Source organism: Ornithorhynchus anatinus, chromosome X1 (assembly GCF_004115215.2).
Source record: "Ornithorhynchus anatinus isolate Pmale09 chromosome X1, mOrnAna1.pri.v4, whole genome shotgun sequence".
Lineage (NCBI taxonomy): Eukaryota > Metazoa > Chordata > Mammalia > Monotremata > Ornithorhynchidae > Ornithorhynchus > Ornithorhynchus anatinus.
The window spans coordinates 117,349,066-117,489,985 of NC_041749.1; the positions used below are offsets into that span (position 1 = coordinate 117,349,066).

General features: G+C 48.9%; 5 protein-coding genes across 12 annotated transcripts in view; 3 read left to right on the plus strand and 2 right to left on the minus strand.

Annotated features, from left to right (window-relative positions):
* The first annotated feature begins 4,425 nt into the window (after positions 1-4,425).
* On the plus strand, positions 4,426-11,450 carry PRAM1 (PML-RARA regulated adaptor molecule 1). 2 transcript variants are annotated; one of them, XM_029050029.2, is made up of 10 exons: positions 4,426-4,625; positions 6,352-7,027; positions 7,412-7,517; positions 8,053-8,171; positions 8,461-8,527; positions 8,904-9,003; positions 9,237-9,399; positions 9,951-9,984; positions 10,570-10,604; positions 10,878-11,450. In XM_029050029.2, exons 1-10 carry the CDS (start codon positions 4,623-4,625, stop codon positions 11,015-11,017), a joined length of 1,443 nt encoding a protein of 480 aa, XP_028905862.1. In that variant the 5' UTR covers positions 4,426-4,622; the 3' UTR covers positions 11,018-11,450. The 2 variants fall into 2 exon arrangements, with proteins under 2 accessions (XP_028905862.1, XP_028905864.1); XM_029050031.2 differs by having other exon boundaries at positions 7,439-7,517; positions 10,878-11,074.
* Positions 11,451-15,119: 3,669 nt separating this feature from the next.
* On the plus strand, positions 15,120-24,963 carry LOC114806503 (excitatory amino acid transporter 5-like). Its single transcript, XM_039910294.1, has 11 exons — positions 15,120-15,515; positions 15,897-15,976; positions 16,788-17,000; positions 20,753-20,795; positions 21,060-21,297; positions 21,481-21,580; positions 22,085-22,318; positions 22,617-22,811; positions 23,281-23,415; positions 24,275-24,374; positions 24,471-24,963. The coding sequence occupies exons 1-11, from the start codon at positions 15,120-15,122 to the stop codon at positions 24,585-24,587; spliced, it is 1,851 nt and encodes a 616-aa protein (XP_039766228.1). The 3' UTR covers positions 24,588-24,963.
* A 15,038-nt stretch (positions 24,964-40,001) lies between these two features.
* ELAVL1 (ELAV like RNA binding protein 1) lies at positions 40,002-91,299 on the minus strand. Of its 5 annotated transcripts, XM_029049996.1 has the most exons (8): positions 91,242-91,299; positions 90,310-90,415; positions 73,809-73,992; positions 61,148-61,251; positions 56,226-56,379; positions 45,332-45,557; positions 42,873-43,007; positions 40,002-40,697 (listed from the first exon to the last, which is right to left on the minus strand). In XM_029049996.1, the coding sequence occupies exons 3-8, from the start codon at positions 73,978-73,980 to the stop codon at positions 40,373-40,375; spliced, it is 1,116 nt and encodes a 371-aa protein (XP_028905829.1). In that variant the 5' UTR covers positions 73,981-73,992; positions 90,310-90,415; positions 91,242-91,299; the 3' UTR covers positions 40,002-40,372. The 5 variants fall into 5 exon arrangements, with proteins under 5 accessions (XP_028905829.1, XP_028905830.1, XP_028905828.1 ...); XM_029049997.1 differs by lacking the exon at positions 90,310-90,415 and having other exon boundaries at positions 91,242-91,294; XM_029049995.1 differs by lacking the exons at positions 90,310-90,415; positions 91,242-91,299 and adding an exon at positions 76,119-76,230.
* Positions 91,300-94,671: 3,372 nt separating this feature from the next.
* Positions 94,672-117,643, minus strand: LOC114806360 (tetraspanin-3-like). 2 transcript variants are annotated; one of them, XM_029050000.2, is made up of 7 exons: positions 117,502-117,643; positions 107,239-107,430; positions 102,021-102,095; positions 99,814-99,912; positions 99,472-99,624; positions 96,629-96,712; positions 94,672-95,587 (listed from the first exon to the last, which is right to left on the minus strand). In XM_029050000.2, the coding sequence occupies exons 1-7, from the start codon at positions 117,565-117,567 to the stop codon at positions 95,501-95,503; spliced, it is 756 nt and encodes a 251-aa protein (XP_028905833.1). In that variant the 5' UTR covers positions 117,568-117,643; the 3' UTR covers positions 94,672-95,500. The 2 variants fall into 2 exon arrangements, with proteins under 2 accessions (XP_028905833.1, XP_028905835.1); XM_029050002.2 differs by lacking the exon at positions 94,672-95,587 and adding an exon at positions 96,051-96,212.
* Positions 117,644-133,265: 15,622 nt separating this feature from the next.
* Positions 133,266-140,920, plus strand: part of CCL25 (C-C motif chemokine ligand 25) — a 10,868-nt gene continuing 3,213 nt past the window's right edge. Inside the window, exons 1-4 of one of the 2 annotated variants that reach the window (XM_029051921.2) lie at positions 133,266-133,345; positions 135,561-135,678; positions 139,351-139,463; positions 140,557-140,643. In XM_029051921.2, coding sequence (XP_028907754.1) covers positions 133,285-133,345; positions 135,561-135,678; positions 139,351-139,463; positions 140,557-140,643 — 379 coding nt within the window. In that variant the 5' untranslated portion in view covers positions 133,266-133,284. The remainder of the gene's footprint in view (positions 133,346-135,560; positions 135,679-139,350; positions 139,464-140,556; positions 140,644-140,920) is intronic. The other variant, XM_029051922.2, reaches the window with a different exon arrangement.

The window sequence follows — 140,920 nt, forward strand, 5'->3', positions numbered from 1 at the left end:
TCTCTGTTCCTTGGTGTCTGTGGCTAGAGCACCAGTCTGGGAGTCAGAAAGACCAGGGTTCTAGTCCTGGCTCTGCCACTTGACTGCTGTGTGATCTTGGGCAAGTGCTCAGTGGAAAAGAGCATGGGCTTTGGAGTCAGGGCTCAGGAGTTCGAATCCCAGATCTGCCACTTGTCAGCTGTGTGACTGTGGGCAAGTCACTTAACTTCTCTGTGCCTCAGTTCCCTCATCTGTAAAATGGGGATTAAGACTGTGAGCCCCACGTGGGACAACCTGATTCCCGTGTCTACCCCAGCGCTTAGAACAGTGCTCTGCACATAGTAAGCGCTTAACAAATACCAACATTATTATTATTATTACTCTTGTGCCTTGGTGACCTCTTCTGTAAAATGGGGTTGAAGACTTTGAGCCCCATGTGGAACATGGACTTTGTTCTACCTGATTTACCTTATATCTACCTCAGTGCTTTGAACAGTGCCTGGCACATAGTAAGCGTTTAACAAATACCATTAAAAAAAAGGAGTCTCATAACCTTGCCGTCAATTAAACCTTTCAACTGAGTGAAGGAAGATCAAATAGAGGTGCCAGGGATGGCTGTAATCTAATCTGACATAGTTTAGGCAGTCTGCACCCCATTGTTTACCTGTCAGAAGCAACCCCCTTTCTCTGAAAGCTCTTGGCTGCCTCCTCCCAGAAAGGTGCAAATGAGACAGACCCCCAAAGGACAGATGGGGGTGCCCCACCTCCCAGAGGTGACATGGATAGTCTGAGGGTGGGAGGCAGACTGGGAGTTTCTGAAATTGACTGAGGAAGAGCAGCCAGAGAGATTCTTAGGAGAGGTCAGTGTTAGTGAAGCCAAGGTTAGAGATTGTTTCCAGGAGAAGGGGTGGTCCACAGTGTCGAAGGAGGCAGAAAGGTCGAGGAGAATTAGGGTGGAGTAGAGGCCATTAGATTGGGCAAGAAGGAGGTCACTGGTGACTTTAGGGCTGCTTCCATGGAGTGAAAGGGGAGGAAACCAGATTGCCAGGGGATTGAGAGAGTTGGAGATAAAGGACATGAATGAAGATAGAGTCACTCTGCAGGTTTTAAAGGCATTTTAACAAAGGACATTAGAAGTGTGGGTATATGAAATAATCTCACATTTGCATCTCTCCTTGAGTGAGGTTCTTATTTCTCTGGATAGGTGATTAAAGCCAGTGAAGAGTGGATGCATGGAAGAGGGCATACCTCTGTTTTCAAAACACAGTAGAAACTCTGTAGTAATTTCCCATCACTTTGGGGTTTAGGTGCCCTTTTTTGGCTGGTAGAATAACCCATGTCTATCTTCCTCTGCTTTGAAAAACTGGGCAGGTCCCCAAAGGCACAGGGGTGCCCCGGACGTTATAGTGTACAGAGTGTGTACAACCCCTCAGAGGTGACATGGATCCCCAATGAAGTCCTTGTGCTCCAGATTCTGATAAGCATGTGAATATGTGCTTCTCCGGCCCTGTAGGCTCTGTGGAGTAAGATATTGCGTGAGTTCAGGTAGAATCTTTTCTTGAAGATTAAGGCTCCAAGCATCCTGAAATGGCCCAGGCCAGGCAGGCCCCCCAGTGACACAGGGCTATATTCAAAAGTGGTGGCATGAAGAGGCTGAATTGTCCCCAGAGGACAGAAGGGTCCCTAAGGGAGGTATTTGGGCTCTGAATTTGGATGAGGATTTGAGTATGTGTTGCTCCAACCCCATAGGTTATGTGGAATATGAAAATCCTTGAGTACAGCTGGAATTCTCCTCTTCCTTTTACTTTCCTTTCTTAGAAACAGCTTCTTTTTTTCTGGAAGATTTAGGCGTCAGCCTTCCAAAGAGAGACCCCATCATCTAAACCCTTTGTTTAGTCAGTCCTCTAAGTTTGAGCCCTCTAGTCATTGCAGGCCAGAGGACTGACTGCAAGTTTTAGTTTTCTAATAATTTGGAAACCTTGACAGTGTACCACCCCTCTCTTCAGCCAACTGCCATTAAGTCTGCCCTGTTGGCAGTTCTTATTGACTTTTACTTGCCTCAACTCTGACTGGATCCCCTCTCCTCCTAAGGTCACAGGCAGCTGATCTTAAAATAGCTGTGAGCATAACTTACCTTCTTGACTTTAGCTTCCCTTTGAAATGGACAGTGGTCTATACATTTTATATTTTAAATTATTTGTATTAATGTCCGCCTCTCCCTCTAAGCTTGCTATGGGCAGGGAACGTGTTGACCAACTTTGTTGTATTGGACTCTACCAAGAACTTATGAGAAGTGGTGTGGTTTAGTGGATAGAGCGTGGGCCTGGGAGTCAGAAGGACCTGGGTTCTAATCCCTGATCCGCCACTAATCTGCTATGTGCCCTTGGGCAACTTAAATTCTCTGTGCCTGTTACCTCATCTGTGAAATGGGGATTAAGACTGTGAGCCCCATGTGGGGCAACCTGATTAGCTTGTATCTAACACAGTGCTTCATACAGTGCCTGTGCCAGTGCCTGGCAGATAGTAAGTACTTAAATACTATTTGAAAAAACTCAAAAAATGCTTAGCCCAGTGCTCTGCACATAGGAAGTGCTCAGTACCACTGATTGATTGGTTCTGGGCAGTGAGCTGGTAGTGGCCTGTACTAATCAGTGGCACAAAGCCCATCTTTGTGGGGAGAGTCCGTCCTCTGGAGTGTCCCCCTCCTGCTCTCTGAACTGTAGCCTTGCACCAAAGACCATGCATAGTGTCATTCTGGCTCAGACCAGCAATTCATCCAGCCCAGGGGTTTGTTTTCTCACCGAGCCTATATAATACTAGCAGGAGCTTTTTGATGGTTGCCCTCCTGGACGTCCCACCGTAGCGTGTTGTTAGCTCACTCAGCCTTCTCCTTTCTGCTCTATTTCCCCCTAGGCTGTAACCCCATTTTGGATGGGGGTTCAAGGTCTGTACTCCCTCTATGTAATCTTTCTCCTTCAACCAGCCTCTGCCTTTCCCAGCCCTAGAGGAAGGCTTGTGCTCTTGTCTCCACAGCCTCTGGGGCCTGTTTTTCTGTTTCCTCCACATTTTTAACCTTGTATGACTCCTTGTATACTGACCCAGCCCACCACCTGAACCCACTAGGCCAAATTTGCTTTGGTTTGGGAGTGAACAGCAACCCACACCTAGTGGATACCCCACAATGTCTTGGGATCCCCTCTCCTGTGCCCTGCCTCATACCCAGCTCTGCCAGTGTTTGTGGATTGCCTCCTCCTCCTGTCCCTGGAGTAGTGATCTCTCGCCTGCTCCAGCTGACCATCTGGGACCCCCCAGACCTCCAGCTTCTTAGAGACTGTGGGTCTGCCCTGTTGCCCAATTAATTGCTGGCAGCTCCTTCTCCAGACCAGCTGAGGGAGGATGAAGCAGTAGCATGAGGTTGGGCAGCTCCTGGAACACCAGAGTGTCTAGGTTCACTGTCCTGAAGGGAGCGAGGCTGTCCAGGCTCCTGGCAGCCTCTTCCCCAGAGCACTGGCAGGAGGTCTTGTCTTTCCAACTTGTAGAATGTTGGGAAGCCCGTGGCTGTGGCCACGTTCTCCAGCTCTGCAGGACACCATGTGTCACAAGTCCCATTCCCAGCGCGGCCAGGGGTGGGCAGGGACTGAGACACCTGTGGCTTGGAGCTCACTTAAGACTGGGACTCGGATCTGCTGCCACCATCTGGACCAGGCTCCTCCAGCACCGCAGGACATCAGGTCGCCATGCGCTGGAAGCCCCATTCCCGGCATTGCCCAGGGTGGGCAGGAACCGTGTCATCCTCGGCTCGGGGTGTGCCATCCCAGCACCCCCATCTCCACAGGACACTGAGTGCCAGTAAACTATCTTGACAAGACTGGAGAGGCCGCAGTGATTTGTAACTAGGACTGTGCGTCTGGAACTGTGTGGAGTCTGAGACCTCACCCTTCCAAGACCTATTCTTTTTCTTGTCTTGAAATTGTCTGTTACCTTGTCGATGGACTTTGTGGCTTGTTGTTTGCGTTCCACTGTAACCATTGTCTTTCTTGGTCTAGGTTGTGAGCCCTATGTGGGACAGAGATTGTGCCTGATCTATCATGTTTGGGTCTGCCTCAGCCCTCAGCAGAATGCTTGGTGCAGAGTAAATCCTTAATAAATGTCCTAACCAATTAAGTTCTTGCATGTTTCATATTGTGCCCTGTGCTTCCGAAGTACCCAGCCTGGGCCATTCCTCAAGATCGTCCTGGGAACCAAGTCCTGGCCTGCCCACTCAGTTCTCGAGGACACGATTTCTCCACTCTACCTGGCTCCAGGCAGGGGAGCTCCTCCTCTTCCCCTTCTTCCTCCTCCTGCTCCTCCTCCTGCTCCTCCTCCTTTTCCTCCTGATCCTCCTCCTCTTCCTCCTCCTCCCCTGCCCTTCTCCTTCCTCCTCCTCCTGTTGTCTTACCATCTGTGCTGTAACTGGAAGCCACAGCCACTTCCTGGAGTCAGCCCAGAAGTGTAAGCGTCAGCCCAGAGCTGCTATCCTGGAGTCCTGAAAGCAGCAGTGGCCCTGCTGGGTGGTGGAGCCTGGGAAGGAAACCACACACCCTGGAGAGAACCTTTCTGGCTGAGGAAGCCCCAGAGGAGGGAGCGGCCCCCACTTCAGGGACATGGTGAGTAACCTCCAGCCCCAATCCTCCAGACCCCAGGGACGAGTCCCTGAATCACTCTAGCATTTGCACCCTCCCTCCAGAGATCTGGTAGCACCCTAAGGCTGGGCAGAGGTATAGTAGCAGTGGACTCATTTGCATTCAAATGCCAAGGGGAAGAGTGTGTCCAGAGCAGGGACCCCCAGGAGTTAGGAAAGGCCCAGGGGGACACAGACCCTTTATGCCCCAGTCCCTATAGGGCTTCTCAGCCTAAAACCACTGGTCTTGGGGTGGAGCTGTGACACCAGACTCCGTATAAACTATGGGACAGAAAGGGATACCCTTTCAGTGCCCAGGGGACCTGAGATGAGGTGGGGAAGGGGTGTGGGTCATTCTGCATTACTGTCAATGCTGATTGGTTAGAAGACCCAGACGGAACCCACAAACTAGACAGGCAGGACAGACCGAAAGAAACGCAAGTTGGGAGAGACCCATGCCTATGAGGGACCCTGGGGGAGATTTGCCCAAATGAAGGAGGATGGGGAGTCTTGGGGGCTGGGCTCTGGCTGCCCCTGGGAACTGCTGGGCTTCTCAACGCCCCCCGGCAGCTAGGCGGTGGGTAGCTACGTCCTGCCCCGAGCTGCCTTCACTCCAAAGGGACAAGTTCCCCTTCCACCCCTTTCCAACTGTCCCCACCCAAGTCAGGGGATAATCATAATAATAATTGTGTTATTTGTTAAGTGCTTACTATGGGCCAGGCACTGTACTAAGCACTGGGGTAGATAAAAGATAATCTGGTTGGATAAAGTCCCTGCCCCACACAGGACTCACGGTCTTAATCCCCATTTTACAGATGAGGTACCTGAGGCCCAGAGAAGTTAAGTGATTTGCCCAAGGTCACCCAGCAATCAGTGGCAGAGCCAGGATTAGAATCCAGGCCCTTCTGACTCTCAGGCCGATGCTCCATCCACTAGGCCACGCTGCAGCTGCGCAGGGAGATGGGAGCTCAGGGACTGGTCCCAAGTTGGAAAGGGGACAGCTGAATGGCTTCCCTGGAGCAGGTGCTGCTGGTAGGAATCTTCTGTGCCCCTTTGGGCCCCTGTGGAGAGGGCAGGGCAGGCCTCGATCTGATTTGGGGGCTGTTGAGGGTTTCCTCTGAAGACTCTCCCACCCCCCAATTCCGGTGGGGCCAGGAGGGAGCTAACTGATTTTGCAGAACCAACTGGGCCAGACAGAATTTTCCCTGACCTCAGAGGTCTCAAGCCCCCAGGACATGGAGTATGTTGAGAGGGCATGGGGAGGTGGAGGGAGAGGAAGGAATCTCCTATGGGGCCTCATCACTCCCACAGGGCCCCCAGTCTCCTTCCCCTTTCTCCAAAGCCCTCTACCTTAGTATGCCTTAGAAATGGGAGGAGCAATAAGAAAAGCTGCGATTCCTGTTCCGTCTCAGTCCCTCCTGGGCCCTCCTAACTATTTCCCAACCAGCCTTCCTCGGGTGGTACCGAGGGTGTGGTAACCTCTGCAGTCGTCCCCTGCATCTCAGCCTCCCCAGTCCTGGGCCATCAGCGTTGACATGTCTGGTTCAAGGAACATCTTACCCGCTGCTGCTGGCCCCCTCAGACCGCAAGCATCTGCATTTGTGTCTTCCTAACTCTGTGCGTGCATGTCTGTGTATGTATTTGTGTGCACACCCCCGCCCATTTCTGTACCCCTGGGTCCCTGACCCTGTGTCCATGGCTGTGTCTCACAGGAGAGCCGGGAGGACTTCCAGAATTTAAAAGCGAGGTTCCAGTCCCCAGGGTCCGAGTTCAGTGAGCTACCCAAGAAACCCCCCTTGCCCCCGGGCAGCCATCTCCCCACCTTGGGCTTCAAGCTTCAACCCATGCCAAGAGCTGGCCTGGAGAAGGGGCCTGCCTCTGGGGGTCCTGGGGCTCAGCGGGAAGCCCCGCTGCCAAGAAAAGAGGCCCCCAGAGACCCCAACCCACTGGCCCCGGCTTCCCGGAGAGCACCAGTCATTACCCAGAAACCCCAGGTCACCAGAGGGACTGTGGTCTCGGGAACCGCCTTCCTGACAGCCCAGGTGGCATCTGAGGCTTTGAAGGGAGCAGGGGGCGTCCCAAGGGAATCTGCAGGCCCCCCACCCCCTGGGCCACCGGTGTGGTCAAAGCCGCAGCAGCCTGTGGGGAAATTCCACCGGGGTCTCGGAACTAAGGCCCTCACCTCCGGTGCTGCACCCCAAGCCTCTCCACCATCAGGATCCCCAAGGACCCGGCTAGAGCCACGGGGACCGGATCCCCCCCGCCGGAGACCCCTGCCCAGCGAGAGGAGCCTGGGGCCCAGGCCAGCCAAACCTCCACCCCCTCCTGGGCCAGTGGACCTACAACGCTTTCGGAGGGCAAGGGACACACGTGCTCAGGAGGCGAAAGGTGGGTGTTCTGGCCCTCATGGAGTGGGTGGCGGGGGGAAGGGCCCTGTGCACTTCCTCAAGGATATGGGCTCCCATTGCCAACTCCATCCCAGCTCTGGGCAAGTGCTTAGGATTGGGGCCAAGCCAGGGCCAAAGGGAACAGAGGACCCTGTTCTCGGATTCTCCCAGGAAAAGTGGTGAAGTGGTTGACTGTAAAATCGCCTATTGTCATATATGTCATTGGCATGTTTCTAATTGGCATCTGATCACCCAGAATCCCCAGGACCCCTAACCCTAATTAGGTCCTCATTCCGAGGTCCAGCCTAGGAAAAACTCCTGGTTGGGCCCCACCCATCCTCTCTTCTCACTCCAGCTCTCCTCTCCTCTGCTCTTCTCCCTTCAGCTCTCCTTTCGTTTCCTCCCTCCCCAGCTCGCCGAGCCTTGGGGCCCCACCACTTCCCACGGGTCCAGATCCCTGCTGGGACCCCACCCACAAAGCTGCTCACAGGGTAAGTGTCTGATGGGGAGTGGAAAGGGAAGGGGCTCAGAACCAGGACTGTGGGGAACGGGGGGCGGTGGTGTGCATGGGAGGATGGGAGGCGTTCGTTAGCATCCAGAGCTGACAGGGACCAGAGGGCCTGTCTCTTGTGTCCTGTTGCCGTGCCCTCTCCACTGGATACTATTACTACTACTATGGCTGAACCCCTGGGGTCAATCTGACCCTGACCCCTGCTTTCCCCACCACCATCTGAGTCAGTGAATGCCAGGGAGTGTGGAGTGCAGAGAGGAGCACATAGAGGGCCAGGGAAGGGAGATGGGGAGGAGGAGAGGAGACTGACTAGGGATGATTGGGGTTTGAGTCTGTGATGTGACTGCTAGAGTCCTACTGCCCTGAGAGGGAAGGGGAGACAGCCAGGAACCCAAACATCAGGGACCAGAATCAGCCAGAAAAGTCTGCTCTCCCCACTCTACCCTCTTCCCTCTCCCTGCATCCCAGCATTTGGTCTGCTCCTACCTCAGTCTCCCCTGAAACCCCATCTCCAGTCCCAGATCTCCAGATGACATCTACGATGAAGTGGAACCTGCAGAACTTGACAGGAAGAGTGCAGAGCTCCCCCAGGCCCATCCCAGTCCCACGCTGAAGAGGAGTAGAGCCAGGGAGGGTGAGTATGGGAGCAGGGACCCTGAGCACCAGGGAAGGGGGTGTGTGGAAGAAGGGGCGAGGCGAGAGCATTCTCTTAGAAGGTGGATCGGGGAAACCCCCAGAAGGCCAGCCAGGCGAGAGGCTATAACAGTGTTGGATGGTGGGACCCAGAAGTATCCATCCAGTTAGTGCTGGTCAATTTCCCACCTATTCCATCTCCTCCATCGCCACTTCAGTCCTGTCTCATGGGAGGGGATGACCGAGCAGGCAGGGTTCCCTCCCCCAACCCAGGCATTTTGTTTCTGTAGATGAGCTACATGGTGCCGAGAAGACCCCTAAGGGTTTACCTCTACCTCCATCCCTGCTGAAACAACGGTAACACCTCTGTGTGTGAGAGTGAGCGAGAGATCAAGCAGGGAGAGTGGGGAAAGGGGAGAGCAATGAGGGGAGTGGGAAGGGGAAGGGTCCAAGTAGGGCATCAAGGTAGGATCGGAACTACTGTGAGCCCGTCATTGGGCAGGGATTGTCTCTGTTGCCGAATTGTACATTCCAAGCGCTTAGTACAGTGCTCTGCATATAGTAAGCGCTCAATAAATACTATTGAATGAATGACTAGGGAAGCCTCTGCAACTAGGGTTCTGGCCCTGCAAACTGAAGACCTAGATTTTGAGGTGTCACAGCAGAGCCTGCCCCCAACTGTCTATTTGAGGGGTGCATCTGGAGATTAAAGGAACCTCTTTTACCTTGGCAGGGCGGCCCATCTCCCTCAGGGCCAGGTGCCAAACGAGAAGAACCCGAAGCAGTGTAAGAAAGAGGAGAAGGCTGAGAAGGAGTTTCGCAAGAAATTCAAGGTCAGGGAATGAGAGCCTGGCAAGGTAGAGCCTGGGCACACTGTGGAGAGGGGGAGTGGAGGTGGTGACCAGGGGACCTGAGAATGGAGAGGATGGGGAGAGAGGGTGGTGGGACCCGGGGCAAGGGAGAGGATAGAGGCCTAGAGTTTGGATGGTGGGGAGTGTTGAGGGACCAGAAATTGGGCGGCAGGGAGGGTGGGGATGTATGTGCTGACGTGTCTCTCTGGCTTCAGTTTGAGGGGGACATAGTGACTCTGACCCGGATGATGATCGACCCCAGTGCCAGTTCCCGGAGAGGAGGGGGCAAGAACCTGCCACTGAGGCGTGGGGAGATCCTGGATGTGATCCAGTTTACCAGTCGCGAGCAGATCCTGTGCCGAGATTCCCAAGGGAAATGTACGTGAGGGATGGGCCTCTCCAGGCCCCAGCAGCCGGAGGGTGGGCTGAGCTGGGGCCCCGGGCTAGGAAAGGGGAGGCCACAGCGTGGCGGCAGCATGGCCTAGTGGAAGAAGTGTACGATTGGGAGATTGGGAGTCCAGCAGGAGACCTGGGTTCTAGTCCTGGAGTGGCACTTCACTTCTTTGTGCTTCAGTTTCCCCATCTGTGAAATGGGGATAAAATACCTGTTCTTCCTCCCTCTTTGCCCGTAAACCCTGTATGGGACAAGAACTGCGCCCAATCTGATTTTCTTGATTGTATCTACACCAGGGCTTAGTAGTAGTAATAGTATGGATTAAATGTTTATTAAGTCCTTACTGTGAGCAGAGCACTGTCCTAATCACTGGGGAAGAATATACAGTTGGGACTTAGACACGGTCCCTGTCACTCAGGGAACTCACAGTCTAGAATGGTAGGTTCATATTAAGGGATTCATCAATATCACCATCATCATCATCATCATCATCATAATGATAATAATATTCTCACCCCTCTGCTCTCTGTTGCAGATGGCTACATCCCCAGAGCGGTGCTGCTCCCTCTGTGAGTACCAATCCATCATTTGTATTTACTGAGCACTTACTGTCTGTAGAGGACTACACTAAGCCCTTGAAGGAGAGTACATTACAGTAGAGTTGGTAGAAACATTCCCTTCCCTCGAGGAGCTGACAATCTAGTGAGGGAGAAAAGACCTTAAAATTACGGGTGGGGGAGCAGCAGAGTTTAAAGGTATGTATGCAAATGCTGCAGGGGTGGGGGCCAGATGATTATCAAAGAGCTTTGGGGAGCGCAACTCCTAGCGGATAGGTGACACAGACGGGAAGGAGACTAGGGTGGGGCTGTGAGAGGTTGGTCAGGGAAGGCTTCTGAAGGAGATGTGTTTTTCATAGGGTTTTGCAGATGGGGAGAGTGGCGGTCTTTCGGACATGAAGGGGGAGGCAGTACCAGGCCGGAGGGAGGGCACGAGCGAGAGGTTGACGGCGAGAGAGACTAGATTGAGGTACAGCGAACAGGTGACCGAAGCCTTGTGGGACTAGGCTCCTTTTCCCCGATCAGGCCTGTCCAGAACTAGCCAGGTGAGCTGGGAGGTAATGCCCTCTGACCATGTCTCCCCATCCTCTTCCTCAGGGAAACAGAAGTTTATGACGACGTTGGCCTCTGGGGTAGGTGGTGAGCTTGGTCCTCCGTGGCCTAAGCATTGCTGTCTTTCCTGGCAGCTCTGCCCTAGGCCCAGGGTTGATGGTTTGGAAGCCCCAGGAATGGGAGGTTCTGCTGTTCCAGGACGGCTCTACCACGCAGCCAGGAGCAGCACTGACTGTCCCGGGTTCTCCTGGCATCTGCATTTGGGAGAGTTGGTGTGGAGGATTGGGGAGGGGCTGGTTCAGGCCCGGGAATCTGTTGATTTCTCTTAACAGGGACCTGGCCTTCTTTTGCAGAGGTTCCGGACACTAAGCTCTCTCCACAGGGGTATGAGGCTCCGAGGCCCAAAGGGCTGCTGGGTAAACGCCCAGAAACAGGGGATCGGACCCCAGTGCTGGTTGGACTAAACATTTCCCACCCCTTCAGACACCATTAAATCCTCAGGAAGAAGCAGAGCCGGCTGCTGACTCCAACTGTGTGGGCCCCCTGGGTTCCCTGGGCCTTGACTGTGGTCTGGCTCTTCTGAATCATCCCTTTCCCTACTCACATTAGCCAGACTGAGATCTCCCCTCCTCCCAACATCAGCTCTCCTGGCCCCAGAAATTCTGCCCCTTTGAGCAGGACACCGGGAGCAACATCTCAGGCCATCATGTGCCCAGCGGAGGTCCAGGGAGGAGGGGCACTCGGTGCAGGGAAAGAGGGGCTGTCCAAGAGGTGGCCATCACGGTCAGTTTCTTCAACTTGGCTGTGGAGGACTGTGTGGTCATCCATGTGGACATGCCCATTCTTTAGCATAGAAGTCCATACTTCCTGGCATAGTCCCTACTTACCTCATGCATGTTGATGACATAAAACCTTACTTTTTTAAAGTTTTTGTGCTCAATTTATTCATTTTCTGCACCTTTCCACACCTCCATTTCCCATTTCTCAGCTCCCACCCTGCTCCCTGCTCCCTGATCCCAGGCCCAAGGGAGGTAAGAGGGGTGAGTGAAAGGGGAGGAGGATGGGGGAGACTGTCCCTGTGCGTGCCCCTGCCCCAGTGTCTCCCATTGGTCTAGTGTTTCCTTTGGTGCCCTTGGGCCAAACCAGACCCCCTCTTCCCCCAGCCAAGGTCCAGACAGCACCACCCCTGGGGCTAGCCCAGAGCTTTCTGGATCACCCTGGGATTGAGGGTGGCCAGGAGGAAAAAGGGTTGAGTTATATTAGACTGGCACCTTTGTCTCACTGGCAGACCACCCTGCAGGGTGCTTGCCAGATGTGAAAGAAAAAAATGGACTCATTCCAGAATGGGGAACGAGGCCAAAGCATTTAGAGCTCCCATTTCTGTCTTCAAATCAAAGTCAATCAGTAGTATCTATTGAGGGCTTACTGCATGCAGAGTACTGGGTTAAGCACTTAGAAGTGTACACTGTGGCCTAGTGGAAAGAGCACGGGCCTGGGAGACAGAGGACCTGGGTTCTAATCCCGAATCTGCCACTTGTCTGCTGTCAGCAAGTCACTTAACTTCTCTGGGCCTCACTTCCCTCATCTGCAGAATGGAGATTCAATACCTGTTCTCCCTCCTACTTAGACTATGAGCCCCATGAGGGACCTGATGATCTTGTATTTACCCCAGTGCTTAAAACAGTACTTGGCCACATAGTAAGCCCTTAAAAAATACCACTATTATTGTTATTATTATTATACTACCACAGAGTTGGTAGACATGATCCCTGCCCCCAGGAGCTTAGAGTCTAGAGGGAGGAAATGGGGCCCCTGTATGCTGTGCCGCCATGCCGCTTAGGGGGTTCCAGGTCAGGGGAGGAAATCACTGCTTTTTAAATTCAAATCTTGTAATTCAAAGCAGATTCAGTATCTGCTTTATCAGATTTAACTGGGAAGTAGCCCACCCCCTGCCTTTCCTATACCCGCTGTTGCTGTTCCCACAGTTTTCCTGGGCCTTCCTGAAGGAGGGGTTTCCAGGAAGAATGGGTCTCTGCCTCCCTTCCTTCGCCGCCATCACCATCACCACTTCCTTTTCCCCAATACCCTCTGGGCCCCTTGGCTTTGTGGTCACAGGATTAGAGAGGTGTGAGGTTTGCAGTGGCAGGAGAGCTTTGTGTTGGAACTGTGGAGGGGAGGTGCCGGAGGACCTGAGGAGTGGAGGTATAGGAGGCGGGAGGGGCAAACTTGAGGTGTGGAAAGACAGTGGTGGAAGAGGGAGAGTTCAGGGGAGGAGGGGATTCTCAGGAGCAATGCTGACTCGCGGGAGCAGATGGTGCTGTAGGCGGCCCACTGCCTGCCTGGCACAGCTGCAGTTCAGGCCCTGCACCACAACCTTGGGCCAGAGCTTGGTGCCACAGCAGGGCCAAATCCACTCCGTGGTACACATGCCAGTGAGGGGCAGCCAGTGCCCGCACTGCTGGGGAGTCCCCGATCTAGGTTGCTCAGCTTGGCATTGACAAAAAAGTGTCTGAAATCAGTCACACCAGACAATTGTTTTATTGATGCCCTGTTGCAGACTGTTCTGTCTTCCTTCCACTCCTAATGCTTGGGTTCCTAGCTGGCCTCCCCCTCCTTCTGTGGGCAGTAGGACTTTGGCAGTCACATCACGGACTCCACCCCGAGTCAGCCTCCTCTCCTCCTTCCCCCCGTCCCCTCCCTGACCCTGCGTGTGCTCCTCACTGTGCTCCACACTCTGGCACTCAGCACCTCCAGGTTACCCAAGGGAAACCATTGACTCAAACACTGTGGGGCATGGGTTGGCAGGATAGCAGGGGTTAAGGCCAGGTCGATCCCAGGAGCTTGGCCCTAGAAATGAGAATATTTATTAAGCACTCACTGGGTTTAATGTATTGTACTAAGTTCTTGGGAAGTACCAGACAAAGAAGCAGCGTGGACTAGTGGATAGATCCTGGGCCTGGGATTCAGAGGACCTGGGTTTTAATCCCAGCTTTGCCACTTAACTGCGGTGTGCCCTTGGGCAAGTCATTTCACTTTTCTGTGCCTCAGTTTCCTTATCTGTAAAATGGGGATTCAATGCCTGTTTCATCCTCCTACTTAGACTGTGAGCCCCGTGTGAGACCTGATTGTATTTATCCACAGAATTTAGAACAGTAATTGGCACATAGCGCTTAACAAATACCACAAGTATTATTAGCCCAGTGTGGGACAGGGACTGTACCTCAGGACTTAGAACACTGCTTGCCACATAGTAAATGCTTAACAGATAACCCAATTATTAAGTGACCCGTTCCCTTCCCTCAAGGGGCTCAGAGTCAAGTGCGGGAGACAGACATAGAAATATTTACAGATAGTCAAAATAAGCGATGGAATGTCCAATTGAACAAACATTTAAAAGAGTGCTGATGATGGGTCGAAATTAAAATCATAAGTTCTGGGTGAATTGGTGAAGAGCCTTGAAGCCAACTAACTGTGAGGTGATTTTGTTTGTGGAGGGAAACCCGTGGAGAACTGTGAGGAGAGGAGAGATGTGGAGTGATGCTTTGGGAAGGTGATCCTTGAAACAGCATGCGTGTAGTTTAGATTGGAGGCGGGGAGAGGCCAGAGGCAGAGACCAGTGAGGATACTAATGCGATAGTCTAGCAGTGAGATGACCAGAGCCTGAGTCAGGGTGGGATCTGTTTGGGTGGAGAGGAAGGAGCGGATCCCGAGGATGCTGTGCAAGCAGAACCGGCAGGATCTGACAAAGTGAGAGTTGAAAGACAGTGAAGAGTCATGAGTTGTGGACTTCCGGAACAGAGAAAATGGTGGTGGTATCAATTGAGAAGGGAAAGCTGGGCCGGGGGCGGGGGTGGGGAGGCGGCATGTGCTTAGGGGGAATGATGAGTTCCATTTTAGACATTTCTGAGTTTGAGGTGCCAGCACGATATCCAAGTGGAGGTGTTGTGTCTGACTCCCCCTCTAGACTGTAAGCTCATTGCGGGTAGGGAATGTGTCTGTATGTTGTATTGTACACTTCCAAGCCCTTAGTACAGTGCTCTGCACACAGTAAATGCTCAGTAAATAGGATTGAATGAACGAATGAGATGCAAATTTGCAGGTCAGATGAGAGATCAGGGCTGAAGAGAGAGATTTGAGAGTTGTCCGCAGAGAGGTGGTAGCTGAAGATATGTGAGCAGAGGACCCTCAGTGGAGGGGGAGCGAGAAAGAGAGAGAGGCACGAAGAGGGCCCACGAACAGAGCCTTGGGTCCAGTACACTCATGGTAAGCATAGGAGGGGGCAGCGAACGAAAATGAGTGGTCAGAGAGGAAGGAGAACCAGGTGAGTACCGTGTCGGCAAAATCGAGGACTGATAGTGTTTCCTGGGGAGGAGGCCCTGGCTCCTTTAGCCCATGGCCTCCTCTGAATGGGGGCAATTGAGGGCTGGGGCCCCTGATGTTAGTGAGGAAGGGAGTTCCAGTGAGGAGGAGCCTGTCTGGACTGCCGTGAGGGCAGGTAGGGAAGAGGCCAGAGGAGCTCGTTAGGCCGGCTCACGTGGAGAGCGGGCCACAGCCCCGTGCGGTGGCCATGCTGTCAGGGCCCATTAAGGTGAAGGATGGACAGCCTTGGCATTATCCTTCCGGAGCCCGCAGCAGGGGGGCTGGGGGAGGGCGGCGGCCAAGCTTGGGAGCTGGTGCCGGGGGCAGCCGCCGGCAGAACGTGCTGCTGTTGCCACTGCTCCTGCTGCTGCCGCCTAGGCCCTGACTCCGCGCCACCCCCGCCCCACTACCGCCCCGGACCCCAAGAGTGCCGGAGGGTTATCGGCTGCCAGGGTTGGGGCCTCACCATGGGGAGGGGGGTCCCGAACTGGCCGACCGGCCGCTGGGGCTCCATCAGGGTGGGCGTCGCGGCCTTCTGGGGGCAGCACGGGCTTCTGACCCTGTCCCTGCTCTCGGTCATCGTTGGCTGCCTGCTGGGCGGCCTCCTGCGGACCCTGCAGCTCTCCGACCTGGTGAGAGCTGCCGGAATGGGGCTGGGAGGTGGGGGTGGGGTGGGAATGGGGGTGAGGGCGAGGGAGGAGGAAGGGGCGGGGCTTAGATGGACGGGTTTCCCAGCCCCCGTTTTGTTCCAGCGGCTCAGAGAGAAGAAAATTGGGGGAGGCTGGGAGTAGGGATACCCGGAGAGGAGGCAAGCAGGGCTCCCCCAAGCCTGGGCCAAGGGAGAAGGGGCATCCCTCTAACCTGAGCCAGGCAGGGCCCAGCCTTTGGAAGTCTCCCCTTCCCCCTCCCCCCCCCCCCCCCCCCCCCCCCCGCTCTCCCTCTCTTCTCTCCTTTCCTCCAGTTCCCTCCCTCTCGCTTAGGCCAAGCCAGCTCTTTCGTGTCCCTCCACGCAGGAACAGCAATATTTTTCCTTCCCCGGGGAGCTGCTTATGCGGATGCTGAAGATGCTTATCCTGCCCCTGATCACATCCAGGTCCGACACTGCTTGGGCTGCGCCCCTAAGCCTCTGGCCCGCAGCCCCGCAGCCCCTCCATCACTTCCTCCGCCAGGGGAGGAGCTCTCGGCCGGGGGGCTCTTCCTCCTCGCCAACAGAGCGAACGTGGACCCTTGCAGGTGCTCAGGGCTGGATCTTATTCCCTCTTCTTGTTCTGCGAGGCCCTATCTCGGTCTCTGCCCCCATCCGAGCCTCAGTTTCCCCATCTGAAGATGGTGATAATGATAATGGAGGCTCCTACTGTAAAGGACAGGCAAGGCTTAGTCCAGACACAGACTTAAGGATGGAGAACCTGTGTGAAAGAATTGATTATAGTATCTATGGTTTGCAGAGTGCCATGCACACTCTCTAGTCCCTTCCGGTCATGTTCCCGTCGGGGCAGGGAGAGCGAGTAGGTAAACAGGACACAGACTTGACGCTGGACCAGGGCACTGCGACCCACCAGACATTGGCCTCAGTAGCCAATGGGATCTTTCCCGGCTATCAGCAGGCTATCTTTCAGGATTCCTGCTGGGCCTGTCTACCTTGCAGAATGCCCCCAGGTGGTTCTTTGGTCAGAAACCTTCACCACTAATGACAAAGCCCCAGCAGGCATGCCCCTACTTCTATTTCACCCTGGCAGATCACTCCATGGACAGCGTGTGTAGTGGCGAGGTTTGGCAGGGGTGGTGGGAGGGCTGAGGCTGAGGGGTTGGGCCCAGGAATAGGGTTGCGGGAACATGGCACTGGGAGGCCAGGGATATGGCCCAGGGGGTGGCATTTTGCTTCTCCCTTTCTCCTCTTCCCACAGCCTCATGTCGGGCCTGGCTACCATGGACCCGCAGGTATGTGGGCGAATGGGCCTTCTCACCATCACCTACTACCTGTGGACGACATTCATGGCCGTGACAGTGGGCATCGTGCTCGTCCTCAGCATCCACCCTGGGGCCGCGGCCCAGAAGGAAGTATTTGTCACGGGCAAGATGGTCCTGAGCTCCGCTGATGCCCTGCTGGATCTGATCAGGTGCCCTTTCACCTTATACTAACCCCTGCTTTCCCCCAGCTCTAGCATCTTGGCCCCAGGGTAGCCTGGCCAGTTAAGACCAGCTCATCCTCTTAAGCACAGGCAGTGCAGAGGTAAGGAGGGAGGGAGACAGGGAGAGGAGTGAGTGTGTGTGTGTGTTTGTGTATGGCATGGAGCCATCTGCTGGTGGGGGAGGGTTGTGTTTATTTTGCTTAGGTGAGATATTGGGGGTCAAGATAAGTAAGTCCTGGCTCCTTCTCCACCGAAGGTCAGTTTCAGACATTCAGCTGCTCCGATATGGGGCCAAGACAGCAGCCCCCCCCCCCATATTCTACATAATACCATCATGTCATGCTGCACACACAGCACAGTGTGGTAACCTAATTGCCTGATGTTGCGCAGGCGATGTATGAAGGAGAAGCAGCGTGGCTCAGTGGAAGGAGCCCGGGCTTGGGAGTCAGAGGCCATGGGTTTGAATCCCAGCTCCGCCACTTGTCAGCTGTATGACTTTGGGCAAGTCACTTCACTTCTCTGGGCCTCAGTTACCTCATCTGTAAAATGGGGATGAAGACTGTGAGCCCCATGAGGGACAACCTGATCACCTTGTATCCCCCCAGTGCTTAGAACATTATTCTTAATAATGCCAACATTATTATTAAGGAGCATTTCTCCAGTACTCTGTGTTGTACCATCCCCACAGGCACCCCTGGGCACCTGGGCTCTGGGACCTCAAATTAGTCCCCACTAACAGATCACTTCCAACTCAGTGGCATCTTCGACAAAGGTGGGGGCACGTTCAGTTTGAGAGCAGGTGTGCGATGGACATCTCTGAGAGAAGCTTTGAAGTAGCCGTTTGATCTGGGCAACAGTCTCTCCATCTTGGAGCCGAAGAGGGGTGTGGCCATCCGTGGGCCAAGCTGTGAAGTGGCCAGGTTTGAGAAGGTTGGCAGTGTCATCACCTTTGAGGAGGCCGTGTTCAAGTGGAGCCGTGCAACAGCCATCTTGGAGAAGAGCAGGGACTTAGATATTTTTGAGCAAAGCCATGAAGGGGCAGTCTTTGAGAAGGGCTATCTCTGAGAATGTCATCTATGAGGAGCTGTGATGAAGCTGTTTTTGAGATGGTTAGTGGTGCTGCCCCACTATTTTTTTAGAAGGGGAGGGGTGTGGCCATCTTTGAGAAGAGCAGGAGTTTTGCAATTGAAGGCAGGGATTGTGTCTACCAACTATTGCCCTCCCCCAAGTGCTTAGTACAGTGCTCGTCACACAGGAAGTGCTCAATAAATATTGATTGACTGATTGATCTTTGAGAGAGAAGGTGACCATCTTCGAGAGGGGCACCAGTCCAGCCGTTATTGCGAAGGGCAGTGGTGGTGCCATAATAATAATAATGGTATTTGTTAAGTGCTTACTATGTGCCAAGCACTGTTCTAAGATCTGGGGTAGATACAGGGTTACCAGGTTGTCCCATGTAGGGCTCACAGTCTTCATCCCCATTTTACAGATGAGGGAACTGAGGCCCAGAGAAGTGAAGTGGCTTGTCCAAAGTCACACAGCAGACAAGTGGCGGAGCCGGGATTGGAACCCACGACCTCTGACTCCCAAGCCCGGGCTCTTTCCACTGAACCATGCTGTGCCATTTTTGGGAAGGGCAGGGCTGTGTCAATCTTTGACAGAATCTATAAGTTGACATTCATTCATTCAATCGTATTTACTGAGCGCTTGCTGTGTGTGGAGTGCCGTACTGACCACTTGGAGAGTACAATATAGCCATAAAGAGAGACAATCCCTGCCTACAACAGGCTCATAGTTTGAGGGGCGGAGAATGACATCAAAACAAGTAAACAGGCATCAATATAAATAAATAGAATTATAGATATATACATATATAGATAAGTGCTGTGGGGTGGGGCGGGGGAGAGCAAAGGGAGCGAGTCGAGGTGACATGGAAGGGACTGGGAGCTGAGGAAAAGGGGGCTTAGTCTGGGAAGGCCTCTTGGAGGAGGTGTGCCTTCAGCAGGGCTTTGAAGGGGGGAAGAGTGATTGATGGATTTGAGGAGAGAAGGTGTTCCAGGCCAATGGTAGGACGTGGACCAGGGGTCAGCGGCAAGACAGGTGAGATGGAGGCACAGAAAGAAAATAAGCACCAGAGGAGCAGAGTGTGTGGACTGGGATGTAGAAGGAGAGAAGGGAAGTGAGGTAGGAAGGGGCAAAGTGATGAAGAGCTTTAAAGCCAATAGTGAGGAGTTTTTGTTTGATAAGGAGGTTGATAGGCAACCACTGGAGATTTTGGAGAGGGGGTAGACATGCCCTGAACGTTTCTATAGAAAGATGATCCAGGCAGCGGAGTGAAGTATGGACTGAAGTGGGGAGAAGCAGGATGTTGGGAGGTCAGAAAGAAGGCTGATGCAGTAATCCAGTCGGGATAGGATGTCATTGTACTAACGTGGTACATTTATGAGAAAAGAGTTTAAGTGGCCATTTTTGAGAGAAGATTTTTGGTGGACTTCTTGGATAAGGGCAGCGGTGCCACCATCTTTAGGAAGATGAGGGCCATGGCTCTCTTTGAGAGAAGCCATCAGGTTGTCATTTTCCTTCTCTGGAGGGGCCAAGTGAACGAATCGTGGGTGAGTACAGGATATATGATGTCTGGCCAGCCAGGAAGCTGAAAGCGAGGGTAGCTACCCACTTGCTGGCCCTGCAGGCGGAGGGTCAGCAAGCTGGATCTTGGCCTCTCTAAGACCAGTGACCTGGCTGGTATCTCTTTACCTATCTACCTACCTACTCAGGGAGTGCCTCCAAATTCTTTTATTGGGAAAAAGTGAACTGTTACTTTCCCAGCTAGCTCTTGTTTGCTTTTTCCCCAAATCAGGAATTCGGAGACTCTCTCTGAAACTGCAACTGCTGGAGACTATTGTGCAGGAGCTGCGGGTGGGCAGGAAGATGCCTGCCTGAGCGTCTGGGTGGGTGTGGCCCCAAGTGGTACCTTTGGGTATCCTGGACCCTCAGGTTGTTTGGGGGCAGGCTCTATTGCCTCTTTCCCCAGAGATACCATCCCTTTTTCTTCCCTCCACCCTTGCCTTCTTGGTGCCCCACCCACACAGCCTCCAGCCCAAGCTTGGGCCACCTGTCTGCCGATCCACGCTGGGACTGCTCCCAGCCGCGGGCCAAAGCCACATGTGGGCGAGGAAGAGTGATTGGTGAGGGAAAGCATGTTCGAGGGAAAGCATGTTCCATCCAGCTGTGCTTGAGGGCAGCTTTGATGTGGGTACGGGCATGAGTGATGGCGATGGCAGCTTTCACAGCTGGGGCCCACCCTGTGGAGTGTTTGGGCCCCTTGTGTTTCAGCCCTGAGAGTCCCTGCAAGACCATCTTTGAGAAGGGCTGGACATCCCCTGTCTTTGGGAGGTTCACAGTGGCTGTCTCTGCCCCACAGGGTCCTGAGGCAAAAGCTTGCTTTGCTCACTGTCTGAAGCCGACTCCGCCTGTCCCCAGCAGACAGCAAAGACTGAGGAGAAGCCGTGGGTCAGAATCAGGGGAGAGTGAGAGTGGCCTGAGCTTCAAGCAGCTTCCTAAGCCCAATGGGGAGAGGAGCCAAGGAGTGCCAGATCCCAGGGCAAACACCACCTTGGAGTGAAATGCCCAGGCCGGGCTGGGCTTCGGTTCCTCTTTTGAGCCCACGGCCAGTCTGGGGAATCGGGGCGGGAGTAGGGCTAGGGGACTCAAGGTTCTGCCATTTTCTTGCTCTCTCCCAGAAACATGTTTCCCGCCAACCTGATCGAGGCTGCATTTCAGCAGGTGAGCCTCCACCCCGGTCTCCCCCGTCAGCCCTTCAGCATCCCTTTTCCTGGCCTTACAACAAGAGCAGTCAAGGTGGCCAAGGTTGCGTTTTGGGCGACAGGGTCCCCCAGGCTCAACTGGTGCTGAGTTCAGGCTGGGGCCGGGTCATTGTCATCGGGGGTGGGCCGGGTTGAGGAGGCTTGCAGGGGAAGGCGGGGGAAAGCACAGGGCAGGACTAAAGACCGAGGTGGTAAAAGCAGGCCTGACCTTTCCCTTCCTCAGTATCGGACAGAGGTCGTACCTGTGGCCAAGGGGCCGGGGCTCCCGCCCCTGCCCCCTGGGAAGCCGCTCAGTTTTCTGTACCTGGCACCGGGCCCCGACACGGATGCGGGACGGGCCCCCCCACGGCGAGTGGTGCGGCTGGAGCTGACACCATCCCCGGAGATGTCCTACTGCACCCGGCCGGGCACCAATAGCGAGATGAATGTGCTGGGCATCGTCATTTTCTCTGCCACCCTGGGTACAGTGCCTGCCCCCATCCCACACCCCTCCAGAGTGACCTGCAGATGTGATTCCCCATTTTCCTCTCCCACCCCGGGGTGGATGGAAGGGGAAAGGCGGGGAGGCTTTGTCTCTGGGATACTGGGCCGGGCTGAGATCTCCACCTTAGGGTGACCACTCCTTGCCCTTCCCCCAACTGCAGGACTCCTGCTGGGGCGGATGGGGGAGCGCGGGGCCCCGCTGGTCAACGTGTGCCAGAGCCTCAATGAGGCCGTCATGCGGATTGTCTCCGTGGCTGTGTGGTGAGGCCCCTCGCAATCAATCAATCAGTGGTGTTCATTGAGCACTGGCTGACTGTGTGCAGAGCACCGTACTAAGCGCTTTGGGAGAGTATGTGGCAACAGAGTTGGTAAATGCTATCCCTGCCCACAATGAACTTACAACCTAGAAGGGGAGATGGACATTAAAATAAATTCTCGGTATGAACATAAGCATTTTGAGGCTGAGGGTGGGGTTTCCTGGGGGTGCAGTGAAAGGGGGAGGCCTGAGATTCCTTGGGGAGGGAGGAGGAGGAGCCAAGAGTCCCTCCTTTCCCAGCTCCCCCTGGGAGCGGAGCAGAGCAAAGGATGGGGGAAGTCTTCCCACTGTGGCCGGAACCTCCGCTGTCCCCAGTTGCTCTGGCCCAGCCTGGCAATATTTTGCCTGGTCCCGCCTGGCCTGGCAGTGACTTCTGGCAGCAGGCAGAGTGGGAGGCTAGCATGGGGTTGACCCCCTCCAGGGTGGCAGCCGGCTGCGTGGCCCTACAGGTACTTCCCCTTTGGCATCGTGTTCCTCATTGCCGGCAAGATCCTGGAGATGGAGGACCCGTCCACGGTCGGCAGGAAGCTGGGGCTCTACATGATCACCGTGGTGACAGGACTCAGCATCCATGGGCTGCTTCTCCTGCCCAGCCTCTTCTTGCTCATCACCCGCCACAACCCGTTCCCTTTCATCCGGGGCATTCTGCAAGCCCTGCTTATCGCCCTGGCCACCTCATCCAGGTAGCTGGAGGGGGCGGTTGGCAGGGAGCCACGCTGATATGATACATGCCAGAGCTGTTGAGTTGGTGCTCATTTGTACAAGAGGTCAGAAAATCCCTTTTGATAAAAGGCCTCCTGGCCTGTGTGCCTGGGCCTGGCCTGCCCTTGTCCCTGCCCTTGCCCCCCTGGGGCTCCTGGCCTTGATCTTACCCCCTCCAGTTCTGTTCTGCATCAGAAAATCTGTCGCTGGTGGGGCGGTGTGCTGGTGGGGCTCTTTGCTCCCTCAGCCTTCAGGCTCTGCCCAGCAGTTCCCTTGCAGCTCGGCCACGTTGCCCATCACCCTGAAATGCCTCCTGGAAAACAATGGCATCGACCGCCGGGTGGCACGCTTCGTCCTGCCTGTCGGGGCCACGATCAACATGGACGGGACGGCACTGTACGAGGCTGTGGCGGCCATCTTCATCGCGCAGGTCAACGAGCTGGACCTGGACCTTGGCCAGGTCATCACTGTCAGGTGAGCTGCCCTGTCAATCCCTGCTCTTCCTGGTTCTGACCTCTTTTTCGATTTGGGGGGTAAACCTCTCTAGGTGTCCTGAGATTCTCGGGCTGGACCAGCTCCCCCTTCTCCAGAGCTCAGGGCTTAGGGCTGCAACCCTGCTGGGGACTGGGCACTTGAGAAAAGTGGTGCTTTGGCCCCTGAGGCTGCAGTCACAGCAGGGCCCCTCCCTGCAGAGGCCTCCTCCCCTAGCCCCCATCCCCTGCTTCGTTGGGCTACCGAGGCCTGCCCTTAGAGTGGTGAGCTATGTGGAATGGAGAGGAGAGGCCAGAGGGAAATGAGGTGAAGTGGGGGAGCGACATTGCTCCTGGCTAGGGTGGCAGAGGGAACAGATAGGAAGGTTGTGTGGGATCCAGCAGAGGGACTGAGGAAGGCTGCCACGGGCAGCGCTGGGGGAGGGAGGATCCTGGAATCTGACTCCCCGCAGCATCACGGCCACGGCGGCCAGCATCGGGGCAGCGGGGATCCCCCAGTCTGGCCTGGTGACCATGGTCATCGTCCTGACCTCCGTCGGTCTCCCCACTGAGGACATCACCCTCATCGTGGCTGTCGACTGGGCTCTGTGAGCATCTCTGTTTGCAATTGTTGGGGGTGTTGGGGCTTGGGAGGGGTGGGGGCCTTGGCATGGTCAGTGGGGTGCTTCGACAAGGTAGGGGACTGAGCGCTGGGCTGCTTGCCCACTGCTCCAGGACTCCAGGGCAGCTGCGGTCTGGAGTAGGGAGGTTGGGGAATTGTCCCCACACCTGGGTGGCTCTCAGATCCCCAGGCTATGACCATCTCGAATGCCCTTAAGGGAACATTTCTGGGGTCTGCGCAGCACAGATCGGGCCAGACTCGAAACTGACTCAGGTGCCAGTACCTGCCGGGTGTCGTTATAGTCCATTCGTGTGAAATTCATAGTCGGGGATGGTTCATTCATTCAATTGTATTTATTGAGTGCTTACTGTGTGCAGAGCACTGTACTAAGCGCTTGGAAAGTACAAGCAACAGAGACAATCCCTGTGCGACAATGGGCTCACAGTCTAGAAGCGGGGAGACGGACAACAAAACAAAGCAAGTAGATAGGCATCGATAGCATCAATAAATAAAATAAATAAATAAATAAATAGAATGATAGATATATACACATCATTAATAAAATAAATAGAATAATAAGTATGTTCCTATGTACCCACAGTACTGTGGGGCGGGGAGGGGGGTAGAGCAGAGGGAGAGAGTTGGGGTGATGGGAAGGGGAGAAGCAGAGGAAAGGGGGAGGCTTAGTGATGGTTGCAGTCTTAGGGAAAGATCTGAATAAGGAGTTTGAGCAGGACCCCGCTGTTAGTGCTGTGTGTGTGTGTGTGTGTGTGTGTGTGGCGGGGGGGTTGGCCCTGGGTGGAGGGCAGAGAAACTTAATCCATCATCACCCACCCCTCATCCAGTGACAGATTCCGGACCATGACCAACGTCCTGGGGGATGCGCTGGCTGCTGGCATCATCGCCCACGTCTGCCACGAGGACTTCGTGCCCAAGCCAGAGGAGGTGTGTCCCCTCGGCGCGTGTATCCCCTCAGCCACCCAGGGAGGCTCTTCCCCAGGGCAACCCCTCACCCCTCAACCCCTTCTCCCCTCTTAGCAGGATCCTGGCAATCAGAGCCCACCCGTTGAGGACACCACCCCGCCCTCCAGCCGGCTGTGCGTGCGGGAGCCGATCAGCAAGGTGGGGAGGGAACACTACAGCCTCTGCCAGGTGTGAGGAGGGGCCCTCACGGGGGGGGACACGTGCTGCTGCCAGCCCGGGACGGGAATCGGAGGAAGGCCGGAGGCCCAAGCCCCTGCTGAGAACAGCCACCGGCAAACCGGAGGAATGGACATTTCTCCCTAGAATCTGTCCAGGCCCTCACCTAGCAAACATGCTAACCGACTGGCTCCCTCGCAGACCCATCATCCCCCTGGCCACACCTCCCTCACCTCCAGCCACTCCCCACCCCACCCAACTGGGAGGGTCCAGGGAAGCAATGCAGCTGCCACACTGGGCTTTGGCAGCTACCGTCACTGAGGCAGGGGAGAGGGCCACTGTTCATGGATGCCCGTGCTCTCGGCAATAAACCTTTTTATTGGACATTCTCTTATCTTTGGCGGGATTGAGTTTTTGCCAGGCTGTGGCGTGTGGCTGGTCAGTATTTGCCTAGCCAAACGCGCCTCCCCCACAGTCACCTGCTCCCCTCTGCCCCACTGTGGCATCCAGCAGTTGGCGGGATTTTCCCGTGGAGGCCGAGGCCAAGACCAAGGAGACAGCTGTCTTTTTCTGTCAGCCCCAAAAGGAGACCCGGGTCCACTTTCCAATGAATGTGCCACACCCCAGTCCCGCAGGGGAAACCTGGGGTGGGGAGAGGGGACGGCAGCCTGGGCCATGAGGTCTTGCGTGAGGGGCAGCTCTTCAGCTCTCCCCCCACCCCTGCTTGCCCTAGCCCAGGCTGAGCAGTTAAGTTCCTTTCCCCAAAGTTTCCTCCAGCTCATGCAAGCTTGGTCAGTGCCCTGTGGCTTGAGGATGGAGGGCCTAACCTACTTCTTGCCATCCTCCAGGCTCCTGGCCCTTGTGGCCCAGACCGCCTTCCCCTCTCCCCACCCCTGCAGGTTTTCCCTGCAGGGCTGGGGCGCCGCACGTTCACTGGAGAGTGGACCTGAGGAGGAAGGTGGAGTGAGGGCAGTGGGAAGGGCAGGGGGTGTCAGCCTAGATCTAGACTTCAAAAGGGAGCAAGGGAAACTTGGGGAGAGAAATGGTGGCCTGGGGCTTATAACAGTGCTCTGCACATAGTAAGCGCTTAACAAATGCCATCATTATTATTATGCAGCTGGACATGGAGAGAATGGAGGAGAGCACAGACACAAGCTTAGAAAACAAAGAGTGGAGAAGTCCAAAGGTGGAAAAGCACACTGCAGCACTTCCCCTTTCCCCCACCGCAACCCCACGCTTTCCACTGTCACATTGACCAATGCACTGCAGAGATGGAGCAGGCAGAGCTGAGGCAAACTGTCTTCACCCCAACATCTTTCCAATTTCTACATCCTCAGCTCCCTGGCCCTGGTTTCCAGCCAGGGGCCAGCCCCCTGCAACTAAGTAGGAACTAGAGGCTCCAGTCATCTGGATTTATACTGAACAATCAATCAATCAATCAATGGTATTTATTGAGGGTTTTCTGTGTGCAGAGCCCTGGACTAAGTGCTTGGGAGAGTATAACAGAGTTGGTAGATGTGTTCCCTACCCATTAGGAGCTTACACCAATAATATTTATTGAATGCCTATTGTGTGCAGAGCACTAAACTTGTGTACTCAGTTTGGGAGAGTACACCCAAATCACCCTTGAGGAACTTCCAGTACAGTGGGGGAGACAGATGCTAAAATAATTACAGAGGAGGAAGAAGGGAAGTGGATATGAGGGTGAGTGAAGTAATAGGGACTGTATAGAAAAGGGCTACAGATGGTTGTGACTGCATCCATGTAGAGTTCATTCATTCATTCAATCAATCGTATTTATTGAATGTTTACTGTGTGCAGAGCACTGTACTGAGTGCTTGGAAAGTACAATTTGGCAACAGATAGAGGCAATCCCTACCCAACAATGGGTTCACAGTCTAGAAGGAGGGAGACAGACAACAAAACAAAACAAGTAGGCATCAATAGCATCAATAAGAATTACAGATATATACACATCATTAATAAAACAGAATAATACATATGTACATATATATACAAGTGTGGGGAGGGGGGTAGAGCAGAGGGAGGGAGTGGGGGTGATGGGGAGGGGAAGGGGAGCAGAGGAAAAGGGGGGTGCAGTCTGGGAAGGCCTCCTGGAAGAGGTGAGCTTTCAATAGGGCTTTGAAGGGGGAAAGTGTGCTAGTTTGGTGGATGTGAAGAGAGGGCATTTCCAGGCCAAAGGTAGGATGTGGTCCAAGGGTCGTCGGCAGGACAGGCGAGAATGAGGCACAGTGAGGAAGTTAGTGGCAGAGGAGTGGAGTGTGCGGGCTGGGCTGTAGAAGGAGAGAAGGGAAGTGAGGTAGGAGGGGGCCAGGGGATGGAGAGCTTTGAAGCCAATAGTGAGGAGTTTTTGCTTGATATGAAGGTTGATAGCACAGGAGATTTTTGAGGAGTGGAGGTGACATGCCCAGAGTGTTTCTGTAGAAAGATAATCCGGGCAGCAGAGTGAAGTATAGACTGAAGTGGGGAGAGACAGGAGGTGGGAGACCAGAAAGGAGGCTGATGCAGTAATCCAGGCAGGATATGATGAGTGATTGTACTAACGTGGAAGCGGTTTGGATGGAGAGGAATGGGCGGATCTTGGCGATGTTGTGAAGGTGAGACTGGCAGGGTTAGGCACAGGAATGCTGAGGTGATAGCTTGTTTGTTGTTTGTTTTATGGTACTTGTTAAGCACTTAGTATGTGTCAAACACTATTCTGAGCACTGGGGCAAGTACGAGTCAGGTCGGACACAGTCCCTGTCCCCCATGGGGCTTGCCACCTTAAGTGGGAGGACAGGTATTGAACCTCCATTTTACAGTTGAGGAAACTGAGGCACAGAGAAGTTAAGTGACTTGCCCAAAGTCACACAGCTAGCAATCGGCAGAGTCAGGATTAGAACCCAAGTTCTTTGACTCCCAGGACAGTGCTCTTTCTACTAGGCCACGCGGCTTGGTAGTTGTGCGGATAAAACTGGGGAAGATGAGAGATAGTCAGGGAAGGCTTCCTGGAGGAGCTGTGATTTCTGAAGGGTTTTTAGGATGAGGAGAGCTGTGGTCTGTCAGATATGAAGGGGGAGGGGGTCCCAGGCAGGAGGGAGGGCGTGAGCAACAGGAGAGATGAGAAAAAGGCCCAGTCAGTAGGTTGTTGGAGAAGAATGAAGGGTGTGGGCTGGGGTGTAGTGGGAAAACTACCCTCCCCTACCCCTAGCCCCTACTCCCTCCCTCTTCTCTACCCCCTTCCCCGCCCCACAGCACTTGTGTATATCTGTACATATTTATTATTCTATTTATTTTATTAATGATGAGTATATAGCTATAATTCTATTTATTTTGATGCTATTGATGCCTGTCTACTTGTTTTGTTGTCTATCTCCCCCTTGTAGTCTGCAAGCCCGTTGTTGGGTAGGGATCGTCTCTATCTGTTGCCAAATTGTACTTTCCAAGCGCTCAGTACAGTGCTCAATACACTGTACTGTGTACTCAGTACACAGTAAGTGCTCAATAACTACGATTGAATGAATGAATGAATGGTGTTTGTGTATGTGTCTGTATAAGGTGAGGTCTGGGATCCTTGAGTGTGCAGAACAATGCACTGCACCCAGTAAGCACCTAATAGATACTATTACTCCAAGAAAGAGTTCATACTGATGGTGAAGAGCCAACGTGACTGACCAAGGTAATCTTCTCAGAGGGGGTCAACCCACATAGTGATGCAATCTAGCTGGACTTCAAGTAAGGCTTTGAACTCTATCCCCACGGCCTGCCCCTCAACAAGCTGGATACAAGTCTGGAACACGCTACTGTTAGATGGTGGTGCAGCCAGCCAGAGGGTCAATGGGCCGATGCATACTGGGCGACGACCCAGAGGAGTTGGCATTACCTAATGACATTATCAGTGATCGGGGCAGTGGAGTTGAACAGGCACTCATTTCCTAGGCAAATATCTCCAACCAGGGCAGGAAGCTTAAGCCTTTGAAGGGAAGAACAACTTTTGAAGTCAGAGAAACAGACTGTCACAACCAGGATGCCACTCAACTGTAAAGAAGAATGAATTACAGAAATAAAAGGGAGAAATGACTTGCTAATTTGAGTCCTCAACTCCCAGAGCCAGAAGAGGTCACGTAGTCCAGTCCCCTGCTTCTGGTCAGGTGAATGAGCAAGGCAGTCAGGAAAGATGGGGGTCAAATCTCTCTAAAATCTCCAAGGATGGAAAATCCACAACCCTCCATTTCTGGTACATTCATTCAATCGTATTTATTGAACGCTTACTGTGTGCAGAGCACTGTACTAAGTGCCTAGGAGAAGATAACAATAAACAATGACATTCCCTGCCACAACAAGCTTACAGTCTGCAGGGGGGTGGGGTGGCGGGGATAACAGAAATTAATGGGAGTCAGAAGTCATGGGTTTGAATCCTGGCTCTGCCACTTGGCAGCTGTGTGACTGTGGGCAAGTCACTTCACTTCTCTGTGCCTCAGTTCCCTCATCTGTAAAATGGGGATTAACTGTGAGCCTCACATGGGACAACCTGATTATCCTGTATCTTCCCCGATTAGACTGTAAGCCCGTCAAAGGGCAGGGACTGTCTCTATCTGTTGCCGACTTGTACATTCCAAGCGCTTAGTACAGTGCTCTGCACATGGTAGGTGCTCAATAAATACTATTGAATGAATATAAATAAATTACAGATATATATGTAAGTGCTGTGGGGTTGGGAGAGGGGAAGAACAAAGGAAGCAAGTCAGGGCGATGCAGAAGGGAGTGGGAGAAGAGGAAAGTGGGGGCTGAGTCAGGGAAGGCCTCCTGGAGGAGATATACTTTCAATAAGGCCTTTTAGGTGGGGAGAATAATTGTCTGTTAGATTTGAAGAGGGAGCGCATTCCAGGCCAGAGGCAGGACATGGGCAAGGGAGTGGCGGCGAGATCAGTGAGATCGCAGCACAGCGAGAGGGTTAGCAATTAGAGGAGTGAAGTGTGCAGGCTGGGTAGGAGAGCAGCGAGGTGAGGTAAGAGGGGGCAAGGTGATTGAGTGCTTTAAAGTCAATGATGAGGGGTGTTTGTTTGTTGCAGAGGTGGATGGACAACCACTGGAATTTTTTGAGGAGCGGGGTGACATGTCCTGAACGTTTCTGTAGAAAAATGACCCAGGCAGCAGAGAGAAGTATGGACTGGAGGCAGGAGAGGTAGGAGGCTGGGAGGTCAGCAAGGAGGCTGATAGAGTAAATCCAGGTGGGATAGGAGAATGACTGTATTAACGTGGTAGCAGCTTGGTTAGAGAAGAAAGGGCAGATTTTAGCCATGTTGTGAAGGTGGATCTGACAGGATTTAGTGATGGATTGAATATGTGAGTTGAATGACTGAGAGGAGTCAAGATACCACCGAATTTAGGGGCTTGTGAGGCAAGAAGATAGTGGTGCCATCTACAGTGATGGCAAAGTCAGGGAGAGGACAGGGTTTGGGTGGGAAGATAAGGAGCTCAGTTTTGGACATGTTAGGTTTGAGGTGGTGGCAGGACATTCAAGTAGAGATGTCTTGAAGGCAGGAGGAGATGTGAGCCTGGAGAGAGGGAGTGAAGTCAGGGGAGGAGATGTACATTTGGGGATCATCTGCACATAGAGGTGGTAAGTTGAAGCCATAATAATAATAATGTTGGTATTTGTTAAGCGCTTACTATGTGCAGAGCACTGTTCTAAGTGCAGGGGTAGATACCGGATAATCAGGTTGTCCCATGTGAGGCTCACAGTTAATCCCCATTTTACAGATGAGGGAACTGAGGCACAGAGAGGTGAAGTGACTTGCCCACAGTCACGCAACTGCCAAGTGGCAGAGCCAGGATTCGAACCCATGACTTCTGACTCCCAAGCCTGGACTCTTTCCACTCAGCCATGCTGCTTCTCTAGAGCTTAACAAATACCATAAAAAATAATGAAGGGGGACTTGGAGTTGACATCATCTGTGTGGCCTAGTGGAAACAGCCCGAGGATGGGAGTCGGAAGACCTGGGCTCTATGAGTACTCCAAGGGAGTGAGTGCAGATGGAGAATAGAAGGGGACCCAGAACTGAACCTTGAGGGACTCCCAGTTAGGGGGTGGGAGGCCCCGAAGGAGACTGAGAGCCAACGGCTGGAGAGAGGAGAACCCGGAGAGGACAGAATCAGCGAAGCCAAGGTTGGATAATGTTTCCAGGGTTTTATCTTCCAGATCACCCATATGTGTCCAACCAAAATCCCTCCTGCTTCAGCTAAAGCCCATTTCCTCTTGTTTGGTCATTCTTCCCATAAAATTTTTTATGGACTTGAAGGGTTATTCTTTCCCCGTGAAACACCCTCAGTCTTAATAATGATAACTGTGGTATTTGTTAAGTGCTTACTATGTGCCAAACACTGTTCTAAGCATTGGGATAGATGCAGGGTAATCCCACGTGGGGTTCACAGTCTTAATTCCCCATTTTACAGGTGAGGTAACTGAGGCGCAGAGAAGTGAAGCGGCTTGCCCAAAGTCACAGAGCAGACAAGTGGCAGAGCTGGGATTAGAAACCACCTCCTCTGACTCCCAAGCCTGTTCTCTTTCCACTAAGCCACGCTGCTTCCTCGTGATGGAACAGGAACTGTGCCCAATAGGCTTATATTGAACCTATCTTAGTGCTTGGCACATAAGCACTTAAATAAATGCAAGAATAAATAATAATAATTGCGATATTTAAGTACTTACTAACAAATACTGTCCTCTCTTCTCCAGGCTCAACATGTCCTACAAAATCAGACTAAGGGAATTAGGGATGTTTGAGAAGCAGAGTGGCTCAGTGGAAAGAGCATGCGTTTAGGAGTCAGAGGTCATGGGTTCTAATCCCGGCTCCGCCACCTGTCAACTGTGTAACTTCGGGCAAGTCACTTAACTTCTCGGTGCTTCAGTTACCTCATCAGTAAAATGGGGATTAAGACTGTACCTCACGTGGGACAATCTGATTACCCTGTATCTACCCCAGAGCTTAGAACAGTGCTCGGCACATAGTAAGCACTTAACAAATACCAACATTATTATTATTATTGTCAGTCACTGGTATTGACTGAGCGCTTACCGTGTGCAGAGAACTTGGGAGAATAGAATAGAGGAAGGAGACACAATTTCTGCCCTCGAGGAGCTTACAGCCTAACAGGACAGACAGTAAAAAAAATTACAAGCAGGGAGTATAAGGACATGTACATAGGTGCTGGCCAGGTGGAGGGCAAAAGTGGGGAGTAGCAATGTGATTAGGTGGTACAGACCCAATTTGCCATTTGGGGGCTCTTCTCTTGGTTCCCCCATTTTAAGTACATCTTCCTTCTACCTGTAATCCGCTTTAGCGACCATCTTCCTCAGTTAGCCTGAAAACTTCTTGAGGGCCTGTATCATGGCTACAATCCTGTAGGACTTTTCCAGTGTGTGGACACTTGGCAAATACCACTCATCGACTGACTCAGGCTCAGGTCTTGAATCAGGGTCTGGCCCCAATAGGGTAGAGCAGCAGGATTACTGCCTAGCTTTTACGGCTTGACTGCCCACTCCTCTGCAGGACCACGCTGGTTTAGATTCACCACCGTGCTGCCAATTCAGTCCGAGATGCCCACGCCTGCTGCTGCTGTCTTTGTAGCACAGTTGACTCCCTGGCCTTGTGTCTGGGGGATTCATTTGGCCCCTGAGTGTGTGATTCTACTGAACTTCATCATTTTTGATGGGCCACTTCCCATCCATCAAAATCTCTTTGACTTTCTATTCCTGTCTTCCCCAGTGTTGGCCAGCCTGAACAGCCCTCAAGGCCCAGCCCTGAACCTCTCCTTGGAGGTTCCTCCTCTGTCAAGCTTCTCTGGCCCCCTTCCAGGCCCTCCACCTCCTTCCTTTCAAAAAGCAGAGGCCCAAACTGGCCAGACCCTTGGTTCAACTTCATGTGGAGCGAAAAGGGGACAACGGGGTGAATTAACTTTTGACAGACTGGGTGCTTGCCACCTCCAAGGTGGACAGAATGGACGGAGATGAATGTTCAGAGCAGTGTGAGAGATTTGGGGTAGAATGAAGGAGGAACTTACCTCACACATTAGAGCTTGGGAGGCTGGGGGACTTTCCAGCCCTGGAAATCCTCAAGCACAGGATAACTATCTCACAGGGAAGAAAGGGTCAGGGAGGGGCAGGGGTCCTGCTAATTGGCCAGTGGACCTGTGACTACACAGATAATAATCCTAATAATAATAATGGTATTTGTTAAGTGCTTATTTTGTGCCAAGCACTGTTCTAAGCACTGGGGTAGATACAAGGTAATCAGGCTGTGTCATGTGGGGCTCACGTCAACCACCCAGGAGGCAGGTGGTCTTTCAAACAGAAGTGTGTGTGTGTGTGTGTGTGTTAGGGAGGGGAGGGGGGAAGACAGATCAAGAGACCTCAAACATGTCCAAAATGGAATTTCTCATCTTCACTCCCCAAACTCCTCCTCCTTACTTTCCTCTTTTGATAACACTGCCAACCTCCCTGCACCAGAAACGCACAACCTTGGTGTCATCCTTGACAGCTCAACATCTTTCAGCCCTCTTACTGTTAACTGCTAAGGCTTGCTGATCTTTCCTTTCCATTTCTTGGATCTGCCACTTTCCTCGACAATCAGTTATGGGAGTCAAAAGGACCTGGGCTCTAATCCTGGCTCCACCGCTTATCTGCTGTGACCTTGAGCAAGTCACTTAACTTTTCTGTGTCTGTTACCTCCTCTGTAAAAATTGAGGATTGAGTGTGAGCCCCCTGTAGGGCAGGGACTGTGTCCAACCCTATTACATTGTGTCTACCCCAGCATTTAATAGAGTGCCTGGCATTCCATTATTACTATTATTACTACTCCTTAGGTCCACACTCTTGTCTACATGGTTAGACTACAGCACCAGTCTCCCTGCCTCCAGCTTCTCCAGTCCATACTTCACTCTGCTGCCCAGATCATCTAAAATGACATTCTGCACAATGGCTGCCTATTCCTCTCCACATCAAGCAGCAACTTCTGACCATTGGCTTTAATGCCTACCATCAGCTCACTCCCTTACTCATCCACTCCCTTCTCTCATTCCACCTCAGTTCACTCTTGGTTCTTCGCAAGCTATTAACCTCCTCATGTGCCTCGTTCTCCTCTCTTGGCTGCCATCCTCTGGCTCTGCCCTTTTTGCCTGAAACTCCTTCCCCTTGCAAATGCATCAGATGACAGCTCTTCCAAAGTACCACTTCCTCCAGGAAGCCTTCCCCAATTTTTCTTCTCCCTTCCCAACTCCCACCTAGGCATGTTGGCATCACTGCCACACATATGCACTCGCCTACAGCACGTCTATCTGTATCATTTAGAAGCAGCATGGCCTTTGTGGAAAGAGCCTGGGCATCAGAGGACCTGGGTTCTCATCCCAGCTCTGCCATTTGCCTGAGCCTTTGGGCCAGTCATTTCGCTTCTCTGAGCCTCAGTTTCCTCATCTGGAAAATGGGAAATACCATTTCTCCCTCCTACTTGGACTGTGAGTCCCCTGTGAGACAAGGACTGTGTCTGACCTGATCTACTCCATTACTTAGTACAGTGTTTGGCATATTGTAAGCATTTATCCAATATCACACCATTAAAATTAGTATCTTTCATTCTCTACTTTCTAAGTATCATCTCACCCACAAATCCATCCTTCCAGTCTCTTCTTGCTACCCTTGAAGTGCTTTTGTGCCTGTTTCTCCCCGCTAGACTCTAAGTTCCTTGAAGGCAGAGATCGTGCTTTCCAACTTTGTTGTACTCTTTCGAGTGCTTAGTATAGGGCTCTGCCCAGAGTAGGCTCAATAAATACAATTGATTGATCTTACCTATTGGCTCTCTTCCCACTCTCCTACCCAACTTGCACCCTGCTCCTCACCAAGCTCACCTTCTAACCGAATTCACACTTGATTCTCCCACTTCCGACTCAACCGCTCACACCATCCCCACCCCAAACCTCCGCATTTACTTGGTTAAAGGAAGTGATGCCAGTCTGCTGCTGCCGCAGATAGCTGTTGGGACCTTGAACAATGAAAGAGTTACCATTTGTGTAGTCCCCCAAAAGTGTTGCTTCTCCTCTGGGGCCTGTCAGCTGTTTCCATTGCCAATAACAATATAAAAGCAATAATAATAATGGTATTTGTTAAGCGCACTGTCTTTCAGCTAAGGAAGAGTAGGGGTTGAGGACCTCTTCTGTGGGTGGCAAAGGGGAGGGGTTGCGAACCCTCTGCATCCCCCTCAGAGAGAGCAAGAAAAACACCGAGAAAGGCTCCGAAGAATTGCTGCCAGATGCCAGTTTGATCTTGGATCCAGAGGGGCTGGGGGCCCTGAACCATAGGAGGAATCAGAGTTAACGAGAGGCAAAAGGGGGGGTGGGCAGAAGGTGCCAGAGAAGTGAAAGGCATCCCAGCCTTCCCCTCCTACCCCCTCAATTCCTGGCGGGGGTGGTGGGGTGGTGTGTGCTTGTGCATTGTGTGAGCGAGTGCATGCAACACCTCGATTCGTTTGCTGCCAAGACCACCAGCCCAACGCCAAGCCTGGAACACACCTCATTAGGCAATGATGTCTCAAAAAGCTTTTGAGGCTTGGGGTGGGGGCTAATTCTAGTTTTCCAAATTCCTCTGACAATTAAAGATTTGAGATTGGTCCAAAGAACCGTTCACAGAGCAAACAGTGTCATTTCACCTGTAGAGTAAACAGGAAACAGACTGCATCGTAATTCTTTTAATTCCATTTTTGCTGGTTAAAAGTTACAAATCATCATTTCCCAAACTATAACATCTTAATAATCCCGTTTCATTTACTAATAAATGTCACCAAAATGCCAAATCAATGTCCAATGCAAAACACAAACCTGATACCTGTGGAGGGAACCAGACCAAATATCTAAACAATTAAAACAGATCAATATAAGACCCATCAGTAAAACCCCAAACTTAAGCATATCTGAAAATAAGCTTTAACTCCTCTTCTGAACGGAATTCATATATCTACACAACCGAACAATTGCTTTGACAAAAAGAAACCTTTTTGCATTTGTTTCAAGTCCATGTAAATATACTGCATATTAATTTGGCATCTCATTATAAAAACTCTGCAAGTGGTGTAAAAGTTTCATTCATTTTGAGAATTCCATTGACAAAGAGTAATATTCAGACTCGGGCCGCAAGTTTCTAGAAAACAGCTTCTTCTTTCAAAGCTTCTTCGATAAGATCTTCATGGTTATCAAAACCCCAAAGTCGGCCTTTTTCTTTTAATAAAAACACCCAAGACCTTGGAACCACACGAAGCAAAATGCAGTCAGGAAATGGAGAGTTTGGCGGGAGCCGTAAATCATAAAATAAGCATTCTCAAAATAACACAAGGGGATTCCATTTTATTTTTAGACTTTTGGAAAGCAGCGTCATACTTTATTGAAAATAAACCCACACAAAACAAACTTAAGATGAAAAATGGTACCTGAAAAATAAATTATTTCATAGAAAACAAATCCATAACTTAAAACACACTATATACACACAAAACGCATAGCTATCTACTGTACAGTATGAGAACCAATGGGTGAAGCCGCCTGTCCCACAAACATCTGTCAACACAAGGTTATATAACTCAAGGGAGATGGAACTGATAAAGAAGCAATTCAAAGCACAGCACTATTCAACACTTCTGGCCCAATCGTGACTTATGCCATCTTAAGACAACCACGATGTCTCCTGACTCCTTTTTTCAGTGACCCAGCAGAATGCGCAGAGAGGCTGTTTAAAAGGAAAATCAAAACGTGGCTGAAAAGCAGACACGGGATGAGATTTCCAAGTTCCAAGTGGCAGCAGAACCATTCCTACCCAACATTCTAATGGTTGAGGGGGTGCGGGAGGGAGAGGAGGGCTGTTCACGTCACCACAAAGACACCAGGCGTGAGGGGGAGCTTGAAGTTGTACTTTTCAGTGCCACTTCTGTCACTGTGCCACACAGAAATCTAAGGCACAATTGATCTGGAACCCATCTTAAAGGCAAGTAGGCTAGGCTGTACACTGGGGTTTCAAACGGAAATACCAACATTAAATGGCTTTGTGATTGTGCAAAGGGAGGAAAGCAGCACTTGCCGTTCTCACTCTCATCCGGATACAGGGGTGTTTTCAAAAGCATTCAGAAACCTCATCATCCTGCTGGCCAGTGAGCCTGAGAAACCAGGTGGCTAATGTTAATTTCAAGTTCTCAGTTCTGCTAGTCGGGTTGAGCCTGGACGAGACCAATGCTTTGGGCACTTCACTCCACCGTCCCTAGTTGTAAAGCAAACCCGGGGTCCTTGGGCCCTGTGTCTTTTGAAATCGCTCCCCTTGCCTAATTCAGGGGAGAATCCCAGTTCTGCTTGCGGCCAGCAGACTAGAGTTGCCTCTTGGGGGATGGGGGAGAGAGGGATGGACAGACTGGTGGGGGGGAGCGAGGAGAGTAACGGGGGACTTGGGGATGGGATTTCCTGGAATTAACAGCAAGGCACCTGTCCAGCGAAGGACAAGCTCTTCTGATGGCAGAAAGGATTTGCAGGAACCAAGCACCGCCTGCGGGAAAGCCAAGAACCAGAACTACTTAAAGAGCAAATTGGGGAGAGGCTGGTGGGAAGGGTCATGCTGGGAGGGAAATCGCAGGGAGAAAACTCCCCAGGAAAGGGAGCAGATTCGGAAAACCCCAAACGGAGGGTGCACCATGCTTTACCCTGTGGAATCAAAGAAAGGCAGAACCAGGGGACTCAAATCAACAGTCAATTGAGCATCCTCTCCCAACCGCTCCCTCCCAGCCCCAAACACACAATTCAGGCCCCGCTGAGTAGGGAGTAAGCAGAGGGTAGGGCTTACAGCTAGCAGTGGATTAAGATCTGATCTACATAATGATACCGGGTAAGTCAGCCCCAACAACCCAGAACTGTTTTTTTACATGTCACTTCAAGTAAGGAAGCTTTGGACATTAGCCTGCTCCTGACTGAGTGAAGAACCACTGCAAAGAGCAGAAACGAGGTTTTCAAAAACCAGGAACCTCTTTATTTTGCAAACCAATCTGCTATTCCGGTGTAGGGATAACCGAGTTAGACCACGTTGCTTATGAAATGCAGCAGCTGTGGCAATGCATCGCTTGGTAGGAGTAACAGTTCAACGGCTTAAACCTCTTCCCCCTCTCGCGTATATTCACTCAGGTCTACAGCACGTCATGGGAGAACTGAATTGAGCATACCAAATGAGGCTGCCGATGCCGGCACACCAACACCAAGTGTGTTCACGCCACGCCGCCACCTGCCCAATGACCGTCCGCCTATTTACTGACCCAGGACAATCCGGATAACTTGTATGAGGGGCTCTAGAGCCTCAAGCCTCATCCACCTCTCCCACTGCCAGAGGACTGATGGCCTTCTTAAGAGGGAAGAGCCAAAAGGGGATAGAAGGAACTAGACCATCGCCTCATGATTCAGAATGAAGAGTTGGGTGCTGCCCAAAGCTATCCCTAGGTAGAGAAGGCAACAGCAGGCAAATCAGAAGGTTTAGGACCCAAGGAGCGGGCCCTTTACCTGCACCTCTGGTCTAAGAATCCTGAGCCAAGGAAGTCTCTTGAGCAGAGACAACATCCCCACTCGCTTCCGCAACCGGTCCAGTGTGTAGACACTGCACCCCTGCCGCTAGTATGGCTGCTCCTTCGTGACAGGGACCCAAGCCTGGCACCCCAAAGAGCGTTTTGCTTCCATTTTAGGTGGTTGTGGGAGTTGGTCAGGGAAAGCTATTCTTAAGGCAAGGTCTGGAGGCCTTTTTGGCACAAATGCTGACAAAGCCATCATTTAAAAATCGCCAGAGCGACAAAAGATGGAAAGGCAGTTCAGCAAGAGGCAATTCAAGTCAGAAGATTGCCACGTCAGCCCGTAGAGCTGCCTAGATGCAGGATGGCCCAGTGGAAAGCGCACAGGATCCTGGCTCCCTCACTTGACTGTTGGGTGGCTTTGAGCAAATCACCTAACCTTTCAGGGCCCTCCCTCCCTCTCTGATTGTGAGACAGGGACCAGATCAGCTTCTCTGGATGCCACCCCAGAGTCTAGCTCAGGGCTGGGCATACAGTAAGTGCTTAACATATACAACTATCCTTAAGCATAGGAAAGTAAGAAAGCTGACAGCTATATCAAGAATTACCACCTGGGTCCTCTTTATGCTAGGCACCTTAGGGTCGCTGCCTCTCTGGGGACTTCACTGACCTTCTGGGCCTATTTATTTCATCTGGTCTCTTTTCAGTCCCTTCTCCTAGCAGCTACAGTTGGTAGTTTTTTTCAAACATTTCATCCTGAGACTAGTCAGGTTCTATCTCACAAATTTAGAAGTGCCTTTTCTTGAATAAAAGTCTTCATAATCCAAGGTTTTCTTTGAAAACAACTCTCCCTGAATGTTGGAACTCCTGAAATACCAAGCCAAAAAAAAAAAAAGAAAGAAAGAAAGAAAATAAACTTAAAATAAAAAAACAAAACAAAATTTGAGCAAAACAAAATCAAATTTAATGGTCTTAAATGCAAAAGTAAAAACAAACAAAAAACACAAAAAAGCAAAAGAAAATTAACAGAAACAGAACAACTCAAAATGTCAAGGCAGTCTGAAGAAAACTCTGGGGGTATTAATCTTTAAAACTACAAGTCAAAGGGGTTTTTTGTTGTTAATAGCTAACTTGCAAGAAATCAGTACTCTTTTGCTGAGTGTTCAGAGGTAAAGCAAAGTTTTCAAGAAAATCCTACTGAGAGAGAAAACAAGTCCAGCGCTCAAAGGAAGGGATGCAGAGAACACAGTGCTCAAATGTTCATGAGTGCTATTCCAAAACAGAGCGACCCTTGGGGGTGGCCCACCCTGCTGCTGCTGCTAGCTTCCAAACTGGGAAAATATCTTGGGGAAAGACATATCATATGGCGTGCACCGTGTGTACAATGCTGGGACAGAAGACCTGGGATATCAAAGGAGCCACAGATAGCCCCATTTTGGGGGGCAAGGAACAGGGGGCTAAATTTGACTGGAATCTTTGTGGAGTTTCTCTGAAACTCTTTGGTCCGTCCCTATTAGAACTGGGGCTTATGGGAAAGGGGGGGGGAGGGGAAGTCCTTCAAAGTTTTAAATTCAACAGCTTGGCTGCTGCTCAGATTGAAACTTACCTCACCAATGGTGTTAAAAGTTAGGCTGGCATGCTACTACTTACAAGACCACTTTAAAAGGAGCAATTACGGGCTGCTTCCAAAAGCAATATACCATCAACAAAAGCATCGGCAATTCTACACTTGAAACTTTTAAGCCATTGAGAAAAGCACACTCAGCACCAATCTAACATCTTCAGTCTTTAAAAAAAGAAAAAAAAGGGGAAAAAATAAAGAGACGAGAAAAAAGGAAAGAAAACATTCCCCCCCCCCCCCCCCCCCAGTTTTTGGAGACGACATCCAATGAAATAAATGTTAGAGAGTCTTATAAGTTAAAGCATGCTTCAATTTTTACCACCATCCAGAGGGGCTGGTTCGTTAATGCGGTCTACTTAGATTTCAGTGTAATATATATTTTAAAGGAAATAACTTAAGAAACCTAAAATTGGTCTAACGTTGCGGGATCTCAAACATTTGAACATGTCGGTTGCATCCCAGAGTATAAAAAACCTCTTCACTTCTCATTTAGACTAAGACAAACACTTTGTGAAAGTTGGCATGAAATGAGTTTTACACTAACAAAAATGTTTCCACTTCGGTCACTCAATTACCTATTCCATACAAAAAGCATGAGCGTGAGCAAGTTATTTGTGGGACTTGTTGGTTTTGAAGGAAACCTGTAAGATTTTGTCCCCCAGGCGATAACCATTGAGGCTTGCTATGGCCATCGCTGCTTCTTCATAGTTTGTCATGGTTACAAAGCCAAAGCCTTTGCACTTGTTGGTGTTGAAATCGCGAATAACTTTCACATTGGTAACTGCGCCAAAGGGGCCAAACATCTGCCAGAGGATTCCCTCATCAGCATCTTGGCCCAGGTTGTAGATGAAGATGCACCAGCCTGAAGAGGCGTTTCCTGGGACATTTACACCCGAGAGCCCACTCATGTGATCTACACCCATAGGGGAGAACCTAGCAAATAAAAAGCACAACATTCACGTAAAACTTCAAGTCAATCAAACATGGAAGAAAAGCAACTGAAGATAGCTCAACATCTTAGATGCAGATACCCCAGATGACTGACTGAAGCTGGTGCTCTCCCCCCCACTTCCCAGCCCCCCACCCCCACCCCACCCCATGCCCTCCCCCCACCCCCCGCCAACCCCCAAATGACCGAGCAGCTGCACGGGCCTGACTGCTAACTTGTAGGGTGGCGGCTGAGGTGAGTGACTGCCCCGAGGACTGTGGACACCGCCCTAAGGGAAGTTGGGCACGGAAGCGGCAGTCCAAGGGAGCAAGAGACCATGGCCCCTGAGTTATGGGGGGCTGGGGAAACCCATCTGTGTTAGCTGAAAGCGCACACTGGGGGCAGGGCCTGAGCCTCAGGGGCTGCTTCAGAGTTCCCCTCCCACAACCAACCCCTAAGGGGCAAAGAAGGTTTCAGGCCAGTGGGTGTGGCCCCAAAAGGGGGCATAAGGGCCAGGGAGGGGCACCCTTCCCACCACCCCCCCAAGCAGTCAGACTCGCTCTCTGGATGAATGGATGGGGGCTCCAAATTTGGACTAATGGAGACTCCATCTTGTGCCCTGTAAACTCAGTCCAACAGAGCTCACCAGTGCCCAGGGACCTGTTCCCAGGCCTAACAAACACTCCCAACTCACTCTCCTGCTCTCACCTCAAGCCACTCATTCTTTCTCCTGTGGAGTGCCGAAGGCTCAGCTGAACGCACACTCCCATAGCCTAAGGTCTCCTTTGGTCGTTTGGAGGTAATTAAGCTGGATGAATGGACTAAATGACCCTAATGAAGAAGGCTTTCTAGCCAAAATCACTGATTTTGCTGTGAAATGTGACAATGGCTATCTCAGTCATACCTGGCTGTCACCTGGCCTGCCCTCAATCAACTAGCACCTGTTCGGTGGACCTATATCAAGCCTCACAATCTACTTGATGTAGGAGGTGCAAAACATAGGTGGTGGGGCAGATTTTCCCCGGATCCATGTTCTCTGTCAAATGTTTTACCAATGGCGGGTTGAATGGTCTCAGAGAAAGCTAGAGAAGATTTGACATAGAAAACATTTGGGATAGCATGACGTGCTCTGCAAGTGAACGGCTCTCCCATGGGCTGGAGTGCACTTCATATCACACACACACACACCCAATAACTGGATTAAAGTCTCTGACCAGAGGAAATGAGGCGCCAATGAAACAATCTACAGGTAGACCCTCTATAGACTTAAGTGGACTGATTCCTCAAAATGCCATTCATGCGACAGTGAGAACATGGTCTTTTGGCAAGGCAACTGACTGCATGACGCTTCTGTCCTTGCTCACGTGCTCTCGCTAAATGCTGAACACTTGGAAATGTACTCAAGGCCATTGCTTTAGAGCCAAAGTTTAGATTGAGTCAAGGATGAACAGGTCCAAGATAGGTTATTAGGGGGGAAAAATTAGGGCCGTAAGATGGTCCCTCCCCGAACTATGCAGTGAGATGCCCAGGAGGGCAAATCACTACAATGGTCTTCGTAGCAAAATGGTTTTCCTTTGCTGTTACTGTTAGGGACGGAACACTGGGCCAAATGGATCATTAGACTGATACCGTCTGGTTCCCTTTTACTCGTATAAAAAAATGATGGTGGAGCCAAACTCACCAAAACATGGACTGAGCCATGAGCTGGATTCTTCCCTTTTACCCAAAGCCTCAAGGCTATTTGAGACAAGAAGTAGCTAACATAATTTCTATGGATTTAATTTACCTAACATATTAAAATGCATTTAAAAAAATGTACACAGGTAGCTGTGTTATAACCCTAGCTAGGCTGGGGTGGGAGGGGGAAATCACCTAAAAGCTGGAAACGTGGTCCTTTAAACAATCATATGTGTGTTTCTGCCTCAAGCCTTGCAAGATATTTCTAAAACTTAATTACTTTTGTCAAATTTTCCCTCCTATGAATACGTGGCAAGCTATAAATTTTATTCTGGTCTGCCACGAGACCATGAAAAGCATTCTGAGTTTACGTTTGCCATCCCTTGAGTTTCTGTCACTTAGCCCACCACAGTCAGCTGTTAGTGGATTTACTCTAGCAAATTTCTTTTACCCTGCTACTCATAAATGTAGCCCCAGTTTCCCTTCTTGCATATACATCTCACCAATCCGTGCACTGCACCACCTGGCAAAGTGTTCCAGCAGCCATCACCAGAGCCAACTCTGATTTTTGCTCTTTTGTGCCTCCCTCTTCCAATTTGCTTTCCAGGCATCTGGAAACTGCCATTAGGCAGTGTGGCCTAGTGGAAAGAGCACAGCACCAGGAGTCAGGAGACCCAGGTTCTAATCCCAGCTGTACCATCTGCCTGCTGTGTGACTTTGGGCAAGTCAATCAACCTTCCTGGGCCTCAGTTCTCTCATCTGTAAAATGGCAAGAAGATACCTGTGCTCCCTCCTTCAGACTGTGAATGCCTTGGGAGATAGGGATAGGGACTGTGTCAAATCTGGTTATCTTCTATCAATTTCAGCGCTTAGCACAGTGCTTGGAACATAAGCATCATCAGTAGTCATTGTTGTGATGATGCTGATTAGTGGCTAGTGGGATCTCCTCCACTTTCAATCATTCCTCCTCCTCCTCCTCTCCCCTCACTGGCTTCTATTTTTGGCTGCTGCTGGGTTTCCAGCTTTTATTTCCATCAATTTCTGTGTTCTTTTATGGCCTCTTCCTTTGTTTCCTTTTCTATGAGGCCCTTCTCATTTCTGGCTCTCTGTTTTCTGGTTTCCAGTGGCTCAATCATTTGCTGGACAAGAGAGTTCAAACTAGCCACCTTATTGGAGCCAATTTTAATACATTTTGGGACTGTCAAGTGCAAATAAGATTCCCATCTCAAAATATTCCACAATAATTGTCTACAAATGACTAGACTTTGGGTAAGAAAGACTGGTTGAGCACGCAGTCAAGAGACAAGGAATACCAGATACCAATCACTCCTTGGAAAATAGTTTTCACTAGTGGCACTGAGTTGATGTCTTTTGACTTAGTACAGTGCCTGGTACATAGTAAGCGCTTAACAAATACCATAATTATTATTACTAGCTTTTCAAATGAAGATGGGGACAGTGTTTTGACAGTGGGGACAGTGGTTGAGGGACCTAGAGTTGGTAATTAGAACTAGGGACACAAAAGGTTCTTTTAAAGTCCTCAAAAACCCAGTGGGCTGGGCAATAAGTCAACTGTTTTTCAGAAAAAGGACAGGCCCCGGCTGAGACTTCACAGTAAGGCAGAGACACAGCCAAAATACAGAGTTTGAAATTACTGACTTCAAGCGAAAGCTACTTGTGGGCACGGAACGTGTCAATTGCTTACTGCGAATCTTCCAAACACTTTGGCCAGTGCTTTGCATCTCGTGGGCACTTGGTCAAATCTGGTAGTAGTAGTAACAGCATTTATTGAGCACTCCCTGGGTGCAGTGCACTGTACTAAGTGCTTGGGAAATACAAAACAAGCAAGTGACCCATTCATTTCCTGTCCACAGAGATCTTATAGTCTAGTGGGGAGAGTCAAACATAAAAGTGTTTTCAAACCAAGTCATTAAGAAAAATCATTGAACAGACAACTGAATAAACATAAGTGTGGTAGAAACTTATAAGTGTAAGAAATGACTGACGGGTTTCTATAACTTGGGATGCTGGGAATTAATCAGGGAAGGCTTGTTGCCGGAGGTGGGTTCTCGGGAGGGCTTTGACTGTGGCAGAACTGTGGCCCGTAGGATTTGGAGAGGGAGGGGGTTTCCAGCCAAGGGGCAGCATGAGTGAAGGGATGAAGATGGGAGAGTCTAGAGCAGGGTACCATTAGGTTGGCTTGGGAGAAGTGAAAAAAGCAGGTTGGAGAGTAATGGAGTGAAGAGAACAGATACGTGGCCAATTTGGGAGTTTCGGCTTGATGAGGAGGGCCTCAGGAAGCCAGTGGTGGGGTTTTCAGTAGCAGAAGAAATGTGCTGCTGCTACTAATGACTCTCACCCAGGGGTTCTTGCTCCATTAACCCCACCCAGCTTCCCGTCCCAGGGTCCAGGTTTGAAACAGAGAAAAAACTAGAAAAAAACCCCAAAGATTTGAAGTGTTTTAAGACCCTCAAACCTTGTGGGGGATGGGAAGGGTGGGGGATGGCCACCTTTTACAAAGTTTGCTCTTCAACTGCTAGTAGAACCTGGTTTTGGCATCAGAAATCCCCACTCAACCAGAAAATGACTACAGTCCCATTTCCTGCTCTCTTAGGAGGAGGTAGCATTCTCGGCTTCCTTTTCTCTTTTTACCTGGAGACACTGAAATCAAATTCTCCCTGGAAAAAATGAGTCTGATGGTATCTAGAACCCCACTGAATTCAGATAAAAGAATTCTATGGCAATATATCACTTAAGTAAAAGACACTGTGGGGGAGGGGGAGAGGGTGAGAGGGAGGGATATCTTTTGATACTTGAGAAAACAAACTTTGACCAGCCTCACTTTAGCTGTATTTCCCACATAGCTTATTTCTCCCCAAAGGACAAAACCGTCTAATAGCTTCAAATGACTGAGGGAAGGGTGAGTGCATAGGTCTTAAATGAATGAATCTTCCTGACCCACCTGAATCTTTGTGCCTGATGATGAACTGGCCCTCCAAACCGTCTAGCTGGTGAATGATACAGCTGCGAGAGCAGTGCCACATTTTTATTCTGGTTAGGGTTGGCGGCAAACTTCACTGTAATGGGCTCGGAGGAACCTGGGGGTTTATGGCCATTGAAACTGGTAATTGCCTCTTCTGCTTCTGATCTTTTGTCAAACCGGATAAATGCAACCCCTCTGGACAAACCTTTTCAACAAACCAATAAAAATGCAGTTAGGGGAAAAAGTCAAATACTTTTCAAACTGAAAAACAAAGAGTCAAAATAATTCTGAAATCAAATTCTCTTTTGTTGGTGGATCCTCAGGAAACCCCCCCCTCAAACCTGAATGATGAAATACAACAAATCAACTCACTTTTCTTCAATATTGACTCAAGAAATGGTGAATCACCTTAAACTGAGTGGCAGTTGCTAAACTGCTAGCTAAACAGTGGGGCTGGGGAACTCGGGGCCAGCTTAAATTTTTATTCATGAAACCATATCCCTAAAATCAGATGAGGTTCTTCTCTCAAAAGTAACACTAAAAAGGATTCTGGAGGATAAAACAAGACACAGGGAAGCAGCGTGGCCTAGTGGAAAGAGCCCAGGTCTGGGAGTCAGAGAACCTGGGTTCTAATCCCAGCTCCACCACTTGTCTGTTGTGTGACCTAGGGTAGCTCACTTCACTTCTCTGGGTCTCGGTTCCCTCATCTGCAAAATGGGGATTGAATACCTTTTCTCCCTCTTACTTAGTCTGTGAGGCCCATGTGGGACCTGATTATCGTGTATCTACCCCAGTGCTTAGTACAGTGCTTGGCACATAGTAATTGCTTAACAGATACCACAGTTATTAAACACATATTGCAATTATTTACATTTTCAACAACTAAACCACAATCCCTTTTTTAAAGCCACAATTTGTTAGAGGTTTTCTTTTCAGGCCAATATTGATAAAAACACTTTGATGCATACCAATCAGGAAAATGCTAAAAACAACCAATCAAGAACCAAAAGAGCCAGGATTGAAAATAAATTCTCTTAATATCTCCTGACATTGGAGAACTTCACATCCCATATTCCTACCCTGCAAGCTTCCCCCTCCCCCACACCCCATCCAATTCACCTCCTCAACACTGTAATAGGGCTTCCCACCCAGACAACATCCCACAACTTTGTGCTCTGGGGAAAAGGCCCAGAAAATTCCTGCTTCTGCTTTTTGAAGAGGATTTCAAGTAGCAAGGATGCTTTTATTTTCCACTTGTGTTCAGTTACAGTCTCCCATAACCACCATACCTAATTATATTCCCCATTCAGAGGAAACACAAATAACATCTTTCTGGGTGGGGGTCATTTTATGCTGGGCCCCCGGGCCTCCCCCCGCCCAAGGACTTTCTCCTATATGGGCTTCTCTGCCTCGGCTCCCTCCGTGAGATTGAGTATGGGCTGCTACTCCACAGCACAGAACCCTCCAGAATATTGGAATGAAGAGGACAAGAGTCCAGCCAGCTCTGCTCTTTCAGCTTTCCCAGCAAAAGCAGCAGGAATGTGAAAAATGCCTAACATGGCCTCCTCTGCCTTCCCTCTGGAGGCCCGGCCAGAGAAATGCTCCTAGCCAACTCAAGCAACCATGATTATTGCATCAAGCTCTGTTCAAGCTATTCTGGAAGCCAACACATATCCTGTCCCTCCCATGCCTCAGAAGAGAACACTATTTGATCCAGGACAGCTGATATTTTCATCAGCCTTGGGCCAAATTGGGCACACCTGAGCCGCAATTATGTGAAAGAACCATTTTCCACTGCCAGAGAACTATTTTCACTGGACTGTTCTCTTCGTATAATAGACAGGAAGCTGTTAAGCAGCCTTTCCTGCTTACTCAGAAAGATGTATTCTGACCAGCATTAGATAAAGTATCTATCTTAATTGCACCATTTAACAACCCACATGCCTGCCAATGCTTTATTAAAAGGCCGCATTTTCGCTGGAAAAAAACACACCACAGTATATTTAGAGGCTTTATGAGTGTTTCCGTGGTTGGTGCTCTCTTGTTGACAGGAAAAAAGATCACATGTTTTGGCTTTAGACCTACAGACTGGCAATGTCTCGGGCCCCAAATGATAACAGGTTAATTATTTCTCTGCCTCAAAGTTTCCCTCCCAGAAGCTTTGTTTATCCCCTCGACTTACACAGAGCTGAAAGTCCTTTTTCTCCCAATATCCTCCATCCTTCCAGAAGGCCTAGAGTCAATAATCTTATTTATCTATTTCGATGTTATTGCTGCCTGTCTACTTGTTTTGTTTTGTTGTCTGTCTCCCTCTTCTAGACTGTGAGCCTGTTGTTGGGTAGGGTTTGTCTCTATCCATTGCCAAATTGTACTTTCCAAGTGCTTAGTACAGTGCTCTGCACACAGTAAGAGCTCAATAAGATTGAATGAATGAATGTATAAGAGAAATAATCCATCTCTCTATCACTCTCCTGGCATGAACCCTCCCTCATCCTGGATGGTGCGACCTGCAAGGGTGTCTAAGGCAGAAGAGAATCAATTTCTTGCTTATCTCCTTTGCGGGAGGGTGCCTATTCATCAGGCTACATTGGAACTCTTGATGCGGCTGACCTTTCCTTCACTATTTACAGAAGGCCGACTGGGCAATAGACCGGCTCTTACTTTGCCCCACAGAAGTTTTGTTTAGGAAGTTTTGTTGAGGATGGCATCTCACTTCCTCTGGGCACAGGTGCTGCTCAACATATTGGGTACAACTGGTCAACCAAATGATCTAGGCGGCTGGTCCTCTGAGACCTTCAGAGTTTCAGTGCGCTCACTACTAACCTCTGTGCTCACCAGTGCTCTCCCTTCCTACATCCAGATCTGGTCACACCTCTTAACTGAGCTCAACTGAGAATGTGTGGGAAATTTTGACATTCCAATTGCAGGAGTGCAGTCCCTTTCACAATCAGCATTTCTGAGTCACACTGATCAGCGGGCAAGTCCCTGACCCCCACAGGCACGGAAGCACCTGCCTCCTTCTCCGCAGGAAAGGGCAGGAAGGTCCGCCCCCTCCGAAAGAAAACCGGCTGCATTCACTGGGAAGGGATTTTGTTCTCAGGAGAGGGGGCATTTGAGCCCCACATCTGGCCTTCTGGGCCAGATCAAGAAGTCAGAGTCCACTTGGTTTGCCTACCAGAAGCCCTTGTCCCTTAGGTGAATCTCACCCTCTGGCAAACTGTCTCATTTTTCAGGTGGAAGCTGGCATGTAAGCTCAGCCATGAGGAGGCAGGCAGCTGCTGCTGCTGTCGCTGCACCGGCCCCATTTTGCTTTCAGATGTGTGAGACTCTGACCAACTTCTCTCCTTGCTGGCTCCCATCACTGCGTCTTTAATGACCAAGTCGAATTCAAAAGAGAAGAACGAGTGGGGATCATCACTCAATGGAGGGAAGTATCAGGGTATCGGGGAGGGTGAAAGGGGGGGAGAGGAGGGGAGGGTGGGCGCTGGGCACCCCACAGGCTCTTGCCCTTCAACAAATGCATGAACTCAGGCCGGGAAAGGATGTGGCTTCTCGGGCAGGCAGCTGGTGACATACGCTGGATCACATCCTGGGCCCGGTCTGACTTCCCTGCACTTGCTGGAAGCAGGAGGGACGGCCTGTGTTTGAACTCATTCAGGATAGGTTCTAGGCAAAACAAGCCATTTAGGTAAATGGCTAATCCTTGCCTGGTCCTTCCTCTTCCCTACCTCTCCCCCTTGGCTTGGTTGAAAATGTACAGTCACTTCCTTGGCTTAGGGGCCTTTTCACCTGGGTCTTGCCATCGCTTTCCTGAAAAGAGTCTTACATGTGCCAAAGGTGCCAAAGGAAAAGCTGTCGTCTTGGCATTCTGATGATGGGTGTGAGGGAACGACTTCCAGTTTCCCCACAGGCAAATTCACAGCTGTAAGGCTCATTTATCAGGGCTCTGGTATAATCCTTGCCCCCACCCCCAGCCCTGAGAGGAAATTAGAGAGGGGTTAAGACTAGGGCTAGAGCTTAGTGTTAGGAATGACCAAACTTTATAAGACTCTGGAATGGTTGCCGCTTTATTCTGGAAAACACATTGGCAAAGCAGTCAGCCGAACAAGCATTCAAGGCGGATCCTGCTTTCAGAAGAGCTCTGGCTGTCAGAACACTTGGATACTGAGAGACGTGGCAAGGTCCCCTAGCCAAGAAAATGATCACTAGGTAGATTTGACCACTATAACTCAGCCACGTGTGTGACCGTACTGCCGGATACTTATCTATAAGATACAACGGTCTTCTTAGTTCCACGACTTTTTAGCAGATAACTAAAGTGTTGGAAAACAGTGGATCAAAACCTGTGCTATCTGCTCTCCACTCTCCTCCCCGATGGAGGCAAAATATTAAGATTGATCATGCTTGTTTTGGAAAAGTTCTGAACTGACACCTCAGATGTCATGTGGTAGCCTGAGAATATCAAAGCTGGCTCAGACGGACCATCGCCTTTTCACTAACTACAAAGAGCCACAGTGCACGGCTATTCACGTTTTAGGAAAAAACCGTAAGACTACGTCATTTCCTCCTGTGCTATAGAAGGACCTATTGAGAACTTTACTGAACTTTTTAATTTCTCGTAAATACAAAAGAAACCGTGCCACTGAAGGAAAGCCTAGAATGAGAGAGAGCACAAGAGCCATCCTTGGGGGAAATTCGACATTCTGAGAAAACAGCACAGAGCAGAAACACAGCAAGGGAAAATATGTGCTTGTGTGGGGAAAGTAGAATGATTTCAAAATCAAAATTGCCCAACCTCATGTAGAAACTTAACCAAAGGCACACACACACACACACACACACACACACACACACACACACACACACACACAATCTCTCTCTCTCTCTCTCTCACACCCAAAAACAAAAACCCCCAAAACCTTCCTTTTAAAAAAAAAAGCTTGTGGGACATGAACTGCTTATATATTCTCTGAAGCCAAAAAGTATTAGTTTGCAACAATCCAGATAACAGATGCTGTGCACAGAAATGTATGAAAGTAACATCAGTTTGTAGCAGCTATCTTAAGAGCAACTCAGCGCTTAGTACACTTCAGTGCACCCGGTACGTGCTTATTAAATTTGAATACTACACCTCTGAACAGCTGTTTACATAGAAGACTGAAATAAACTCTTCAATCAACCAACTGGTAGCTTTCTCTGAGGGCCTACTCCATGCAGAGCACTGTACTAAGCACTGGGGAGAGTACAGTAGAATCAGTGAACACAAGCCCTGCCCTAAAAGAGCTTACAGTTTCGTGGGGGAGACAGACACTGAAATACATTACAGATAGGAGGAAGGAACAGAGAGTATAAGTGCAATGGGAACTGTGAGTACTGATGAGTTTAGAGGGTACAGAAGGGCTCAAGTGGCATTTGGGGGATACGGAATGAGGAGATAAAGAGATGCATTAGAGAAGGCCTTCTGGAGGAGATGTGATTTCAGAAGGGGTTGGAAGAAGGGGGAGAACAGTGAGAGAGAGCCGAGGATTACTTTTTTACTTAGTGAAGGAAAAAAAAAAATCCAGAGACACAGTTTAAACACAGAACCCATCTGAATGGCACAAACCTCCAAACTATGTCAGGGAAAACCCTACTGTAAAACAGATGAGAGGCGAAAAGCTAATGACATGAGTTAAGTCAAGGAAAAAGTCTTTCCAGCCAGGGCTGAGTGAGCAAGGGCTCCTTATAGAACTTCTCAGGTAAAAGCAAATCCAAGTATCAGCAGCTCTGACCTTCCGATTCATGGGTGTTTGAATTGGAATTGCTCTCATTCCTGCCCAACCTGTGCAAACACCCTCCAGCCCCACTCAGGCCAGACCAGAGACTCTTCTTCCAGAGTGACTCGGAGGCAGGAAAAGGAAAAACATCTTCAGAAGCTGCTACCCTACGACCTACATGATCGTGACCTTCCCCCAGCTGACACAGCATTGAACCCTTCCCTCTTCCCCACTAGAAGAGGAATATCTGTTAAGGGAGCTGAAACTTTCACCTGCAGTCCCTCTTCTGTCTGCTAAATCCCTGTATTCGGCTGTGTTTCCTTAGAGCAGAAGAAAACTAACACCTTACCAGTCCAGTCCAGAAGTCTCATTAGCAGCCCCATGTCTCAATTTGAGAGGAAAAATGGAGGACCCCGGTGGAAAGCTACAGCCCAAGTGCAAAATGACAACTCTGGACAAGGACCAAGGGGCAACAAGGAACTGTGGGGAAAAATCAGGGCCACAGTTACTTTTTGGGGATCCTGGCAAATGCAGCCTGAGTTGGGCTCATTCCCTGACCTGAGAACCCTGGGTGAAGTTCAAGAGATGGATCCACTAGATTGAGCTGGGCTCAAAGATAAAGGTTCAAACTTGATTGGCAGTTGAAGTAGGGGCTTGGGGATGGGGAGGAAAAGCAGATGACCAGGAATTGGATTCCAATCCAGGGACCCTGACCCCTTCCCCTCTCCATGCGCACGCACGCGCGCGTGCGCACACACACACTCTCCCCTCCCCACTACCCGAGATGACTGTGACTCCACTTTTCAGTCTGTAAAATGGAGGTAAGGAGGTAAGCACCAGTCACTCACTAGCTATCCCACTAGGAATTTTGTTAATAATACTGTTTTCCTTGGTCTGAAGAACAGGTAAATTCAATCAATCAATCAGTAGTATCTGAGTGAGCACTGTACCCCAAGTACTTGGGAGATTACGCACGAGTTAGTTGATCCCTGCCCTCAGGGAGCTTACAATGTAGTCGAGACAGACATTAAAATAAAGTACAGGTAGGGGATGCAATAGAGTTTAAAGATATGTATCTAAGTGCTTAGGTGACATGGAAGTGCTGAAGTAGCAGTGTGCATGTGGTGGGGGAGAAAAGAGATTAATCAGGAAAGAACTCCTGGAGATGTGATTTCAGAAGGGCCTTCAAGATGGGAAGAAGAGTGGTCTTTAAGGTGTGAACGAGAAGGGAGTTCCAGGCAGAAATGACAGCAGGAGCAAGAGGACAGAGGCGAGATGAGAACAAGGTACAAGAAGTTGGCTTGAGAGTAGCAAAGTGGGCAAACTGGGGTGTAGTGGGAGAGGAACAAGGATAAGTAATAGGGAGAGAGCTGAGTACCCTCAAGACGACGGGTCAGGAGTTTCTGCTTGATGTGGAGAGAAGGGGTGACCACTGGAGGTTTATGAGGAGAGGAGACGTGCACAGAACAATATTTTTTCTGAGAGAAGAGAGGCTGGGGGCAGAGAGGGATACAAATCCTAGGACCAGTGTGGTAGCAGCTTGGATGAGGAAGGACAGATTCTACAGCTGTGAAGAAAGAACTGACAGATTTGGTGACTGACTGAATATTTGGGTTGAAGGAGAGAGACGAGCTAAGGATGCTGCTGGCGCTGTCACCAGTCATGGAAAAACTGGGAGAAGGTTTGAGAGGGAAGATGGAGTTCAATATCAGATATGTTGAGCTTGAGATGCCAGAGGGCCATTTATGTCGAGATGTCCTGGAGGCAGGAAGAAATGAGAGTTTTATTTTAAAATGGTATTTAAGTGCTTACTCTGTGCCAGGCACTGTACTAAGCGCTGGGGTAGATACAAACTTATCAGCTTGGACACAGTCCATGTCCCACTTGGGGCTCAGTCTCATCCCCCATTTTACAGATGACGTAACTGAGGCATGGAGAAGTTAAGTGACTTGCCCAAGGTCACACAGCAGACAAGTGGCAGACCCAGGACTAGAACTCAGGTCCTAACTCCCAGGCCCGTGCTCTATCCACTATGTCACAATGCTCCTTGTACAGAGGAGAGAAATTGGGGCTAGCAAAACAGATTTGGGAGTCATCTACCTAGAGGTGAATTTTGTGTGGAAAACTAGTTGCCATTCAATGTGTCATCAAACTAGAACATCTTGGTGATATGCCCGGGTTCACCAAATCTCTGACTAGACCCATCGGGGTTTTTTTGGGAGGGGGGTAAGCGGAGGGAAGTGTTCCAGGGGTCAGCCCTGAAGCTTTTTACAATCACCTTCATGGAAGGAATGCATAACTGATGAGCCCTGTACCTACCCCGGAGAGAACTTTTACCTCTAGTTTACACTCTCACAGGAATGAACTTTGCTCTTCGCAATCCCACCAAACTGAATATACAAACTCTTCAAACATGGGAGAATCAGGATCATTTAGCTTCTTTAGTTCCAAGGATTGATGATTGCTCATAAATAGCACCAACTGTCCACGGATTTATCTCCACAGACTTCTCTATGGGTTCTTGTGAACATAAAAGATCAGAACTCATCATACACCAGCCAAATGGCTTCTATGGTCTAGTCCTACACTTCTGTCTATATGGGAGTCTTATGTTCCTCGCCTTAAAATGGAATCACCACCACCAAGGAGCATTTCATTAACTCCACTACTGGGTTGAGAATTTTCACTATGAGATGCATCTTGGGGATCTGACTTCTCATTACTTTTGGAGAGATTCTCTCTCTCCCCACAAGTCCCAGCCCTTCAAATTCCTTTTCCACAGTGAGGGCTTGGGGAAGGGAGTTAATCTAGGAGCACCAGATTTTAATGACAAGCCTGACATACTAAAGAGGCACTGACAATTGCACTCTGGTTCCCTCTTGACCAGACGCTGACCTTCTTGGTAGCCTAGATCTCAAGTGAGAGTTGAAAACTATAAAAGCATCCCACAGCCAAGGTTCAATTTGATGGGAGGTACAAATAGGATACACTTATGAAGCTTTCAATCATTCATTCATTCAATAGTATTTATTGAGCGCTTACTATGTGCAGAGCACTGTAGTAAGCACTTAGTACAGCAATCAAATCTCTAAAGGTTTAACCCTTACTCAATTCACAAGTTAAGCATCACAGTTTTCTTACCTAGCAGACTCTGGGAAAAGTTAATTCAAAACAATAGCTAGAAATGTAATTACATGGTGCCAAATTTACTTCAATTAAAAAAACATATGAAAAGGTACTTCACCCAAAACTTGAGGAAAATCAAAACAGTACAAGGCAAAAGCCTACCATTACAAAAACTGATTTGGAAAAATCCGATGAGGACATCGTCAATCAATGGTATTTATTCAGCGCTTAATGTGTACTAAGCTCTTGGGAGAGTACAATATAATAGTGTTGGTAGACAGGCTCCCTGCCCACAAGTAGAGAGAAACCAATGGGGAAAATATTTTGGACAGGCATTACCAGCCTTAGTAATGCTTTGGGTTTGAAAACTTTGCAAAAATATCAGGTAAGAGTACATGGCTGCAAAAGTGGGCTGGCACCAGACAGACTGGAAGACTCTCAAGAGGTTAAGAGCTAAGACAAGGTATCTTGGCCCAAATCACCTTAAGTTTTCTGCCTGGGAGACAAGTCCAAAAGAGAGGGAATCGAAGGATCCTCTCTTCTAACCTCTTCAAACAGAGCAACCAATCGCACTAGAGGGGTTATGCTGTACTGAGCACTACACTAGCAGGACAGGAGTATTCTAGTTGTCACCCCGAGCCTACCCATCTGGTTTGAGACGTCCTAGTCAAGAAAATCTAGGGACGGGCAGACCCTATGGTAGAGTGGGGTTCTGATCCTTAAAAATGTGGTTGTATCATGAATGACTGATCAGAGGTGGAGAGGAGTGTACACTTTCCCACACACTTACAGGCTAGGACCTGGGAGTCATTCTAGAGCCCCTAGAAAAGCAGCCTGAAATTCCTTTACGTGCTCTATCCTGTAATGATAAATGTCACTACGTTTCCTCTTTATTTGAAAGTCATTCACGGCATAACAATCACAAAATTAAAGAGATGAGGAGTTGTAATAGGACCATGGGGTCTTTGCAGGAGGCTGGAGAAGTACAAGCTGGTTCTGCTGACTGGGGCTTTTCAACTTTAGTGAAGAATTTATCCAGTTTAGAATAGCCAGCCGCCTTCTTTTCTTCAGAAAGCACCTCGATCAGGCTAACTCCCTCTGAACACCTCTCTCCATTGGGGCCATTTTCTTCAATCATCTTTATAGGTTCATCCGCTTTCTTTCTTTACTACTGATGTGAGTGAGACTTTTCTTTTGGCATCTTGCAATGATACACTGTCGAAGTTCGACGAGGTCCTCGTTGGACAATGGTTCCTCTGAATGAGATGCAATTAACTCATCAACACTAGCACCATCCATTTCTAAATTAAAGTTGCCTCCCCAGTTCAACAACTTCTTTGGTTATCTGTTGGGGGGGGCGGGGCAAGGGGCGGGGCAGGGGTCTCTTCCATGCCTTGCGAATCAGACACATTGTGGGCAGGGTTTCCTCCAAGAACCACTGCAGTGTTTATTACTTAATCTCAACCGTGGGGTGGGGGTGGGGGGTGGAGAGATGGGGAGGAATTTACTTACCTGTAGCACCTTGGCCTGAAAATCAAAGTTGGTGGGGTGAAAGTGAGGGGTAAGGTGTCAGACGATGCCGATGATATCCCGGGGGTGGTGGGTGAGGGGATGGTGGTGATGGTGGTGGTGTCGCATTGTGGGGTGGCTGTGACCCAGGGTAAGGCATCAAACAGCACAGGCTGCATCCCTGGGGTGGTGGTAACCTGAAGCATGCCGATATAAAGATCATCCCCAAACAAGAGCTCCTTTTATCTCAACTTCCTATCTCTTGCCTAAACGCTCATATGCTCATGGAAATCATAAAAGATGAACTGACAATGCATTTATAAACCATGTGGCCCATAGAGTGATTAACTGTTACCATTAAAGGATTAATTGTACCAGATTCAAAGCTGTACCCAACAAAACAAAAAAATACAACCTAGTATAACCCTGGGTTATTAACATCACAAGTTGCTGGTTTCAGCTGCTGACACGGCCTGGCATACCTGTAGTTTGATCCACAAGCACACGGGAGTTGATTATGCGTCCAAACCGTGAAAACATATCTTCCACGTCTTTCTGTGTCATTGTCCGTGGGAGTCCACTAATGTACAAATTGGCATCTTTGATAACTTCTGAGCTGGGGCGAGCGTAGGATACCTTGAAAACAAAATGATGCTAAATCAAAGAGGGCTTCAACAATTTTCTGAATTAGACTTACAGAACAGGCAACTTTATTTCTATCTAGTGAATTCTCAAGAGGAGATCTCCGCCTTCTCTCAAAATCCATCCCCTCCACCTGTGCCTCTGACCCCATCCCTTCACACCGTATCAAACTACTTGCCCCCTCCCTTCTTTTAAAGCATTCAATCAACTTGTCCCCTCCTACCGTACATCCCTGCTTTCCTACAACCACCCAGCCTGCACACTTCTCTCCTCTAATGCCAACCTTCTCACTGCACCTCCATTCATTTATCTTGCTCCTGATCCCTTGCCCACATCCTGCCATTGGCCTGGAATGCCCTCCTTTTTCATATCTGACAGATCACTGTCCCCTACTTCAAAGCCTGAGGGCCCATCTCCTCCAATATGCCTTTTCCGACTAGGCCCTCATTTCTTCTTCTCCCAATCCCTCCTGTCCCCGCCCCTGCACTTGTATTTGCACCCTTTATTCACCCCCACCCCTCACCCCCACAGCACTTATGTGCATATCTCTGCATATTCATCATTAATTTATTTATATTCATGTCTCTCTCCCCCACTAGACTGTAAGCTCATTATGGGCATGGAATGTGTCTACCAACTCTGTTATAGTGGACTCTCCCAAGTGTTTAGTACAGTGTTCTGCGCACGGTAAGTGCACAGTAAATATGACTGATAGATTAATTCTGGGGTGGCCCAAAACTGCCAATTGAGAGGGAGAGTGGGGCATTCTGGTGTCCATTTCTATCTCTACAGCAGCAGGTTCCAGTTGCCACCACTGACCCTTGTGGCCTCCCCAACTCCAATCTGAACATACCTTGTCCTTCTTCCCCTTTTGACAAGAGGGCTGGTCACTGAATCGGGGGGTTTGGATGGAATGGATGCAGCACAGATATGCTGACTCCCCAGAGCCCGAGGGGAAGGGAAGAGGAGGAGAACAGAGAAGCACAAGTGGGAGAGAAGGTGGAGAAAGCAGGAGTGGGAGAGTGCACTGATGAGGAAAGGCTACTTGACCGTTTTCAAAAATCATTAGACAGTGACTCGCTTCCTATCCCTGGGCCAATTAGAAGCACCACCAGTCCAACAGCCTGCAAGCAAAATGCTGGGGCTATCAGTCTTTGAAGTCGCGGTTGGAGACAGAATCTTTGGCTGGATGGACTGTGGGTCTGACTCTGTGGGGCACGTCTACATTTCTTTTGGAGCAAACTACATGTCACCATGGGACCACAGAAACATTAGGGTGGGACCTACTTGACTATGAAAAGATGGGAGGCCCCCACCCCCACCCCAGCCTTCCCAGTTGAAAAGGCCTTTGGGGGTATTCCCCAGCTTTGTTTGTAACCCCCACCAGGGCCTGACAACTCTCCCCATCAAAAGGTTTGTCCTAGGATCTGCCTGATGTCTTATGCCACAGGTTAGGCCCATATGCATAGAGAAATCATGGCTTTTAAGACCAGGGCCTCAGAGGCTGAGGCGGCGGCGTTAAGTCTATTTGGTTGCAATTAGCAAACATTTCCAACTGATTCACTCTTTAATGATTTCTCTAATGGGATGCCAGGGGTGATAAGCCAACAGAAAATTACCAACCCACCCAGCAGTAGCTTGCATTTAACCTATTGAGGGAGGCTGTGATGAGGATTTGGGATTTCTACCATCACCCAACTGTTGGGTACAGTTGAGTCAAAAATGAAACTGACCACTGGAGATGGACATTACCTAGCAACTGTCTTGGAACCCCCAATAAGACCTGGAAATCTATGTTCAATACCCAAAGAGGTTTAATTTCCTTGGATGAGAAAATGTTCTCCCCAGTTGGCTTCCAACCATCTTGCTAAACTGAGAGGATGCTGTTCAATACACCTATTTAATTCTGTGTTCTTTCCTAAAATAAAGGCAGAAGCCAGGTTAAATTACACCCAGAATACTAAGAAACAATCATTTATTTCAAGTCTAAAGAGGCAGTTGCATAGTGCACATCAACTGAACTCTCAGTTGCCATTTGGGCAGGGATTAGACTCAGCTTTTCTCCCCTTCCCCACGTCCCTAGGACATTGAGCTGTGGGACAGTTCTCTGACCAGAACCCTCCCCACAGACCTCTCTTGCCCAGGCTAATAGCAATAATAATGATTATTATAATAATAATGATGGAATTTGTTAAGCCCTTACTATACTCCAGGCGCTGTACTCAACTCTGGGGTAGATAAAGCAAATCCAGTTGGACACAGTCCCTGCCCCACATGTGGCTCACAGTCTTAATCCTCACTTTACAGATGACATAACTGAGGGCCAGAGGAGTGAAGTGACTTGCCCAAGGTCACCACAAACAAGTGGGGGGGGGGCCAGGATTAGAACCCATGACCGTCAGGCTCCCAGGCCCATGCTCTATCCACTATACCGTGCTGCTTCAAAGGGTGTCTCTGTGACTGATCTAGGGAGTTGAGGGTGTGGAGTAAATGGCCGGTTGCTTCTCTACTTTCTATTTGGTATATCAAACTTGGACTCAACCCCCTGCCGCTCTTCCCCAAGGGGCTGAGGTCAGTGGTTTAAAGACTCAAACGGAGTGCCGGGGTGGGGGTGTGGGGGGAGTGCGCGGGGGGGGGCACGCAAAATAAGCTGGGGACCTTAGCGACTTCTGCTCACTGCTGCCACCAAGTGGATGCAAACTTCTTTAAAAAGCTCATTCTGGGAGGGGCCCGGGATGCTGGGGCTAACATTCGGGGATACTTTTAGGCTTCTGAATTGGTCCGTGAGCTAGCTTCTGAAGCCAGCAGAGATAAGAGGCAGAGAGATGGTGGAGGAGAGAAGTACCGGCCAGATTTCTCCCTCTACTCCCCTCAAAGAGCCCGGGGACAGGCCCAGGGTGTGAAATCCTAACTAGAGGCCTCCAAAGTCTCCTTAGAGGCTGTGGAGACAGGTTTTGGAAGGGTCCAGCTTCAAGGGCTCTGGGGTCAAATGAGATCCATGACATCACGGGAAGGAAAGCACAGAAGTAAGGAATAGCCGAAGCGAGGAAACGGCAGTGGGAAGGGCCTGCAGTGGCTCTAGGAACTCAACCGGCTAACTCCCACAGAGAGGTGGGGGATGGAAAGAAACAGAGAGCCCAGGACAGGCCCAAAAGGGGCTGTAGCTTCTGTCCCCAGGTCCCTCTGTCCACATAAAAAATTAGTAAAAATAACTGTGGTATTTGTTAAGCACTTACTACGTGCCAAGAACTGTACTGAGCACTGGGTTAGGTACAAGACAATCAGGTCCCAAAGGGGCTCACGGTCTAAGTAGGAGGGAGAATAGAAACCCCATTTTGCAGATGAGGGAACTGAGGCATAGAGAAGTGAAATGACTTGCCCAAAGTCACCCAACAGACAAGTGAAGTCATTTTTAGAACTCAGGTCCTCTGAATCCCAGGTCTGTGCTCTTTCCACCGGGCCACGCTGCTTCATTTGAACTTCCCAGGTTCTGTCAATCTCCCTTCCTCTTCCACTGTCTCTAAAGATCGCCAAACAATTTCATACAGGACAACAGGCTAAAGAGAGGCAGAATCTGTGCAGCTTGTGGGCAGGGAACTTGTCTACCAACTCTGTTGCATCGTACTCTCCCAAGTGCTTAGTACAGTGCTCTGCACACAGTATGTGCTCAATAAATACCATCGATTGATTGATCTATGCAAATGACTGAAGAGTTCCAGAATCAGGACTCTCAGAGCAAATGCATTTCCATCTCCATCCCCGCTTGTGCAGAGAAGGCATCTGAACAAATGATTAAGGAGAAAAAAGCTGTTCTCTGCCTTTCTGATTTTTGAAAGGACTTTCTTTCCCTTTTCACTCATTGTTTCCGGGAGGAGGGGCACAGGTAGGACAGAGGTTCACAGAACTTTAAGGGAAGAATGGGAGATGGGAAGATGACAACATGGCTCTCCATCTCCCCGGAGGTCAGAAGTAAAGGAAATGAACTTAGTAGCATAAAGGATTTAGGTAGACACAGGGAATAAGTTTCTGACAAGGAAGGTTAAAGGTGTCACACCCCAAATCCAAGGGTTTTAAGAACAGGACAGACTGACATTGGTCTAGGACAGGTTAAGTGCTGTCATGCACAAAGGCCGGCAGGGATGGATAGGATGAACTCTTGTAGTCCCTTCCTGCTTAATGACTCTGCATTACGGTCATTTGACAGGTCTAAGCTATAATAATGACAATAATAATGGTACTTGCCAAGCACTTACTATGTGCCAAGCTTATACACTGATACAAGCAAATCAGGTTGAACACAGTCCCCATCGTGCATAGGGCTCCCAGTCTCAATCCCCATTTTCCAGATGAGGTAACTGAGGCCCAGAGAAGTGAAGTGACTTACCCAAGGCCAAAGAGCAGGTGAGTGGCAGAGCCAGGATTAGAACCCATGATCTTCTGACTCCCAGGCCCGCGCTCTACCCATTACACCATGCTGCTTCTCTATAACCCAACTCCACCTCCTCCCCCTCTGCCCCCTCCCCACAAAAAGCCAGTGTTGCTGGGAAGATTTTGGGGGGGGGGGGGCGGGTCACTTAAAAGTTTCAAATTCCTTCGCTGTGACACCAAAAACAAATGATCCTGTCCATCAGGGAGACCAAAAGACTGAAGTGAAGCTCCTGGAATAGCAATTCCCATCTCAGGCAGGCGTAGGTCAGGCTAAAACTGGTCGACACACTAGATTTTGCAGACCTCCGTTTACAATGGAATAAAATCGCCTTACCTTGATGGTTTTTGACTGAAGTCTCAGGCCGTTCAGTGTGTTTATCGCTCTTTCAGCATCTTTTGCAGTCACATAGTTCACAAAGCCATAGCCCAAGCTGTGTCCTATATGGAAGAACACAATTAAAAAAAAAAAAAGAGAAAAGAAAAACCGAAGAAAAAAGGAATACGAAGAATCCCATTGGAGTGGTGGTGGTGGGGGAAGCGGAGGTCAAGGGGAAATGCCACCTTGCTGATTATCCAAAATTTCCTCTAGAGCTAAACCACCACAAGACAGAATCATCACTTCTCCAACCCTAGCCTCAGCCCCTGCTTCTTGGTATCGAATGATGGGTAAAAGGCGAAAGGAACAAGAAATTCCTTTAACTGGGTACATGCAATGATCAGAGGCAATAAAAACAGTACCAACTCTCGGCAGGCTGGATCCCTGGCCTTTAACTCAGCGAGAAGGAACAGAGACATTGGAATACACACCACCCACACTCAGGCAAGGAATTGCTTTTATTTCCCTGGAAACACTCAGGAATGCAGACATATTGGCCAGGATTGCTTGGGGCAGGTGGATTTTTGGGAAGGAATTTTCCTGGAGGAAAAAATTCCAGTTTTTGACCTAACCAAGGGGAGTCCTGAACTTGGCCTCCCACCTCCCAGACTACTCCTTGGACACTAAGAGTAGTTCATACTAATAGTATTTATTAAGCACTTATTGGGTGCAGAGCATTGTACTAAGCACTGGGAGATGACACAGCTGCTGGTACCACGCTGGGCTTTTCCCCTTCCCATCACCACCACCACCCTCAGCATATCCAGGACTGACTGAGCCTTGGATGCGCAAGCTGGTACTAGGTTCTCGGGAACGTACAGAAGAGGCCAACACGCAAGCCCTACCCTCAAGAAGGAGTTTACGGGCTCATGGGCAAGATGAGCTAATTAACAAAATGACAGTCATGAGAGTGAGAGCACATATAATTCATGAATCCCAACGGGCAAGTAAATTCATCACAAAAGGCTCCTCTGGGCAGGTTGTCTGTGGGGCCGGGAGGGCAGTGGACAGCTGCCAGCACCCCGGGTAGCATCTGTCGATCAGGTGGACTCTCGGACCAAACAGGAGGCACACACACACACACAAGCACAATCTCTAGGAAAAATATCTTGTCGGCGCCGGCTCAACCGAATGTTTTTGCATTCCGGTATTCTGATTTGTGCCAAAAAAAGCACAAGTATCCAATCCTCCAAATTTCAGCAGGCTGAGGTGAGACGGCAACGGAAACATGTGGAGGCTAGAAAACTTTCCAAACTGGTTATTAAGGTAGCCCTGGACCAACACGGACCATTCAATGCTCCGACAGCACTACACGCTACTATTACTTCCACTGACCCCTGAAGTGACTCTGTGGTTTGACTCTCCTAAACAAGGGAGTTTCAAATTCAGGTAAGAACGAAATGACGAGAGAGTCTGCTGCCGAGAAGCACAATCTTGGGGATAGCCACTGACCACAGATGTAGAAAGAACCAGGGGCTAGAAAGCCTTTTCCAGATGATGGTTGGCATGGTGCTTCAGGATCCTTTTCCTGTGATTGAGACCACAAGGCTGGATTTCTAGGTCCCTGGTAAAGAAGACTTGGAAGTTTCGGGGGCTACAAAACGCACTGGCCCTGTGATGGAAAAAAGCCAAAGGCCAGACCTCTGCACCCCCACCTACGTTCGCTTCTTGCTGGCTTCCAAGTCCAATTCAAAACACCGGTATGGATCCAAGGGAGCCCTGGGGCGTGTTCTTCGTCTGTGAGGGGGAGACTCTACCTGCAAATGTTGCAGCCTCCAAACAGAGGCGTTAACAAACCATGGCCACAAGGTCGACCCAAGACAACCTACTAAGGGTCTCCTGAATATGAACTTTACAGGGATGACAAGTCTTTTTCTCTGGAGACTACAGATCTTTCATGACCAGTTCAGCATTCGATCTGCACATCCTTCCTTCATCCCTCTAACACCAACCTACTCTATGTACCTCAAGCTCATCTATCCCGCCACCAACCCCTCACCTGTGTCCTCCTCAAATACCACTGATTGATCGACAGATTGATTCATCATGGCCCCAAAAGAATTATGCCCAAGTAACAAAGCTATTATCTGAGTTCGGGAGTTTCTAATAACACCGGTGCTATCAGGATATCATTCTTTTCTTTAGATGGAGAGGCCCACAAGTTTCTCCTTAAACAGAGAGCAGGATTTATGGGACTGATCTGCTCATCAGTTTCTTCACAGGTGGAACTAAAGGTGAATAACCGTTGCATTGGAGCTCGTCAGTAATGTGACCTTTGGCCAGCAGTACTTAATTCCTGCAAGGGACGTGGATGTGGAAAAGTTCTACACTCTGAGAACCACTGAGCTTCTTGATCAGCCTCTACTCGCTGACATTTAATACCTGAAATGTCTACAGCACTTTCATTTTCCAGAGCACATTCCTATTAATGATCTCATTTTGTCCTCCCGACATCCCTGTGAGATAAGGAGAGGCCCACTGTATAGATGAGATTTGAGGCACGGAGACATCTAGAAATTTTTTTAAGGGCACTGTTAAGCACTTTCTCTGTGGCAGGCACTGTGCTAATAATTGGGGTAGACACAAGGTACTCAGGTTGGACACTCCATGCCCCTCATGGGGCTCACGGTCTTAAATCCCCATTTTACAGATCAGGTGATCGAGGCACAGAAGTTAAGTGACTTGCCCAAGGTCACACAGCAAATACACGGCAGAGCTGGGATTAGAATCCAGGTGTCCCAACTCCCAGACCGGTTCTCTTTCCACTAGACCTCGCTGGATTTTCTATATGGGCATTTAGATCCTCTCATAGTACTACTTAACCTAACCAAAGAACTTATCCAACAATTCGGCTCCCTTAAATACCCTGGCAATTTGGGTATTTAACAGCAAAGTTAGGGAATCACAACTCATGTTAGCCTTTATGATGTGAGCTTGTCCACTTTGCCTCGTTCTTCTCTCTCACTGGTAACTTCTTGCTCACATCCTTTCTTCTACCTGAAACGCTCTTGCCCTTCACATCCGGCAGACTACTACTCTCCCCACTGTCAAGGCCCTACTGAGAAAAATAACCAAAAAATCATATCTCCTAATCTCTCAATCACTGGCATTTACTGAGTGCTTACTATGTGCAGAGGACTATAATAAGTGCTTGGGAGAATACAATCCAAGAGTTAGCAGACACAAGCCCTGCCCACAACTAGATCATCATCTCACATCTTCCCATTCTATTTTCCCTCCCTTCTACATCACCTAGGCACTTGAGTCCATACCTACATTAAGCACTTAGGTACTAACCTCTCTCCAGAACCCCAACGGCACTAACGTACACCTCTTTAACTCCGTTGCTTCCCCCTGTCATTTCTCTCAGTGTCTATCTCCCCTACTGGACTGTGAGCTCCTTGAGGGTAGTGATCAGGTCTAATTAGGGGACTCTCCCAGCCAGTCAATTGCATTTATTGAGCGCTTACAGCATGTTTACCGTACTAAGTGCTTGGGAGAGTACAACAACAAACACATTCCCTGCCCACGACGAGCTTACAGTCTAGAGAGAGAGAGAGAGAGAAACACATTAATAAATTACAGATATGTAAATAAATTACAAGCTCACAGTAAGCACTCAAATGTGGACCGACTGATTCTCAGCTGCTTGCCCGCCACCCCCCACCCTGGTCCCACTAAGTTGTCAGAGCTGCTGCTCCTCAAAGTCATTCATTCATTCAGTCGTGTTTACTGAGCGCTTACTGTGTGCAGAGCACTGTACTAAGTGCCTGGGAGAGTACAATACAATAAACAGACATATTCCCTGCCCACAATGAGTCCCTTCTCCCTTCAATCAGACAATTCTCTCCATGTGAGATGGCTTCTGGCCACCCAAGGGAGACAGTGAAAGAGTGCTTTGCTCTTCATTACTAGGCTTGTACCTGAACAGACCAGAGAGACCACCTCTGGGAGAGGGGGGTAGCCGGTCTGAAGAAACCAGGAGGGTCGATGTGACCTTGCCTCCTAAGGAGTCAAGCAAGTCAGTCAATCGTACTCATTGAGCACTTACTGTGTGAAGAGCATTGTACTAAACGCTTGGGAGAGTACAACATAACAGAACAGATACATTCCCTGCCCATATTGAGCTTACAGTCTGGTGAGAACAGTGTCTGAAAAGGCGAAAACATTCAATACAACTAAATCAAATCCAGAGACCTTTGGAGGAACTGAGTTGGCTTAGGAAGCACCCTCCCACCCAAGATCAAGCTGGAGGACGGACCATCTCTCAGATCCAGAGTGGCGTTCTGTTCCAGCCACAGGGAGTGATGCGAAGATGGCACAGAAGTGGGAGTGGGAGGAGGGAAGGGACAAGAAAGGCAACATAATGACCAGTGATATGACAAACAGCACAAATCCAAAAGGAAAAAGCCTGAGAACCGGGCTAGACAGGGTAAGATAGGGAGGAGATTGGGGGAGGCTGGGAGAAGATACGTACCATAGGGAAGGCTTGAGAGCCAAGAAATGAGGTGAGAACTAGTAACAAGTAGGATCATTTGAGAGCTACATTATTTGAAACAAATGGATGAGAGAAAATAATAATTGGGAAGTGTGGAAAACAGAGAGATTTTGAGAGTTGTGAAATGCCACCATTTTGTTCTACGCCTATCTTCCAAGATTAAAACTGCTGTTCAGCCTTCAACTTCACAAGCCCTTAAAGAGGTGGGGATGGCTCTGACAATTTCCTCATGCAGCAGGCCTCCATACACCATGTGACAGGGCAAAAAAATTCACTCAGGAGAGCAACAACAGTCTTCTCACTCAACAAGCAAGATCTCAAGTTAAGAAAAAATCAGGTGACCTGTACAGCAATAAAACTAGAAAACTGTACTTCCCCAAATCAGAATCTCTCTCGGAAGATGAGTAGACTGTCATGTAAGCAGCTGCCTCCAGACTACACTAAAGGTCTCTACAAAGAGATGGCTCAAATTCCGGAATAGCAAGCTTCCCTGATCAACAGAAGAGGAAACTTACTAGCAAGCTTAGTTGGAACTCATTTTTCACTAGCTCAGGCATTTCCAATTGTTTTTTGGCAGTCATTCAACTCTGGCTTGGATAGTTTGGTGACACAGCCTAAATATTAAAAAAAAGATTCACCCTTCACTACACCCTCTGCCCCCTCAACTTGACGCAACTTTCTTTAAAAACCGCTAAACAAGCTCAAACATGGGACGGTCCCCAGAAATCTCCCTTTGGATAAAATCTGCACAGCTGTGAAAGCACAGATGTGTCATGAGTTCCTGCAAGCGTCAGTATGATATTAATTACAAGTTCACCCCCAGGAGCCAGATATTTTTACTTACCTGACCCTTTTTCCCCTTAGAACAAAATGGCACCAACCAATCTGGAAAGGCTTTACTGGGGTCAAATTTGTGCCGGTATCAAATGAGAACAATATATTGGTGCAGTCAAATAAATTACCCCAACTGGGAAAATGGGGAGATTCTGTACCCCACCTGCCCACATTCCCCTCCCCCCCAGCCCTCCCCCCCAAATTAACAGATACAGCGAAGGCCGGAATATTTCAGTTTGAGTTGATTCTCATTTTTTGTTTGGATGAGTTTCTTTGGAACAGTGAACATCCTCTGGTTTAAAAAAAAAAAAAGAAAAAGAAAAAAAAACAAAAAAAAAAAAAAGAAAAAAAAGAAAAAGAAAAAAACCCAAAACAAAAAACAAACCAAAAAAAAACCCCACCAAAACCAAAAAAAACAAAAAACCAAAAATCACATACACATACACAAAGAAATATTTTCAAAGACGTGTACCAGGCTAGGAAGGTCACTGTTGGGGAGCAACAAGGAAGTTGAAATCCAGAAACATTTGTTGACAAATTGCATTTTGGATCCTTTCCAGGTCGGCTCCAGACCATGACAGGGGTCAAAGAGTGCACGTCGCCTTGACAATCTCCTGGGGATCAGGAACAAAAAAATCACTGCTGATTCTTTTGGAAATGGCCTTCTGACTGTTGATCACTGAATGGGTGAGGAGTGAGGAACCTCAGGGGGATCTCAGTGGCTAATTACCCTTCTTTGCTGAAGATCTTCTATTTCATGGACAAACAGAACACCAGTAAGGAAACCGAAAAATGTTTCTGCTCTCAGTGACGCTCCCTGGCACATCCATCCAACTCAGCCTTATATTCACACTGTAACTGATCATCTGCAATTGTACTTTTGCTCCTAATCTTCTCTGGCTTGCCAAAAGGGTTCCAAAGTGCTGGTCACCCTCGCCAAACACACACGCCCGGAACTCTTTTGAGACGTCATCAAATCTATCCCCCAGCCTCCAGGAAGGAGTTCATTTTCTAACTCTTCTGAAAACTTCACTGTCTCCTGCAATAACATGTCTCAAAACCTCAGTCAACTAACCTCTTTCTACTGCAAATTCATCAGGAGAAACAAAGGCACTATTCACCCACATGAAAAATTCTCTTTTCGAGGTTAAATAACCAGGCGTCACCATCACTGTCAACAGCATTTATTGAATGCCTGTAGGCAGGGTGCTTTACTAAGCTCTGGGGAACAAACAATAGAAGTCAAAAGATACAGTCCATGTCCTCGAAGCACTTACAATCTAATGGATAAACTCTGAGAAGCCTAACTGAAGAAGGTTTTAGGCTTGCATACATTAAAAGTGAGTCTCCCAGGGTATCTCACAAAAGCCTTGGTGATTCCTCTCAGGACTGGATCTATCTGGGGGCAACTACAATGTCATACTAAAAAAGAGCTATTCAGAGAGGAAGCTACACTTGGTTACACTAGGAGAGCAATTTCAAAAGCAAATCAAATCTCCAAACCACACCTGAAACCAACTCCGTTGGTTTGGTAGATGGCAAAACACAGGAAAACTCAGTGACACCTAACAGAAGTTGAGAGAAGATTTTGCTTTCAGTCTTCTCTCCACTTGGCAATTTCTGGGCCAATGCAACTCTGCCACCTGAATAACTAGTGTTTCTACAGACGAAGTTTGCACAACATCTCTTTTCAGAGTAAAGGAGAAATGCTTGTGGCATGTGCTCTTTATGAGCGGGGAACATGTCTGCTAATTCTATTGTACCGTACTCTCCTGAGCACTTAGTACAGTGCTTTGCAGATGGTATACGCTCAATAGATACTATCGATTGACTGATGCGAAGCCTTGAAAATAGCTAAAAGAGCGGGCTCTTTTCATACAGATTTCACCTAAAGCCTTTAAGCAGACAGATGAGAAGAGCTGTTCTGGGGGAAGCTCGGTAAGGAGGCCCTCTGAGTTAGAGGGCACTCCCTACAGGTTCCCAAAATACTTTCTTTTGTTGAAGGAAATTGAAGAAATCTTATCAAACCAAAGAGGTGTTTTGGGTCCATCAACCTGACTCTTTCCCTCAAGTGCTACAAATGAGAAAGTTAGGAGACTCTTGGAAAAAACCAAAACACCTCAAGTTATACTGTCCTCTGGGTAGATGAATGGGTTAGGTAATTCTGGGAAAAGAAAAATATATGGTCCAGAATCTATGTGTGTAGAGATCGAGATATACATATCTACCTATGTATATGGTCCATGAGTGTGTGTGGACACATACACACACAGATGTAACTCCATCTATATATATATATATATATATATATGTGTGTGTATACATGCACACACATCTCTATCTATATATATATACATATATACACAGACCATATACACACTGCCCAAAGACAATGGAGTCTCTCGTCGAGAATGACGGATGAGCCTCAGTCCTGATGTTTCAGGCCTGAGAATGCACGAAAGAACTGATTACAGTGCTAGTGATCTGCCCAGTGCCATTCGCACCTTCATCCATCTCTCTCCATCGTGTTCCCACTGGGGCCCAAAGTACAAGGAAGGAGGAGGCGGACAGGGATGTGGCACTTTGCTAAGTGCACGCAACAGGCAGAACTCACTGTTGGCCAAAGTGACAGCAGCCAGGCTAATGCCGTGTCATAACACCAGGCCCAGGCAGACCGTTTTCTCTAGCTGCTGCCGTCTTCACCACCAACGTTGGGCAGCTTTGTTTTCTCAGATTCTTGCTGGGCCCATCCACCTAGTGGAATACCCTGGCTGGTTTTTCTTCAGTCAGAATCCTTCACCAGTGCTGGCATAGCTCCAGCGGACAGAACCGGAACTTAAACCCGGGTCTCACATTTCCCAGAGCTGAGCTTTTTCCACCGGACCAACAGCAGGGCTGGTGCAGACACTACCAGTGAGGTAACCTCAAAATCTAGCTCCAAATCTCTTTTCTGTGCTTTTTTTTTTTTTTTTTTTTAAGAGAGGAAAAGGTTTTGTGGATTCTACACTATACCTAGCAGAGTGCCTTGCACATAATAAATGCTCAGTAAATACCACTGATTGACTATTAAAAGCTTTTTGCAGACAAGCTTCCAGAAAAGAACATGAGTTGGGTTGTTTGTTTTTTTTAAACTGACTGCTGAGACAGGGCAATTCTCCCCAAAGCAGCTGCCCCAAGTCTGTGGGGACAAGATCTGAAAGTCTCTCCAGAATTGCTGGTGCCCGAGTCCAAAGGAGAAATTCTGAAGGTGAGCCTGGGAGAGGAAGAGGATTTGGAAACCTACTGGCCTAATACTCTCTTCAGAGGATGACTCCCTTCAGTCAGTCACCACACTTAACTGAAAGGACAAGGAAACGTACTGCAAGGTCCTTTTGAAAAACCTAGTAAAAACAGAATCCCCCTCAGTGAGAAGTCCACAAAGGGGATTCCGGAGTAAAAGCTGACAGGGCTAACGAGATGAAGATAGCCCTGTTGCACAGCTGGGTTCCTGAATCTCTTCCCTGGTTCCTTGCTCTGGCTTCGGGGCATGGGATGGACACTTGAGGCTGATGATCTGTTCAAAGCTACTTGTTTGTGTGCAACTGGGCTGTATAGCAGCACACCCTCTCTTTTCACCTTGGAGCATCAGACAGCTTAAGGTTCCAAGACCCATAAAATGCCTGGTGCCAAAGGGTCGGCTTTCCCGCCGTGAGTGGGACCAGGACGTGAGAGCCCTGTAGTAGAGAAGTCGGAAGAAAAGAAAGAGAGCTCCAGCCACAAAGAAGAGTGGATGGATCTGTCTTATAGGGCCATAAGCTCTCAGTCTCCCTCTCTTCCTCAGACCCTACTTTGAGCTCTTCAGTGGGACGGGGCCTGTACCAACCCTACATCAGAGATATGGGGGTCATAACCTAAAATATCCATCAAGATTAGTGGAAATCTTATTGAGAAAAACTGTTACCTCTTCACCATAGTCTCCATTGTTGTGGAGAGCATTCACTGTGTGGTGAGCAGTGTGTTAGGCAGGTGGTGATATGTAACAGAAGCGGAAGACCTGGTCCCTGCCCTTGAGAAGTTTATAATCTAATGGATGCTTACAAGCGACAGTTGTGTCAAGCTAGTTACCACTTACATTTTTATTACATACCATTTTGCCCAGACATTTACTACATCAGGGGTAAAAGCTATTCTGGTATGGTCCCTGCCATACTTTCAAATTAATTCCCAAGGAGTTGGACAATGCTGTCTGAACTGTGAAATTGGAACTATCACAGTAAAGCCCCACAGAGGCCCAGATATGGGCCTCAGGCTGCTCTGTGCTATAAAAAGGCTGGTTGGGGAAGAAGAGAGAGGGACTCCGATCCCCCCATAGCAAGTACTGAGGCTATGGCACCAGCACAACGTATGCCCCGGTACCTGTAAACTGCCACACATGTGGGCGCACCCCCAGGATACTTCGCACGCAAGGAATTGACAGAGACAAGCTAGTTTCGTCGGCCAATGTTACGAGCGAGACCAAAGGGAGTCGTAACAACTAGGAACACCCCTTTCCCCACCCCCTGCTTTTCACCGCAACAGTCAAAAACACTACTACTTCTCCATTTTGCTCACTTTTTAAAATTTTATCTTTTCTTATCTTGTTTTGGGATCATGAGAACTGAACCTTAAAATCCCATCTTCAATTAATTCTGGCATTCCTAAATTTGCTTCAGCTCCCCACCCCGTGGGGGATTGCTAACACTAACGCACCTTACACCCCTGAGAGAAAGAAAAAATGGACGAGACAGGGCAAGGTCATCGTCTACGTCTGCTGCTACGGATACCGTGGCAGAAAACTGGAATCAAATTCTCAAACCAAAATGGAGACTCCATTTCCTTCCACAGAGAAGCTGTGTACCTGCATCCCACATGGGGAGTACAAGTTGGGGGAAAAGTTAAATAGTAATAAGTAAAGCTTTTATCGGGCAGCCATCTGAATATTTGTTTACTAAATTGCCTCTCCATCTATCTTTGACATTAGAGCTAGTCCCAGAGTTTTCCACTTAGATACTGGAACGGATTTAGCTTGATGAATTTTAATGTCTTGAAAGGACTTAGTTTAATTATTTCCAAATGGCTTTCCTCCAGTGACCCCTTTCTGCATATGACGATATCTGCCAGAATCCTTTAGCCATTTTAGTCTCAAGTCCCCTCTCGCTCCATGTCCCAGTGCCTGAAGGTCAAGAGGAGACAAACTCAGTCGACAGAGGAACCCTGGGATTATGCTTTGGGAACACTGGCTCGTTTCAGGCGCTTGAGATGGTTTTTGGCACCAGTGCACTGCAACGCATCGCACTGCTTTCCATCATCAAGACCTGTCAAAGGTAAAAAATAGACAACTTGATTCCAAGCCCATTTATTCATTTTTCAAGAGCAACAAGAGTTTTCTTTAGTATTAGCCACACTCTCAAACTTGAAGACGCCAAATTCTCCATTCCAGTCCATTACTTCTCAGTAGAATTCTATCCAAATGAAGAAGCACAAAAAAGCCCAGAGTAGCACCACCAGTATGGAATACAAGTTAACACTTTAAACTACATGGAGAGGATTTCTTAGCAGAAAGAACTACAGATGGATGCACGGCTGGTGCCTTAACCAGCATTCACCTTAGCCAATAATCTCACCCTGATTTATCAGCTTCTTCATACACTCTGGAAATTTTTAGGCCTGAGGAATCTTGAAGAGTCCCTGATTCAGACCAGCAGAAAGATCCCATGGCACCCACTCCTTATTTATAGCCTGCATCCTCAGTTCTGAAATCTTTGTAATTAGACCAAGGACCATCTGACACATGATGGGAGGGGCCACCAGTTTGCATCATGCCCAATGAAAAGCCATGCCATCCATCTACCTGGTTGGCCAACACTGCCCCTTTGCATCCTGGGACTTGAGCCTTGAGCTTGGTATCCCATTGGGGTCCAACTGCCTATTGACTTGGCCTGCTAAAAAAAAAAAGGGCTTAAAAAACCCACCAGGGGGCCATCTGGCAAGTGCCCTGCCAAGGCAGTGGAATTTGAAGGAATTTGCCCCCCCCCACTAGATTGGAAGCTCCTTGAGAGCAGGGATCAGGGTCTGTTGTAGCCTCCTAAGCACTAAGTACTGTGCTCTGCCCAGAGTAGGTGCTCAAAAAATACCACTGATTGGTTGTGCCAGTGAAAGCTTGAAGACTAGCTGTGGTCTCCCAAAGCCAAGATAATTCAATGACAAAGGGAACATGACCGTCACAAATCAAAGGTCAACACCTGGGTAGAGAAGCATAAGCAAATTCTGAAAGAACAGAAATCTGATGGGAACAGTGTGGACGGGAACATGGGAAAAATATGCATCACATAGCACTAAGTCCTTGGACACATTAAAACTGAAGGAGCATCTTCATCAGGAATCTGGAGTCGTGGAGAAGCTGGTTGTTTAGGGGTAAGAAGGAATTTGAGAATTGGAGGGAGCTTCTGGAAATAGACAGTAACATGATGTTCTTGGGATGGGAAGAAAACAGAAAGGAGGAGGGAGGGAGGGACAAGAGAAAAAACTAAAGAGGCTGGATACACAACCTTTTGAGTCCATCAGTACCAGTCCATACTCGATTCCCCAGAAAAGGGGACAGGTATGGGCTAGTCGGCCTTCACCTCTAGCTGACATTCAAGAGCTCAGAAAACGTGGACTGATTTCTGGTTCTTCGAAAAGAACGACAAATGAAATGATTGATTCTTCTCTCCGAGAGAGAGAGGGAGAGAAAAAGAGAGAGACAGGCAAAAGAGCTATCATCGGTATTTGGGAGTTCAAAGCCCCTGCACCTTTAAAACTTGGGCTAGAATGGGTTTTTTGGCCGAATCCTGCCGGATCTAGAATGTCTTCAGGTCAAATAATGCTTTAAAGGAGGGAAATTCAGGCCTCCTCTGGCCACAATGATAAAAATCATTATAGCGATACCAGTATTTGTGCCGCCACGCCACACTTGCAATTGGCAAAGACCAGCTTGGTTCATCCATACGCCTTACAACAACCCTGTGAGACAGGCTGTACTCCCTTAGCCCCGTTTTACAGACGAGGAATCCGGGGCCCAGAGTGTTAACGTTGGATGAGCTCACGGGTCTCATAAGTTAGCTGCGAATAAGCCAGAGCTTCTGAAGAAAACCCAAGAAAGGTTTCAGACTGAGAGATGAGCATATGGAGAAGCGTATACGTACGAAGAATGCATTTAAAATTATTCCATGTGGGACTACCATAAACAAATAACTTTGGCAAAAACAAAAAACAAAACCTAAGGTTTACCTGCTACTTTATCACGAATAAGCTTTGCAGATTCAACTTCACCAATACTGCTAAATAGACTTCGTAACTCATCCTGCGTCATGTTCTGAGGAAGGTAGTTCACAATTAAATTCGTTCTACCAATATCATCCCTGCAATCTTCAGCCATGTGTTCTTCATAACCATTAGACATTTTATAAAATATCTGCAAAGAAAAAAAAATCTCAAATAAGTTCTATATATTCATGCTGTAGGCAAAAGCATTGAACACTTTTTTCTCTTACAAAAATGCCAGGTTGAGAATCATGAATTCAACATTTCCCTTTGAGATAGACGCAACAGCCCAAAGGCAAACTCTCTCAGCCTTCTGAATGTTTGCTTGCTTCTTCCTCTCTTTCCCAGTTCTAAGGCTGCCGCCTGTCAGGTATTTACCTACACAGCTCAGACATGGCAGGGTCTGTCCAGCTAAAGGATCGCCCAGTCTGGAGGAGGGCAGGAACAGTCACTTATGTGGCTAGAGCTGCCCCTCCGCCAAGTTTGCCGGCTCATCTGGCCCAATACACCAGAGCTCCTGCAGTTGCCCCACTGCCCAGAGAGCCAGCAGGCATGCCCTGCCCTTTTACCTGCCCCACCGCCATCGGACAAATGGACAGCTGGGGAGCGCCAAGTCCTCCGTTCCCCCCCTTCCCAAGGGGACCAAGGGACAATTCAAGTGGCCTCGACTGACACTCTTCCTCCCAGAAGCCAACGGCACTGCACTATTTAAATACTTAGCCGCTAGCCACCGACAATACGTTCCAGGAACCGAGATAGCAGAATGGGTGGGAAACCCAAGAGCCCCCAAGATCAAGCTGCCGCCGCCACCACAGCGAAGGTACAGCTGGAAAGAGATCGGGGGCCCAAAGCCCTCACCTCTCCATACTTTCAGCTCCGACACTCGGTCCGACAGCGATTTCAAAAGACACTTGGCGGAAGGGTGTGATTCTCACGGTGACAGACGCACCCGCTAGCACCTCTGATGTCTCTTTTGAAAAAGAGGGCTGCGCATTTCCTCCACGGCAGGTTAAGGCTGCTCTGTGCAGGTCCTGCCAGATGAGAGCGTAGGTTCTCCCCAGGCACCCACAATCCTGCTTCTGAGCCCCGATAAGAATCATCTAGCTCCTCTGCTTGGATGGACTGTCACTAAGCTACTGTATTTGCATTTCAGCTACTCCGTCCCTAGAAATCGCCTCTGTGCCGCTGCCGTTTCATACAAAGCACCTTCTCAGCAGTCCTGAATGAAGCAACCCAGAGAACACATTCAGCAGTCAGCTTTTTCTTCAGCTCCAAGTAGGCCATGTGAAAAAAGCAGTCTGAGTGGGAGCAGCAGAAAGGACGCATCTTTGGGGCAGCTATAAAGAGAAGATGGGCTCTCTTTCCTCTCTCATTTATCCTTTTTTTTATCATTCTCGCTTTTACACAGCAAAATCCTCCCTTATTTTGCCGATGTTTTTTTCTTTTCATTTTTCCCCCGTTTTTGGGGGGAAGCTACATAAATAGGCAGGTGATAATTAATAAAGTATTTAAAAATATGGTATTCATTTAGTGCTTACTCTGTGCTAAGCACTATACTAAGGGCTGGGGTAGATAAAGGCTAATCAGCTTGGATGCAGTCCCCATCCCACATGGAGTCTAGGAGAATTTCAGGGTTGAGGTGTCCTTTAACCCCCAGCCCCCCATGCCGGGCCCAAGTCTCCACTCTTTAAAGTAACTCTCACACTGGTGGGGAGAGTAGTTTCAGCAGAGAAAAACGGCACACGTGCAGCTTGGTCCCAATCCACCAAGGTACGATGGATCAAGGTGCCAGGTGATGACGAGAACAGTGTCACTGGCCAGAAACGATGGCTGTCCTTTGCTGCACCATCTAGGCTGACCACAGGGGGGTTGACTCCTCTGCCCCAGGCGGCCGGACATGGGTGTCAGAAGCACCTGGGTCTTGTAGTGGCCTTTCCTTATTAGAACGCTGGGGTTCTGGCTGATGGTTCTGAACCAAACTCAAGCCGGGTTACAGCAACGTCATCCCCAAGATTTTCATTTCGGGTCTCCTTTACTATAGCCATTCTCAGGTGGCCAGCCAGCACCTGATAACTGTGGATTTCAGGGTGGCTTCTGAGCTGAAAACTTAGCCCTGGAGCTCAAGCTGGATCTCAGGGCAGCTTGTGTCTGGGTGGGCCTCAGACTCTGCAGGGAGTTGTTTTCAGGATCCTGGCAATCGGGCCACCTGGCTAGGGGGTGCTGTTCTGCCACTACCAGCAGGGTCCCAGATACCCTCTGTCGGTGATGCCCACTTACCCCTTCAGACCTCTGGCTCCAGTTCTCATTGGCCTTGGACAACCAAGCAGTGTGGCTCAGTGGAAAGAGCACGGGCTTTGGAGTCAGAGGTCATGAGTTCGAATCCCGGCTCTGCTACTTGTCAGCTGTGTGACTGTGGGCAAGTCACTTCACTTCTCTGGGCCTCAGTTACCTCATCTGTAAAAATGGGGATTAAGACTGTGAGCCCCACGTGGGACATCCTGATTCCCCTGTGTCTACCCCAGCGCTTAGAACAGTGCTCGGCACGTAGTAAGCACTTAACAAATACCAACATTATTATTCTCGCCGATTTTGCAGGCTTCAGTCATTCCCCACTTAAAAATGCTGCACAGTTCTAACCATAATCTATACCTGTTGCTTTGATTGTATAAGTTCCCCAGAGAAGCAGCAAGGCCTAGTAGACAGAGCACGTGCCTGGGAGTCAGAAGGATGAGGGTTCGAATCCTGGCTCTGCCACCTGTCTGCTGTGTGACCCTGGGCAAGCCACTTCACTTCTTTGTGCCTCAGTTCCCTCATCTGTCAAATGAGGATTAAGGCTGTGAGCGCCACGTGGGGCAGGGACTGTGTCCAACCTGATTATCCTGTATCTACCCCAGCGCTTACAACAGTGCCTGGCACATAGTAAGCGCTTAACAAATACCATAATAATAATAATAATGGTATTTTGTTAAGCGCTTACTATGTGCCGGGCACTGTTCTAAGCGCTGGGGTAGATACAAGTAATCAGGTTTTCCCACATGGGGCTCACAGTCTTAATTCCCATTTTCCAGATGAGGCCCAGAGAAGTAAAGTGGCTTGCCCAAGGCCACAGAGGAGACAGGTGGCAGAGCCGGGATTAGAACCCATGTCCTCTGACTCCCAAGCCCGTGCTCTTTCCACTGAGCCATGCTACCTCTCAATTATAATATTATAATAATAGTAATTATTACTATTCCCTAATCCCTATTCCCATCCCTCAAATGGCTCCCCGTCAGCACTGAATCAAACACGGGCTTCTGACTTGGGCCTTCCAAAGTTCTCCAACTACTCAAAATTCATCTCCAGAAGTTACGCTCCAAGCACAACCTCATGAACGGCCAAGTTTGCCTTCCTGAAGTCTCTCTCACCCAATTCTCCCTGTCTCACCTTGGAACCTATGTTCACACTATATCTTATTATTATTACCTTATGTCCAAATTGATTTGTGATTGATTTATATCTACCCCAGTGTTTAGAACAGTGCTTGACACATGGCAAGCACTACATTTCATACGAAACAAAAACGAACTGGAAAAAAAACCCCAACCTTGCTGTCAAAGTCAACTATACCAGCTTCCCCTACATTAAACCACAGTTCAAAGATCAACTCCTTCAGGAAGCCTTTCCTGCTTTGCTCCAGCTGTTCTCCCATCCACCAGCCTAATTCACAACTCTACATCTTAAGCCACAGGGGTCCAAGTCAAGGATGGCACAGGTGGTTAGGTGAGCCTACTGGCCTGCCGGGGGAAGAGGGGCATAAGAGAGGGGAAAGGATACTATGTGACCTTTTAAGCATTTCTTGGGCTGCAGACACCAGAATCTTCTAGGCTTCCTAATTTAGTCTGCTTAGCATTTAAACACACAGACCAGGACTACGACCCCACATGGGTTTACAAAATTCTGTATCAAGTTATTAATCAGGCAGGACATTAAAGAAAAATTTATCGGTGACTCTAGAACCAAGTCAAAGGAACCGCTTACAAAAATTCCGGACAGTACACTGAGGTCCATGTTTATGTCTGATAACCTTCAGCAAGCTGAAATGCATGAGGGAAGAGTAAACACAATCCATTTGGCTGGAAAACCGAAAAGCGGCTTAGCTTTTTTTTTTTAAATGTTGATATGGTTTACAGATTTTGCGTATTGCCAAATCTTTGGGTAGATTACGATGAATTAGTTCGTTAACCTCCATTAAAGCCAAACATTCTTTCCCAAACATAATGTAACTGAAATTAACCTGCAGCAATTTGGAGCTATGGTTTCAACAGCATGGATGAGGCAAATAACAGATAAGCCCTACAAATCACACACACACACTTCTCAGTAATAGCACAAACAGTTGACTGGCAGAAGGAAAGTGCCCCTGTTTTTAAACTTCAAAATAATTTTTAAATACCCCCATCTCATACAAAACTATGCTCGCCTATGGGAAAGAAATTATTCAAAGACAAAAAAGAATTCAGAATATACAAGAATTTAAGAATTATACAGAAAATGGTTCCTCAAAATGCCAAATGTTCTCACACACACATGCTTTCTGGGTGCCCTCTTGGTACCGAGCTTCTTAGGATTTATTTTAACTCTGGATTTACCAACATTCACTCAATCTCTGTGATACAGGACAACAGTGCAACTGGGACACAGGTGGACATCATACCACGGGATATTTGAAAGGCAGAGAAATCGAGAACTGTGACGATATTCCACTGTCCATTTCCTCTCATTCCTCAACTCCAGTGACCTCCTACTCCACCCAACCTCACACACTCACCAACTTGAACACACAGTCAATATCATCTCTAGTCACTGTACAACCTTTACACTCATCCAACTCCAAAATCCCTCCATCCGACCACAGCCTCCTCACCTGCTCTCTCCTACCCTGCACAAGTCTGTCCTGTCCCTCCAAGAGACCTCCAATTTTTTGAACCCAATTTTCTAAAACCACAGCACCCCATTTAGTTAGCATATACAAACTACGTTCTTGACGCACAAAGATGCCCTTCTCCACTGAACTCAACTCCCTCACTCCTCTGTCCCTCTGCTGATCTCATACCACTAATCTTTGGCCCTGCATCACCTCCACAGTGCACTTTCTCTGCTCCTGTGCTTGAGCTGCAGAGTGCTCTTGGCAGAAATCCAGACATCAGGCTGATCTCATCCATCGTTACATTATCCTCACCTGCTTTAACTCTGTCCCTTTCTCTGCTTGGCAACAATACTTATCTATTCTTATTGTCTCCCATACCCATTACCTGCACCAGCTGTTTCAGATGATTAACTCCCTCCTTAAACCCTCTGTGTCTCTCTCCTGCCCCCTCTTAATCTCTTGCCCCAGTGACCTGCCCACATACTTTATTGATAGAATTGAAACAACCAGGTGTGATCTCCCTTAAGTGTCCCCTGCTCCTCTCCACTCCCTCCCTCCCATCCTTTCTGACTCTCCCATATTCTCCAGCAGTATCTTAAGAGGAAATCTCTTGCTTCCTCTCAAAATCTATCCCCCTACCTGTGCCTCTGATTCCATCCCTTCACATCTCATTAAAACACTTGCCCCCTCCCTGACCATCATTTTCAACTGTTCACTTTCCAGTGGCTTCTCCCCTTCTGCTTTCAAACATGCTCCTGTCTCCCCATCCTAAAAAAGCCCTCCCTTGACTCCATAGCTCCCTTCAGTTATCACCCATCTTCCTCCTACCATTGCTCTCCACGCTTCTTGAGCGAGTCATCTACACCCAGTCTCCACTCCTCTCCTCAATTCCTTCCAATCTGGTTTCCGCCCCCCTCACTCCGTGGAAATGGACCCCTCTAAGGTCATCATTGATCTCACCAAATCCGATGACCTTCACACAACCCTAATCTTCTTTGACTTCTCGGCTCCCTTCAACATTGTTACCCAAACCCTTCTCCCGGAAACATTATCCAACCTTGGCTTCACTGACACTGTCCACTCCTGGTTCTCTTCCCATCTCCCTGTCTGCTCCTTCTCACTTTCTTCTGCAGGCTCCCCGTCTGTCTCCCACCCTCTGGTCCCTCAAGGCTCATTTCTGGGTCCCCGTCTATTCTTCATCTAAACTCACTCCCTTGGAGAACTCATTCGTTCCCAGGGCTTCAATTACTATATTTCCCCAGATGCCCCAAATTTCCTTCTCCAGCCCTGACCTCCTTCTCTGCTGCCTCACACTTCCTCCTGCCTTCATGACATTTTTTTAAAAATGGTATTTGTTAAGTACTTACTACATGCCAGGCACTTTACTAAGCACTGGGTAGATATAAGCTAATGAGGTGGGACACAGTCTATGTTTCATAGGGGGTTCACAGCCTTAAAACCCACTCTATAGATGAGGTAACTGAGGCACAGAGAAGTAACGTGCTCAAGGTCACACAGCAGACAAGTGGCAGAGCCGGGATTAAAATCCAGGTCCTCTGACTCCTAGGTCCGTACTTTAATCACTAAGACAAGGATGTCCCACCAACACCTTAAACTAAAACATGTCCACAAGAGAACTCATCTTCCCAACCAAACCTTGTCCCCCTCATCACTGTAGACAAGAGCACTAGCCTCGCTATCTCACAAGCCCATAATTTTGGCATTATCCTTGATTCACTTCTCTCATACAACATATATATTCAATGTCACCATATCCTGTGGGTTCAACCTTCAAAAGATCACTAAAATCCAACCCTTCTTCTTCCACCTTGACTGCATCCGCCTCTCATCTCTTCCCACACTGGTCTATACTTCACTCTGTGGCCCGGATCATTTTCCTACAAAACCATTCAGTCCACAGAGCCCCGCTCAAGAGCCTCCAGTGGTTGCCCAACCACCTCCAAGAGAAACTCCTAACCATTGGGCTCTAAAGCACTCAATCAGCTCACTCTCTCCTACCTCACCTCACTGATCTACTACGGCCCAGCCCACACATTTCACTCCTCTAGCGTCAGTTTGTTCACTGTGCCTCGACCTCATCTATCTCAACACTGACCTCTTACCCACGCCCTCTGGATTGGAACTCCCTTACCCTCCATATACACCAGACCATCACTCTTCCTACCTTCAAAGCCTTTATTAAAATCACACTGCCTCCAAGAGTCTTTCCCTGATAGGCCCTCTTTTACCCAACTTCCTCTCCGTCATCTCTGCACTTGGATCTGTATGCTTTGGGTATTTGGTATTCACTTGTCCTTCAGTCCCACAGCACTTCTGTATGTATCCATAATTTGTTTATATTAATGTGTGTCAACCCCTCTAAAGACTAAGCTCATTGTGTGCAGGGAACACGTCTACCAAGTCTGCTGTATTGTACTCTCCCAAGCGCTTAGTACAGTGCTCTGCATACAGTAAGTGCTCAATAAATACCATTGATTACCAAGGCAAGCTAGCCACAGAGCTAGAAAGTGGTCCGGAGACCTTTAACCTAATTAGATTTTTTTTATTTTGGTAAAAGTAAATATACAGTCCAAAGAAGGGCAGTAAATTAAAAGGACTATCTGGATTCAGCCCTGGGTTAAACCAATTTTGACGGCTGGGAATCTGTTTTCAAATGGATGAAATAATCTTCCTGGCCCAATTATAAAATTTCAATGATGTCTTCATTAGTCAAGTTGAGTTGTTAAGGTTCTCTCAAAACAAGGAGGGATTTGATTTAAATCAAAATTGATTCAAATCATTGGTCAGGAAGCCTCTCAGTTTATTCCCTGTTCTCTTTGAGAAATCAATCATTTTTGAGCGCTTACTGTGTGCAGTGCACTGTACTAAATACTTGGGAGAGTACAATATAAGAGTTGGTAGACATGTTCCCTGCCCATGACAAACTTACAGTCTAGAGGAAATCCATCCTTCTGCTACAATTTTAATACAAATTATTCACAACCCAAAGACAGCTGTAGATTTCCTTTTTAGGTCGAGTCTATACATTTTTATAAGTAGGATTTTAATTTGGCAGCTACATTAAAACACCAAGTTGAAGTGAACAGCTGCTTTTACCAAAGTTGGCTGAGGCAGATACTTATGCCTATCACCATCGTCAAAGCAACTCACTGGGAAGTGAACTATCTCTAATTCGCTAGAGCAAGCGCTTAGTCCAGTGCTCTGCACACAGTAAGCACTCAATAAATATCACTGTCTGATAGACTGGGAGGGTAATATTTGGGCCAAGCTGAATCAGGGCGTAGGAGCCACCACCAAAGAAAAATACATACTGAAATTTTTTCAGTTGAAACTTCAGACGTATTTACTCGATTACTGTTTTTCCATAACCAGCATTTTAGAGGTATCTCCAACTGTTGGTGCTGGAACACCAGGCTGTACATAAAGATCACATCCAATTCTACTGCTGGGTCAGCCTAAATGGTCCCGCCAGCCTGATAGTCTGGGATGCTCAGAGTTTTGTGTGATACTCCCTCTTCTGTGCTGACCCCCTAAGCACTTGATATTCACCCCACCCTCAGCCCTACAGCACTTATGTACAGATCTCTAACTTATTTTAATGTTTTCCCCTCTTTGCCGTAAGCTCCTCGTGTTCAGGGACCACGTCTACCAACTCTGTTGTAGGGTACTGTCCTAAGTGCTTAGTACAGGACTCGGCACAGAGTAAAGCTCTCAATACTGCTGACTGATCGACTGAGGGTTGCCCTCCCGGAGACCCATCTCCATGATTAGGATTGGAAGAAGGGAAAGAAGGAAGGACCTTCTAACATCCCTAGTGGCCCATCTCAGACCCTTCACCTGGGAATTTCTCCAAACCCTGCCTGTAACTACTGATACAGTGCACAACCTCCCATAGTCACAGATTCCCTGGGCATGGAGAACCTCAAAAATGGGTTTTGCCTGACCTAATGCAAATGCTGTAAGTGGAATTTTGACACTTTCTAATTCAGGAGTTCTTTCCACATTCTGTGAAGTGGTTTCTGTTGCTCAAGTAGCAGTTTTAGCATCCTGGCTTTTTAATGGAAGCCCTTATTTGAAACTGACGATTATAAGCTTCCATCATAATGACAAGTGCCATTCCTACTTAAGTTTTGCTTTGATCTTACACCTTCTGTTTTCTATTTCCAATATGTAGTCACGAATTCAAGAGCAGATCAGTTTCTACATGCTTGTGTTTTGCGTATAAAAGAAACTGCTCGAGCAAAGCTCCTGAAATTGCATAAGGATGTTTTTCCACCGACGGCAGTGAATGCTGATTTTCTTACCCCAAGTTGTGGTGGGGGGATGGGGGGAGGGTGCGATGAAGAGGTCTACTAACTTTCATCATTGCTGAGTTTTATAACATACCTATTTCTGCCCTGGAAGTCAAAGGGCTGCTGGGCGGTGGCCATCTATGTTTTATATGCTTGTTGCCCATTTCCTCCTCTAAAATGGACAAAATACAGCCTCCCCCTCTCCTGCATCCCTCTGAGAAAGAAATCACCTTATCTGCATAGCAGTGGTGCTTCCTAAACCGAGTAAAATAATGTTGCACCTGCACAAAAGTTTACCGGCACCATTGGCTCACGTTGAATGTGGCCTCCCCTCCAATTCAGGGAAGCAGAGGGGCACTGCTGCCCCTCCACTCCTTTCGGCATCCACCATCCAGTAGAGGAACCAGCCACGACCAAGCACAGTTTGTGGAGTCGGGACTTTTTGGGCAAGTGGTGGCCAGGGTCACCATACCGCTGCTTTCCTGAACTTTCACAAATGGGTGCTCTCTACAAATATCTTGCATCTTGATTTCTGACTTGCCAGACAGATGGAATCAATCAGTGGCATTTATTGAGTGCTTACTATGCATGGAGCGTTGGAAGCCTGGCACCAGCCAGTCTGTATCTAGCATCATCTCATCTACAGCCAAATGACTCAGTTACCATGACACATTTCCTTGGATTTTACCTAAGCAGTGAAGTTTAAAATGATTGGAAGAGTTGAATTTAATTGGTTTTAAATTCACTATCACCTAGTATAAGGCACCGTTCTTGGGTCCTGAAGGGTGTTGCGCAACAGTATTGCAGCAACACCATTACAAGATCCAAAAATGGGCTGCCTCCTGTCCTCCGCCATGACTTCTTCCCCCTCCTTGGCTGGGGGAAGAGAGGAGGAATTGTTGAGGCCCAAACTGAAGGGACATCCAGTCTCAGCCGACTCACCCGCAATCAAGGTCCCCCTGGGTGCAGAGCCCTGGACTCGGCCAGGAGTTCCCGTTCCATGGGCAATTCTCGCCAAGACTGTGGGGCCACACAAAGAAATTCCCAGCTCATAAGTAAGAGCAGGACTGGGGCTCAACTTTGGGGGCAGCAATCACAGCAGGTCCGTGTTCGGGAATACCGCCATTCCTAGCCTGGCCTCACGGGGTCTGTTTTGTAGTGGCCTCTTTGCAAGAGATCTGAAAGAGCCCATCAGTCTTATTTCTGTTGGACGACTCCAAACACTTAGGTCAGTGCCCTGCACACAGCAGGTGCTCAATCAGTGCAGTTGATAAGCAGAAGTAAACAGATTTTCCCAACCAGAAGAAGTCCCCAGGTAGACATTCTGGTGGCCGTATTGGCATCATGCTCTCGGATTCGCTCTGGAACAGTTTCAAAAGTCATGGATCTCGTCACTAATTGGGCACTCATTAGTTCATGGCACTGGGGCAGAAAATCTGACAACCAAGCCCAGCAAGTCTGTTGCCTGTAGTTTACTTTTGACCACGCTGTTCTGGGTATTTTCTTCTTTTTGCAGTGGCTCAAATTTATTTTTGGCAACTACACACCACTTTGTGTGACTAAAATAATCAAAAAACATGCCCATCCATCTTCCAACTCTCTTCCACCTCCTAGTTGTAAATGATTTTGTGTCCTCCACTTCCTGGAGGGTAGAGATCACAGCTCCTTTCGCTACCATACTCTCCCAAGTGTTTTGCTGGGTGCCTTGCACACTGCTGGTCCTCCACAAATACCCAGTGATTGCTTAGGTAAATTCTGTTGCTTCAGTCCATTACTGAAGGATAGAACCAGATCCACTCAATTCTGCCGTAACATGTTTTCACCCTGCCGTTTGGCTACAACATGATGTCAGAACTAGGGGACGCTCTTCCAGCAACTCATAACTGTCGGGAAGCAGCACAGCGTAGTGTCAGAAGAAATGACTGTACACAAGCATGCAGTGTCCAACATGGGAAGAATTTTCCTGAACACGAGGCTCTCCTCAATTATAGAATTGGGTGTATTATATAAAAAAAAAAAGGTGGATTTGTTGCAGCCACTCAGTGATTATGACGAGTGTTAAAATAATATGAAGTCCATAACGATCCAACAACTACCATACTGCTAAACTCTGTGGGGCTCCATACATGTTTTCTAGAACAATTAAAACAACACAGAAGTAAGTAGTAGTAAAATGAGATCTGAAGTACCTGATCTGCAAGTCAGAGCATCCCAAATCCAAGGTTCTCCTATTTCCAACTCACCCAGTTTTCACTTCCTTTGCAAGTTAGCAGGCAGAGAAATTGGCCGTCCACCTGTCATTGATGGGTACAACTTTCAGGGGAGGACAGGTCAACGGGCCTGACCGCTACCTGCCTGGGATGGGACTGCTTCACTGTCACAACAGCCAATTCCTCGGAAGGAATCCCAGCTCCCATTGCTTTTCCAAGGCCAACCTAAGCAGTCTCAGGAAAGTGAGTGGCCACTTTGGTGAAGTTTTCACGGTTGAGCCCAGGCAGCGTAGGCAGCGTACCACCCCAGGGGGTGGTTGTTGACTATCATCACTCATACTGCTGCTGGGACTTCACGACAGGAAAATGCGGAGAATGACAAGGGTGCAAATTAAGGGAAAAAAGCAGAGGGCGGGGCAAGATGGACGTCTGGACTAATCAGTGGTCACTGGGCTTGGCAGTTTGTACTAATGCGGCTTTGTTGGTGAATACTTGCCATTTGTTTGGTATCCTTTGACATTTCCATTTAACGGTACCCGCTTCTTCTGGTTACTTCTTGGTAGATATACGTGCCTTACAGGGAGAGCTCTGCCCAGGCCAGATTTCAAGGGTCCAATCCCAAATTCAGGATCCAGCCCTACCAATTTTTTTTTTTTTTAAAAAAAAACAAGCCTTACCAGTTGACCTGGCTGACTAACTAGAGGAGACCCAGCCCTTTCAACAGTTGCCAGAAATCTCTGGATACATACAGTGAGGTGACCCTCTGGAAAGAGCAAAGGAAAGTTGGAAGTAAATTTCTGTCTTTTAGTTTGATTCCTGCTGAGTAGGTCTCCCTCTACACCAGCCCCCGGGGTATGGGGACCTGAGGGCTCCATGGATTGGGTTCAGTCCAGCCCATGCAGAGCTCTACCCGGTGAGAATGTGACCGCCCATCTGTCTAGGGGTGGAAGTAGCTGGTGAACAACCTACTCTATCGGAACAATTCTTAAGAGAATTAGCATGTCAAAGGGCCTTAGGCCTGAACATTGATTTCGGTCACCACGACAAATAAAAGTATTCAAGCTGGTGCTGCAGAATTTGAGAATGCCACCTCCTGCCTTTAAAATGACTTGGTATATAGTGAAAGACAGCCTGTGATGGCACAATTTGGAAAGTTGCAGGAACTGTAAACACAATGGATAGAGCACAGGCCCGGGAGTCAGAAGGTCATGGGTTCTAATTCCAGCTCTGCCTCCTGTCTGCTGTGTGACCTTGGGTAAGTCACTTAATTTCTCTGGGTGTCAGTCACCTCATCTGTAAAACAGGGATTGAGACTGTAGGACAGGGGCTGTGCCCAACCTGATTTGCTTGTATCCACCCCAGTGCTTAGTACAGTGCCTAGCACATAGTAAGCACTTAAATACCACAATCTTTATTATTATTATTGATCAGCTACTCTATTTGCACCATTACCAACTTTTTCTCAGAACTCCTGAAGGAAAAGAGGCAGGTTTAGCTTTCTCAGGGTTCAGAGTTCAATTTTGCTTGTAACTTAATATTGAGTCTCAGGGGTGTAGACTCAACACCCGATGTAAAGGATCCCACTGGGCCTGCAACACGTGCCCCTTCGAAATGTTCTTCCTGGGGTGAGGGGGGGTGGAAATCAAAGACCTGAAGGGTCCCCTCTTTCATAGTCACCTTCTACTTTAGTGTTAGTCCAGGAAGTGCTCGAAATTCACAGGTGCCAGCTTGCTGCCAGGAACCATAGAATTCCAAGCGGGCAACAGAGCTGAATAAGCCAGCCCAGTTGCCGGAGCTAGATCGGCAGCTCGCCTCAGTTCAGGAGACTGCAGTGAGCACAACGGCACACCAACCCGGGGGACTTCTGCCCTTCCAGCATGAAGGCATGGAGCTCTCCGGCAGAGGGCAACACACAAGCTGGTCCTGGCATTTCGGCTCTCAGCTGGCTCCTCACCCTCTGCAAGGTAGGCGGTCCCCATGGCTTTTGGGGACCACCTGACATGGAGGCCCTGGGGAGGGCAGAGCCAGATCTTTCAGTGGTGCATGCAAAGGGGCAGGTATCCCCCTCCCCCACCCTTTTATACCTCCCAGTCACCTCCTTGGACTCCTCAGCAGAGACCACTACCGGATCCTGAACACTGACTCTTCCCTGAGCATCCCTTCTTTCCAGATGCTAATAAGCCATCCAGACTAGAGAGGCAAAGCCCCTTATTTTCTGGGTCTTTCCATCTTCAATCCAGGAAGCTGTGTCACCGTATACCCGAGTGTCCAGGAACTCCCAGCCCCCTGGGTGGCAGCCTGGTGAACAGCCACCTACTAGCTCTCCAAGGCCTGGTTGAAAGCAGCCTAAGCCTTTGGGAAAAGGGCATTTGTTTGAGCAGCTTGATTTTTTTTTTTAAATCTTGGGGATTTAAAGTCAAAGAGGTCATGCAAAGGTTGTCATAACCACTGCAATCGGAAAGAAAATCCCAGTATTTGGAATCCAACCAAAGATTAACTTGATTTGTTTTGCTCCCCCTCTACAATCTGCCTTTCGAAAATATCCTCAAGACATGAATGACTCGACACTGGGGCACAGCATGATAATCTCTTTAGAGAAACAATGAATTAACTTTATAAAACTGGGACCCCGATAGACCAATCAAGTCAATGGTATCTGATGGCCTAGTGGCTAGAGTACGGGCCCGGGGGTCAGAAGGACTGGCTACTAATGCCTGCTCTGCCGCTTATCTGCTGTGTGACCTTGGACAAGTTATTTAACTTCTCTGGGCCTCAGTTACCTCATCTGTAAAATGAGAATTGAGACTGTGTGCCCCATGTGGGTCTTGGACTGTGTCCAACCTCCTATCTACCAAGGGCTCAGTACAGCACGTGCTCATATATCATAGGAAAAAAAAATTATCAAACACTTATTGTGTGAACAGCATTGTACTAAGCGCTTGGGAGCATAACAATAAAACAGAATTGACAGACACATTCCCTGCCCACAAGGAGCTTACAGTCTAGAGGCCACAGTCTACATTACCAAAATGTCCCTAACGTCTTGTTTGTATAATCAAGATGTGTGAGGCTTGGAATGGAACAAAGAGTCAGTGTTCACCTCCGAGGACTTCACAGCTATACAGACCTACGCATCCTTTCTGCTCATCAAGGGTTTCCTCTCCAGATATGGACTGCATGAGACTTAACATTTTGGGCAGGGATATGTCTACCACCTCTACTGTACTGTACTTTCCCAAGCATTTCGTACAGTGCTCTGCACACAGTTAAGCCCCCGATAAAAGCCAGCAATCGCCTTACTGGTTTTTAAGGGAGACGGTCGACCTCCACCCAACCCACCTATTTGGAGCAGCCTTTTCAGATCTGAGAAGAGGATTTTAATGAGATAAAGACATTAGGTGGCTACGAAGTGGAGTCCTAGATAAAGTCTTGGCGTTGGGAAAGTCGATCATTTTACTGAGTCCTTACCATGTGCAGAACATTGCTCTAAGCACTTGGGAGAATATGATATTATGGAGTTCACAGACATGCTCCCTGCCCATAAGAAGCTTACAGTCTAGAGAGAAAAACGTGGAAGAGGTGGGAGGTGATCATGGAGTTACAGTAAAGGGTACAGGGACTGATTAACGGAAGATGATGAAACCATGTGGGAACGCAGTAAATGGAATAAAAATAGGAAGAGACGACGGTGGAAAGTTCTGTGGAAGGTAGAAGTCAGCAGGGCTGAAGATTTGAGAGTGGGCCTAGCCTCAGCCAAGCCCAGACTGGAGGGCTGCTGGGATTTCTTGTCCCAACGGGCACAGAGAAATGTTCACGTGTGCTTATGCAGTTATGTGGTGGCACCGGTCTGTGTTCGCCTGGGCTTTTGGTCTGTAGATGTCTGAAATGGCAGGTGCAACCACCCCGCCCCAGCCTGAGCCCGGCCAGGATTTAGTCCGAGGCCCAGGGGCAAGGAGGATTAGCCGAGTTTAGCTGGGTAAAAAGGAGGGAGGAAAGTCGCTCACAGTTCTGTTGTAAGTGGACCAAAAGTAATGGAGAGAAATCAGCAAGCTTTGCAGGGGTTTAGAAGCGGGACTGTTTGAATATGGTGATAAAAGCCCAGTGGCATGCCAAAGGCATCTTGAGAATCCTAATCTAGTGAAAATTCAAAAGACTGATTTCTCCCCATATGGACAAGCGAGGAAGAAGAGATACATGAATGCCAAGTCGATCTTGAGACAGACATCCGGGCGTATATATCGATACATCAGATTACGTGGCATAAGATAGAAGTCATAAGCCAAAAGTCAGACCTAGGAATTCTCGGTATTCAAATGCTAGTCAAAAGTGGGAGTAGGGGTCAGGAGAGGAAGATAACCACACTCCAGGTTAAAGGGTCTTGACCACACTCTGGGGCAGACCCACAGTGAGCGAAAAGGTTGAGTGGGGGGGGGGGGGGGGAGAGCCTGCCAAAGATATAGAAGGAACAGAGTGGGGAAGAAAATCGGCAGAGGACAATGCTTTGGAAACCCATGATTAGAAAGGATTCTGAGGAAGAAATTTTAAATTTAACCTACTTGTATATCCTTCCGGGCTCAGACTGTGTAACAGACCACTTTTATATTTTTGGTTTTATCCTACTCCCATGCAGACTCAAAGGCTTGAGAGGAATGGTGCATCAAGAGCTGGAGAGCCGGGGGTGGGGTGGGCAGGGGAGTGAGGGAGGAGGTGAGGGGGGGCGGAGGGAGAATGAAGGAAGGAAAAACCTGAAGGGAGTTTAGGCATCCAGTACAGTAAGATTTGATCCTGCCCTCCCTTCTAAGGCCGGCTCAATAAAGTGGACAATTAAAAGACGCTTATTATTGGCGGTATCCACACCAAATACTTTTTTTGGGAAGGGGGAAGAGGGGCGCCCTTCTCCGAAATGGCCGAGACACCTTGGATTTCCGTCGGTATTTTGGTCCGGCACCTAGCAAGCTACACACCTGAGGTGATACTATCCAGGCACATAACACTCACTTCGACACTTCGAGTTTTAAAAAGCGAAATAAAACCACCACCTTCGTTTCAACTCCACGGCCGAGGCTTAGGCAAACTATTCTACGGGGTTCACGAGTTCCGAAGCGGTGTCCCAGACTGCACCATTATTCTCTGCCCTTGATGGTTCTGCAGAAGAATTTGTAAATATTCAGAAAAATCACTGTTCGGAAGAGGGAGGACTTTTCATTCCAACTGACCTTTTGGAAGGCAGACCGCTTTTCCAAGTACAGAGCATTATTGTTTCTCTTCCTAAAGCGTCTACCCACTCTCACGTTCATACCATCTTTGGCAAAAAGAGGGTATAGAGGGGCAAGGGGGCCCTCAAGCCCCACGCTCCAAACCCAGCCAGAGCTGGCCCCCGGAGGCCTGTGGGATTTTTCCTGCCGGCATCACCCCGCAGAGGGACCCCAGACGGATCAATCCTTCCAACTCGAAGCGGCCAAACCGGATATCCTTCCCAAAGGGGCCCACACACTGGATCCATTTACTAGGTCAGCGCTCTGCTAGGGCCCCTATTGGGGCTTCTGAGGAATTCAACTCTGTGGTTCTTTGCTCCACTCACAGCCTCTCCCTCCTCCCCCCCCGGTGCCCCATGGAGATGGCCTTCACCCCCCTTCAGCGCGGCCCCTTCAACACAGAGTCTCTCTCTTCTCTCTCCCCCCACCCCCGCCCGCCCCCAACCCCGCCGCCATTCCAGGCCCGAACCTTTCGGGTCGAGCCGATTTGGTCGGGCCACGAGCCCCGCCCCCGCCTTCCGAGCCCGAGTCTCCCGCGCGCGGCTCCGCCGTCCCCCCGCTCCGCGGCCCGGCCTCGCTCCCCTTCCTCTCCCGCCCGCGCAGGCCCCGAGGCGGCGGCGGCGTGCGGGCCCGCGGGCTCCCCACGGCCCAAGGGAGACCAGGCCTCCCCCGCGGCCTAGTCCCGCCGCCCGCTCTCGTCAGGCACCCGGCCTCACCTGCAGACGGGCGGGCGGGCAAGCCCGGGGCTCCTTCCTCAGGTGAGGGAGGGCGGGGGAGGGGCGGGGGGGCGCGGGGGCTCAGGCGGGGCGCTAACGGCTCCGCGCGGGTGCGGTAGGAGCGGCGGCGACGGCGGCGGTAACGGCGGCAGCTCCAGCTCCTCCTCAACGCGCACAACCCCCGCTCCTCTCCTGTGGCTCCCAGCCCCGCCTCTCCCTCCCCCGACCCTAACCCAAACGCCCATTGGTCCCCCGCCTGCTCTGGCGCCTTTCTGACTTGAGAAAAGGCTGTTCCTCGAGCCGAGGAGGTGGGACTTCCGCTCGTGTGCCTTCAGCAGGCTCGTGGAAGTCGGGGACCGGCCCCGCTCGGGAGGCGTGGGCCACGAATAATAATGACGAGGAGGGCGAGGGTTGCCTCGCAGACGTTGCGTTGGGACCGAGCCTTATGCTAAGCGCTAGGGTCGACGCAGTCAAGCGGATGGGGGACGGGCCCTGGGCCGCGCGGCCGAGACGCACAGGCCAAGAAATGGGGCGGAGAGCAGCGAAAGCGGCCTGGCCTGGCTGGGGGAGGAGAGGGGAGAGACTGAGGCGGCGGCCGGTAAGTGGCCGAGGGGCTCCGGGAGCCTGGTCCCCGCCTTCCCGGCGTCAGGCCGAGGATCAGGAAGATTCGGAAAAGGTTAGGGGGAGAAAGACAGAAGTCCAAGGAGACCTGGAGAAGCCGCGTGGCCCGGTGGAAAGAACCCCGGTTTGGGAGTCCGGCAAACCTGAGTTCTCGTCCCAGTTCTCCCCCTTGGCGGCCCCGAAACCTTGGACTAGTCACTTAGCTTTTCTGGGCCTCGGTTTCCACATCTGTAAAATGGGGATTCAATTCCTAGCCTCCCTTTCCCTTAGGCTACGAGCCCTGTGTGGGACAGGGGCCGACCTGATTGTCCATCCAAATTACTACCAAGCCGATCCAGACCCTTCTATCCCACCTTGACTCCTGCATCAGCCTCCTTGCTGACCTTCCTGCGTCCTCTCTCCCTCCACTCCGGTCCATACTTCACTTTGCTGCCCAGATCATTTTTTGTGGAGAAAAAGTTCAGTCCATGTTTTCCCCACTCCTCAAGAACCTCCAGTGGTTGCCCATCCACTTCTGCAACAAACAGAAACTACTTACCCACAGCTTTGAAGTACTCGATCAACTTGCCCCAACTTATTTTACCTCACTGATCTCCTACCTCAGCCCAGCTTGCACACTTTGCTCCTCTAGTGCCAGCTTGCTAACTGTGCCTTAATCTCATCCATCTCACCAACCCCTTGCCCACATCCTCCCTTTGACCTGGAACTCCCTTCCCCTCCGTATACACCAGACCACTCTCACCTTCAAAGCTTTATTAAAATCACATCTCTCCCACGAGGCCTTTCTCAACTAAGCCCTCCTTTTCCCTACTCCATTCCCCTTCTGTGTCCCCTGTGCAGGCAGATCTGCAGCCTTTGAGCACGTGATAGTCACCCCACTCTCAGCCCTACAGCAAAGTACAAATTTGTTTTGTCTGGCTCCCCCCTCGACTGTAAGCTCTGTCTACTATTGTACTATACTCTCATGAGCGCTCAGTACGGTGTTCAGCCCTTAGTAAGCCCTCGAATACCATTGATTATCCTGTGTCTACTCCCCTGTTCGGCACATAGAAAACACCATACCACACTTACTGTTATAATTACTATTACCACCTAGGGACTGGGCCCTTTTGGTGGGCTGTGGAGTTTGAGATGGGGGCAAGCATCCCAGCATCCCTCCTGCTTAATAGGTTGGTCTTTTTTTGTTGTTTTTAATGGTATTTGTTAAGCATTTAACTCCGTGCCAGCCACCGTACAAAGCCCTGGGGTAGATACAAGCTAATCAGGTTGGACACAGTCCATGTCCCTCATGGGACTCACAGTCTTAATCCCCAATTTTACAGATGAGGTAACAGGCACAGAGAAGTCAAGTGACTTGCCCAAGATCACATAGCAGATCAGTGGCAGAGTCAGGTTCTCTGGTTCTCTGACTCTCAGGCCCATGTTCTATCCACTAGGCCACGTTATTTTCTTTTGAAGACTACAGTGATGCTGGTGAGATGGCACCCACTGGTATGAGGCTCACAGAGAGGCTCTCTTGATCCCTGAGGCCATGAAAATAGTCTTGCCCCTTTTTGGGCTCCCTGGCATTTCAGATGAGCACTGCTCAGACACCAGTGGTTAGAGGGAAAAGGTGTGCCCTACTCCACGAGTGTTTGTAGTGGCAATGGTTTCATTCATTCAATCACATTTACCGAGCGCTACGCCGAGCCAACCACACACTGTCACCTGGTCGTCAGTTAGGCCTAGAGCTGGCACACCATTGCACGATGGCAGTCTGTGATCACAGAGCAGAATATCTGAAACCTCACCGGCAGCAGACACCACTGGCTCCTCACTCGTTTCATGAACCACTTCTGTGTAGAATATTCAGGATGGCTTAATAATGCATAATATGAGAGTATGTATTGTGGTATTTACTAAGCACTCAGGGCCTGAGGGGAGTATCTTCCACTGCCTTGCAAAAATCAAGAAAGCAGCAATGAGATAGATATTTGATTGGTATCCTCTATCCGACAAGATAGACTGGCTCATCAGAGCAGGGTCTATTTAGTTAACGGTGATTGTTCCAGGGGGCAGTGCAGCATCACCATAGAGTCACTTCTACTCCTGGCCAGACTTGGAAGGCCTGTTTCCAGCAATTGTCAGACTGCAGAGCCACCCCCACACCGCCACTGCTCCAATGAGGAAAAGATCTCTCCAGAATAGGGTGCATCCAGAACCCATCTCCCTGAGCAGTACCCTCCCCGCACCCAATCAGGGCATATTGTGGATCTGTTCCCTTAAAGCGCTTGATATTCACCCCACCATCAGCCCCTCAGCACTTTTTTAAAATGTATTCAATTTACTTTTATGTCTGTCTCCCCACCCCTAGACCGTAAGCTCCTTATGGGCAGGGAATGTGTCTACCAACTCTGTTGCTGTGTACTCGCCCAAGCACTTAGTCCAGTGCTCTGCACACAGTAAGCATTCATTGGATACCACTGATTGAGTGATTGATTTACTGTGGCCTCTCTCAGCTCTGCACCTGCCCTTCCCTCTCAGGAAAGCCTTCTCAGGAATTCTCTGACTCCCTAAGTAGGCAGGAGCTCAGCTGCAGCTGGGGATCAGGCCATACCCTTTTCTGGTGGACATGGGCCGGACCAGGTGTTCCCAGAGAGCATGAGAGACCAATCCCTTCTTTTGATGTTTAGGCTGCTGGTGGAGGCTTCTAGTACAGGAGCCAAGGTCTACCTTAGGTCTGGTCAGGGTCACACTCTCTGCCAGGAGCTGGGCAGATCGGGCAGCCCTGGAAAGAGAAAAAGAAAAAAAAACCCCACACACCCAGAACTAAACACGATTTGCTTTTATTTCTATCGGGCAGTGTCTGCTCCCAGATGTCAGGCCAACCATTTCTCAGTGTGGGACACTGGGACCTGAAAAGGGAAGTTCCAGTCACCTTCTTCAGCCTCAACCACAAACCTTGGTCCCACAGGAGGAGTAAAGAAAGGTAGGAACTGGAAGAGTGAGGCCACGAGAAGCAGCAGTGGCCATTTAGGGAGACCCAAATCCAGAGGAAGCCTATGTTCTAATATGCAGCCTGGATGGGGCTGCTGCCACCATCCTACTTCAAACCGAGGAGGATTAGACATGCTAAATATAAACATTATTATTGAGTTTCAGTGCAATGAGAGTATGTGTTAAGCACTTCTCGCTGGGAGACTGCAGAAAAGCAGGAGGTGGGAAAGTCTGCTCTTTAAAAAACAAATTTCATGAGTTTCAGGTTGTGGGCACTCAACAGCAGTCAGAGTAAGGGAGAGGTTTTTTCCCCACCCCAAAGACTACTTCTGTGAAAGCACAAACTTCCTTAACAGCCTGCCTGCCATGTGTCAAAGTCTCCTTCCCTTCATCCCGGATCCAGCCCCATTCTTAGGCCTGCCAGGCCCCAGGTCCATTGATGCTGCCTGGGGGCCGGTTCTGGTGACAGACATCCTTTCCAAGGACCAGAACTGGCAACCCATCCTCTGGCACCTCCATGCAAGACCCATGGTTCTGGATTAGATGCAAGCCCCACCAAAGAGGTCCCTTCCATTGCTCGTCCCCAATCACATGCTAGCAACAGTGTGTGTGTATGGGGGTGGGCGGTCCGTCCCTGTTTCTCCAGATGCTAGGACAGAAAGCTAGGAAAACTTGGCTGACTCCAGGATATGGTAGTCTGGAAGCGGCTGCTGCTTCATGAGAATCCCATTGGCAATGGCAGCAAGGAGCTAGGAAACAAAGACAGAGGCATTACCTAAGCATGAAAGGAAGAAAAGAAAAAAGGAATTACTGGGTGGTAGACTGTCTAACCCAGTCTGGTTTGTGCTCTGAAAAGTGTGTCTTGGCCAAGGGTTACAACACTGTGGCCCAGCGATGGCTGTACATACATAAATACACACACACACACACGCACGCAGTGAAGAGGAAGATGAGGACAGTGTCTGAAGGGAGGGAAGGAGACCCATGAACAAGGCAGGGGGAAAAAGAGTTGGCTATCAAGTACCATTAGGTCCTGCCATGGGCAGTGTGGGAATGAACCAGGCAGATCCACAGAGTCTCCCTGCCCTCTCTGTGCACCCCCCCACCAAATAAAGCAGAAGATCCCACCATTACTGTCATCTTAGAAGGGTGTTTAAGGGCTCCTTTTACCCTGTCACATGCATGATCACCAGGACATTTGAAGCAGCCAAGTAGAAGCAGCAAACCAGGATAGTCTTTACTATCAGCCCGTGGCTCAGTGAAAAGAGTACAGGCTTTGGAGTCAGAGGTCATGGGTTCGAATCCCGGCTCCGCCACTTGTCAGCTGTGTGGTTCTGGGCAAGTCACAACTTCTCTGTGCCTCAGTTACCTCATCTGTAAAATGGGGATTAAGACCATGAGCCCCACGTGGGACAACCTGATCACCTTGTATCCCCCCAGTGCTTAGAACAGTGCTTTGCAGATAGTAAGCACTTAAATACTATCATTATTATTATTACCAAGGGAGCTGAAGCTGGTGCTCTCGGTGCATGCAGATATGTGCGCGTGCACGCACACACACACACACACACACACACATACATATATTCCCTCCCTTCCCCCAACCTGACACTTCCTTCCCCAATCCACTCACTAGCCACAGAAACAGAAACACCAGCAGCAACTTGGTACTGGGTTTTCTAAACCCTAGGCCTCCCCTTCTGTGCCCCACGCCCTTCCTTTTCCTTTAAGGAGCCTCCTTCAGGCCTGTTGCTATCCCCGCCCCTGGGAACATCTTGTACAGGACTCACCTGCAGGCAACCCACTACCATGCAGCACCAGAACACAAAGCTGAGGGTAAACTCCAGTCGCTGCTCCAGCTTGGTCCGACAGCCCTAACGAGAAGATGAACAAGTTCATTTGTGAACTCAGGTTCCTCTATCTTTTCAAGATCAGCCCGGGGCCTTTTCCCTCCAGGTCCCATCATCAGACCCTAGGTTCCTCCTTTTCTCCAGTTCTGGAGGACAGTGCTAATGACACCTCCATTATTTATCTCTCTACCACCTCAGATAGCTGTTCAACCTCAATATGGCATCTGGCCTTTCCCACAGAAGCCAGTAAACCAGCTAGAACTGCTCAGGGGCAATGCCAACAGCCTCATTCTTCCAGCAAAAGCTGGAGGATACCAGTCCCTGATTTGATGTGAAACCAACAGACGGAGACCCATCCCCCTCCATTTAAAGCACAAGCGACAGCAAACCCCAGAAACAGCCATTTGAGCAGACCCCCGGCTTGAAACAGCAGGACAGCTGCTGCTGTCAGTCTCCCTGGGCTGCTGCTTTTCATGCAGTCAGGGCTTGGCTCTGCCCATGACTTGCAGTCACCTTTCTTCCCTTTTTGCATGTTGAAGATCTGCGTGGTTTCATCCAGGTGGTAAGGGGGCACTGGCGCCAGGGAATTGGGACTGAAGAAACACAGCCATTAGCTTCATCCCCACAGCTTTTAGGGCCAGGCAGAGAGGGGCGCCAAGATGTCAGCTCCACTTTCATTCATTCAATAGTATTTATTGAGCACTTACTCTGTGCAGAGCAGTGTACTAAGCGCTTGGATAGAGACAGTCCCTGCCCTTTGACGGGCTTACAGTCTAATTGGGGGAGATTACACTTGATACTCCTTGTTGGCTGACTGCCGCCTGGAATGCAGGTGGGGTCTCTCTCCTCCTCACTGGGTTCCAGGGTCAAGCCAGAGGCGCCCTCCTCGCCCCAACCCGCCCAGGTAAGCCTGGGGGACGTGCTTTGGATGAGGCAGGCGTCAGGGCTCGGCGAAACCTACGGGATCAGCCCGCACAGTCCTCATGTCCCTTTTCAGCCTAGAGCCTCCATCTGCCGCTGCTGCCACCCTTGCCCAAATAACGTCAGCTGTGGCTCTGCTGGTACACCCTGAGCTGGCGCTGCTGCCACTTTGGCTGGTGAGAGCAGCTATGGAAGTGAGACAGAGGTGGTGACATGGCAGCAGAGGGCAAGTACTCTCTTCCTTTCTTCCCTCTCCGTCCCTCTTTCCCTTTCCTCCTCTCCCCTGGTTGGCCCCCGTGTCAAAATGTGAAGTAGGCTCATCTTGGGTCCATCCTCCTTTTTTAGTGGTGAAGTGTGTTAGTGTTTGGGAGCAAGAACTTGTTTTCTACATATTACCGAGCAGACCGGGCACCAGGATGGTGCCAGGCAGGGCCTGGCATTCTGGGCTGTGTAAATACACAGGGGCTGAGCGTCGGGAACATCCAGTGACTAAAACAATCCCCCAAGCGCGACAACATCAACAGTGAGCAGAATTTCATTGCCGTTACCTCCCGCTCCTCACCCTACAGTGGGGTTTTCCCTGACACTAGGGAAACGGAACAAGCTGGACTGCCAGAGTCCAAAGCATCATCTCGGCCCAATTCCCGCTTCTAGATGGCACCCCCCCCCCAGTCCAGTTTGGCGAGAGGCCCAGATGTGCGGGTGCAGTCACTGCCACGAGGGACCCATGCTACATGGACTGAGGGATGGGGCTGAGCTAAAAGACCAACAATCCAAGCTGCGGCTCTCATCTCCTCTTCGCCCTCTCCCTCCGCATCACCTACGCACATTGGATCTGTATCCTTTAAGCACCTGAGAGTCACCTCACCCTTTCCCCCTACCCCCAGCACTTAAGTACATATCTGTAATTTATTTTAATGTCTGTCTCCCCGTCTAGGCCATAAGCTCCTTGGGGGCAGGGAACACATCTACCAATTCTGTTGAATTGTTCTCTTCCAAGCTCTTAGTATAGTGGTCTGCACACTGTAAGCACTCAAAAAAGACCAAGGATTGATCCATTCCACCTTTCCTACTACAACCTATCATCTTCACTTTGCTCAACCTACTCACTGTACTTCAATCTCATCTATCATGCAAGCACTCAACAAATATGATTGATTGGGAGGAGCCAGGCTCCCTCTTTCTTTCTACTGGCCCAGGGGCAAGGCTTAAGACAAGGAAGACACACCATCTGTCCTAGGTCTCATTGCATTTAAGCAACTCATTTGCAGGGGGTTAACAATACTAGGTCCCTGTCTGCTTCACCCTGCCCCACTACACCAATGTGGATTTCTTCTCCTTGACCATCCCCTCATTTCTTTGGGGAGTGGCAGAAGAGAGTCCAATCTCCTCTCCATAGCATGACTGCCAGAGGTCCAGGCAGATTGCCTTAATTTTCACACCACCCTCAGCTATTCAGTGAGGCAGCTTGGGAAAGCCTCCTCCTCTCCCCCTCCTCCCCGCCCCAGGGAAACTACAGAGCTGGCACCCTCCCAAGGGTGGCCAGCAGTCCCACCTCTTGGGCTCCAGCTAGCCTAGATGCTGGAATCTCTAGCAGAGATGAGCAAAACCTCTGCAGAGGTGGACGTGGCTCCTACACTTGTCTGCTGGGTGATCTTGGGCAAGTCACTTCTCTGGGCCTTAGTTCCCTCATCTACAAAATGCGGATTAAGACTGTAAACCCCATGCGGAACAGGGACTGTATCCAACTTTATTTTTTATCTACCTGAGTGCTTAGTACAGTGCCTGGAACATAGTAAGTGCTTAAATACCATTTAAAAAAAAAGTTCGCCCCTGGGGGCTTCCGTTAAGTCATCAATCACCTCCTGGTACAGCAGGTCTGGCCGAGCCGGGTCTCCTGTGCAATTGGCAGAGCTCTTCTTGCAACAGCTTTCAGGGAGCCAGAGGTGGCTAGCCTGGCTTGGGCTGAGATCGATGACCCAGTCTGTGTAATTGTGGAGCCCACAGCACTCCAGCTAAGACAGGAGAGAGGAACGTCAGAAGAGCTCAAATCCTGCTCATCCAACAGCGATTTGGGAAAAGTCTAAGCAGGCATGAGCTGGACATACACAGACAAGCGGAGATAGGGAAAGTGGCCACGCTTTTCTTGGGGGGAACGAGAAGGCAGTGGCCTGAGGAGAGCGGGGTGGGGGCTGGGGGCTCACCTGTTCTTGGAGTTCATCCACAGGGCTACTGTGGGGGTTGGAAGAATTCCTGATGTACCAATGGAAAAGCTGATCCATGGCCTTTAACTCCAAGCCTCTCTGGCAGGAAGAAAAAGGAACATTCACACATTCAAACTCACACCCTTTTTTCACCCAACTCAGTCACTCAATGGCATTGAATGAGTGCTTATTGTGTACAGGGCTCTGTACTAAATACTCAGGAGAATACACTATAGCAGAGTTGGTAGACATGATCGCTGCCTACCTGTGACCAAGGGAGGCAGCGTGGTCTAATGGAAAGAGCCCGGGCCTGGGAGTCAGAAGATCTGTATTCTAAACCCGGCTCTGCCACTTGCCTGTTGTGTGTGACCTTGGACAAGCCCTCCCCAGCTCCCTTTGTGACTTCCCTGTGCCTCAGTTTCCTCATCTGTAAAATAGGGATTAAGACTGTGATCCCCATGTGGGACAGGGACTGTGTCCAACTGGATCCACCCCAGCGCTTAGTACAGTGCCTGGCACATAGTAAGCACTTAACAAATGCCACAATTATTACTATTATTATTATTAATAAAATAGGGATGAATGCCAGTTCTCCCTTCTATTTAGACTGTGAGCCCCATGTGGGTCAGGGACTGTGTCTGACCTGATTAACTTGAATTTACCCCAGCGCTTAGAACAGTGCTTAACAAATACCATAAAAGAAAGGAGCTTACAGTATGGGACTCGCATCCTCTATGCCCCTTTCCTTCTTCCTCCTCTTCTGTACCTTATTTTCATGTTTGCCTCCTTGCTAGACTGGAAGTTCCTCGAGAACGAGATGTGTCTGCTAACTCTCCTGTCTCCTTTCAAATCACTCAGTACTCTACTGTGCACACAGCAGGCATCTAATAAGTCAGGCCTGACTGGGGTTCTCATCATGAGAAGCAGCATGGCCTGGTGGAAAGATCTCAGGCCTGGGGATCAGGATCTGGGTTATAATCCCAGCTCTGCCACTTATCCACCGCGTGACCTTGGTCAAGTCACTTCGCTTCTCTGTGCCTCAGTTACCTTCTCTGTAAAATGGGGATTAAATCCTCCTCTCTCTGATTTAGACCAGGAGCCCCATGTGGGACAGGGACAGTGTCCAATCTGATAAACTTGTACCTACCTCAGTGCTTAGAGTGGTGCTTGATACCCAGTAAATGCTTAACAAATACCATACAAAATAAAAATAGAAAAAAATCATCGAGTTCTCCTTTCCTTGAAGGCACAGCTTCAGTTTATAGGAACAGTTTTAGCTTCAGTGGTGAAAAGTGAAACCTACCAACAGCCTCCACTCCAACAGTCACTCCCCCAAAAGGGAAGCTGAACAGCTGGAATGTTGGCCTAGCCCCAATCCCACCTCCTGGGGCCAGATCAACTCCCACCAGGGACCGAAAGGGTGGGGGATGGTGACAGATATTGTAGAGTATCCCAAGCACTTACTGCAGTGCTCTACACCCTCCAGTAGGCACTCAATAAAAACTGGTTGATTGACTGAGTGACCACTGACCCCACCTCCTCATCTCCAGAATTTGGGCATCCCAATCCCTGCTTTCTGATGTAACCCTCACCACTGCTCCCCAACTCCTTGAAATGCATAGGGGGCAGGAGAGGGGGAGATGCCACAACCTAGAAGCTTAGTCCCCTGCCAAATGTGGCAGCCTGACCCTCAGCCCTGCATGTGCTAGGGCCTGGAAGTCAGAAAGTCATGTGTTCTAATCCCGGCTCTGCCACTTCTCTGCTGTGTGACCTAGGGCAAGTCACTTGACTTTTCTGTGCCTTAGTTACTTAGGGATGAAGACTGTGAGCCCCATGTGGGACAGGGGTTGTGTCCAACACAATTTGCTTGTATCCACCCCAGCACTTAGTACAGTGCCTGGTACATATTAAGCGGTTAACAAATACCACAATTATTATTATTAGTGCTGCCCATGTCCCCAGGGCAACCATTCAAGCATTTCAATCCTTTCTCTTCAGGCTCTACCTCAACCACCTGGGCCTGGAGGCGCTCCTGACCTCACCCAGGGGATGGGCAAGGCACGCCCCCCCCCCCCCCCCCCCCCCCCCGCCACCTTCCCAGCTTCTTGCTGGGGGCCAGGTCTCTGGGATTTACCTGCTGCTGCTGGGTAGAAATAGAAGGGGCTGGCAAAACCCACCAGAAGGGAACTTCTCCTAATCACACTCACCTTAAGGGAATAGGCCTGGGCCAAGATGGCCGACGAGGCTTCCAAACAGATCAGCACCACAGTGGCATACATGAACTAGAAAAAAGGAATAGCGGGATGAGGTCAGATGCTGTCAGTAGCTTCTGTCTGCCTTCCATTCCCACTCCCTCAACCCAATCTAAAGCCCTCAGGCAATCAAGCTTGACCAAATTAATCAATCAATGGTATTTATTAAGCACTTACTGTGGGAAGAGCACCGTACTAATGCTTGGGAAAATACAGTAGAGTGGGTAGACATTTTCCCTGCCCACAAGGAGCTGACAGTCTAGAGGGATCATACAGTCTAAGGGGACCATACCCCATCCCAAGTACCTAACTTATAACCGGGGGAAGAAACCCTGCCTAGCAAAGTCCATACTTAGATGATAGTCTAAGGGTCTGGGTTTCATCTGGCTATTGCCCATCTTAATGCCAATTCCTTGGACTTGCAACTTTCCTGGAAGCTGCCAACTTCTCTAGCGCCACTGCAAGGAGAGTCCATGATCATACTGAGATGTGCGACAGTGACCCCGGAGTGTCAAACCCCCCACCCCCCAATCCCCACAGCTGCTGTTCATGCCTTCCCTGTTCTGGGTTGCAGATTAGCCTTTGCACTGAGGAAGGGATGTGCATAAGTATTTCTCCTCACCTATAGTCCCCCAACTTCCCCTTGAGTCTCTCTAAGTCACCCACCCACATAATTAAGTTCTCACAACCCCCAGTGCACTTCTGTACATAACCTGATACTCTGTTACCCCCCCGACTCATCTCCCCACCCTATATTGGCCACTATGGGTTCACCTAAGCACTTGAACCGACAGCCCCCAAACAGTCACTCATATTTATTGAGTGCTTACTGTGTTCAGAGCACTGTATTAAGTGCTTGGGAGAGAACAATATAACATATTCCCTGCCCACAACAAGCTTACCATCTAGAGGGGGAGTCAGACATTAATATGAATAAATTACAGATCTATTCATAAGTGCTGTGGGGCTGGGAGGGGGTGGATGAATAAATGGAGCGACTCAGGGTGATACAGAAGGGAGTGGGAGAAGAGGAAGGAGGGCTTATTAGGGGAGTCCTCTTGGAGGAGATGTGCCATCAATAAGGCTTTGAATGTGGGGGAGAGTGTCTGTCAGTTATGAGGAGGGAGGGCGTTTCAGGCCAGAGGCAGGACATGGGCAAGAGGTCGGCGGTGAGATAGATGAGATCAAGGCACAGTGAGAAGGTTAGCATTAGTGGAGTGAAGTGTGTGGGTTGGGCTGTAGTAGGAGAGCAGCAAAGTGAGGCAGGAGGGGGCAAGGTGATCGAGTGCTTTAAAACCAATGGTGAGGAGTTTCTATCTGATGTGAAAGTGGATGGGCAACCACTGGAGATTCCTGAGGAGAGGGGAACCATGGCCAGAACGTTTCTGTAGAAAAATGATACGGGCAGCAGAGTGAAGTATGGACTGGATAATAATAATAATGATAATGTTGGTATTTGTTAAGCGCTTACTATGTGCCGAGCACTGTTCTAAGCGCTGGGGTAGACACAGGGGAATCAGGTTGTCCCACGTGGGGCTCACAGTCTTAATCCCCATTTTACAGATGAGGTAACTGAGGCACCGAGAAGTGAAATGACTTGCCCAAAGTCACATAGCTGACAAGTGGCAGAGCCAGGATTCGAACCCATGACCTCTGACTCCAAAGCCCATGCTCTTTCCACTGAGCCACGGAGAGATAGGAGGCTGGGGGGTAAAACAAGGAGGCTGATACAGTAATCAAGGTGGGATAGGACAAGTGATTAGATTAACATGGTAGCAGTTTGGATGGAGAGGAAAGGTACTCCCCCTGTACAGCACTTTTATATAAATATCTTTAAACTAGGTTGCTCCCCATTACCTCTTATTTTCGGGTTTCCCCTACTAGATAGCAAGCTTCTAGAAGGCAGGAATCATTTCTAACTCTGTTGTATCCTCCCAAGCACTTAATTCAGTGCTTCCCCACCCTTCACTCCACAAAAACTGCCCTAAGGTCACCAATGACCTCCTTCTTGCCAAAACAAACGGCCTCCTCTCCTTCCTAATCCTCCTCAACTTTTCTGTTGTAGAGCAGTCCATGGCACATAGTAAGCACTTCACAAATACCATAATAAAAATAATAAACACGTAGACCACCTCCTGCTCCTGGAAACATGATCTAACCTTAGTTTTAACAACACTATCCTTTTCTGTTTCTCCTCTCTGGCTGCTCAGTCTCTTTTGCAGGCTCCTCATTTCCCTTTTACCATCTGTGTGGGCACTTCAAGGCTTACACAGCCATGGGTCCTTTTTTATTCTCCATCTACACCCACTCCCCTGGAGAACTCATTCTCCAGGGAGAATGAGAAGCAGCATGGCATAGTGGATAGAACACAGAACCTTGGCATCATCCTCAACTCACCTATCTTATTCAGCCCCCACATTCAATTTTTCACCAAATCCTGTTGGTTCTACCTTCACAACATTGCTAAAATCCACTCTTTCCTCTCTGTGCAAACTGCTACCATGCAGATCCTAGCACTCATCCTATCCTGCCTTGGCTATTGCATCAGCCTCTTCCCTGACCACCCCTCCTCCTGTCTCTCCCCACTCCAGACTCTCACTCTGCTCCCTGGATCATTTTTCTGATAAACTATTCAGCCCATATCTCCCCACTTCTCAAAAACCTCCAGTGGTTGCCCATCCACTTCCACATCCACTTAGGAAAGCAGCATGGTGTAGTGGATAGAGCACGGTCCTGGGAGTTAGAAGGTCATGGGATCTAATCCCAGCTCCATCGCTTAACTGCTGTGAGACCTTGGGGGAGACACTTAACTTCCCTGTGCCTCAGTTACCTCATCTGTAAAATGGGGATTAAGACTGCAAGCCCAATGTGGAACAGGGACTATGTCCAACCTGATTTAATTATATCTGCCTCAGCACTTAGAACAGTGCCTGGCACATAGTAAGCGCTTAACAAATGACATTATTATTATTCCACATCAAACAGAAACTCATTTCCTTTGGCTTTAAGCACTCAATCGCCTTGCCTCGATCTCTACTTCAACCCAACCTGCACACGCCGCTTCTGTGACAGCCTACTCACCGTACCTCAATCTCATCTTTCCTCACTGCCGACCTCTTGTCTACGGTCTTCCTTGGGCCCAGAACTCCCAGCCCCTTCATATCCAACAGTCCACCACTCTCCCCACCTTCAAAACTCTTCTAAAATCCCATCTCTACAAGAGGCCTTCCCACACTAAGCCCTTTATTTCCCCTTTCCGCCCTCCCCTCTATGCACTTGATTGAGTACCCCTTAAGCACTTTGCCATTCACCCCAGCCCCACAGCACTTATGTAAATATTCTTTTACTCTAGCTGCCTTATCCAAAATCCATTTTAATGTCTGTCTCCCCACCTGATAATGTCTACCAACACTGCTGTATCATACTTTCCCAAGTGCTTATTGCAATGTTCTGCATAAAGCAAGCACTCAAATTCCATTGATTGCACACAGTAGGTCGTTCAATAAATGCTATCGATTGATAGATATTTCTGTGTCTGAGGCAACGGTAGAGAGGGGTAGGAGAAGTTAGTATAAGTGTCACAGGTTGGGGAAGGGAGAAACTCGGAAATCATGGATACTGCAGATAAATGCAATCCCCAGCTTTAAAAAAAACCAAAATAAAAAATACAAAGCCCCAAAAGATCTTCATTTTAGCTCGTTTCAAAATTTCAATCTCTTCCCTCACCAAATTTTTCACCGGAACTGCTAATAAGTCGTGTGGTGTAGAAGTACTGAGCTGCTGTGATTTATCAGTATCTGTTTGGGTGACCTCTGTCTGACAGCAAGACTAGATGCCTTTGGGGCTGCTCCAGCTGTGCCCAAGCTCCGAGTGGGTCTCCTGGCTGGCAAAAGTGGGCCTTCTTTCCAAGCCTCAGCCAGCACCCTGGTGATGACACCAACCAACGCCAGGCCAATGGAGCAAATTCTGTTAGCAACTCACTTTCACGTCAGCCTTTTGGACCACTAAAATGACATTTCACTGAACTCTGTGCTAAAGTTCCCTCTGGACCAAGACCAAATGAGGAGAAGCAGCATGCCTAGTGGATAGAACATGGGGCTGGAAGTCAAAAGGACCTGGGTTCTAATCCCGGTTCTACCACTTGCTGCTGCATGACCTTGGGCAAGTCACTTTACTTCTCTGGGCCTCGGTTACCTCATCTGTAAAATGGGGATTAAGACTGCGAACCTTTGTGGGACAGAGACTGTGTCCAACTCCATTAACTCGTATCTTCTCCAGCACTTAATACAATGCCTGGCACATAGTAAGCGCTTAAAAAATACCACAATTATAAGGAGCAACGCAGTCCAACAGGTGACTACTTCTAAAAGCTTTGTCTGAAAAATCTAAAGAAATTACGGGGATGGAAAAAGTCTTCATTCCAGTTGCCTCTATTCACACTCACCCGCTCAGCCACTTTCTTTGAGCCCTCAAGCTTTTCCAGGAAATCAGACCTGCTCTAAGTGAAACAGCAGATGGGTCTGTTGGGTTTGGGCTAGAAAAATCAATGTATGTTTGATGATTTACACACACGCACACAGATGAGACACACACACACACACACACACACACACACACTCTGTTCCTCCCTTGACATCATCTACTTATAGGCTCCCTCAGACTATGGAAAATATCATTTGAGGGGAGGGATGCGACGCTATTTACGGTAACCACAGATCTTGCCGCTTCCCCCGGGATACAGCGGAGAAGCTGTTTCCCACTAGACAGCCAAACCACTCAATTGCAAAGGACAGGAGCTAAAGGGCTCACATCAACCAATCAAAACCGTAGCGGGGGCTGAAGTCGGGAAAAAAAAACACGGCGCAGCAGAAGCCGTAATCCAGTCAGGATAACCGAGATTCCCCAAATGGGTCTCTTGCCAAGAGATGTCGAGAAGCTAAGCATGGTTGTTTCTGGAAAAAGAACTGCCCGATGGTGTCATTACTGGAGAAGTCACCAGGTAAGACTGGCATCACATTGTCTCTGCCTCTCCGCTAGGAAGCATCCTTCCCCGCACCGCCCCCAATCCGTCAAGAACAGTCGTACTTTCCCAAGCACTTAGTACAGTGCATCCCACCCTGCGGACGCTCGATAAATACCACTGCCGCTACAACTACCGGCTCCACATACTCACGGTTCCTTGCCGCCAGCGAGCGCTTCTATTGGGAGTAGAGAGGCCCAGGCCACCAGCGGGAAGCAGCAGAAAGGCCGCAGCCATGGCCAACCAGCCGGGAAGAGCCAGGTAGTCGTCTTGAAAGAAATGCTTGTAGTGCTTGTAGGTTATGATCACGAAGGCTCCCCCAAGGGCCATAGCAATCGCAGCTCCCTGGAATCAAGAGAAAGCCCCTGAGCCAGGGGGCCTGAAAAGACCAACCCTGGTTTCCAAACACTCCCAACTCTGGATCCCTCTGGAGCTGTCACTCTAGCATAAAACGCCCCTGAGTTCTGGAGAAGGTAATCTATTTCTTGGCTTCTCAGGGGAAAAAAACCAAAAAAAACCAGAACAAAAAACCAAAATGTCTGTCCACATAGAATTTCCAAATTATTTTAAGACATGATAACTGTGATATGTGATAAGTGCTTACTATATGCCCAGCTCTGTACTAAGTGTTGGGGTGAATACAGGACAATCAGGTCCTGTTTAGGGTTCACAGAGTAAGTAGGAGGGAGAACTGGTATTGAATCCCCATTTTGCAGATAAAGGAACTGAGCCCCAGAGAAGTGATATGACTTTCCCAAAATCACACAGCAGGTAAGTGACGGAACTAGGATTAGAAACCCAGGTCCCCTGACTCCCAGGCCCAGGCTCTTTCTGTTAGGTCATGCTGCTTCCCATTGCCTTTATGAAACCTTTAATTAATATTTGCTGAGTGCCCAGATGCTTGGCCCAATCTAAAGCAAGAGGGGGAGAGGTTGTTCACTTCAACTGGCTGGTGACACCATAATAATTCCTCAAACTTGTTAAACGCTCTTATTGTTTCAAAGCATTTTCGCATATCTGTGATCTCAGTTGATCCTTACAATAGTCTCGCAAAGGCAGGTAGCAGCCTCATTTTACAGAAGAAACAGAAGCTCCAGAGAGATGAAGTGACTTGCCCAAGATCACGCAGGATCTGGAATCAGGATCAGAGCTGGAGTCAGAATCTGGATCTTCTACACTCAGATCCATGCTGGGTCCACAAGACCCCGCTGCCTCCTGTGGGACCTGTGGGATCCAGTCAAGATGGAGCAATGGGCAGGGAGAAATAGGATGACATAACTGGAATCCCTCTAGACTGTAAGCTGAGTTGGGGGGCAGGGACTGGGCCCACCTGTGAGCTTGGGGCAGGAATTACCACTCTTTATGTACTGTATGTACTGGAGAAGCAGCGTGGCTCAGTGGAAAGAGCATGGGCTTTGGAGTCAGGGCTCATGAGTTCGAATCCCAGCTCTGCCACTTGTTGGCTGTGTGACTGTGGGCAAGTCACTTAACTTCTCTGTGCCTCAGTTCCCTCATCTGTAAAATGGGGATTAAGACTGTGAGCCCCACGTGGGACAACCTGATTCCCCTATGTCTACCCCAGCGCTTAGAACAGTGCTCGGCACATAGTAAGCGCTTAACAAATACCAACATTATTATTATTATTATTACTGTACTTTCCCAAGTGCTTAGTACAGTGCTCTGCACACGGTAAGTGCTTAATAAATACGACTGAAGGAATGAACTCTCTTGTATTGTACTCTCCCAAGCACTTAGTACAATGTTCATGCACACAGTAAGTGCTCAATAAATACCAGTGATTGATTTAGTCTCGCCAACATGCAAGCCCAAATCCCACAGTGCTTTTCATCTACTCCCACAAGGTGAGGTGGCAAATAGAACCACTCAAGATTTCTAAGAGAAACTGCCATTTAGCGATGGTCGATATCTGCCTTAAACAAAGCAGCTACAGACCTTAACGATACTCAGTAACCCCACAGCCAATTCAGAAGTAGTAATAGTAGCAGCATTTATTGGGCATTTACTTGATGCAGGGCACTGTACTAAGTGCTCAGGAAGAACAGAATAAAGTTATGGCATATTTCCTGCCACGCTCGAATGGGGGAGACAACTCAAATTTTCACAACCATTTATTTGGTCCACTCCAGCAGATTCTTCTCTCTCCCTCCCTCCAGGCTTGCATCTCCTCCTGCCTTCGGGACATCTCTACTTGGATATCTTCCCGCCACCTAAAACTCAGCACGTCCAAGACAGAGCTCTTTATCTTCCCTCCTAAACTCTGTCCTCTCCCTGACTTTCCCATCCTTCCCGTCTCACTAGCCTGCAATCCTGGTGTCATCCTTGACTCCCCTCTCTCATTCACCCCAGATAGCCAATCTGTCACCAAAACCTGCCAGTCTCACCTTCACAACATTGCCAAGACCCGCCCTTTCCTCTCCATCCAAACCGCTACCATGTAGTATAATCACTCATCCTATCCCGACTGGATTACTGCATCAGCTTCCTTTCTGACCTCCCAACCTCCTGTCTCTCCCCACTTCAGTCAAATACTTCACTCCGCTGCCCGGATTATCTTTCTACAGAAACGTTCTGGGCATGTCACCCCCCTCCTCAAAAATCTCCAGTGGCTGCCTATCAGCCTCAAATCAAACAAAAACTCACTATTGGCTTCAAAGCTCTCCATCTCCTTGTCCCTTCTTACTTCACCTCCCTTCTCTCCTTCCACATCCCAGCCTGCACACTCCACTCCTCTGGTGCTAACCTTCTCTCTGTACCTCGTTCTCACCTGTCCCGCCATTGACCCCTGGCCCACATCCTACCTCTGGCCTGGAATACATTCCCTTCTCAAATCCGCCAATCACACCTCCCCCCTTCAAAGCCCTAATGAAGGTGCACCTCCTCCGAGAGGCCTTCTCAGAATAAGTCCCCCTTTTCTTCAGCTCCCCCTCCCCCCATCGCCCCAACTCGCTCCCTTTGCTCTACCTCCCCTCCCTGCCCCACAGCATGTGTGTGTATATGTACGTAGCTGAAATTCTATTTATATTGATGCTTGTTTACTTGTTTTGATGTGTCTATATCTATAATTCTATTTATTTATATTGATGCCTGTTTACTTATTTTGATGGCTGTCTCCCCCCTTCTAGACTGTAAGTCCGGGAAGGACGGGGATTGTCTCTCTTTATTGCTGAATTGTAATAATAATAATGATAATGTTGGTATTTGTTAAGCGCTTACTATGTGCAGAACACTGTTCTAAGCGCTGGGGGAGATACACGGTAATCAGGTTGTCCCACGTGAGGCTCACAGTCTTCATCCCCATTTTACAGATGAGGGAACTGAGGCACAGAGAAGTTAAGTGATCTGCCCACAGTCACACAGCTGACAAGTGGCAAAGCCGGGATTCGAACCTATGACCTCTGACTCCCAAGCCCGTGCTCTTTTCACTGAGCCACGCTGCTTCTCTGGTACTTTCCAAGCACTTAATACAGTGCTCTGCACACTGTAAGTGCTCAATAAATATGATTGAATGAATGAATGTGCTTTGCACACAGTAAGCGCTCAATAAATATGACAATGAATGAATGAAAGTGAAAATCAGTTCTTAAGTAGTAGAGCTAGCTGAAGGGATGACAGAGCTAGGGGTGATGGGAAGTGAATCGGGGAAAGCTTGCTGGAGATGGTGGGATTTCAGGAGGGCTCTGAGTCTGGGGAGAGCTGGGGGGTCTGATGTGGGGGAGGAAGCTCCACACCAGGGGAACAGCGTGAGGAAGGGGACGGAGGTGGGAGAGTCGAGAGCGAGGGACAGCTGTAAGACCATCTTGGGATGAGCAAAGAGAGAGGGTTGGGGAATAGTGGGTGAAGAGAGCAGATGGGTAAGGTAGGGTCAGGAGGTGGAGAGCCTTGATGCCAACTAGACACTTTTAAAAAGTATAACCTCAAAGACTCTTTTCTATATCATCTCTTCACCCACCCTCCACCCAGTAACCCTTCATCATTTCAAACTAACCTTTTCTATCTCACTGCTCTTGTTTATAGATTGGAGAGTTCTGGCAGAGGCCCACATCAAAAGTGAACAGTGTCTCTTTTCATTAATAGTGAATTCTTGAAACCGGCTAGGGAAAAGAAAAAGAGGGCAGGGCCTTCAACTGGGAGGTGGGTAATGGTGCTGAAAAATCAGGAACGTGGGGGAAATTCATAAACCAATAATAATAATGGTACTTGCTAAGTACTATGTGCCAAGTACTGTTCTAAATGCAGGGGTAGATACAAATTAATCTGGTTGGACATGGTCCCTGTCCCACATTGGACTCACACTCTTAAATCTCATTTTTTACAGATGAGGTAACTGAGGCACAGAGAAGTTAAGTGACTTGCCCAAGGTCACACAACAGACAGGTGGTGGAGTCGGGATTAAAACCTAGGACCTTCCGACTCCCAGGCCCGTGCTCTATCCACTACACCATGCTGTTTCTCACCGTGCTTGCATCAGCTCAACCCAGGACTCTGTCTCCAACAGCGACGGAGACGGTGGGGACCGACAGATGAGCCTCTGTCCTGAGACTTCAGGGCCAAGAACCTGTGTGCTGGAATTAATTATAGTACTAGTGGTTTGCACCATGCTATTCCCACTCGTAATAATGATGATGATGATAATATTTAGGCAATCTGTGCCAAATGCTGTAATAATAATAATGGTATTTGTTAAATGCTTACTATGTGCCAAGCACTGCATTAAGCACTGGGGTTGATCAAGATAATGAGGTTGGGCACAATCCCTTGTCCCCGATGGGACTCACAGTCAAATTGGAGGGAGAACAAGTACTGAATCCCCATTTTACAGATGAGGAAACTGAGGCCCAGTGAAGGTAAGTGACTTGCCCAAGATCACATGGCAGGCAGGCAGCAGAGTTGGGGTGAGAACCCAGGTACTCTGACTCCCAGCCCCATGCTCTTTTCACTGGGCCACTCTGCTTCTCCCAGTGATCAACTCAGCAGTTTGCAGAATGAAAAATAGGGCCAGGCGGGCTGGGCCTCTCAGACTGGCTCCTGACCGCCAACACACATACTCTCCAGGCGAGGCCTGCTTTCCACAGTAAACTCAAGATCTCTCATCTTGGTCACCCATGGGTGAGGCCATGGGGTCTGCTAACCTCCTGATGCTAAGAGAACAGTGATGGGGCAGACACTTCCAATGAGGATTCTGTACAAGAAGTCCTCAGAAAAGCCCACGTTCCCAAGGTTCCCTTACAGACTGCGCATGTCCTGTCCTGCAAACAAAAACCCATACTACCCGAGTGATTGCTCTGGCTGTGACCTTGGCATACATTCTGTATTTTAAGGTAACATTACAGGCAAAGGAGGGGAAGGGGCACCAACCTCTAGGTCTCTGCACTGAGCCATGGTATTCAGCAAAGCCTTGTTGATTCTGGCCCACAGTAACTTTTAGAGGGCTTGCACCTGCCCCACTGGATTCCTGTCCTGGGTGCCCTTGTCGATAGTGTGTGTGTGTTGGGGGGGAAGGGGGGATGAGGAGGAGAGGGGTATAGGGATGTAGATCTCTCGCCCACATCCTGCCTCTGGCTTGGAACGTCCTCCCTCTTCATGTCCGACAGAAAATTACTCTCCCCTCCTTCGAAGCCTCACTGAAGGCACATCTCCAAGAAGCCTTCCCTGATGAAGCCTTCCTTTCCTCTTCTCCCATCCACTTCTGAATCACCCTTTTTCCCTTCATTCATCTCCTCTCCCAGCCCCACAGCACTGAGGTGCAGATCCATAATTTATTTATATTAATGTCTGTCTCCCCCTCTAGACTGCAAGCTCATTGTGGGCAGGAAATGTGTGTGTTTGTTATATTATACTCTCCCAATCACTAAGTACAGCACTCTGCACACAGTAAGCACTCAATAACTACGATCGACTGACTGACAGAGATGGGATCCTCGTGGCTCTTGAAGACAAGAGATGGTTTAAAGGGCAACTCTGCTGAGTCTGTGGGAGGGGGGACAGTGCTAATTGATGTGGGGGGAGGGGAGCAACCTCAGGCAATCCCACCTCTCTCACTGCCATGCTATTTCTGCATAAGGCCAAAGAAGGAGAGCATCGAAAGGAGGCCGAGGCCGATGGACATGTCTACGCTCTGCACCCAGGACCAGCCCCGCTGGCCCTGTTGCTGTTTACACAGGGCCTCACGCTGGGCCTGCTGGCACCAGTCCCGCTCCAGCTGCTCCCTGTAGTACACCTGGTAAAAGACGTCAAAGTCAAATGCAGTTCGGTGGGGGTCAGGGTCTGGGCCCAGGCCGTCAGCCTCCCTACACCCTGGAGGTCCTCAGGGCTAGGCAGGCCGTGGTCCAACTTGGGGTGCAGGGTGACACTGCCCAGCAACTGCCTTAACTCAGCCCTTTCCTCTGCCAGGCAAAACTATTTTTCTTCCCTCATTGACACCCATACCCATCACCCCCGCCAATTGTTCTGGACTTTTAACTCTCTCCTCAGGCCCCCTGTCCTCCCCCTCCCCCATCCCTCACCCTCAACGATCTGGCCACCTACTTCATTACAAAAATTAACACTATCAAGTCTGAGTTCCCCAAAGTCACCCTTCCCCCTTCTCCATCCCCCCCACTCTCAACCGTCTCCCCTACTTTCCCATCCTTCCCTGCAGCATCCTCAGAGGAGATCTCCTCCCTCCTCACAAGTGCCACCCCCTCCACCTGTGCTTCGGACCCCATTCCCGCTCACCTTATAAAAACTATCGCCCCTTCCCTCCTCCCCTCCTTAACTTCTATCTTTAACCACTCACTCGCCAATGGCTTCTTCCTCTCTACCTTCAAACATGCCCATGTCTCTCCCATCCTAAAAAAACCCCTCTCTCGACCCCACTTCCCCTTCCAGTTATCGTTCTCTCTCTCTCCTACCCTTCCTTTCCAAACTCCTAGAACAAGTCATCTACATTCGCTGCCTTGAATTCCTCAACTTCAACTCTCTCCTGGACTCCCTCCGATCTGGCTTCCGTTCCCTCCGCTCCACCAAAACTGCCCTCTCAAAGGTCACCCATGACCTCCTTCTTGCCAAATCCAATGGGTCCTACTCTATCCTAATCCTCCTCGACCTCTCAGCTGCCTTTGACACATTAGCGACGTGGGGCTGGGCGAGGGACTGAACAGCCGATTAGACTGTGAGCCCATCATTGGGCAGGGATTGTCTCTATCTGTTGCCAAATTGTACATTCCAAGCGCTTAGTACAGTGCTCTGCACATAGTAAGCACTCAATAAATACTACTGAATGAACTGGCACATTTTCTGCAGCAGAGGATCAGTGAACAAGTCTTAGGGTTAAAACGGAAGTGTGGGAGTCAGTCTGTCAGTCTTGAGCAATCACATTTATTGAGCACCTACAGTGTGCAGAGCACTTGGGAGAATACAAAAGAGGTGGTAGACATTTTCCCTGCCCACAAGGCGCTTACAGTCATACAGGGGAAGACACATTAAATGCTCAATAAATACGATTGAGTGAATGAAAGACAGACACTAAAATGAATTATGGATATTTACCCAGGGGCTGAGGAGCTGAGGCTGGGGTGGATGAAGGGTACAAATCCAAGTGCAAGGGTGTTGCAGAAGGGAGAGGGATTGGGGGAAATAAGGGCTCAGTTGGAGAAGGCCTCTTGGAGGAGATGTGATTTTAATAGGGCTTTGAAGGAGGGGAGAGTGATGGTCTGTCAGATACGAAGTGGGAGAGGGTTCTGGGCTGGAGGCAGGGCATGGGCAAGAGGTCAGTAGTGAGATAGAGGAAATCAAGGTACAATGGGTAGATTGGTGTTACAGCAGTGAGGTGAGCATGCTGGGCCACAGTAGAATATAAGTGAGGTAAAATAGGAGGAGGAAGCTGATTCAGTGCTTTAAAGGCCTGTAGTAAGGAGTTTGACACGGAGGTGGACAGGCAACTACTGGAGCTTCTTGAGGAGTGGAGAAACATGGACTGAACATTTTTGTGGAAAAATGATCTGGGGAGCAGAGTGGAATATGGACTGGAATGGGGAGAGGCAGGAGGCCAGCAAAGAGACTGATGCAGTAGACAAGGCGGGAAAGAATAAGTGCTTGGATCAATGTGACAGCAGTTACGATAGAGAGGAAAGGATGGATTTTAGTGATGTTGTGAAGGTAGAACCAGCAGGATTTGGTGACATTAAATATTTGGGTTGAATGAGATTGATGAGTCAAGAAAAACAGCATGGTTACGGATCTGTGAGAAAGAGAAGATGGTGGTGCTGCTACAGTGATGGGAAAGTCATGGGGAGGACTAGGGTTGGGTGGGAAGATGAGTTCTGTTTTGGATACAATAAATTTGACGTGTCAGTGGGACATCCAAGTAGAGATGTCTGAAGTCGGGGGGAAATACAAGACTCATAGAAGGCAGACACCAGTACCAGGTGATATCAGAAGGATAACAATAATTGTTGTGTTTGTTTAGCACTTACTTTTTGGCAAGACTGTTAAGTCCTGGAGTAGAGACAAGATAATCAAGTCAGGCGGAGTTCCTGTCCCACACAGGGCTCACAGTTAAAGTAGATATTGAATCCCCACTCTACAGATGAGAAAACTGAGGCACAGAAAAGTTAAGTGCCTGGCCCAAGGTCACACAGTAGGCAAATGACAATCCTGGGACTAGAACTCAGGTCCTCTGACTCCTAGGGCTGTACTTTTCCCACTAGACCATTCTGCTTCTCAAAACATAGAATGCAAACTCCCGGGGGGCAGAATCTAACTGGGGAACCAAGACTCCCACACCATCAATGGTATTTATTAAGGATGTATTTTTATGCAGAGAACTGTACTAAGTACCTGGGAGAGTTCAATACAAGAAAATTGGTAGGCACGATCCCTGATCCCTGTCCACAAGGAGCTTACAGCTTAGAGGGAGAGACAGACATTGAAATAAATTACAGATAGGGGACATGGCATAGTATAAGGATATGTACATAAGTGCTGGGACTGAGGGTGGGGTGACACTCAGGTAATCAATGGTATTTGAGTGCTTCTGTGCTAAGCACTTACTAAGTGCTTGGGAGAATACAATTCAATGGAGTTGGTAGACAGGATCCCCCTGCCCACAAGGAGTTTACAGTCTACAGGGGGATTACAGATAGGGGAAATATTTGGGTAGAAGGTTCTGTACCATGATTGGTTTGGGAAGGGATTGTGGTAGGCTCCCTGGAGGAGGTGGCCTCAAGCTGTCATTGAACACGGTGGTAGTGGGCCGCACAGAATGGACAGCTTTGGTCAAACCTCAGAGAGGGGAGGACTGATCAGAGGAATAACAGAAAGCCAAGTGGGGCCTGTCCTGGGTCAGATGCAGATTGGGTCTGGGAGCAGCAGGACAATGCCTCTCCCATTTGCCTTGTGTTAAGGAGCCTTTGATCAGCTGGTGCCTCTGCTCATTCCCCATGACATAGCACTTAACAGGAGGGAGAGGAAGAGGAACCTTTACAGTTACACCACATCTGAGAGCTCGTTCCTGAGTTCAATGGTTTGGCTGAATCTTTACAGCTTCCCAGGGTCCAGGGAAAAGCACTCAGCAGAGAGGAGGACATTGCCCCAGGGGGGTAATGGCTACCTAGTAATGCCCATCTACAGTCTAATCTAGCCCATAGGCTTGTTGTGGGCAGGGAACATGTCTACCAACTCTGTTGTAGTATAATCTCCCCAGCATTTAGTACAGCGCTCTAGTAACACAGTAAGCACTCAGTGAATACGACTGATTGATCGATTGGGAGGGCCGGGAGGGAGTCGGATTCACTCTGGCCTGGAATGTTTTCACCCTGTCCCCTCTTCGCGTCGGGGCTCCCACCATCACCCAAGCCTTTCCCTAGAGATACGATCCCGGAAAAGGGGGAACGCCAAAGCAGTTAACCATGTTTCCAAGAACCGGTGAGTTGGGGGACGAACGCAAAGGGCGTTGAGACGTGACCCCGTCTCCCAAATTCTCCAGTCTCCCCTCCGCTTCCCCTGTATGGGCTCAGACGTGACCTTTGGCCAAGGGAGGGAGGGGGGTCACATGCCCGTGGGTGGGTGCTGGGGTGCGATCTGCTGCAGGGGAGAGGGGGAGAGACGGGACTGGATAAGAAGTTAGACCAACCCGTTTCCTTCCTCTCCCACCTCTGAGCTTTGACCCTGACCCTCCATCCCGCGGAGGACAGCCTCCCCGCCCCATCCCCATTTCTCTCCCGAAGGGAAAGGAGGCGGAGGGGGGCCGCGCTCAGGCCGGGAGTTCCGTGACCTTAGGGGGAAGGGAGAGGACGGAGGGGAGGGAACGCTAGGCTGCTACTACCGTCCCGTCCCGCCCCGCCCCGCCATTCCCCCTGCGCAGCTCTGACCTCAGCTGCCGCTCGCTCGCCTTGCCCCCGCGGGGGCAACACCTACCCAGAGGAGGAGACTGAGGAGCCCAAGCAGTACTCTGGCGGAGGAGGCGGCGACCACGGAGCCCATAGCCGAGACGGACGGGCAGACAAAAGACCGGGACTGCGGGCAAGCGGGCGGCTCGGGGTTTTAGCCCGCCTTCCGAGGCCCCTCCCTCCTTCCCTCATGACAGACACGCACAGAGACTCCCAAAGAGACACGAAATCGGATGAAGACGGAGACACATTCATTCGATCGTATTTATTGAGCGCTTACTATGTGCAGAGCACTGTACTAAGCGCTTGGAATAAGTTTGGTATTTGTTACGTGCTTACTATGTGCAGAGCACTGTTCTAAGCACTGGGGTAGATACAGGGTAATCAGGTTATCCCACGTGAGGCTCACAGTTAATCCCCATTTTACAAATGAGGTAACTGAGGCCCAGAGAAGTTAAGTGATTTGCCCACAGTCACACAGATGACAAGTGGCAGAGCTGGGATCCAAACTCATGACCTCCGACTCCCAGTGGGGCCTAGTGGATGGGGCCCAGGCCTGGGAGGCCGAAGGACCTGGGTTCTAATTCCGCCTCTGCCAGCTTGTCTCTATTTGCTGTGTTGTACGTTCCAAATGCCTAGTACAGCGCTCAGCACACAGTGAAAGTCACTTCACTTCTCGGTGCCTCAGTTACCTCATCTGTAAAATGGGGATTAAGACTGTGAGCCCCACGTGGGACAACCTGATTCCCCTGTGTCTACCCCGGCGCTTAGAACAGTGCTCGGCACATAGTAAGCACTTAACAAATACCAACATTATTATTATTATCAATAAATACGAATGAGTGAATGACTGCTGTGGGATCTGCGAGCCCATTGTGGGCAGGGATTGTCTCTATTTGTTGCTGAATTGTACTTCCCAAGCACTTAGCACAGTGCTCTGCACAGAGTAAGCACTCAATAAATACGATTGAATGAATAAATTATGTCACGTCTCTGGGCCTCAGTGACCTCATCTGTAAAATGGGGATTCGCACTGTGAGCCCCAAGTGGGACGGGCACTCTGATCAATGTGGCTCAGTGGAAAGAGTCCTGGCTTGGGAGTCAGAGGTCATGGGTTCTAATCCCAACTCTGCCACTTGTCAGCTGTGTGGCTTTGGACAAGTCACTTAACTGCTCTGTGCCTCAGTTACCTCATCTGTAAAATGGGGATTAACTGTGAGCCGAGGGACAATCTGATCACCTTGTATCCCTCCCACAGATCTTAGAACAGTGCTTTGCACATAGCGCTTAACAAATACCATTATTATTATTATTATTATTAACTTGTATCTACCCCAGCACTTTTTACAGTGCCTGGCACAGAGTAAGCGCTTAACAAATACCATGGAAAAAAAGGAGACAGAGAGATCCTTGTGTCCCCCATGAGAGAGACACAAGTGCACAGACACACTCGTGCACATACACAGAGACAGATGGGGACAGACTGAGGGAGATACAGAGAACCCTGGCTCCCCCCTGAGAGAGACACATGCACACACAGAGACAGATGGAGACAGAGAGTGCTGTCTCCCCCTTGAGAGACACATAAAGAGATAGAGACAGATGAGACAGAAACAAAGAGAGGTTAAGAGGCAGAAAGAGCCTGTCTTCCTCTGGGAAGCAGAGTAGCCTAGTGCAAAGAACATGGGCCTGGGAATTAGAGGACCTGGGTTCTAATCCTGGCTCCTGTGTTACCTTGGGCAAATCACTTAACTTCTCTGTGCCTCAGTCTCCTCATCCGTAAGTGGGGATCCAATATGTGTTCTCCCTCCTACGAAGCACCGTGGCTCAGTAGAAAGAGCACGGGCTTGGGAGTCAGAGGTCTTGGGTTTGAATTCCGCTCTGCCACTTGTCAGCTGTGTGACTGTGGGCAAGTCACTACTCTGTGCCTCAGTTACCTCATTGCTCTGCACATAGTAAGCACTTAATAAATACCAACATTATTATTATTATTATTATTATTGTTATTATTACTTCTCAGACTGTAAGCCCCATGTGGGACAGGCACTGTATCCAACCTGATTAACTTGTATCTACCCCAGTGCTTAGAACAGTTACTGGCACATAATTAGTGCTTAACAAATACCATTATTATTATTCCCCATGAGTGAAACACACAAGCATACACACACAAAGAGACAGATGGAGCCAGAGAGATACAGGGAGGGACAGGGAGAGATAGAGAGCCCTGTCTCCCTTATGAGAGACACATGTACACCACACATTGACAGAGGGAGAGTCAGAGACAGGGAAGCAGCGTGGTCTAGTGGAGAGAGCACAGGCCTGGGAGTCAGAAAGACCTGGGTTCTAATCCTGGCTCTGCCAATTGCTTGCTGTGTGAATTTGGACAAATCACTTAACTTCTCTGTTCCTGTTTCCTTGACTGTAAAATGGGGATACTTCATTCATTCATTCAATAGTATTTATTGAACTCTTACTGAGTGCAGAGCACTGTACTAAGCTCTTGGAAAGTACAATTCGGCCACAGATAGAGACAATTCCTACCCAACAATGGGCTCACAGTCTAGAAGGGGGAGACAGACAACAAAACAGAACAAGTAATCCTGTTCTCTCTCCTACTTAGACTGTGAGCAACATTCAGAACAGGGACTATGCCTGACCTGGTTAACTTGTACCTACCCCAGTGCTTAGAACAGTGTTTGATACATAGTAAGCACTTAGCAAATACCATAAAAAAGACAGACACAGATGGAGACAGAGAGAGACAGATGGAGAGAGACACAGAAAGCCCTGACTTCTCCATGAAAAAATTACAGAGAACCCTATTTTTACATGAGACAGACACAGAGGGAGACAGAAAGAGCGAGAGCCTTTTCTCTCCCATGAAACATACACACTCACGCACACACAGACAGAGAAGATGAAAAATTGAGAGAGAAATTTGACACAGGGAGGCCCCTACTCTCTTGTCCATGCCCTGGAGCTCACTGTTTGAGGAGTGGGGATGGGAGGGGAGGGCAGACTCAGAAACTAGAACTAGCACTGGACAAATTACTGTTTGAACTTTTCCTTGGTGGGCTAAGGCTGACAATTAAAATCAGATCAAACGTAAGTCCCCAGAGGACTCCAAACCACCAAAAACAAAATAATTTTTTTTCAAACAGCAAAGAAAGGTCCTCGCCCTAGGTAGCCCCCCCCCCCCCCCCCACAACGGAATGCTGCACTCGACAACTGCTCAGGAAATGGGGAAAGGCAAGGCAGGGGCAGCTGCTGCAGAGGCTCCCAGAGAGATCCTGGCCGTACCCGCTATCCCAGCCAGCCATCTTGCAGGGCATGCTGCGAGCATAGGGGCACGGGGCCAGAGAGAGAGGGTGTTGATGGCTCAGTGCAGAGTTTCACCCCTACTGCCTAAACAACTGCCTTTTGGTTTCATCAAACGAACTCTTGAATTTGTTAAACTCTTATTCTGGACCAAGCACAAGATAACTGGGTAACTCACAATCTCGGACTCACATAGGACTCACATTCTAAGAGAGAGGGAGAGCGTGTTTCTTATCCCCTCCTTGCAGATGAGGAAACTGAGGCTCTGAGAGGTTGTGATTTGGCTGAGGTTGTTTGAGCAAGTCAGATGAAGAACTGGGACTAAGTCATCGAACAACAATTTGCTCCATCCAGTATAAGTAGTCCTCGGATTTACAACATGTTTTGGTCCTGAAAACTTAGTTTTAAGTCAAAAAGACTGCCCCCAAACCAACACTAGAAAACAGTTATTAGTTGAAACCAATTTTCTCTTGGGAAGAATGTTGTAAATTGTTTCCCGAACTAAAGTCAGATACTCAATTTTCACCTAAATCACCCATCTGTGGATACTCAAATAATTATAGATGAGTATTGCAGCCACATTAAAGTCTTTATATTGTCAGAGAGGTTCCACGAGAGGGTAGACAATTTTTACTTCACTGGAAATAAAATGGACACGTCACCCTTCCCTGGTGACTCCAGGTGGTGATCAGATAAACTTCCCATTCCCCAGCCCTCTCTAAACCTGTGACTTTTAAAATCATTTCCCCACCACAGCCATGCACTCCCTTTCTGCCCTTTGCTGCCCATGCTCCCAGAGCTAGTGCTTTAAAGGAAGCTAGTAAAGTACTTGTAAAGCTAGTATGGGTGAAATTTAGAGCACAGACCTGGGAGTTAGAGGACCTGGGTGCTGATCCTCGCTCTGTCACTTGTCTGCTGTGTGACCTAGGGAAAATCACTTAACTTCTTTGTGCCTCATTTACCTCATCTGAAAAATGGGGCTTAAATACCTGCTCCTCCCCCCACTTAAACTGCTAGCCCCAAACGGGACAGGGACTGTGTCCAACTTGTTTATCTTGTATCTGACCCAGTGCGTGTTCATTTATTATTTCATTGTATGATATTTAAGTGCTTACTATGTGCCAGACACTGTATTAAGCGCTGGGGTAGATAGATACAAGTTAATCAGGTAGAACACAGTCCATGCCCCACATGGGGCTTCAGTCTTAATCCCCATTTTACAAATGAGGTAACTGAGGCCCAGAGAAGCGAAGTGACTCGTCCAAGGTCACACAGCAGACACGTGGTGGAGTCAGGAAGAGAACCCAGGTCCTCTGACTCCCAGGCTGCTTGCCATGTGCTTAACAAATGCCATAATCATTAATATTTAGGAAAGTTGTAAGTGTCATTTGTTTTAACTCTAAGCCTGGTAAATCAAAGATGTCCTTGAGCGCCTAATCGTACCCTGCTGAGGTTGTACTGTGGTTAGTTGAACTGTAGGTGGCAATGCTGTGCCACCCAGATTCCTTTCCCCCCTCGTAAGCGCACGGCTGCAGGGGAAGAGGCAATTTCACTGAGTAGGTTGCAGAAGGCAACTTTCTTCTTCTTCTTCTTCTTCTTATAATAGTGGTAGTTTTTAAGTGCTTACTATATGTTAATGTCTGACTTACCCCCTAGGCTCTAAACTTGTGAGCAGAGTTCCTTTCTACCAACTCTATTGTAATATACTTTCCCAAGTACTTAGTACAGTGCTCTGCACGCAGTAAGCACTCTAATTACCACTAATTGATTGATTGAAATGCCGGAACCAGGATTAGAACCCAGGTCCTCTGACTCCCATGATCATGCTCTTTTCACTAGGCCACCCTGCTCAGAGGAATCCTCGGTTCCTGATATAAGGGCTGTTTGCAAGGGGGAAAGTCTGGTAGGCAAAATGCCTCGGACTCTGCAGGCTTTTTAATAGTGCTGACCAAATCTGACATGTTAGCTAGCTAATATTAAGGAGGGTGGAATTTATTCCGTTAGTCACAGTTCAGCCCAGAAGGCCTGAAAAATGTTACTGCTGAGACCATACAGACAGCGTATATTTGCTGAGAGAGCCCGTCCTCATGTGTGCCTCTTGATTGGCTCACGAATCTGCCCCATTGACAGTTGCTGACTGAGGACACTGCCAGCCCAGTGCTACCCTCCTCCCTGCCCTGCCAGGCTGACTGGTCTCAGGGAACTTCCCTGAGGCCTCCTCTCCCTTCCCCAGGGCAGTAGCAGGATGATGGGGCAGAGTTGGGAAGGCTAGAAAAGTCTGAAATGCCATTTGTCAACCAGGTGGCTATGTGTTTATTAGAATCTGGGGTCAGATTGGGAGGTGGGATTAGTTTGTAATACTTAACTCCACAAATATCGATCCTATCTGAATGGCGTAATCTCCATTCAGGTTAGGTTGATACTTAATGTTGGGTCTTCTCTGATTTGGCCCCAAACCCAAACTTTCTGTGGGAAAATGACTCCTGGAGGTGTTTGCACCCTTCTACAGTAACCCCTGTGGTGGGGTTGGGGGGTGCAAATGGACAGTGGAAGATTCATGAGAGGCAGGAAAAGATTAGGGACTTCACTTGTCATCCCAACTCTGCCCCTGCCTTGCTGAGTGATCTTTGCCAAATCACTGAACTCATCTGGACCTCTGTTTTCACCCACTGAACAATGGGCGGGTTCATTCCTGCTCCTTTTGGTCTTCTAGGGAGGAGGTAACCAATCAGTCAATCAGTAGCATTTATTGAGTGCCTACTATGTGCTGAGCACAGTACCAAGTGCTTGGAAGAGTCCAAGAGCAGTAGAATAATAATTGTGGTATTTGTTAAGGACTTACTATGTGCCAAGCACTGTACCAAGTGCTGGGAATGGCATAGGGGATTAGACCATGGGCCTGAGAATCAGAAGATCCTGGGTTCTAATCCCGGCTCCACCACATGTTTGCTGTGTGACCTTGGGCAAATCACTTTACTTCTCTGGGCCTCAGTTACCTCATCTGTAAAATGGGGATCGAGGCTGTGAAGACCACATGGCATAGGTACTGTGTCCAACCTGATTTGCTTGTATCCACTCTAGTGCTTAGTACAGTGCTTAGCACATAGTAAGCACTTAATAAATACCACAGTTATTATTATTATTATACAAAATAATCAGATCCCACATGGAGTTGACAGTCTAAGTAGGAGGGAGAACAGGCATTGAATCCCCATTCTGCAGATGAGGGAACTGAAGCACAGAGAAGTTAAGTGATTTGCCCAAAATCACACAGCAAAGTGGTGAGCTGGGATTAGAATCCCAGTCCTCTGACTCACGGGGCTTTCCACTAGGCCATGCTACTCTAGGTAGGTAGAAGACATGATCCTTGCCCTCAAGGGGTTTACCATCTTAAACTGTAAACTCGTTGTGGGCAGGGAACATGTCTTCCACCTCTGTTATATTGTATTCTCCCAAGTGCTTAACACAGTGTTTTGCACACAGTAAATGCTCAACAAATACAGTGGATTGATTGATCTAATGGAGGAGATAGACACCAAATAATATTGCAATAGGAAGAAGAAGGGAGCATAAAGATGGATAAGTAAGTGCTTACATAGTAGAATATGCAAATTGACATGTGTCACAGGTGGGTGTGAGTGCATAAGTGCTGAGGTGGCAGTTGGCAGGATAGAACCTGGAGGGAGGAAAATGGACATTAAAGAAGGGGACAGCTTAGGTCTAGCAGATTTTAAGGGAGAGGGAGTTCCGGGCAGTAGGAAAGGTGTGACCAAGGGGTGAGAAATGGAAGAGTTGAGAAAGAGGTTTGGTGAGGTTAGCTTGGGAGGAATAAAGAGTGTGAGCAGGGGTGTCGTGGGAAAACAGAGCTGATAAGTAAGAGGGTAAAGCCAAAGGTCGGGAGTTTTTGCTGAAAGGGTAACCATTCGGGGCTTTTGAGGAGTGGGGAGATGTCTGCAGACTGAGATTTTGAGAAAAATGATCCAGACAGCAGTGAAGTATGGACTGTAAAGTAGGCCTTCCTTTGGAGAAGCAGCATGGCTCAGTGGAAAGAGCCTGGGGTTGGGAGTCAGAGGTCATAGGTTAGAATCCCAGCTCTGCCGCTTATTAGCTGGGTGACTGTGGGCAAGTCGCTTCACTTCTCTGGGCCTCAGTTACCTCATCTGTAAAATGGGGATTAACTGTGAGCCTCATGTGGGACAACCTGATTACCCTGTATCTACTCCAGTGCTTAGTACAGTGCTCTGCACATAGTAAGTGCCTAACAAATACCAACATTATTATTATTATTTACTAAGCCCTCGATTATCCTACTCTCTCTCCCTTCTACATTGCCTTCGCACTTGGATTCGTACCCTTTATTCACCCCACCCTCAGTTCCACAGCTTAGTGGATAGAGCAAGGGCCTAGTGGTCAGAAGGACCTGAGTTCTAACCTTGGCTCCGCCAAGTGTCTGCTGTGTGACCTTGGGCAAATCACTTAACTTCACTTTGCCTCAGTTACCTCATATGTAAAATGGGCTTTAAAACTGTGAGCCCATGTAGGACAGGGACTGTATCCAACATGATTAACTGGTGTCTACCCTAGTGCTTAGAACAGTGCTTGGCACATAGTAAGCACTTAACGAGTACCATTATGAACATAACCATAATTTATTTTAATGTCTGTCTCCACCTCTACACTGTAAGCTTACGGTGGGCAGGGAATGTATCCACTATATTGTTGTACTGTACTCTCCCAAGTGCTTAGTACAGTGCCCTGCACACAGTAAATGCTCGATAAATATGACTGATTGACAGATTGGATATGTACATAAGTGCTGTGGGGCTGAGGGTGAAGTGAATACCAAATGCCCAAAGGATACAGATCCAAGTGTGTAGATGATGCAGAGGGAGAGGGAGTCTAGACTTCTATATCATCCTCTTCCCTGATCTCCCTTCCTCTTATATTAATGCACACCTTCCCCTCTAGGCTGTAAGCTCCGTGTGGGCAGCAAGCGTGTCTACTGACTCAGTTATACTGTATTCTCCCAAGTGCTTTCTACAGTGCTCCTCACACAGAAAGCATGCAATAAATACTATTGATGGATGGATTAAAAATGAAAAACAGCTGAAGAATTCAAAAAAGTCCTGGAAAGGGGGATGTGTCCAATTTATTGATCACTTACCTTGCACAGGACACTGTACTATCTACTGTGTGCGGAGTGCTGTACTGGGTGTTTGGGAGGCCACAATAGAAGTACAAGATACAGTCCATAGATTTGCTCCATGTGGCTTATTTTCTGTTTTATGTAAACATTGACCTACACTAGCAAAGGCTATTAGGGAGGGGCAGGGAGGGGGAGAGGGTGGGAGGGAGGGGACTGCTATATATGAGCAGGAGCAGGCAGGCTGGCCACTCAAGATCTGCAGGACAAAGCTCCAGCCAGTACACAACTCCACAGGCTGCAACACAACCGGGTAAAGTAAGCTGATTTGTAAGGCCTTTGTTCTTCTTTTTGCTGATCCATGTGTCTGGGTTTCTGCTCTCCCTGCTGATGCCTGCTCTAATCTTCCCAGAGCAGTGCATTTTTTTTAATGGTATTTGTTAAGCGCTTATTATGTGCCAGGCACAGTTCTAAGCGCTGGGGAAAATACAAGGTAATCAGGTTGGAAGCAGTCCAGGTCACACATGTGGCTCACACTCTTAATCCCCATTTTTTAGAGATGAGGGAACTGAGGCCCAGAGAGGTGAAGTGACTTGCCCAAGGTCACACAGCAGACAAGTGGTGGAGCAGGACTACAACCCAGGTCTTTCTGACTTCCAAGCCCGTGCTCTCTCCACTACACCAGGCTGCACATTTAGGACCCCTGCCCCATCAAGCCCTGTCTTTTGGGGATCTGAACCACAGCCACTGTCATGCTAGCCTCTTGAATCACACTCTCCCTTGCTCTCTGGCTCCTCTTTTCCTCTGGAGGTCTGATGAAGAGCCAAAAACAGCCAGGCAGCCCTTTGACCCCAATCCCCAATTGGATAACAGTCATAATAATTATAGAACTTATTAAGAGCTGAGCACTGGGGTAGATACAAGATCATCAGACTGCTACCAGAACCTGTCCCACATGGAGCTCACAGTCTAAGAGGAAGGGAGAGTGGATATCTCATTTCTGTTTTCACATGGGGAAATTGATGCTGAGACGGTGAAATGACTTGCTCAAGATGACACACTCATGGCCACTGGCAGAGATGAGATTAGAACCCTTATCATCTGACTCCCTTTCCCTTGCTCTCTCTGCTAGACCACACTGTTTCCCTAATCTGGAATGAAGGGGGTGTTTAGAAGCAGCATGTCCTAGTGGATGGAGAACAGATCTAGAAGTCAGGGGACCTGGGTTCTAATGCTGCTCCACCACTTGTTTGCTGTGTGACCTTGGGCAACTCACTTAAGTTCTCTTGTCTTCAGTTTTCTCACCTGTAAAGTGGGGATTCGATGCCTGTTCTCCTGCTTCCTTAGACTGTGAGCCCCTCATGGGACAGGGACCATGTTTGACCTGATTAACTTGTACCTGCCCCAGCGCTTAGAACAGTGCTTGATACCTCATAAGCACTTAACAAATACAATAATAATAATAAGCCCGTGGAGAAGCTCAGGGAGTCAGGAGCCTCTTCTTCCATATGCTGTGTCTGTTCTGGAACCTGATTCCCTGAGCTTCTCCATGGGCTTATTATTATTATTATTGTACACAATAATACAATACTGTTCTAAGTGTTGGGGCAGATACAAGTTAATCATGTCAGACCCAGTCTCTGTCCTACAAGGGGCTCACAGTCTAAGAAGGCAGGAGAACAAGCATTGGTGGGTTGTGTACAGAGGAGGGTGATGGTATCATCGGAGAGGCATTAAAAGCAATCAGGCCAGGTGGGATTTGGGGTGCCAGTTGGAGATGAGCCCTCTGTATACAACCCACTGCCCCCTCTCCTCAAAGGCTATAGATTTCTCTCTGCACCAAACAGAAACTCCTGACCAATGCCTTCTAAGTTCTCTAGCAGCTCTCTCCATCTTACCTTTCAGATCTCTTATCCCACTCTACCTCAGCTCATACTCCTTGCTCCTTCAAGGCTAATGGCCCCTCTGTCCCTCGCTCTTGATTCTCCTGCCTCTAACACCTTGCTCACACTTTTCCCCCTGCCTGGCGCTCCCTCCTTTTTAAATCCACTGGCCACAGCTCTCCCTGTCATCAACAATAATAATAATGATAATAATAATTGTGGTATTTAAGCGCTTACTATATGCCAGGCACTGGGATACTTAGAGCTGGGGTAGAGATAAGATAATCAGGTTGGAGACAGTCCCTGTCCCACATGGGGTTTACACTCTTAATCCCCATTTTACAGATGAGGAAACAAAGGTACAAAGAAATTAAGTGACTTGTCCAAGGTCACACAGAAGACAAGTGGTGGAAGCAGGATTAAAACCCAGTTCGTCTGACTCCCAGGTCTGTGCTTTAGCATGGCCTAATAGATAGAACATGGGCCTGGGAGACAGAAGGTCCTGGGTTCTAATTCCAGCTCCACCACTTGACTGCTGTGTGACCCCGGTTAAGTCACTTCACTTCTCTGGGCCTCAGTTACCTTATCTGTAAAAGGGGTTTAAGACTGTGAGCCCCATGAGGGACAGAGACTGTGTCCCACCCAATTTGCTTGTATTCTCTCCCAGCACTTAGTACAGTACCTGGCACATAGTAAGCGCTTAACAAATACCACTAGGCCACACTGTCTAAAAAGCCATCTCCTCCAAGAGGCCTTTCCCAATAAATCCCCTCCTGTCAACCAATCAAACAGTGGTATCAAAACTGTACTAAATGCTTGGAAAAGTACAATACAGTAAAGTTGGTAGACATGATCCCTGCCCACAAAGAGCTTCCAGTTCCATTTCTGGTCATGTTATCCCATCGGCCACCCTTAGCACTCATGTGGTCGGTTCATTTTTTGCTTATTTTATTAGTAACCAGTTGCAGCTATGAGTTTCCTCCTGCTCCCACTGTGTGTGTGTAGGTATATATTTATATCAGTCACTGACTCCTTTTAGAGGACAAGCTCTTTGAGGGCAGAGGCCATGTTTTGACCTCTATTGTACAATCCCAGTTGCTTAGTACCAAGTTCTGATGACGATGAGAATCATGATACTACTCTCCCTCCAGCTTCATTCCAAGTCCTGGGTCTCCCTCCCCCATCATGCTAGGGAGGGGGTCTGGGGGAGATAATCAGGCCCTTCAAACCTTCTGTCTTTCCACCCACCCTCTGGAGGGGCAGAACCTCTGGTGGCTCCACAGTGCTGCTGGCAATGGACTGCACAATGACTTCACACCTCCATTTCTCTGGGCTGGGTGGTCTTCCAGTCCACAGCTCCTCCAAGGTGTTGGGGAAATGTGGGAGTTGTTGCAGTCATTTACCCCCAGGCTCCTTAGCTCCCAAGGAGTTCAGGGATATGGAGGTGTGGGTGGCATGGCTGGTCCCCTTATCCCCACCCCAGTAGCAGTAATCATATTTATTAAGCACTTCCCATGTGCAGAACATTGTACTAAAGCACTGGGGAAGAGTACACAGGTGGAAATGAGATTCAGACCCTGCCCCTTGAGGGGCTCATAGTCACAATCATGTCATAGTCACAGTACTTCAAACTGACTTGATGGGTGACTCTGGGCAAGTCACTCCTTGCTCTGGTTCCATTCTCTTCTTCATTAAATGTTCATCTTCCTACAGAAATGCTCTGGGCATGTCACTCCCCTCCTAAAAAACCTCCACTGGTTGCCTATCCACCTTCGCCTGAAACAAAAACTCCTCACTCTTGGCTTCAAAGCTCTCCATCACCTTGCCCCCTCCTACCTCACCTCCCTTCTCTCCTTCTACTGCCCATCCCATACACTCTGCTCTTCTGCCACTAACCTCCTCACGGTCCCTCGTTCACACCTGTCCTGCTGTTGACCCCTGGCCCATGTCCTACCGCTGTCCCGGAATGGCCTCCCTCCTCACATCTGCCAAGCTAACTCTCTTCCCCTCTTCAAAGCCCTACTGAGAGTTCACCTCCTCCAGGAGGCCTTCCCAGACTGAGCCCCCCTTTCCCTCTGCTCCTCCTCCCCTCCCCATTCCCCCTTCTCCCACCCCTCTGCTCCTCCTCCTTCCCCTCCCCACAGCACTGTGCATATTTGTATGTCTTATTTATTTCTCATTTATTTTGTTAATGATATGTATATATCTATGATTCTATTCATCTTGATGATATTTATGCCAGACTACTTGTTTTGCTGTCTGTCTCCCCCGTTTAGACTGTGAGCCCGTTATTAGGCAGGGATTGTCTCTATCTGTTGCTGAATTGTACATTCCAAGTGCTTAGTACATTGTTCTGCACATAGCAGGTGCTCAATAAATACGTTCGAATGAATGAATGTACAGTCTATCTTTTAATTTCCTATCTGGAGATTAACCACTTTGTGGTTTATTAACAGCAAAATTCTACATTTTCCCCAGATTTGAGCCTGCCCTCCCTCTGATCTTCTTTCTTGATGAGCTATCAGTGAGGATACTCTCTCCAGGATCCATCGGCCCTGGCTGGACTGAACTGACTCCCCCGGCAACCCAGCCAGGGCCAAAGCCACCTCATCCATTTTGGATTATCCGTTTGGTATTATCCACTCCCCAGTTCACCTCCATTAGCAGGCATACTCAGAAGTTGACTGTAGTAGCCCTTATCCATTTTTAATCTCAGAGATGTAATACAAAGGTGAAATATCTTGAAGCCCTTTGCACTCTCCTAAAAAAAGATAACCTCTTCAAAGGAAATTCAGTACTCTGGAACGAATACTCGACTCCTTCTCTAAAGGGTTTTTTTTATGGCTTTTGTTAAGCACTTACTAAATGTCAAGCATGGTTCTAAATACTAGGATAGATGCACATTAATCAGGCCAGATACAGTCCCTGTCGTATATGGGGCTCATACTCTAAGTGCATTGAATCCCCATTTGGCAGTTGAGGAAACTGAGGCACAGAGAAGTTAAGTGAATTGCCCCAGGTCACACAGTATGCAAGTGACAGAGCTGGGATTAGAACCCTGGTCCTCTGGCTGCCAGGGCCATGCTTTATCCACTAGCCCAACCTGCTGGTTTAAAGAGAAGAAGAGCCTGGGTTGGGAGGGTTCAAGGCAGGTCTGTTTCAAGGCAGGGGAAATGGACCAAAATACTTAAGCATGGCCTGGTGGGAATAGCACAGGTCTGGGGGTCGGAGTGCCTGGATTCTAATTCTGGCTCCATCACTTGCCAGCTGTGTGACTTTGGACAAGTCACTTCACTTCTCTATGCCTCAGTTTCCTCATCTGTAAAATGGAGCTTCAATACCTGTTCCCCTTCCTATTTAGCCCCCTGAGCTGTGAGCCCCATGTGGGACAGGGACTGTGTCTGAGCTGATTATCCTGTATCTACCCCAGCAATTAACAGTGCTTGGTGCAGAGTTATCCCTTAAATGCCACTAGTATTATATCTACCTACCCCACAGCTTGGTTGTGAAGGCAAAAATGAGCTAATTAATGTGAGAACACTTTGGGAATAAAAGTACTATAGGAATCCAAGGCAAAATACCTCATGAGGTTCCTTGCGGCAGTGATTTCTAAGCTGAGTTGGAAAGTGAAACATGGTCTATACCAGGGCGAAAATGGCAATGGAGGAAACTGAAAATCAGTGGCTCAGCTAGCCGAATGGCAGTTCCCCTCTTTGCTCTATTGACAGTGGGAGTGAACAGTTATTTTTTTTTTTAAGGGCCCAGAGGGACAGATTGAATCAGTGTAGACCCACCAAAACTTTAGGCCTCCAGAGGTAATGATGACGATAATGATAACAATTATGGTATTTGTTAAGCACTTACTACGTACCAAGTGCTGGGGTAGATCCAAGTTAATCAGGTCAGACGTGGTCCCTCCCTTCAAGGGGCTGATGGTCTGGTAGGGGCAGGAATGAAAATAAACTCCAAAAGTCCGGAACTTGATTCTGGTGAAACAGAAATGAGTGGAACAGCTGTTTCTCTGTGAAAATTGTTTTGCCACGACAGTAGGCTGCTGTGCCCTGCTGCTCTAGCCACCTGGAGCTGGGATGAGGAAGGGCTGTGGGGCTTGGCCCCACGCCCAGTCCCTGCCCTGGCTGTCTCTTACAGCCACCTCAGCTTCGGAGAGTAGGTCTTTTCTCGGCTGTTTCTCTCCTCCCCTACCCCCTGGAACACCTGATTGCTTTCACTCCTAAATGAGGAAAAAATGACATATGTGCGCACACACGCAAATGCTATATGGGGCACTGGAGAGAGGGTAGAAGGCAGAGAGGACAGCCTCTTGCTTTTGAGGGGCTGAAAAGACCCTCAAACACTTAAGGCCTTTCCTGACTAAGCCTCCCATTCCTCTTCTCCCACTCCCTCTGTGTCACCCTGACTTCCTTCCTTTATTCATCCACCCTCCCAGCCCCGGAACACTTATGCACGTATCTATAATTTATTTTTAATTTGTAGTTTATTCAGAGAAGCAGCATGGCTCAGTGGAAAGAGCCTGGGCTTGGGAGTCAGAGGTCATGGGTTCTAATCCCGGCTCAGCCATTTGTTAGCTGTGTGACTTTGGGCAAGTCAGTTAACTTCTCTGTGCCTCAGTTACCTCATCTGTAAAATAGGGATTAAGACTGTGAGCCCCATGTGGGACAACCTGATTATCTTGTATCCCCCCCAGTGCTTAGAACAGTGCTTGGCACATAGTAAATTCTTAACAAGTACCATCATCATTATTATTATTATTATTATATTAATGTCTGTCTCCCCCTCTAGACTGTAAACTCCAATGTGTCTGTTTATTGTTATATTGTACTCTCCCAAGTGCTTAGTACAATGCTCTGCGCACAGTAAGTTTTCAATATTTACTATGGAATGAATGCTAAGTCACTCTGAGTATCGTACTGACCGCTGGCTTACCAAAGGGGAGAGGGCACAGTAGTGTCTGTTGCGGCTGTGGAGATCTCAGAGCTATTCTCTTCTGTGATCACAAGTTACACCCATTCTCCCTTGAGGCTGTGCAAACCCTCACCACTACAGCAAAAACTAATCAATTCCATGTCCTGCTGATGAAAGAGCCCACCTTTCCCCTCTTCACCACTGGTGTCTGAGCAATGCTCGCCCAAAGGGCAAGGAACCAGAAAAGGTGCCTGACCCCACTTTTGTAGGTACTCGCTCATGGATGCAGTCTCACTGTTAGCAAGCTCATCTTTGAGCTGAAGGTCAGCTCTATTTAATGGTGGAGAAAGATGGGCAAGAATGCCCTAGCCAAAGTAATACCATACAAAGTAATATAGACTCTACTCAAGCAACAGAAACCCTAGGTCCTTTCACCTTCTGAAAGGAAGAGTCAGAGACATTGGCTGAAATTTTCAGTGCCCCTCTGAGAATCAATTCTGCTTCTGGTTGCAGGTGAGCAAAGACGGACCAGTCTGGCACGATGAAATTCCAGGTCCTCATTTTGCTGATGGTGGCTTATTTCCACATTGGGAATAGCCAAGGTATGGTGCTGCTTTCCCTTTTCCCGCCCTTTAGGCCTTAGTCACCTCATTCTGAGTCGTCCCTCCGGCTCAGTTTCCAGAAGCAGATAACTCCTTGTGGGGGCCGCGGTCACAGCAGCCCGGGGTTGATTTCACTTTCAGAGGGTCCCTCCCTCCACCCCTGCTTTTCCTCATGTCTAACCTAAATCCCTCCTGCTGCATCTAACCAACCCCCACTGCCCCACTGGAAGAGCAGGTGGCTGGGGGGAACGGGCTTCTACTCTGTCAAGACCACGCTGCAATGAAGGGCAACAATGGGAGCTGGGGGAGAGATCGGAGATCTGGGTTTCTATTATCTGCTGGCTTTCTGGGTATAACCTTCCCCTGAGCCTGCCCTTTGACTGGGAGTCAGTTGAGCCTGCTCCCTAGGAGCAGGGTGGGGCAGGGGGTAGCAGAGTGAGCACCTGCTAAGGAAGCCCCATCCGCCAGATTTCACCATCGGGTAGTTACTGATTAGTGGGATCAAAAGTGTCCGAACAGCTGCAGGGGCTTGCTGTTCCTCACACCTTTGATCTCCCAGCACTGCCCCAATATGTGTGTGTGTGTGGGTGTGGATGTGGGTGGGGGCGATGAGGGTACAGTTTTGAAGTCCGGCAGGAGCTCAGCCGGTTGTGATTCTACCAGAGTCTTGTAACTTGATTGGCACTGTTTCCATTCATTCACTCATTCATTCATTCATTCAATCGTATTTATTGAGCACTTACTGTGTGCAGAGCATTGTACTAAGCACTTGGAAAGTACAATTCAGCAATAGAGACAATCCCTAGCCATGCCGGGCTTACAGGCTAGAAGGGGGGAGACAGACATCAAAACAAGTAAACGGGCATCAATATAAATAGAATTATAAATATGTACATATATACACAAATGCTGTGGGGGTGGGGGTAGAGCAAAGGGAGCGAGTCGGGGCAACACGGAGGGGAGGGAGAGCTGAGGAAAGGGGGCTTAGTAGTAATAATAATGAGGGTATTTGTTGAGCACTTACTATGTGCCAAGCACTGTTCTAAGCACTGGGGGAGACACAAGATAGATTGTCCCACGTGGGACTCACAGTCTTAATCCCTATTTGACACATGAGGTAACTGAGGCACAGAGAAGCTAAGTGACTTGTCCAAAGTCACACAGCTGACAAGTGCCAGAGCCGGGATTAGAACCGAAGAGCTCTGACTCCCAAGCCCAGGCTCTTTCCACTGAGCCGCGCTCTGGGAAGCCCTCTTGGAGGAGGTGAGTGACATGCCCAGAATGTTTCTGTAGAAAGATAATCCGGGCAGCAGATTGAAGTATGTACTGAAGTGGGGAGAGACAGGAGGTTGGGAGGTCAGAAAGGAGGCTGATGCAGTAATCCAGTCGGGATAGGATGAATGACTGTACTAACGTGACAGCAGTTTGGATGGAGAGGAAAGGGTGGATCTTGGTGATGTTATGAAGGTGAGACCGGCAGGCTTTGGTGCCGGATTGGATATGTGGGGTGAGTGAGAGAGGGGAGTCAAGAATGACACGAAGGTTGCAGGCTCGTGAGACGGGAAGGATGGTTGTGCCATCCACAGTGACGGGAAACTCAGGGAGAGGACACGGTTTGGGAGGGAAGATAAGGAGCTCTATTTTGAACATACTGAGTTTAAGGTGGCGGGAGGACATCCAAGTAGAGCTGTCCTGGAGGCAGGAGGAGATGCGAGCCTGGATGGAGGGAGAGAGAAGAGGGGAGGAGATATAGATTTGGGTGTCATCCGCATAGAGGCGATAGTTGAAGCTGTGAGAGCGAATGAGTTCACGAAGGGAGTGAGAGTAGATGGAGAATAGAAGGGGACCAAGAACTGACCCTTGATGGACCCCTACAGTTAGGGGATGGGAGGGGGAGGAGAAGCCCGTGACTGCGGTAGATACAAGTTAATCAGGTTGCCCACAGTCCTTTTCCCACCCGCGGCTCATAGTCTAAGTAGTAGGGAGAACAGCTAATGAATCCCCATTTTTCAGTTGAGGAAACTGAGGCACTGAGAAATTGTGATTTGATGATTGTGGCAGAGCTGGGATTGGAACCCAGGTCCTCTGAGTTTCAAGCCCATGCTCTTTCCACTAGGCCATGCTTCTTCCTACCAAATACAATAATAATAATAAATAATTATAATGATAACTTTCAACCCACTTTCCACCTGAGCTCTGCATTTGTCTCTGGCAGGTTCCTATGAAGATTGCTGCCTGTCTTACCACACGAGGATCGATCCACGCATGCTGCCACATATAAGGCGGTACACTATCCAGAGGGTGAATGGGAGCTGCAACTTGCATGCGGTGATGTAAGCAGAGCACCACCCTTTTCCCCAACCACCCTAAGTTCTGGTCCTGCTTGACACATACCATAGCAGAGCTGGTGGGTTGGGAGCCCAGTCTGAGCTGGTTGGCCAGGAACTGTCTGTGTGAGGGCAGAGGCAGCTGAACCAAAGGGACAGGGTTGCAAGGGCAAGAGAAAGTATTAGAGGTGTTGACCAGGCAAAGTCAAATAGGCTGGATTCAATCCATAGGATTTATTAAGCACTAACTGTGCACAGCACTGTACTAAGCCCTTGGGAGAGTACAGCACAGTCTTTACCCTCAAGGACATTACCATCTAGCAGGGAAGGTGAATACTGAGGTCATTTACAGATGGGAGGAAGAAGGAAAAGGGGAGTTACGCTTAAGTACCGAATTGCGCTTAGTACAGTGCTCTGCAAAACAGTAAGTGCTCAGTAAATATGATTGAATAAATGAGTCTAAAATATGTACAGGAACCCCGGAAGTGCTGAGCTGGGGCTTCTCTATCTTTTCCCAGTCTTTGAGATATGGGAGTGTGGGGAGGGACAGGCATCCTTTCATGCCCTTTTTACAAATGAGGAGACTGAGGCTTAGTGAGACCCAGAGACTTTTCAAGGTCATTCATTCATTCAATAGTATTTATTGAGTGCTTACTATGTGCGGAGCACTGTACTAAGCGCTTGGAATGTACAATTCGGCAATAGAGACAATCCCTGCCCATTGACGGGCTTACAGTCTAGTCGGGGGAGACAGACAGACAAAAACAATAGCAATAAATAGAATCAAGGGGATGTACACCTCATTAACAAAATAAATAGGGTAATAAAGATATGTACAAACGAGCAAATGAACACAGTGCTGAGGGGAGGGGAAGGAGCAGAGGGAAAGGGAGGGAAGGGGGCTTAGCAGAGGGGAGGTGAAGGGGGGGCAGAGAGGCAGCAGAGGGAAAAGGGGAAGCTCAGTCTGGGAAGGCCTCTTGGAGGAGGTGAGCTCTCAGTAGGGCTTTGAAGAGGGGAAGAGAGTTAGTTTGGCAGAGGGGAGGAGGGAGGGCATTCCAGGACAGTGGGAGGACGTGGGCCAGGGGTGGACGGCAGGATAGGCGAGAATGGGGGACGGTGAGGAGGTGAGCGGCAGAGGAGAGGAACGTGCGGGGTGAGCAGTAGAAAGAGAGAAGGGAGGAGCGGTAGAAGGGGGCAAGGTGATGGAGAGCCTTGAAGCCTAGAGCGAGAAGTTTTTGTTTTGTGCGGAGGTTGATAGGCAACCACTGGAGGTTTTTAAGGAGGAGAGTGACATGCCCAGAGCGTTTCTGCAGGAAGATGATCCAGGCAGCGGAATGAAGAATAGACTGGAATGGGGAGATGCAGGAGGAAGGGAGATCAGAGAGAAGGCTGACACAATAATCCAGCTGGGATATTATGAGAGCCTGTACCAGTAAGATAGCCGTTTGGGTGGTGAGGAAAGAGCGGATCTTGGCGATATTATAAAGGTGAGACCGGCAGGCCTTGGTGATGGAGTGGATGTGTGGGGTGACACCCCCCCCACACAGCATGTTGGTGATGGGCCCGATCTGGGACCCAGGTCAGTCAGTCAGTTGTATTTATTGAGCACTTACTGTGTGCAGAGCACTGTACTAAGCACTTGGGAGAATACAACATAAATAATGTACATTCCCTGCCCACAACAAGCTTACGGTCTAGAGGGACTAGTTTACAGTCTAGAGGGCCTAGCTCAGTGGCACTATCTTGCTACATTAAGGGCTTACTTGGTTGTCTCAGAAATGGATGGACACCACCAACTAGCATGCCCCATCCCATGGGCGGCAGAAGACTTTTCCAAGAAATGTGCAAACACAAACTCCTTCAATATACCCGTCCCACTTTTTCTTTTCCTTCAGTGACCCTCCTCATCATCCTATGTCTCCCCCTCCATTGACCTCAATGAGTTCTTTCTTGGGTCTCCCAGCCTAGACTGCAGCACCCTGGGCCCCTGCCATTTCATGGATTAGTTCCCAAGAGAGACAAAAGTATAACGATCATCATCCCATGGGCAGTGCCATTCCTGGTTGAGATGCACTGTCCATCCAGCCCAGTGTTTGGTCTCCATGGCAACAAGCTTATTGGAGGAACTGTGTGATGGTTAGGAATGGGCCTTCTGACATGGAGGAACAACCAAGAGTAGGCTAGATCAGCAGGTTAGGGTGGTTTCTGTGTTATAATAGACTAAAAAATATTAGGACTCTAGTCTGGAAAGTAGAAGACTGAGAGGAGACTTCACTGACATTGACCAAAGAATAAAAGGTGTGGCTAAGGCCAATCCAGAATTGCTGTTCCCCAAATTCCATAGTACCAGGGTAGGATGAGGGGACACCCAATGAAGCTTAAGGGAGGTAGGTTTACAATTAAAGAAATAATATTAATTGTGGTTTTGGTTAAGTGTTTATTTTGTGCCAGGCACTGTACTAATCACTGGGAGAGATACAAGATAATCAGTATGACCACATAGTCCCTGTCCCAGACCTGGGTTCTAATTCCGGCCATTGCCTGCTTTGTGACCTTGGGCAAGTCACTTAACTTCCCTGTGCCTCAGTTACTTCATCTGTAAATAACCTGTTCTCCCTCCTACTTAGACTGTTAGTCCCATGTGGGTGCTGATTATGTTGCATCTACCCCAGTGCTTAATACAGTGCTTGGCACATAGTAAACACTTTATGAATACCATTATTATTAGCCTAGCAGTCTAAGGGGGGAAGGAGAACAAGTATTCAATCCCCATTTTACAGATGTAGAAACTGAGGCCCAGGGAAGTGAAGTGACTTTGCCCAAGGTCACACAGCAGGCAATGGCAGAGCTGGGATTAGCCAGTCAGTCAGTTAGTCAATAGTATTTATTGGGTGCTTACTGTGTGCAGAGCCTTGTATTAAGTGCTTGGGAGAGTACATAGAACCCATGTCCTCTGACTTCCAGGCCTGTTCTCTTCCTACTAGGCAACACTGCTTCTCTTTCTTACAAAGGTGGTGGGATGGGGGTGAAGGGCAGAGGAGGGAGCATTTGAAATTTTTGCCCACAGGAAGTCTTGCAGTTGAATAGATTGGCTAGTCCCAGAGGGGCTTGGGCACATCCAGGGACAAGTGGTCCATGTTGGCTTGCTGGAGGGCGAAGCAGGGATGTGGAGGGCAAAGTTAGGGCATTGGAAAGTTAGTCCCTATTCACAAAGATGGATATTTAGGAGGGCAATCAGGACCTGATTTCTCCAAGAATGCTGTTTCCATGGAGATAAAACCCTGGGCTGGACAGGCCTTGGATCTGATCCAGCAGTGGCATATGCGTGGACTGGTTTTCATCTGTCACTTTTATCTCTAATAACTATTAATGGATCTATCACCCAAGGGTCTATTTAACCCTTCTCAAACCTTCTAATATCCCTAACTTTTGCCTCTAGTAACCCATCCTCAACCTCTTGCTCAGAACTCTACCCAAACCTCTATAAGGCTTTCTCAGGACAGTAGCAACAGGACAAAATTTTCCAGCCGGGAAGCTCCAGCTCCCCACTCAATCCCAGACACCTCCCTGGATCTCCTTGGGACTCTCAGATACAGGGGCAGGGGAAGAGACTTTTTGTCTCCAGGTCACCCACAGTCTGGTGTTTCCCACGATGATCTGCATCTCTGATTGTCTCAGCTTTCACTTCCGGAGGCGTAAAGTACTTCTCTGCGCTAACCCTCAGGAGGAGTGGGTGAAATTGGCAAAGAAAAGAGTGGATGAGAGGTTCAGGCACTCGAAGAAACTCCAAGGTGAGTAAGGGCTGTCACAGCTCCTGGGGCCTGAATCTGTCCTGGCCAAGGCGTTTTTATGGACTTCACCCATCCGCGGACCACTTTGTCCACCTCCTCAGCCCTAGGCTGTCTTCACTGGCCCCCAAATCTGCTCCAGAACAGGAGTTTTCTAAGGGGCACGTACCCTGCTTTGTACTACCAGAAGGCCAGAAGTCAGAAGGTCGTGGGTTCTAATCCCAGCTCTGCCACTTGTTTGCTATGTGAACTTGGGCAAGTCACTTCACTTCTCTATGCCTCAGTTACCTCATCTGTAAAATGGGGATTGAGACTGTGAGCCCTATGTGGAACAGGGATTGGGTCCAACCTGATTTGCTCGTATCCACCCCAGCACTTGGTACAGTGCCTGGGACACAGTAAGTGCTTAACATACCATAATTATTACTATTAATTATTATTATCCTTGGATTTTTCAGTGCTGCCTATGGAATGACCATATCTGAAATCCTAACCTTGATTTCAACCCCAACCAAACCCTATTCATGCCCTTGCCTCACCCCTAGGCTGAACCCTAACTTGAACCCTAGTTTAAGCTCTAGCCTTCCTGAGGCTCTTTTTTGACTGAAATTCTTGGGTTGCTAATTTCCATTTACGGAACCATTGACAATTGGGTTTTGTAGACAATAGGACTTGAGGCATCTGGTTTTGGGTTGCTGGGGGTCCTCAGCTGAGACAGTCAACTGACTGATTTACTGAGGCACCCCCACTGCTTCCCTCTTTTTCTCTTATGATATTTGTTAAGCACTTACTATGTATCAGGCACCTTTCTAAGCACTGGGGTAGATACAAAGTAATCAGGTTGGATACAGTCCATGTCCCACATGGGGCTCACAGTCTTAATCCCCATTTTGCAGATGAAGTACCTGAGGCCCAGAGTAGTGAAGTGACTTGCCCAGCAGACATGTGGCAGAGCCAAGATTAGAACCCAGGTCCTTCTGAATCCCAGGCCTAGTGAGCTCTATCCACTAGGCCACGCTGCTTCTCTAAACTTCCCTCAGCTCTTCTCTTGCACTTCCAGTGGTCCACATCAACTGATGGCCACTTTGTCTCTCAGTAGGAGTGACCAGGACCAGTTTGCCCCATCCTCGTGCCATGCCTCACTCTCCCACCACTCTACAGAATTCCTCCCAGCGGGGGCAGGGTGAGTAGTGTCCTCCCTAAAGGGATCTACTGTGGGAGCAATAGATCCAGAGGCTTCCCCCTTGACCAGGGCAGAGAGCTCAGGCAGGATTCAGGGGAGTCCGGTAGGTGAAATACAGACTGGGCAATAAGTACCTAGAAGTCAGAAGCCACCTATGGAATCGGTGGGGCTACTTAATGATCGTGGGGCAAAAGGTAACCTTGGGAGTGGATTCTTTAGTTCAGTCTTTACTGAGGAAGACATTAAAGGATTCTCACATCCAAGCTGTTTTCAAAAC

Coding starts and splice junctions, on each gene's coding strand:
- PRAM1 (XM_029050029.2), top strand. Junction 7,028..7,411: donor ACGTGCTCAGGAGGCGAAAG/GTGGGTGTTCTG, acceptor TTCTCCCTTCAG/CTCTCCTTTCGTTTCCTCCC. Junction 7,518..8,052: donor CCCACAAAGCTGCTCACAGG/GTAAGTGTCTGA, acceptor CCCCATCTCCAG/TCCCAGATCTCCAGATGACA.
- LOC114806503 (XM_039910294.1), top strand. CDS start 15,120: ATGGACAGCCTTGGCATTATCCTTCCGGAGCCCGCAGCAGGGGGGCTG. Junction 17,001..20,752: donor GCCCTGCTGGATCTGATCAG/GTGCCCTTTCAC, acceptor GCTCTCTCCCAG/AAACATGTTTCCCGCCAACC. Junction 21,298..21,480: donor CATTTTCTCTGCCACCCTGG/GTACAGTGCCTG, acceptor CCCCAACTGCAG/GACTCCTGCTGGGGCGGATG.
- ELAVL1 (XM_029049996.1), bottom strand. CDS start 73,980: ATGTCTAATGGTTATGAAGAACACATGGCTGAAGATTGCAGGGATGAT. Junction 61,252..73,808: donor TATTCGTGATAAAGTAGCAG/GTAAACCTTAGG, acceptor TCTTCCATATAG/GACACAGCTTGGGCTATGGC. Junction 43,008..45,331: donor CATCAGGCACAAAGATTCAG/GTGGGTCAGGAA, acceptor TCTTTCCACTAG/GCCACACTGCCTAATGGCAG.
- LOC114806360 (XM_029050000.2), bottom strand. CDS start 117,567: ATGGGCTCCGTGGTCGCCGCCTCCTCCGCCAGAGTACTGCTTGGGCTC. Junction 102,096..107,238: donor CTCGCTGGCGGCAAGGAACC/GTGAGTATGTGG, acceptor CCTTTTTTCTAG/TTCATGTATGCCACTGTGGT. Junction 99,625..99,813: donor TGGATGAACTCCAAGAACAG/GTGAGCCCCCAG, acceptor CTCCTGTCTTAG/CTGGAGTGCTGTGGGCTCCA.